At 45.0% G+C, this 144,179-nt stretch overlaps 2 protein-coding genes and 1 long non-coding RNA gene across 5 annotated transcripts; 1 reads left to right on the forward strand and 2 right to left on the reverse strand.

Annotated features, from left to right (window-relative positions):
• The first annotated feature begins 8,840 nt into the window (after window positions 1–8,840).
• CWC15 (CWC15 spliceosome associated protein homolog) lies at window positions 8,841–24,814 on the forward strand. 2 transcript variants are annotated; one of them, XM_039718467.1, is made up of 7 exons: window positions 8,841–8,912; window positions 11,054–11,192; window positions 13,460–13,572; window positions 14,483–14,571; window positions 15,329–15,439; window positions 23,608–23,726; window positions 24,012–24,814. In XM_039718467.1, exons 2-7 carry the CDS (start codon window positions 11,062–11,064, stop codon window positions 24,139–24,141), a joined length of 693 nt encoding a protein of 230 aa, XP_039574401.1. In that variant the 5' UTR covers window positions 8,841–8,912; window positions 11,054–11,061; the 3' UTR covers window positions 24,142–24,814. The 2 variants fall into 2 exon arrangements, with proteins under 2 accessions (XP_039574401.1, XP_039574399.1); XM_039718465.1 differs by lacking the exon at window positions 8,841–8,912 and adding an exon at window positions 9,102–9,234.
• Window positions 24,815–37,114: 12,300 nt separating this feature from the next.
• On the reverse strand, window positions 37,115–91,874 carry AMOTL1 (angiomotin like 1). 2 transcript variants are annotated; one of them, XM_039718489.1, is made up of 13 exons: window positions 91,819–91,874; window positions 80,286–80,432; window positions 76,848–77,733; window positions 66,576–66,852; window positions 62,403–62,547; window positions 61,229–61,318; window positions 54,472–54,617; window positions 48,496–48,645; window positions 44,873–45,063; window positions 43,445–43,570; window positions 41,976–42,202; window positions 41,013–41,282; window positions 37,115–40,077 (listed from the first exon to the last, which is right to left on the reverse strand). In XM_039718489.1, exons 1-13 carry the CDS (start codon window positions 91,859–91,861, stop codon window positions 39,974–39,976), a joined length of 2,802 nt encoding a protein of 933 aa, XP_039574423.1. In that variant the 5' UTR covers window positions 91,862–91,874; the 3' UTR covers window positions 37,115–39,973. The 2 variants fall into 2 exon arrangements, with proteins under 2 accessions (XP_039574423.1, XP_039574424.1); XM_039718490.1 differs by lacking the exons at window positions 80,286–80,432; window positions 91,819–91,874 and having other exon boundaries at window positions 76,848–77,505; window positions 77,610–77,734.
• Window positions 91,875–96,671: 4,797 nt separating this feature from the next.
• On the reverse strand, window positions 96,672–119,394 carry LOC120506666. Its single transcript, XR_005628569.1, has 4 exons — window positions 119,237–119,394; window positions 103,989–104,124; window positions 101,374–101,424; window positions 96,672–96,829 (listed from the first exon to the last, which is right to left on the reverse strand). It is a non-coding gene; the product is annotated as an uncharacterized LOC120506666 (long non-coding RNA).
• Between the last annotated feature and the right edge of the window lie 24,785 nt (window positions 119,395–144,179).

Consider the following 144,179-nt stretch of genomic DNA (forward strand, 5'->3'; position numbering starts at 1 on the left):
GAGTAGAGAGGCAGGCACCACAAGGCTCTGACTTGCATCATGCTACATAGCCAGGCAAGGACGAGGTGGCATCCTCCAGATGTGCCTCTGTCTCTGCACCAGCTTTAAAGTGAACCCAGGATGACAAACCTCAGGCAGGATCTAATGTACTCCTGCCATCACAGAGACTTAGCTCATGAAAAATTAAGTGCGTTGGCTGTGTGAGAGAAGAGTGAGCAGCTCTTTCTCCATTCTCATTTCAGGCCTTGGCTTGCTACTGAAATATATATTGCAACTGCTCTGGGCATAAATGTAATATCATATTTTCCACATATGTTGCTTCTTGGCCAGTACTGCCTAGGGAAAAATTCAAATGTGAAAAACACAATCACCCCTCCCAGGATCCTGTCACTACCATGAATATAGGGCTCATATTCTGTTCTTAGAGGTCACAGAATAGCATCGGTGCATGACAGCCAGGACAGAGTATTTCCTCTAAAATAAAAAAGCAGCAGTGCTTTTAGTCATACTGACAGCAGGGTGGAAGGAAGTACTGGCCTCAAATTAGACCTCTAAACAAACAGGTTGATGTTGGGATTGCAGGTTAAATTACAAGTGCAAAACCCAAAGCCCCTGAGGAAAGGTAACTTTGTCTCCCTCTCTCAAGCTCAGTTCAGCGTCTAGGAAATTGAGGTTTAGATTTTATTTCCATCAGGAGGCAGAAGAGATTTGGCCTCAAGTGTCTCACCCCTTTAAGAGCCAGTGACAGGAGTCACTGTTCTGCTGCCCTGGGCTGCTTGCCACTGAACTTTGCACAAATAGTCAGAAGGAGAATCACCTTCTGCCCTTTAGTTCTATAGTGAAAGCACAAGAGCAAGTTTCACAGTCCAGCCTGGACCACTCTGCTTACAGTCCCTCTGAGCAGCAGTCCCTGTGCCGGTGCCAGGACATGGTGCTCTCAATCTCCTCTGTGCAGCAGCCAAAGGAACAGAACTCCCCTGAGAGCAGCACAGCCCTCTAACCTCCCTCCAGCACAAGTCTTGCATAACCACTCCACGTGTTCCTAACTGAGCATCCTTACACCTGATGGGAAGTGCTTGGAAACCTACCAAGCACGGAGTACAGAGCTCATAGCTGGTAAACACTGCAGGAGCAGGAGTTGCTGGAGTAGGCAGGCTCCAGCACAATGAAAACTTGAAGGGGGGGAGAGATGTAAATAGTGAGGCACATTCATCACACGCCAAACATTCCTGTGCAAGCCCTACCCCCACAGGCACCAGCTCCATCGTTTTCCCTCCACAGCTGCTCACAAACTGCTGTGCTCTGGTGGGTGGGACTCCCCACCAGAGGGATGCAGCACCTTGCACAGGACCAGGACTCCTCCCTCTATTCCTGCTTAAATTTCTACCTCCAAGGATAGCAAAGCCAAGTTATTAGGGGCGCAGTAAGATAGTACTGGATGGGAGCAGTGAGGTCAAGCTGCTCAATGGGCATATTTTTGCAGGGACAGAGATGTGGCTGCTTTCACCACACTCATGACAGGCAAGTGGACAAGGAGAACAGGAAAAGGGAGGGAAATGCAAAGCTTGGACGTAATTACTAATCCTCAATAGCAATGATACAGAAACAGGCAGTGTCTTGCCAAGATGAGGCACATCTGCAGAGTCGTTTGCAGCACACTCACCTTCTTGGTGTGCCCCAAGTCTTGGGGCAATACCCCCTTTTGCATGCTCCCCAAAGGAGGGAAGCAAGGCCTCCTGCTTGCACCCACAGTGGAGCTCCATGTTCAGCTGAAGGAACTGGCCACCAGAAATCCTGAACCAACCAGTTCTGCTAATCCTGTTTTTACACTCCTGACCAGTATTAACCACTTAAACTTCAACTCAGCTCCTCCTGTCTTTCTGCACAAATCACAAAACAGAGATTAAAACCCAGGAAGGGAACAAGTTTTGCCAGGCTGGTGTAATATGTAAGTAGCTTCAGTCAGGGTTACTGATCTTGTAGGAGAAGCCTGCTTTATCCTTAATCTGAGTCCCACAACAAGACCCAGTTCACAAGTCTTGCTCAAATAGAGGTGATGGTTCTGATGGCAAAATTAAATGTCAAAGCCCTATAGGCTTTGTAATATGGGAAAACAAATTTCAGAGCCTGCACTTAAATGGGACATTACTTCAACAAGTTGCAGAGCAAAAGCCCGTGGTCCATTATTTGTGGTTTTACAAAAAGGGACATGCACAAGACTTGGGGAGAGGGAGTGGCTTTGTCAAGGTCCCCTCCCTAGTGGCAGTGCTAGGAAGAAATTAAGTCCTGAGTGCCAGCCCTCTGCACTGACATAGTTCCACAAAAGCAAAAGGCTCCCTTAAGGCCCCAGCAGCTAAAATACTGTGAATTTGCAATCAAGAACTGAAAGAAAAACAAGCTGGTTGATCCCACTTGTGGGGATTTCATTGTTTTTCAAGCTCTTGTTCTTTGTTTCCATCTGAATCAGAATAAACTCACTTCTGCCCACGTCTGAAAGAAACAATGTGGCTGATTAAAACTCTTTCAAAGCTACATTACTGGCCAAACCCTTTACTCAGTGTGCTAGTTCAGTAAATAAAGGATAACTAAGAATAACTAAAGGTTAACACAGTGGTTAAGAGAACTCACTGCTGGCTGATACCAGCTAGAATCCTGTTAGGTAGGAACACATATTATATTTGTGTGGCATCTTTGGAGGTAGTAGAAATTGATCCTATGGCTGACCTTCTTTTCAATTGGTTTGAGGACTGCAATACTGAGATGCTGCTGGAAAGGAACTTGAATTGTGTTTTAACTTGGTCAGGATGTCATAGAGCTGTTTTACTTTTGTTATGAATTCTTCCTTGTATTCCTGGTTTGGAGACTGGAGATAAATTAGGAGATTTTGTGCTTCCACACTGGATTCTCTATTCTTTACAGCCCTGTTTACAAAAAGTACTTACCTGCACCTTGAAGCTTCCAGTAACTGAAATTTTGAATCCAGAAGGATCTCATTTAACTTAACCTTGTGTTTTTACATTGTTTTACATTGTAAACTCCACATCTTCTGGTTGCTTTGTAAATTACTAATGAAATATAGAGCAGGATTTTGTGGGATTGCTCAAGCAAGGGAGTGAATCACCTCCCAGAAGAACCTGTCACTGTCCACTGAACAAATAAAGTACCCTAAAGATTTGCCTAGCCTAGATATCTCACTTACCTGGTGTGGTATAAGAGCAATCCTAAAGCTAAGGGAGAGATGCACATAAAATGAGGACTGATTCAGAGAGAAAATATTGATAAAGCATTAAAACATTAAAAAACTTCCAGAGAAGTATGTGTTCCAGCTCCTGATATTATTGCTAAAAGTTATAGCTGCAGCTGACTGTTATGGAGACAAGGTCATCTCCACTCCACCCTGCCTAACAAGCTCACTTGTGGAATACTTCACTGGTTCCTTTATTCCACACCTACACAAAGGGAGAGGTAAAGTGAGCAGGTTCAAAGCCAGAGCCACTGTGGTACATGGACAGCCAGCCCCTCCCTTCTATAACACTGGTTTTCAAAATCTGGGCCCCGTGCTTCTGAGACTCCTCCCAGCCAGACTGAGTCATCGTCAGCCAGCATTAAGGAGAGGATAAAATTAGCTTGGCTATTGGAAATGTTTGGTTAATAAATAAAACAGTAGGACACTTTTGCTTAACAGTGGATGCAACCATAGACAGAGGTATGTCCTGGCTGCTTGCCTGGATGTAAATAGTGCATGGCTAAAATTATTTGCTCTGTCCAAGCTCAAAAAAAAAATCCCTTCAGTAGAAACAAGAGAGCTTCCATGGAGCTGAGCATGCATCCAAGACTGTGAGTCCAGGAAGCATTAGCTGTGTGTGTCTTGGGGCACCACTCCTTCCTGCAGCACCCTCCCTTCCCCAAGTCCCTGAGTGCCTTTTGGCTGACATCACGTCTCACGTTGGAAAAGCACTGGGATGTCAGCGGAGAGCCGCGCGTGTGGGGAAGCAGACAGAGAAGAAACAATTGACAGAAGATGTATTCAAAACCCAGTGTGCTGGACCTGCAGCACTGGTCTGGCTCGTTTAATGGCTGGCTGAGGAACCACAGTCTGCGGTGTCTGATGCAGGTCATCACTGCCTCGGGGAGGATCCAGGTCAGCTCCTCATGCCGTGTCTTTTCTTCCAGGGAATTCCCACTCATTCCTGGGATTTTCCCTCTGTGTGAACAGGTCACAGTCTGTCTCTGCAGCTGCTAAATGCACCCATGACTGGAGTACTGAAGGCACAAAAATCCCAGCAGCAGCCCAGGGAATGGAATGGAATGGAGCATGGAAGCAGACAGTTGGAGAGATGGTGCAGTGGGAGGCGTCAGGGAATAGGTTACAAGCTGGAATGACTTTGTGTGCAAAGAGAAGCAGCATTAAATGGCCTTTACTGTCCCATGGCAGGCAGCAGGAAGGTGTGGCGAAGAGCAAAAGAACACAAGATGGCCTCATCGGAAAGCAGCCCCTGCTGACTCACTGGCTGAGTCACAGCCTTGCCCAGCTTCTATTCTTTTTCCAATCAAGGAAACAGCAACTTCCCATGAACTGCTTTTAAGGCTGGTTTGGATGCTGAGCATTCCTGCACCAAGTTTCCACTCTTGACAATTCCCTGCACCCTTCTATATCTGTTTCCCAGCAGGAGGCACAATCCTTCAAAGCACACAGTGTCCTGAGGGAGGAAACGGTGCTGTGGCCACTCCAAAGCAGAAACAGGATTTACAATTTACTGCTGATCAGCCATGTAAACTGTGCCTCAGATGGCCAAAACCAGGCTCTCACAAGAAAGGGGAGGCAAGGGGAAAATTCAAGCTGGGAGATTTCCATTCCAGCACTGAACCTCTGTCCTGCTGGGGAAAATGCTCACCTTCAGAGCACTGCTTTGAAAGAGGAGATTGCACATTGTCCTGCTCTACTTTAAGGGTGGGAAGAAGACACCCTACAGTGGGAGAGATGAAAACTCGGGAATTACATTTGCTTCAACTAAATGCCTTTCTGGATTCAGAAAAAAAAAAATCAGTGAAAATCAGTAAGTAAGATAAATGCTTGAGATGGAAGAAAGGGAAACAAAACCCAAAGAATAGAGAAAGGTTTCAAGAACAGAAAAATTACACAGGAAACAGGGAAAAATCCCTACACTGACAAGTCTAAAAGGGAGTTTTTAAAGTCCATTAGGAACATAAACAATCTTCATAACACTACAGGCCAAGAAATAGATGAGAAAAACATTAACAAAGCTTCAAACAGGCACAAGGTTTTTAGAAATGTTTTTGTTCTCTTTCAGGACACAATGTCTTTTGCAGTCTTGCCATGATCTCAGAGAAGGACCAGCACTTTGGTGAAACCTACATCCTAAAGCACTGGGATAAGCAAAGAATGTTGGTCTCCAGGTGTGATCCACAAGCAAATGGCACTGAGAATGTGTATGGGTACCACAAAGGATTGGGACACTAAGAGGCTATGCCAGTGACACCAGCAAAGGATTTATTTTTAAGACTGATGCCTGTAACACAACCAAATACGTTTATTTGTTGCAGCTCAAAGACTACATAGAATTTTCTAATCCAGAAAATGACAACTCTGAGAAGGATTCAAAAGTCACCATGGACACATGCCTGGATTCAAGCCCCCAATGCAGTGGTGTGGGTAAAAAGGCCAGAGTGATCTTCAGATAAACAACAACATAGAAAGCTGTGGTAGGAAAGTGATTATATCTCTCTAGTTCACATTGATGGAGCTGATGCTGAAACTGTTTTTATATTTTTGTTGTTGATAGATTGGATAGAGAGCAATAAAAAGCCCTCAATCAATCAGTGTGTGGAAGAAAACTATCCCAAGATTAGAAGAGCCTGCTTACTTTATCCAAAGGCAGCAACAAGACTAGATTACAAAGTATAAATACTTAGTGAGAGCACAGGCTTTTAAAATTACCATACAAAGGCACAAAAGGCACATGTGGTTGGAAACAAAGACAACTGAAATTAAAAATAAGGTGCACTTTTAAACTGTGAGGATAATTACTGGAGGAAATGATCAAGGGAAGTGGTGACTTCTGCTTTTCATGTTTTCCATGCAGCACACAATACCTTTCTAAGGGTTGCCACAGCAAAACTGCTCAGCAAAGATTTGAGCAGCCATGGGAAGGGGGAAGATCTGGAGTTTGTTATTGTTTATTTGTTTACACTATCTGATGGCATTTCAATGTAGAATCCAGGAACACAGGAATTCACACCTGCCACCTTTACCACTGAACTTGAGTGGTGTCCCCTTCTACATCCCTGCACTTTGGTGGATCTTCTGGAGTAGCCATGGGAAGGGGGAAGGTCTGGGGGTTTGTTATTGTCTACTTGTTTACACTATCTGATGGCATTTCAATGTAGAATCCAGGAACACAGGAATTCACACCTGCCACCTTTACCACTGAACTTGAGTGGTGTCCCCTTCTACATCCCTGCACTTTGGTGGATCTTTAATCCCTTCCCTTATGCTTGGCTGGTCAAAAACACATGGAGAATGTCCCTAAATGTCAAAGCCTGCCTGGTGGGACAATAATTCTCCATGTGTGGGGTGAGCCCTGCCTGGGAAAGAGCTCTGTGATGTGACCCAGAGGGACTGAGAAGCTGATGGTGACCCTGATGAGTGTGGACATGCTTTGAGAATAATTACTGGATGAAGGCTCTCTGAGCACTTGAGCTGCAGAATAAACCAGCTATTATTGTTAGGCCCTGGAGACAATACGGTGCTAAACTCCTTACTCCTGAACTAAATCCAAACAAGCTCAAGATTGGGAAAAACTCGGTATGACTTGAGATCTTTAAACCCGAAAGTTGTGGACCTGTGAAGGTTAGGTGCTTCTGCAACAAAATTGAGTTTGTATTTTTAGGAGTCTGGGCTGAGGCACCTCCCCTTCACCAATATCCTTCTTTAGTGTGCAAGTCTTCTAGGGAAATCAAGCCCTTGACCACAAAACACACCTTCACCCTGGTACACACAATCTGGGGGAAGGGAAGCTCCCTGGGAAACAATTTTGGCCAAAGACACAAAACCATTCCTTTACTATTTGAAGAATCTTCCAGTGTGTTCAGAGCAGGGGCTGTGCTAGTTTTTAACACACAACTGAATGCTCGCCTCTTCCTCTAACCCAACATCAGGAGAGGTCCCTTCAGTTCTGGAGGTCTTTAATCAAGACTTGATACCTTCTGCCAGATGGATATTACAACTGAACTGTAGGCACTGCCTTCAGGACGTGTTACTGAGCAAAACATGACATTCTGCTGCACCACGACAGTCAAATTAGCATAACAGTCAGCGCCCCTTGATTCAAAATCCACAGATTTGTAATCTAGGAGCAACACCCCCCATCGCAGAATGATGCACTCAGTTCAGGCTGCTGTGATCTGTAGCCCAACAACACCAATTTCCTGAAGCCAGACTTCTCTGCAAGGTTTGATCTTGAGTTTAAAGTGCCTGTAGTGGGAAAAATCATAAACCCATTTCACAGGGTGCTGATAGAAGCTTGCAGATGAGAAAATGAGAAAAATACCTGGTTACTGACAGGTGTGGCTCTTAGGACCTGGCACAGTAATTACCGTCACTATCTATTCAACTCCAGAGTGAAGCTTAACTTGCTTAAAATATTTGGTTTCTTTCTAGACTAAAGTCCAGTTCTTCCAAGTGCTTTCTCTGATGGCTCGTTGAGGCAAGGGTGCAATTGCCTTTGTTGCTGTAGCTCCCTGGACAGCAAGATCCGTGGGACCTCTTGTGGGCTCTCTTCCAAACTGCATTTGGGTGTCGAGCACTCGGGAAAATGTTTCTGTGCTCATTTGTCGGTACATCAGAGAGCCTTTTCCTTCACAGGCCTTAGTGTGGCTTCGCAGAAGCTTGACAATAAAATGCATCTAAAAGGAGCAATAAACACAAGGAAGGAGCTGCATTTTAAGAGAGGGAATTTAATTCCTTAGCTATCGTATTTTGTGCTTTGGCTTCTTTGCACAGACAGCAATGATTATAGAATCAGTTTGGGTTGGAAGGGACCCTAAAGAGCAGCTAGTTCTAAGCCCGCTGTGATGAGCAGGGACATGTTCCACGAGACCGAGGTGCCCAAAGCCCGGCCAGCCTGGCCCCGGACACACTTCCAGGGACGGAGCATCCCCGGCTCCTCTGGGCACCCCGCTCCAGCGCCTCCACACCGCCACAGGAGAAGTGATCGTCGTTGTGCTTTGGCTTCTTTGCACAGACAGCAATGATTATAGAATCAGTTTGGGTTGGAAGGGACCCTAAAGAGCAGCTAGTTCTAAGCCCGCTGTGATGAGCAGGGACATGTTCCACGAGACCGAGGTGCCCAAAGCCCGGCCAGCCTGGCCCCGGACACACTTCCAGGGACGGAGCATCCCCGGCTCCTCTGGGCACCCCGCTCCAGCGCCTCCACACCGCCACAGGAGAAGACGTCTTCCTTACAGCCGATCTCAATCCGTCGTGTAAACATCTACACCATGTGAAGGACTTCTTTGCAAGGAGGGCAGGGGCAAGTCAGACGTGACTTGCTTTATAATCAGACTTAGGCTGATGTACCTAATACATCAGCCTAAGTAGAATAAAGAGAATGCCTAAGCTACTCCCTTTTCCTCCGCCTGCCATTGTGCCATTGTTTCTGCCCTCCCCTGTTAGCCCTCCAAGGCTCCCGGCCCTCTCTCCGTCCCCGCTTTCCCGCACCCCCGCAGCGCCCCAGGGCACTTCCGCCCGGCACCGCCATGGCGGGCACGCTCGCGCCCGTCTCTATGGTCAGCGCGCCCGCCTCTATGGCCCGCCGCGGGGCATTGTGGGTGCGTGGCGGAGTTATGGTGGCGGTGTAGGTTCGGCGGCGCAGGGCGGAGCAGGCCGTGCTGTGAGTGACCGGGAGCCTAAGCTACTCCCTTTTCCTCCGCCTGCCATTGTGCCATTGTTTCTGCCCTCCCCTGTTAGCCCTCCAAGGCTCCCGGCCCTCTCTCCGTCCCCGCTTTCCCGCACCCCCGCAGCGCAGCCGCCATGGCCACGGGGCAGCCGCGCCCCAGGGCACTTCCGCCCGGCGCCGCCATGGCGGGCACGCTCGCGCCCGTCTCTATGGTCAGCGCGCCCGCCTCTATGGCCCGCCGCGGGGCATTGTGGGTGCGTGGCGGAGTTATGGTGGCGGTGTAGGTTCGGCGGCGCAGGGCGGAGCAGGCCGTGCTGTGAGTGACCGGGAGGGCGGCGGGGCGCTGCGGGAGGCTGCTGGGGGTGGAGAGGCGGCTCTGGGGCAGGGGGTGCCGGGGGAGGCGGGCTCGGCGAGGGGCCGGGCTGCGGCCGGGCCTGACGCTGCGGTTTGGATGCCCCGGTCAGGGCGCAGCCCGGCTGCGGGCCGAGCTCGGTCGTTCCCTCTCGGCCGATAACTCCTGCTAGTGCTAAAGAGGCTTCTTCGGGTATTTCTGAAGCCTGAGAGGTTTAGGGTTGAGTCTGGGTCCTTGAAGGCCAAGCTGAATCCAGCCAGGCTTAGTTCTGTGAGGAGCAGCTGGGGTTGTTTAGCCTGGAGAAGAAGAGGCTCAGGGGAACCTTATCGCGTTCTGCAACTGCTTGGCAGGAGGTGGGGGCCCGCTGGTTGGCCTCTTTTCCCAGGACAAGAGGAAGTGACCTGAAGTTGTGCCGGTGGGGGTTTAGGTTGGGCATTAGGAGGAATTTCTTCACCGAGAGGGTGATTGGACATTGGAATGAGCTGCCCAAGGATAGTGGAGCCATTATCCCTCGAGGTGTTTAAGGAAAGAGTCGATTTTGGCACTTAGTGCCATGGTCTAGTTATATTTGGTCACAGGTTGGACTCAACAATGTCAGAGGTCTTTTCCAACCTGGTTAATTCTGTAACCTAAGAAAAGCAGGGATAATTTCCAGATGTTTCCTGAAACTACTGCAGCCACACAGGTCTTGTTCTTCACCTGATTTCATGGATCCCCCCCTATTACATATGATTAGCACAGATAAGTTGGGGGAACAAGTGACTTTCTTGGATCATGGGTCTGGCAGAATGTGTGCCAAGAGATCTGAAATGGCTCACTGAGCTTCAGGTGACTGGTACAGCCTCACTGAAAAGTGTCAGCTGGCCTAGACTAAGGAGCCAAGGCTGGTTACCATCTCACTTCTTTTTAAAGGTGTTTCCCTCTGTTAATTTTGTTTTTTGAGTAGCAGTTCAGTGGCTGTAGCTGCTCTGCCTGATGGGATGTTACTTTGAGCCACACATTATATTATCATTTTGGTGGTGAAGTTGGGTGTTTGTGCTCTCATTCAAAGTGACAGACTGACAAAATAGGCTTGGCTTGGGCTTGCAGGGGCTGCAGGGGCTGCCAGGCAGTGCTGAGCACAGCGTGTGCTCCCAGGGTGGCTGAGGAGTGACAGTAGAAACTGGGGCATCTGCCAGTCTGGTTTTTAGGACATGCTGGGCTCCTGCAGTTTCTAGGGGAGAACTGGTGACAACTTCTCCCTTTATCCAGGGTTTTTTCCTTGCACTTTGTTTGTGCTGCCCGGCGTTCACCAGCGGCCAATGATCAGCACCTTCCCAGGCACGCCGTGGTCTCTGTGCTGCCACCAGCACTGTCTGGGCAGCAGTGAAGGGCTCATCCCAGCAGGCAGTCGGTTTTGACTGCAGTTTTCCAGGAGGGGAAAGAGCTTAGTGACAAGACTGTACCGCTTGCTTACTGTAAGGATGTACTTTACATCCTTAAAGGATGGGAGATCAGTTCCTGGCTGGTGTTATTTCCTTTACAAATGTAGCTTATGTAGCTTCTTACTTAAGTTAGAGTCCATCTATCATTTTCCAAGCACATTGGAAGACACTCTGTTGGGAAACCTGAATAGGTTCTGTCACTAAAATGCTACTCAAATTCTGAGGATCATGAGCTGAGTGACCAGCTGTGTATTACCCCTGGGTCACTGCTTCAACAGTTCCAGGAGCAGAGTAGCTCCCAGTGAGTGTCTTACACTGTGAATTGTAGTAACAGCTTGTTTCATCCCTTGATTCTGTAGGAGTGAAGATGACCACAGCAGCCAGGCCGACGTTTGAACCTGCAAGAGGAGGAAGGGGAAAAGGTGAAGGAGACTTAAGCCAGCTATCCAAGCAATATTCTAGCAGAGATCTTCCTTCTCATACTAAAATCAAATACAGGTTAGTGTCCTTTTCTTGAGTGGCAAAGCAGGCTGGGAATGACAGTTTTGTTATGAGTGTACTCTAAAATTTTCTCAATGCATGTTGATGTACTTGACACTGAAAAAGGTCCAGAGATTGCACAGGAGTGCTGAACAAGTGGGCTAAAAGTGAAAGTCTCAAAAGCAGAGCTAGGAGTTCAAATGCATTGCAGGTGATTTGGGGAGGTTTAATTTTAGTGATAATTTGTTGTTGTTTATATACATGAATTACCAGAAAACGAACATTGGAGATGAACTTCATGGGCAGTGAGGTGGAAAGTAGGTTGAGCCACAGGGAGTACTGTCACTTGCAGGTTGGGATAAGAGAAGTGAAGTTGAGCACATCTTAAAAGCTGGAAAACCACATCGTGTATTTGGCAAAGGACCACTGTGTGAAGGCATTGAGAGGAGGCAGGGGAGCCATGGAATAGCACTCGGATAGTGGGATGTGTTGGAAGAGCTGCTGTTTATATACATGAATTACCAGAAAATGAACATTGGAGATGAACTTCTTGGGCAGTGAAGTGGAAAGTAGGTTGGCATTGTGGCTGAGCCACAGGGAGTACTGTCAGTACTTGCAGAGCAGGTTGGGATAAGAGAAGTGAAGTTGAGCACATCTTAAAAGCTGGAAAACCACATCGTGTATTTGGCAAAGGACCACTGTGTGAAGGCATTGAGAGGAGGCAGGGGAGCCATGGAATAGCACTCGGATAGTGGGATGTGTTGGAAGAGCTGATGTTAAGCTGCAGGTGGTTTACTCAGGTCCTGGGAAAAGAAATTTCTTTAGCTAGTAAGAAAGATAATGTGATCTTAGGAATATTTTCCTGCGTTTGAAATGCACGATAAATTTTTATCTTTTTGAAAAAGTAAAAAAAACCTGAAGTCAGTATGGTAGAATTTAAATTGACTGTGTCAATCTAAAAATGCTCATTTTATCTAATTGATGTTACTCTTGTCAGTGAAATCACTGTTAAGGTTTTACTTTTGCACTTTTTTTGTGTAGGTATTTACCCTGCCACCTCTTCCCTCCTGCCCCTTTGGTTTTCAAGAATATGTATTCATAAGGGAGCTGAGTGTTTTGGAGAATACCAAAACAAACAACACAAAAAGTGCTGCCCAATGTGTTTGGATGTTATGGGGAAAATTTCTGGTGGTTTGTTTTGTAAAAAAAGTGGGGTTTAGAAGACCAGTCTGTTGCTTTGGAAGAAGTCTGTGGGATCAGAAACATACAATATATGTTTTAAATCCCTCCTTTTGTGTGAGAGAGAGAGATGGAGAGAGAATCAAGTGTCTTCTGTTTTTCCTCCCAAATACCTAATGAAAAGTTGTCTTTGTTAAATTGCCAGGACTGCATCACTGCAGGAAAAGTCCAGTGTTCCAATCCCACTCATGTTTGCTTGCATGGCACAGGGTTTGGGGAGATTTTGCATCTCTAACAAGGATTCCAAATTCAGTTTTTTATTTACAAAAGCAAATTAAATGCTTCATCATAAAGATGGGCTGTAAACACAATGTGTTTATAATGCCTCATGTCTGGGTTTCTTCCAGGCACCCTTACTTCCAGCACTGGGTTCACAGAGAGGTGTTTGCTTTTATTCACTAGTTCTTTTTAAGATATCCACAAAAATTTAAGCAGCCCCTAGTGGAATTTAATGTGGCTCAGATATATGTAGTTCATTGCTTTTTGCCAGTGTGCTGTTACATAAGAGGGGTGACGTGTATTTACAAGGTGTTTTGCCTGTATTCCCAGCTTTTTTATTATTGGTCATGGTGTGTGCTCATGGAGAAGAAAAGGTTCATGGAAAGGATGTTCTAGTCTTGGTCTTATCTGTAAGCCTTAGAGATTGAGTTTGCAGCAGCAGCTTTGGGTGGTAAAACAATGAAAAGAGGTGACCATGTGTGTGCATGTCTACTAGGACACTGGAATTGGACTGCTGGAGAACACAATATTTCAACATAGCGAAGTACAGACAGGTGTCACCATCCTGTTCTGTAGGAATTTAAGTAGGGCCTTTCATTCCTTCAGGAGCCACCAGAAGGAGCAGGAGTGGGTGGCGTGGCAGGTCTGTGTGCAGTGCATACACAGGAGGGCTCTGCTGAGGAGAGAGCAAACATGCGTTTGCGTGGAACCCAGTTCTTGTTCCCTGTCCTTGCCTGTTCAGCCCAGGATTTACTGGCCTTCATGAAAAAATTCTGCCCAGCTGCAGAGTGTCAGACTTCAGGCTTTCTCCCTGTTTGTTGTTTTAGACAGACCACTCAGGATGCTCCCGAGGAGGTGCGGAACCGTGATTTCAGACGGGAGCTGGAGGAGAGAGAACGAGTTGCTGCCAGGGAAAAGAACAGAGACAGACCAACCAGAGGTAACAACCAAGAAACAAAAATCTTAACTCCTTTGTGAAACATTGCTCTTGCGTGAAATTTGGTGTTGTAAGAAGTTTGCAGTTGCAGACAGCATGTCATGAGAGTAGAATTTAAGGTATTGGCCTGATAATTCAGAGCTGTTGACCTGCAAGGGAATGTCCACTGGCTTTCACGCTGGCTTCAGGCTAGCAGAAATACAGGCCAGCTAGTAGAAAAGCATGCCCAGCTGATGCAGTATAATTGTAATGAATTGGCAACAAGTGTGTACAGCTAATAAAGGACTTCATTTTGTACTTGGATGGGCAAGACAGGAAGGAGAAAGAGTAATGACTCATCTTCTGCTGTTACAGTACCAGTGTAACAATAAATCTGCTTGAAAGTATGCTATTTTTTTCAGACATGGTGAAGTAATAACAAAATCAAAGAGCTTTTTGAGAAATACTCATTTTTAGTATTTAAGTACAACCTCTTGTACTTTAGGTTTAGATGTGAAGCTGTTGCATGGCTTTCAGATTCACAGAAGAAAGTAGATGTAGTTTGACCAAACTAGCCAACAGTGATGCTTTGGGATCATCCTAAATGGGAACCCTCCAGTTGGATATATGTAATAAGACTATTTCTCCACCTCTGTTTTTTATGGTGTTTTTTTTTTTTCTGATTGAAATAATAATGACTTCAAAAAGCTTCTGGAGGCCAAACTGTAAGTTTGGGATATTATTGCTGCTCTTGAGGCTTCCTAGGGGGAGGAATTAACATGGACATTAAGATTGAGAAGTGAGGGGAAAGTAAGCACAAGCTTTTTTCTCTTACTCTAATGCAAGACAAATTGTGAAGATTTTTGCTTTTTGACAGTAGATGCTGTTAAATGAAGTGACTTAGACACTTTTTGTTTTTACTCTTACACCATAGAACATACAACATCATCTTCTGTGTCTAAGAAGCCTCGGCTAGACCAGATTCCTGCAGCAAATCTTGATGCAGATGATCCTCTGACTGATGTATGTATCTTCTTTTGTGTCTTTCCTTTTGTTACCCTGCCTTAAGGATTTGCTGTTAATGCTATATGTACTTATAGGTTGCCTAAAGATCTCAAACAGGTTCCAATGTGTTTTCCTTTTACAGCTTCTGTACTGTGGTGAAAGTCCAGAGTTGTTCAGAGGATTCTGGTCCATGCTGTAATAGTATTCTTGGAAAGCACAAAAAATCTAGGAAACTGAAAATACCACTTACAGTATGGGGAATTACCACTGACTTAGTAAGAATTCCCCAAGGATAGAACTGTTGAGATACTTGCAGATGATTCTCTGCATGAACCACCAATGCTTGCCTTTGACTATGCTTCTTATTGCTGATATCTAGGAGTTAAGTCAAAGGCTTGACAATAAGCTCTGGGCTTTTTAATCCTGTGGTATTTGGTCGCAGCAGTACTGGACAGGTTAATGAGGCCCACAGAATTACTTGTATCACAATGATGGAGAGTGACTGGGGATACCCATTCTCTAGAGTCAGTCAGTTACATAGCATTTTTAATTGCAGTCATCCCAAAAGCACAAATATGTTTTTCTCTTGGCTTTACTATAAAAGAGCAAAAACCCTATTTGTATTGTATTTGGTGCTACCTAAGTACTTCAGAAATCAGTCAGCAGTACTTCAGAAATCAGCCATCCAATTGTAGCTGTAGTTGGGCAGCCCAGGGCCATTTTTTATTAAATTAAATGAACAAGCTGATTCTTGCCTTCCATTTGTTACTATTAGGAAGATGATGAAGATGAGGACTTGGAAGACAGTGATGATGATGACACTGCAGCTCTTCTGGCTGAGCTGGAAAAAATCAAGAAAGAACGAGCTGAAGAACAAGCTCGAAAGGTAAAATCTCACACATTAAAAAGCACCTGTTTTTTTGTGAAATGATGTCTATTAAATCTGGTGTGCCTAAAGTGCTTGGGATGAGTGAGACCTGGTAAACAAAGTGCTGTTCAAACCTCCTCTCAGATATGATGTATTTGTTCTTCTGTCTAATAATTATTAAGAAATTTTTTCTATATTAGACATATTGAATGTTTTACTCACTGAAACGTTTTATTCTATTTTCCTACACGTTGTACGGGCAGTGAGTGAAGATAATCTTGATTTCATGTATAAGTCCTCTGCACTCAGCTGTCATACCAAAGGATATAGGGGCATTAGTGAGCTGATGCAATCTGATGTAATTTAGTTTACTTAACTAGCTTTTATGAAACAAGAAATACTATTTTTATTTATGAAATATAGATGCGTGCTTTTTGGTGCTGCAGGTTTTATACAGTAGTTGTCCTTTTACAGCTTTGGTGCTGCAAGGAGCACCAATTTGAACTGTAAGACCAGAGCTATTTTCATGTGATTATACACAGGCAAATTCATTTGAAAGTTGTCTCTTCAAAACCCAATAACAATACAGCAGTCTTTTCAGAACTGGGAAACTCAATTCACGTGTAGCTTTCATACCTCTCTGTAATCCGCCTCTACAGACAAAAACACCATGTTCTGCCCTTGAAAGGGGAGGAAGGTCCCTGTAGTTACAGATGTTTTCCTGTGAGTGGGACTCAATCCTATGCTAGTGGTCCTTGGTGTAAGAGGGATTGTTGGGATCGAGTGCATTATCAAAATTCCTAGCTATTGATTGCACTTCTAGGTACTGGGAGTTTGGACTAGTTTCTGGATGTCGTTTGTGTTGTCAAACTCACCAGGTTTTAGGTTTGTTTTGGGTGCTGGTTCTAACATAGTATTGCAACAGAGTTTAGAGTTGAGGGTATTTCATCTGCGCTGCTGAAACACTCTCCTCTGGTGCTGCAACAGAAGTAGTGGATACGTGCAACATTCCCTCATCTGCTTTTACTCAGTGCTTTCTCTTTTTGAGTAGGGCTTAAATAATTGTAGTGCTTTTGTGAAACTTTGGTTCCTTCACCTGGAGCAGTTTTGTTTGTTTTTGTAAGTATACTCTCCATTAGAGTAAAACAAAAACCCCAAACCATCAAAAAGTCTGTCAGAAAAACAAGCCACCTGTCACCTGTGTATAAACTTATCTGAAGTACTTTTTTAGAACATGCTAGATAAACACATTAGATACTGATCTGGAGCCTAATCAAAGGCTATTCTGACAACATAATGTTTTAGTGCCTCTGCTCTACTTGTAACCTTTCCTGTAGCTTAACAAACACATTCATAGTTTAGTGTTTTCCATGAATGCTTAGTTGGCAGTGAACAGGGCTGAGCTTCCAGCAGGCACTAGAAACAGCTAGGAGAGGATAATGTTTTAACTGCTGTTGGCAGCATTGCAGTTGTGTTGTAGTTGTTCTTGCCTAACGATATGTAAATTTAACTTCAGAATCAATAAGGCCTGTAAAACAAGTGAACTCTGCAGTTTTGCACTTAAATAGTACTCAAGGCTAAAAGCTGCTTCACTGCAGGAATTGTGCTGTACAAGACTTGTTACTTGATTGCCCGTCTGGCCTGTGAGAGGTCTTCTGCATTAAAGGATGTCTGAAAGCATCTCCTGTGTCTTCTTCTAGGCATTTGAGGAACATCATAAAGCAATGAAATTGTTTTTTGTAGTAACAACATAGTGAAAATTACTTAAAAACACTGTCAGCAATTCGACCACGTATTCCTGTGTGAAATGTACTAAACTACAAATTAAGTGTAGCCATGTGTAGGAAAGATTTTGACTTTAGCTGTCGTTGCACGATGCTTAAAATAAAAGCTCAGGTCTGTGTGGATTTTCACTTTGCTTGATAGTTGTAAGTTATGCATCAAGATTAAACAGTATAACTTGTCACATTCCAGTGTAGAAAACTTGCATTAGGAAGATAACGGTTAGCAAATTGCAGGTCACATAGCCAAGTGCTTGCTTCTTTTATCATGTCTGGAAAGTAGGATCATAATCTCTGTGAAATTCTGATTTTGTCACTAGAGGGTGCTAAAAGCCACAAAGTATCTGGGATAGCGCTTCTTTTGTTTTGCTGTCTCTTACAGGTACAATGTGTTACCCTCATGGATGTTCTCCTAACCCAGCAGCAGGGCTTGTAATGTCCAGGGCTGCATGCATGCTGAATAAAATCGTGTTATGTATTTGCAATAGTGCCTATTGCATGCTAAGAATCTAGACCTACAGTTTTCATCCTTTCACTGGTTAGTGGCAGGTAGGCTCTCTTTAAAATTGGCATCTTCAATAAATAGAGGGTGCTGGGATTTTATTTTCTTGTGGTTTTTTGGGGAGTAGGAAACTAAGACTGTTTTGATGGAAAAAGTAAAAGCCAGAGTGGGGCACAGCCTTGGAAAATCTGTAGCAGTAAGGATCATCTTTGGAAAGAAGTCTTCTGTTAGTGTGCAATCTGTTCAGATTATGCCTTATTTTCCATGGCTTTGGAATAAGGTGTTACTGGCTAAGCATTTTAGAGTTATTTTATATAAAATCCTTTTCCTTTAAGATGCATTTTATTTGATGTTACTATGTACTGCAAGCCATAATTTAGACCTAATTTTGTAAGTAACCTTGTATTAATAATTCAGATCACTTCAGGATAGCATCTCATGTAAAGTCTTAACTGTGCAGTTGCTGTTAATCCAAATCCATGTACAGCTTTACCTGCTGAAATGCTGCTGTCCACAGTAAACAGCGTGGGTGAGCCAGTGGCCAGGCAAAGAGAAACTGTGGAGTGAATACCTGTTCTCTCTTCACCCTGATCATCATTCTCTAGCCCCATTGTTACACAGACAGATTAATGTGTCTCTTCTTGTCATCTTCTTGCAACATCCCAGGGTCCCAAACCTGTGCCATGTGTAGATTTTTCCCTGGTACTTTAGTTATTTTGATTTATTAAAATACTGGTCTAATTACTTCTGAGACTTCATTTAGAGTAAACTGTTATTTTGTTACTAGTCTTCACTCATCACTTCGGTGTCCATTATTTAAGCTGTCATTAAAGGAGAACAGCTTCTTTCCAAATGCATCTGTGCTGAAACAGCAGTTAAAAAGAAAATATGAGAATCTGCTTTTTATGGGGTGTCCTGTTCTCTATTAACTTCCCTTATGGGCAACACAAATTTCCATAAAAATTCTCTAAATCTAATTTTGACAATATTAATATTAAGAGATTCTAATAGTTTGTCAGCCCAATAAACAGTTCCTCTCAAAGCTTGTTAATTTCTCAAAATGCTTAATTCCCTGAGGTTATGTAGAATCATTAAATAAATACTATGAATGTTTTTAAAAAATCGTTTGAGTGTGGGAGTCCTCCTGATGTTTCCTCTACAATTGTAATCTCAGATTGTTTCTAGTAGACAGTAAGCTGACCAGGAAATTGTAGTTTTGAAAGTCCTTTCTGTGGAATTATTCTAGGTCTGTATAAAACTGTACAAACATGAAATCAGTGTCTGTGTTAACCATCCACGCACAGGTTTCAGTAAACATTTCAGTATTCTAAATTAAGCTTTACAATGCTCTTGTTTTTCAGTTTCAAGTGCTTCCTTAGAAAGTAAGTTGAAATAATTAAAAAGAAACTTCAAACCAGTGAGCAGCTGAATGTATGTGTGCAGTTCTGGCAAACCTGTTTTAATATCCAGTCGTTCTTTGTTTAACTGAGAGCAGAAGAAAAATTTCAGTTTGTTTTCTTGACAGTTTAATTTCACCAAGTTTCTCTATAACTGAATGTATTACTTTACCAGTGGTCACAATAAATCTTAGCTCTGCCCCCTGTTTTAGACATGCCACAGGCTTTCAAATAAAACATCAGAAAATGAGTCTTGATAGCTGTTAACCTTTTCACTTAAATCTCAAGGGTCTGACTAAAACCAGAAGATTAAATCTGTGATTAAGAAAATTTCAGTGAAGACACAAAAGCACATGGCAGAGCATGTTTTCTTCATTTAATATTTGAGACATGCCAAGAACACTTAAACCTTGACAAGAATTAGTGATAACATCCCTTTCCTTGTGGACAAAATCACAACAAAGCTGTGGACACTGCCGTTGTGACTTCTTGCTGCTCTTTGTTTTTGAAGTTTCAATTAATTATTTGAGTCTGTGTTGCACAGAGTTGGTGACTTGCACAGGGTCGGATAACTGGGGTGTGTCTGTGCATTCTTGAATTTCATTCCCTGCTGCTAAAGGCAGTGCAACCACAGTTTGTCATTCAAAAATTAACATTTCAATCAGGTTATGCAATTTATATCTTTTTTAACTTTTTCTCCGCCTTTGATGAAATGTGAGTATTTCAGGTTTTCTTTCAGCTGCTCAACATCTATAAAAACTGAGTAGGAAAACTAACTTTAATACAATGGAGTCATTTGGGGAATTTCAGCACTTTCTGTAAAAGTAATCTTGCTCAGTGCTAAGGGTAGGAGCTACGCTCAAAATAAACATGGTAACAATGTTTTTCTTTCCTTTGCAGTCAAAAACAGATATGCCAAGGAAAGAAATTCACAAGATTGCCTCTACCACTTATTTTATCTGCCACTTCCCAGTCCTCTGCAACTGTAATTGACTTAATGCAGCTTTTTGCTAGCAATAATCAGCTGCAGACAGAATGCAGTTGAGGCTGAAAAGCCAAGTTGTTGGGGCCAATGTGCAAGTTGTGTCTCATGGCCTGCATGGTGGTGCAGTGGAGATGCAGTCAGCAGAGCCTACAGTGTGGTTGGTCTCCTGTGTCACGATTTAGTGTGAGCACTAAAAGCTGTCTTGGCTCCCTGTTTTATCCTCTAGGTCTCTGCCAAGATGTGAGCTCAGGTGCCTATGGGACCATGTCTGTCTGTTGGTGTCTTAACCCAGAGCTAAATCCCTCTTCCAGTCTTACACTAGTGCTTGTAGTATAACACTTCTTAAAAGTGTTATTTCAGCTTTGATTTTTTTATTTCTGTCACTACATTTTGTCACTTAATGCTTTTCTTTGTTTTCAGAAATCAAACAATGTCAGGCTGATTGAGGCTGGAGGATATTATGTGGGTTATGGCAAAGCAGTTAAAAGGGTGATGTGTAACATGCCTTTTAGAAATCTTAGTATAGAAAATTAGAATGTACATCTGTGTGTAGGAAGTACATGGGAGTACCGTATGCCTATTTTTTATGATTCTTAATATCGGCTTTATCTTTCTCTAGTGATTCTGAAGATTTGCCATTCAAATGACTGAGTGCTTTTTGCTTCTCTTCATGCATGGTGGAGAGTGCTGGAATAAACTTTCTATGAATTTATGAGATTAAATCTGAAGTGGGGAAAGGGAGGGAAGAGGAACTGCAGTTCCTTCTGAATATGTGCTGGCTGACTCCAGTCGATTTTTGACCACTAAAAAAATAATGTGTGAATTGCATTGTAGCTCTCTGTATATCAGTGGTGTGTGGATGTATTTTCATGCATCCTAAAAACTCAAACAAAAATAGTAGTCTGATAAGGCAATGCATGATGCACAGGTTCAGCGACTTTGGATCATGGCTGAAGTTAATGTCTTAGAGGATGAGACTGTGCCATGCTCTACCTGCCACCTTCAGAAGAGTTCACCTGGACTCCAGCTCTAAAATCAGAAACTGCTGCATCTGATTGCATATAGAAGCTTGGAACAAGTTCTGTCCACAGAACCATTTTTCAATAGTGGAGTATTAATTTCTTACAATGGTCTTAGTAATGCTACCTTCTCTTGATTAGGAATTTTTGGTTTGTAGCCTTTTCATTTGCTCTTGCTTTTTCCCTGGCCTGTTGTGTTTTCAAAGCCTCACTTCTAGTGGAGCTTTGGAGATTAAAGTTAGTGGTGCAGAGCCCACCTCATTTTGGACAACACAGAGAAAACTTCACATGCTTGCATCCAGCTGCAAATTTGCTAATGGTCATAAGCAGTATCTGATCACCTCCTGCGAGGTACCTGAAGATCAATACTGAGTTTTCGCTTGTTCCAGTATCCAAGATTTTGTTTGGTTTCAAAGCAGTGCTGCATGTGCTGTATAACAGTCTGAGGGCTGATGGACTTCTGGTGGGAGCACATGGCAACAGACTGCAGTAAATGGGATTTCATGGCTCTTGGCTGTTCCATGTTACGTGGAAGGAAGATGGTATATCAAAGCTTGGCATTGTGTGCATAAGCAGCTGCATGCATTTCTTGTCTCTGATCCAAATATAAACTCAAATTATACTTCGCTCTGTGCAATATGGGAGGAAATTGCTGTTCCATATCAAATCTTTTTGTTCTCCATGTTTCCATACTTACTGGGGTGATAATAACAGAAGTTGGACTGCAAATGTTAGATTTAGAGCTGTTTGAAAATTCAAAACCTCAGTTCATTTGTGTTAATAACTTCTAATTGTTGTGGTTTCTGTTAAAGCCCCATGGATACAGTAGCAGAAAAGAGCAAGTTTTTCTAATGTATATTTTTAAATAATGGTATTACAGGGCTTGTCCTGAAGCTGTGCTTTGTTTTTGAGCAATGTGCCCTTCTAGGGAGCTTTTCCCATCCCACTGGCAATTAATTGCAGCTGGTCTACATTTTATTTGTGAGAAGCAGTGTAATGGTAGGTGTTTTTTCATAACTAAAACTTGAGTAGATTTTGAAAAGTAAAATCTTTACCAGTGATCCTGCATCATCTGCTATTCATGTGTACATTAAATCCATGTTCTTAAGAAAGCAGAGGTATTTTAAAAGAAAATTTCATAGAATCACAGGATGGTTTGTGTTGGAAGGGACCTTAAAGGTCATCTACTTCCAACCCCCTTGCTGTGGGCATGGACACCTTCAGAGGTCTGTCCAGCCTGGCCCTAAACACTTCCAGAGATAGGGAACCTATCCAAAATTTCACATATTTGATAAATTTAATGGAAAAATATAGTAAATTGTAGGTAATAATAAATAACTTAGTATTGATTAAATGTTTGAAGCTAGGGACCTCTGGCTGGCATCAGCATCAAGTTTAGCATTTAAACCTTGTAAACTCCAGCAGCAAGGAAACTGCTTCCTCTCTTGAGATCCTGTAGAAGTTCTCAGCAATAATTTTCTGCAGTTTTTTGGGTTTTTCCCCCCAGCTTGGGGAAAAACCCTGACCTCATGATCTCTTTCTTTTTAGTTTATGTAATTTAAAAGCCATGGTTTGATTCTCCTGCAATGCTAATGAAGCTTCAGTTCATTTTTTAACCAGTGTCTTCACACCATACTTCAGAGTAGGAAACCTACTTAGTCATCCTAATTTAAAGAATTACTTTCTTTCCCTACTAGTTCTTTCATCAAAGAACACTCCCTGCAATATTTGTGGAAGCCTGTGGAAAAATATGTAAAATTAATACTAAACATTATTTTTGAAGTCTGTAAACATTTAAGTCGCTTTTATTAGATGTGCTAATAGAGCTTGAAAGTGTGGGCAATGAAATTACTGTAATTGTGTTACTTGCAGTGCATTGCTTCACTTAGGCTTGAGCTATATGCATTTGACAGTACAAGGACAAGAAAATTTTTCTGCTTCTTAATATTGAAACTCTTAAATAGTCTTGTGACATCCTCTGTTCTTTTCACTGTGGGGTTCTCAATATTCTTTTTAATTGGTCCCTAGGGAAGTTGTAGTTATAAAATCCAAACAGCTGCTGAAAGTAGAGAAGTTTCAATACGCTGCATGGTTTCTTCTACCTAGTGAATATTGTATGATGTCTTTTCTCATGGGGATAAAGAAAACCTTTTAATGTGTATACAGTTTTTAATATAATAAATATGTATATGGTAAAGCTAGAATTCACCTGAATATTTGATGGCGCATCAGAGCTAAGTAGAGCCGATATGAATGTTGCTAGTCTGACAGTTTATTAGCAAAGTTAAGCTCTGTAGAGTGCCTCTGCTTCTATCCTTATTCTCCTCATATGCAAGTGCCAAACACTCTGAAAAATCTGGGCTAAGAATTAAAGCTCCATCTGTGTGAGTGTTCAAAGCTAAATAATGTGGATCTCTCTACCAAAGCTAAATAACGTGGATCTCTACCAACTAGAGGAGAAAAGTGGCCTAGAAAAATAATGTATCCATTTCTGGTTCTCAGGAACAAGAGCAAAAGGCTGAAGAAGAAAGAATTCGGATGGAGAACATCCTGAGTGGTAACCCACTGCTGAACCTCACTGGGCCAGCACAGCCTCAGGCAAACTTCAAAGTTAAAAGGAGGTACTGTGCAGTCTGTTCAGTGGCACCCATCCCCTTGCTGACTCTCGCTGTTCAGAGTCAGAAAATGTTATCACTGTAGCTGGTTTCTATTTCCTTCCTCAGATCTTGTCACAAGTGTGTAGGAGATAGCTTGGGGTAGAAAAATAGATCATCTTTTCTGAAAGACTAAAATCTAATCCTAATGACTAGTTCTTCTGTAAGAAGGTCAAACTCCATTTATATCTTTTTGTATATTACACCTAATTTTCGTATGAGCTTCCTGAAATTAAAAACTTCTGTTTTCAGGTGGGATGACGATGTTGTCTTCAAGAACTGTGCCAAGGGGATAGACGAAACAAAAAAGGACAAAAGATTCGTCAATGATACTCTGCGATCAGAGTTTCACAAAAAGTTCATGGAAAAGTACATCAAGTAGTGCAGTTTTATGTGCCGTAGTGCGGAAGGACTTGGTAGGTCGTGGCCATTTCCCTCAGAATTTAAGGCTGAATATTTGGTCATGGATTCTCAAATGCTTTTCCGAGGTCAGCAACAGCTTCATAATTAATAAGTGCTATGTATCTGGAGTTTTTATTCTTGCATATTGTTTTCCTTTACAGTTTTGATTAAACCAGTTTGTGTCTTATGAATGTTTTTTCTTCTTTGTGTGTGTTTACTTTTACTGTCCACCTGTAAATGGTAAGAGAGAAGCTGATTTGCAATAAATGCTGCTGATCATTTAAATTGCTTTCCAAAATGCCCTATATTTGTAGTGGTGATGGTTTGTAACTTACACAACTTAGATAGATGTGAGTATTAATCAAAAGTGAGGAAGAGCTGAGTATAGTAAGCAGCGTGAGCTGAAAAGAGCCACACTTTCTGTAGCAAACTGGACTTCCTCTTAAAAGCTAGTTAGAAACTTAGTTTTTGATTTTTAGTTTCTTTTTTCAGTCTCTGTGTGTGCCCTTTAATGGTAATAATAGAATTGTGAGAAACTTGCAAGTGTTTTTATCAAACAAGTGATACCAAGATACCATAGTACACTTTGTTTACTCCTCTAATGTCCATGTTAACACTTGGAATGGTATAAAATATGAATGACTGCAAAAAAAGCTAAAATGTGTAGGGTTTATTTTTTTTCTGTTCTCCTGTCATCTGAGTTGCATTTGAAATTTTGGCCAAGTGGTGCACTGGCTAGGAACATAGCATTTTGAAAATGGAGTAGTTACCTCCCTGCCCAGGAGGTGACAGTGGCAGAACTCAGATGTATTTATGTAAAATTCTTGCCCTTTTCCTTGTGTATGTTGTGCTCAATTGAGTTTGTTCTCAGAGATGCTATTTCTTAGTATTATTTTCAAGTTCTTAATTTGAAAACTTACTTGATTTTCTTAAGAGAGTAAATGTAGAGCACAATGTTTCAGATTTTTGTTTGACTGGTATCCTGTAAAAGCTTTCCTTAGCTTTAGCTGTATTTGCCACCCTTTCACTAAGCTATGCATAGTGTACTAATGCCAGCAGCTTATACCCACCTTTACTTGGAAATGAGATTTTCAGCATGCTTGGGGTCATGTGAGCTACTGGAGGAATACGTGTTTGTTATTTCTGCTGCCTGCCTCATGATAGAAATGATTCTTGGGAAGCAGAAAAATGGGTGTAGTTTGTAAGTCTCTTGAAATAAAGCGCCTGAAATCTTGGTATATAGGCAACATGTTTAGAAGGTGGGAAGAAAAGGAGTTAAGGGCTGTACTTGTCAGGGCCTGGCAGTGGAGAATCCAGCTGCTGCTGCAGGTCCAACCTAGCAGCATGGTTGTCATGGCAACAACAAAAAATACATTGGTCTCACAGTACTGTGAGATCTAATTGCTGTGCCAAAGGGAGTGAGCGTGGAGTCTTATTGGATGGGGAGACAGATGGAATGCCAGTTCAGTGCCCTCATGGAAAATCACATCTGCAAAGTGACCATCATTTGGTTCCTGAAGTAATGTATTTTTTCTTGGAAAAAATAACTCTAGAGAAGTCAGATGGGTGGGGTTGAATGCGGTCTTCCACAGCTGTGCAGGCAGCTGTTCTGCACACCTGCAGGAGCATCTCTTTCTTAAATTGAGACATAATGCAAAGCTGTGCTGGGTCATTTCTCCCAGTAGCTCCCTCCCTCGCAGGTTCTGGAGAAAGATCTGTAGGGAATGTAGAGCTCCAGGCTGCAGCTTCATTTGAAGCCTTTTGTTGACATTGTTTCTCAACTCCACCACAGAATTTGCAAGTCCTATCTCTGATGTTCTCCCTCAAAGCTTTTGTATTTTAGCCTCCTGGAGTGATAGCCGACCTGCAGTCTGAAGACTCAGCAATACACCAACACAATATGCTTAATCATTTATATGAATAAATAAATAATAATAATTTATTAAGGAATCTCAGATATTACCTTTTGGTAGGTTTTGTATCATTAATTACTGAACTTCCTTTACTAGTACTGGCAAATTTGAAGTGCTCTGTGTTTTTGTCAGGAAAGTGCTTTCAATATTGATGCGGTATTGATGTTTCATTTTCTGCTGTGCTCTTTTCATGCATCTAGGAGAAATAAGGAGGTAGTTTGTTTTAGTAAAACTGCAGTGTGACTGTGAGTTCTTAAAATCATATTGACATTCTACACCTCTGCTCTCAGCAGAGTTTTTTTTTCCAGGAATCCCTGTTCAGTATGACAAATAGCTTTCAATGAGGACAGTGGGCCTGGCAAAGGCAACTTGTTCCAGGAGGTGAAGTGGAAGAAAGTTAATGTTCAGTATTTCAAGGAAGGCATTATTTTGCAGTTCCTGGCAATCAGGATTGTTCAATCCTGTGTTTTTGTAAGCAACACCTGAACTTACTGTAACTGGTAGACAAAGCCTATCTGCTTTATAAACAGTCTCCCTATTGTTTATGGCTACCTTTGGAGTAGCATTGCAACTGAAAACTAGAATCTATTTTCCATGGGGGCTAACAGTTACACTTCTAAGGTTTTTTTACAAAGCCTTGTCTTTCAGAATTTTCTTGGAGTATGTTTTATAATTCTGAAGGGATTAATAGTCTGTGGAATAAAGCCTAATGATAGTCCTGCAGCTGGAAATAATTGTGCTGTGTGTATACAGGGTTCTAAAACATTTAGTGTCTATTTGTCTTCCTCCAGTAGATGGCTGAATATTACAGGCTCCCTCCTGCATCCAGCAGGATTGCCATCTGCATTTTCCAGGATTTCTCATTGTTATAGGTACCAGATAAGCATCCTATGAATGCCTGGAAGGAGTTCTTTTTTAAAAAACCTAATCAAACAAACCTTTTATAATGAGTTCCAGTTTCTCTGTTCTCTTGTATTTTGTTTGAAGTAAAATCCTGGGGCAGGGGTGATCTGGTACTTGCTCTGTTTCCCTGGGAGTGTCTCATGGGCAGCCCAGCTGGTGCCTGCTGTGGTGACAGCCCAGTGTCTCTTTTCAGCCAGGCAGGTATCAATTCCCACTGAGGTGCTGAAATTTCTCTCTACAACTACAAATACCTGAAAGTCTTTCATGCTGGAGGAGAGATCTGAACACAAGGTCAAAGCATCAAATGGATGGGGGATGTTGCCCTCAAGTGTTTCACTTCAAAGAAATCTAGGATTCAATTCTTGAAGGGACGTGCTGATGCTCAGAAAGTGCTTCAGACTCAAGTGTTTATTCATATCTGCAACCAGGGCTAGTTGGAGTGTGAAGCTTTTTTGTTTTTGTAAGGAAAGTCAGAATCACATGTAGGCGCTTCTCTGCTTTTTTTTCTTTTTTTTTCTTTCTCATGGCATAGTGCTCTATGAAACAGATTCAGGAGGAGGGAAAGGAAATATCCACTGAAATGTTTTCATCCGTGGAAGTCCTCATTTCATCTCCTGTCAGCTTCTGGAAGGGAGTTTAATTAGTTGTTATTCAAAAACAAAACTCCCTGTCTAATTTTGTCATGCCTATTTGGAAAAGAAATTTTGGGATGCTTCTTGCAAGGAAACAAAGTCTTCTTGTGAGTTTTGTTGTGAGTTCAGCTGTATCTTCCTTACCAAGGCAGATTGACACGTCATATCTAGTGATAGAAGCAAGTGCAGCCTTGCTACCACCCTGTATGTCCCAAGATACAGTGCAAGCAGAGCATAAATGGGCACATCTGGAAAATTCATGTTTCCTAAGAAAGGCTTCTCTGACCTCTTTTTAAATTGTGGATGAGCAGAAAGAAGAGTAATGTTTCCGTACATGGCCCAGTCTCTCATTTGAAGTTAATTAAAAATAAAAAACAAAATCACATTGAATTCTTATGCTGTTCAATCGCAGATAGATATCACCATTGTGCTGCTTTCCTCCTTGGTCTGAGGTCAGACAGGTTGGCTTTCCTGTATGTCAGACTTGACTTTGTTTTCTTGGCATAGGTGGGTATATCATGGGATGTAACTCAAGAATGACCGTAATATTGTGTCTGGTGGGGAAGTAAGATTGAAAATTAAATAGTGACTATGCCTAGTTTTTAAATTGTTTTAGTTCAGAATATACCAAAGGGTTGTGTAGTAGGTTTTTCTTTTCCCTTTGTAGCATCTGACCAGTAGTTCAGAACCAGAACCTTCATGTCACTGATTTTACCAAAACTTGTCATTTCAAATGGGGAACTTTCATTAAAAAACAAAACCAGACAAAGAAAAAAACAAGCACAAAATTGCTTGGAATTCTAGTGTGCCGAGTGCAGCTCTAATGAGAAGGGTCCTGTATATCTAAACAAATTATTTCTCCTAATCCAAATCCCAGTTTGCCACCAAGCCTAAGAAATACATTCTGAAGTAAAGGGAAGAAGCACTGTACAGGAGGTGAAAGAATGGAACAGAGAAATCTGATTGCTCTCTGTTGAAATCAGTATCATCTGCATAGGAAAAGATTATTTCTACATTGTATATACTAGATTATCATTTGAAAGACCACAATAGACATCTGTTATGATAAATTTTATGGAAATGGAGGCCATAAAGCAGGCTGTATTCTGAAGAGCTTAAATGCTCAGCACTCAGGGTGAAGGGCAGAATGAAAACAGGGTCTTCAGTCCCACACAAAGTTGTGTTTGGATGCTGAGTATTGAGCTCTTCTCCCCTTGGTATCTGCATTACTTACAAATCTGCCTCTCCAACCAGCTCTTGTCTCAGAAATACTCCTGTTAGGAAATTGGGCTATTTGTGATTTTTCTGAGTTGTTTCTAGTGGATGGGATTTCAAGCAGTTGGGCTTTCTCCAGTGAAAAATGGTTATTTTTCCTGCACTGGGAGAACAAGCTGTGAATTTGAGTTGGATGAGGGTGAAGGATACATCTGCCAGTTAGTCTGCTTACTTTCAGATGGGGTCCCTTGTGTCTGGTCTCTTTTCTTGGGGCTGCCCAGTTGAAGTTGGTGACACATGGGTGGTTAGGATTGGTGGTGAAACCAGGCAGCAACAGAGGTTGTCAACACCAAACACAGAGTGGAAGAAGTTTGAGTCCTGCTGGGTTTCTTTCTTCTGGTGATGAGAGCTGTCACTTGCACCTCTGAAAGGACTGTGTTAAACCAACTTCCCCAATTTCTCCTCCTAGCAATAGATGGATTCATCACATTTCTCACTGCAACACTTGTTTTGGGTATGCAGCATTGTGATTTATTTTAGAAGGTAAGACTTCACTGGAACTTCTTTGCAGTTCAAAATTTTGAGGGCTGAATTAATTTCATTTGGAGCATAGGTGAGCTGATGGTAACAACAATAAATCATGTTTTCTGAAAACTGTAGAAATTATTCATAGATATTGAAATTTCTAGCTGTTTTATGCCTACCTCATATTTTAATTTATGCTTGCTTTAAAACAAACTCCAGGTTTTAAAAGTGTATATTCTCTCTTTCAGTGCATCCTCTTTTCAAGTGAAAGAAGGAATAATTTTAGAAAATTCTGGAGCCAAATAATTGAAAATAAATAAAAAGCAAATAAAAGTCCTTCTTTGTGTAATATGCCTTTCTACCGTTTGTTCCAATAAAGAATAAAAGCCAGATGGTGTTATGTGGGCATTAGAGCAGGGATTGTAACCAGGGCTCTGGAGTCTCTTTGCAGCCAAGATGGTGGCCTGGATTTTATTGCTCTTGATGAATCGATTTGTGTTCCAGAACTTGTTATATTCATGGAGTTGGGCATGAAGCAAAGGGATGAAGCAGTGAGTTTAGCTCTGCTCTAAGATGGGAGGGAGGCAGGGTTTTGGCTCTGCTTCAGCTTTTGTGAATTTACAGGAGTGGCTCAGGCATGTAAACTCTTCCAGTCCCAGCCCTGGATCTGAGGAGGGAACAGGGTGCTGGCATTCCAGCTGTTCCTGATGGAAGGGGGTGTAGTTTACCCTTGTGGTGCTGCACTACTTGGAGCAAGACAAGGACCCACCTTAGAGCCATAGGTGTGACAAGAGAGATGCAGAAGCTCTGAGTTAATGTTGCTCGAGGCAGGGGATAGCAGGAGAAGTGCTCAGCATTGGTCACCTGGGGACGCTCACACTTGCCAGGTCAGACTGCTGCAGGAGGGAGCGTGGGACATGCCTCTGGCTGCTGAGATGTCTCTTAGCTCTGCTGTAGCTGCAGGGCATGAGAGCATGTCTGGAGCCAGAGGGAGAATGTATTTGGCATGAAGATTTCATTAAAATTCCACATTTTCCAAGTCTATATTTTTCATCAATTAGCAGTGATATGTATCAGAAATATTTATATATTTTAATAGAAAGTTACTAGCAATTGCTGATTGCAAATGGGAGCATGTGTGGATAAAGTTTCTCCATTCCTTACTGCTTAGCCTTGCTGGCTCCTCTTCAGCAGTTGTTGGTTTGGAGTAGGTTTTTTACTTAATTTCATCCCTTTTCCCCCCCCAGTAATTACTCCTTGCCAAGAGTATCAAATCTGAGAACTGCAGTGAGTGTGTTGCAAGAAAATGGAGACATGCCACAAAGTGCCTTGGTACAAGGGAATGTGAGGAGGGATTTCACAGAAGACCTGGAGGGTGTTTGGACTGCGCTCAGCTGGAGGGAAACACAGTGCAGAACTGCAGATAGAGAAAAAAGATAATAAAATGGTGAAATTAAGTAAAAGGAATAGATCTTGAGATCTATGGGGAATAGATTGGAAGGAGTGTGATGGATAAGCAGGGAAGATGAGCAGAGTTACAAGGACAGAAAGGAGCTCTTCCCACTCCTGCAATGTGCTTTAGGCAAAGAGGTGATAACTCACTAAGTGGGACCAGGTGGACTCGTTTGTGTGCACTTGTTTGAGCTGGCCCAAAGAATGAGTTCCAGACTCAGCACAGATAGTTGCTCTTTTGACAACCAGTTCAGGGGCCTGTCCCAGGCTTTCCAAAGGATTCTGTGCCTGCAGGAAAATGCTGAGCAGTTAGGAGCCACCTGAAAGGGAGCTGGAAGATTTTAAACTCTAATTTCTGTCCTAGAATGCTCAAAAAACCAGTGCTCTGAGATGTCAGTCCTGTGACTGGCATGGCTCTGGTTTTATCCCAGTGTTTTACTGCTGGCTGTGGTGGAGTTACTCTTGCTGTTGTAAATGGGAGAGCAAGACCAAGATATTTCTAAATACCTGGAATTCTTTTTTTTTTTTTTTTTTTTTTTTTTTTGTGAAGTACAGTTTCTAGAGTGAAAATAACAATAAACCAAAGAGGTTTTTTTAATATCCTGGACATCCTTAGAGTCTGCTATGTATTTTCCTGCAAGTGCAGGGAGTCTGGTAGGATGAGCCACCCCTGGCAGCTGCAGGGACAGCGAATAACTGAGTGTTGGAGAATACCAGCTCCAAACCCAAGGCGGCAAGCTGGGCATAGGAGGGGTGGTTTGATGCTGAATGGCATCATTATGGACTAACACAGTAGCTGCTCTTCCTAAGAAAAGAGATTTGTCAGGAAGCTGAAAACTCCCCACAAGTTTTCTTGGCCGATGCAGCAGAAACAGAGTGGAGACACTCTGGGGACAGTGGAGTGGGAGCATGAAGGAGGCAGTGGGACAAGCACTGGGTCTTCAGCAAAAGCAGCTTCTGGAAATGGGGGAGTGAGTCCAGGGCCTGCTCCTTTTGGGATTCTTTCATCCAACATTCAGTAGGCCAATATTTCTGCCCTCTAACATCCCACACTGCCCAACAAACAGTGCACAGTGATGGGTGTTCCTGCCAATTCTCCCTTTCTACGGTGCTCTGGTGAGAGAAAACTGACACATCCAGCAAAATAATCCACATAAATTACTTCAGTGATGGGTGCAGACTCCATGGTACTTTCCTGATGGTCCCCCACAAGGGACACATGGAGCTGGTGGGTGAGGAGGAGATTGCCAAAGGGATTCCCAGCTGCTGGCCAGTGCCCAAGTGGTCCCTGGGCTGCAGCACTCTTCCGTGCCAGCTCTGTTGGGATCAGGAGGGATTAGCCATGGGTCATGACTTTTGCATATGATGATACCACAGGGCTGCTGGGGCCTCTGGGACCCCAGGGCATGCCCCACCAACAACTGCCCAGCAGTTCCAGTGCAGCTCTGGAACTGCTCCTGAAAGGGGCCTCGACGTGGCATTCCTCTCTCCAGCGAGCTGAGAGACAGCTCCTGCTTTCAGAAAAGTCTCTTCTACTTAGGACTTCAAGCATGTTTTTCACATGGGAAAAATCTTGCTGCTGGTGAAAGATCCAAGGAGAAAGCTGACATGTGTGGGGTGAAGGCTGTCGAATGCTGGGAAATATTTGCTGTAAAGGGGTGTCTGAAATTCCTCTCTAAAACTGAAATGAACCTGGTCTGTGGCAGCTGTTTTGGGTCTGGACAGTTCAACTGGATGATGCACAGAGAACTTTCCCACCCAGGGGCTATGTAATAAACTAGTTTTCAAATGCAGACCCAATTCCCATGATCACTCAATCTCATTTTCTTGCTGCAAGCTCAAAGCCCTGTGCTTCGGTCGAGCTTTTTTACCTGGAAAGGTCTACATTTGAACAGGCCTGGCCACAGCCAGGGATCACTGGGGGATAACAGAAAAATTTCCCTTAGCATGAAAGTCTAGCTCACTCTAGAGTCAAATTCTTTGTACTCAAACTTTCTTCTGCCACTAGAGGTGACCAGATTTCTTTTTCTCCTTGTTCTCCTTCCTCTTCTCTTCTTAATTTTATTATTCCCTGTAATGAACCAAATTTTTTATTGTGCTTATTCCAATTCCTGTTTATCTTATTTTCTTTTTCTGATTCGTAATCTTATTTTTTATTTATGGCCTTATCATAGGATGGTTTGGATTGCAATGGATTTTTGAAGGCCAACCATGCAATGACAGCAGACATCTTCAACTAGATCATGTCCCTCCTAGTCTGGCTTAGTCTTATTCTGCTTGCTCTCTCCATCTGCTACTGCTGCTACTATAATTACTGTAACTATAATACTGCTGGTATTAGCATCATCATCCCGTGCTGGACTCACCTTCACACCAAAACCCCCATCCCAGAGCCTTCCCAGTTTCAGCGCCAGGTAGGAGCAGGCAGGATGAGCCAGCAGAGGGAGTGGTCCCCACGCAGACGCCTTGTGCCAGCTGGCTGTGCCCAGGAGCTGGCCCGTGGCTGCTGGAGATTGGCACAGGAGTGGTGGATGGGGACAGGGATGATGCAGGCTGGTGCTGCAGTCCTGTTCGGGGTCGGGTGAGGCTTCAGAGCCCTGCAGGCAGGAGAGCCAGCACACAGCCATCTGGGTAACACAATAAGGCACTCACTCACTGCATCTGAAAAGAAAGGCTCAGCCATCTAAAAAAAGCCCTGGGGTGGGGATAAGGCATTATTAACACCTTAACTGAAAGGGCTCTGACCTGTGCACCAGATTCAGGCTTGAGGAATGTGTACAATGATTTCATTTTAAAAGCAGAGGTGCATAGAGCTGGCATGCAGATAATAATAATCATCAACAAATATCCTTATTTACAGCTTGAGAGTATGATCTGGGGCTACCACACATGGCCCCACTGTGCAAGGCACTGTACAAGCACCTAGATGAGGGTAGCTCATACCTCTTAAGCTGTTCACTCTTAAAACTGAACAGTAAAACTGGTGGCACATGAGAACCGGGCTTTCACTGCCTGCTTCTGGCAGGGTTGAGCTGGAAAAAGATGTGGGAGGCAGCAGGGTGAGAGGGTGCAGGAGAGCAGGGTAGGATGTGCACTGAGAGGATGAAAGCCAGAGCTACAAGAGGGATGCTACAAGAAAGCCAGAGAGGGAGTTTTTACAAGGACATGATGGGACAAGGGGTAACAGCTTTAAAGAAGAAAAGTTTAGATTGGACATAAGGAAGAAATTCTGCACGTGAGGGTGGTGAGATAGTGGCACAAGCTGCCCAGAGAAGCTGTGGATGCCCTGATCCTGGAAACCTTCAAGGCCACGTTGGATGGGGCTTTGAGCAACTTAGTCTCACAGAAGGTGTCACTGCCCAGGGCAGGGTGTTGGAACTACATGTGGTCTTTAAGGCTCCTTCTATGAATTCAGACGGGATTTACACCAAGCAGCAATTTTTTTGCACACCAAATTGCATTGCAGTTTTAATAGCAAGCCTACCAGAAAGGTTCATCTTAAAAATGCCCCAAGTAACTGGCCAAGCAAGAGGACCTCCACCTGCTCACACCTTACAACACCCTTCTCCCTCCTGGAGCTTCCTCCCAGCAGGATTTTTCCTACCTGGGCTGATCAAGGCCTAAACCAGGGACCAGCAGAGGGATGTCAGCTGCCATCATGGTCCCCTCTTCTCATTCTGAGCCCAGCTGTCCTGAGGAAGCTTCACATGCCTGCAGGATCACTGGCTGTCCACCCTGCTTCTGCAGGGGACTGAGGGTGCTCCCAGGCACCAGGGGAGCCATGAACAAGGAGTCAAAGAGTCCACCAAGCAGCTGGAGAGGCCACCACAATGGTCAGGTCAGATAGTATGTGAATATGACCTCCCAAAAGGTAGTAGCACTTCTATCTTCCAACTTTTAGCTTGCCAAAAGCTCCGTCACTGCCTCATCATGTGGTACCAGGGGAAAAAAGTTCCCTTTCAGCACCAAACTTCACTGTAGGTCTTCAGCCTCTCACAGGATGGGGGCCAACACAGACCTGGGTCTCATCTCTTAGTTGCTGCCCTGCTTTGTGTCAGACTGCAGGGCACTGGCACAGGAGTGAGTTCTGGACTGCAGCAGGGCCATGCAGGGTTACTGTGGAAAATATGCACGCTGATATTTTGTTCATCTAAAGCTGAAGTAGCCGGTATGAAAGAAAATAGCTTGTGGTCTTCATACCTCGAGTCAATGAATTCCTGGGCCTTTTATAGCTCAGGAATGCTGGGCACTCATGTTTGGTTTTACAAGGCTTCGAAGCCGCAGCTTAAGGTCTGGATGAACATTAATCACAGCGGCACAATGACAGCTGCTGGTGTTTCTACCCGTCTCTCAGGTGGGACTGCACTGTGGACACTGTGCCCCGTTTTCCCCACTTGCTTTGGTTTGCAGAGAGGGGGTCACTACCTTCAGGCTGACTTACCTGACCCACAGTGCTCGCGGAACACGGCGGGGTGCTCAAGATCAGCCCGGTTTGCTGGATTGCATCCAGACCCCAGACTGGGGATGCTGATGACAAGCAGGATCCTGGCAGCATCCTTCCTGCCAGAGTGAGATCTGAACTTTTCATGTTTCACTGCAATGTACTTTAAGTCCAGACCCAGAGAGTATTTAAAGATGTCTGAAATCACAGCTTTTCCCCAAGAATGCACCTCACTGCTGTTTGTATGTTTGCCCCTCTCAAACTTTGGGAGGAGAAAAGCCCTGAAAATGGTAACAAACCAGCACAGAAGAGATAACACAGCTGCACAGTGCACTGAATCCAGATGAATCCTGAAAAGGTCATTTTGGATGGGACTAGATTTTTGAATGCTTCTAAATGGCAATCTTGCTAATATTTTTAGCTCTTCTTAGCTCTTTCTTTACATGATGCAGGTCTGTTACTTACTTTTGGAATAATGGACTTTAATGTTTAAACAAACTGACTCTGGAAGTTTGCTCCTTTGCATATTTATTCCTGACGTTAATATGCAAAATATATTTAACCTACAGACAGTGTTACCATGACATTCTGGTTTTTTGGCCGGAGCATCTGTGGTGAAGACACAACCCAAAAGTGGAATAAGCCCCCTCCTTGTTATACCTGAACACAGCTGGCCAGGAGGCGTTTCCCATCCTAATATTGGTTTGGCCTCTGTTAGTTTCCTTTTCTTCCATGGCCTTGAAAAACAAGATATATGCCAAATTTTACTGTCAAATCTTGACTTGAAGGAAGTCAAAAAGCCACAATCGCAGCAATCACCAAACTTTTGTTCTTGGCACAAAAAATACTGCCAGCTGCCATATCTTGAAGATGGAGTGATCAAATGGGTCAGGCCGACCTGTGCTTGCATGAGGAACACGCAGTGCTGGGATCTGGGTCAAGCCAACTTCTCCTCAAGCTTCTGCAACCCCCTGGATCTTTGCTGACACGCTCCTGCTCAGGACAGGTTGGTTTTTATCAACGTGTGCAAGGATCTGGGGAGAGGAGGTTGGGACAGGCAGAGAACTCATAGGAGAGAGAGGCCCTTAGTGGCATTCATGCCTTTCATGCCTGCAGCTCCCTGGGACATCAGTCAGGAATTTTTTAACAGACACTTTCAAGAGCATGTGAGAGCCTGCTGAGCAAACCTCCCTAGCTCAGAGCCAGACTCTTGGCTCACTTTTGCTCCCTTCCCCCCATTTATTTCAGTTGCATAAACAAACATAGGAACAATATTTCCACCAAGCTGGAGCATTCCCCTTGCCAGCACTACAGCATGAAATGGGATCTGATCTTTATTCCTTACTGAGCACAGTATATCATTCAAGAACATCTAGATATAAAAGATATTTAGGTACCTCACTCACACCGATCCAACATCTGTCAAATAAAGAAGCCCCAGACCCTCAAGAAAAAAAAAAAAATCAGTGGGAGTTCTATGCTTAGCAGGAACACAGGGCTATAAAAATATTTATATCTTTACCAAAGTATATCATTAAGTTTCCCCTCTCATTTCCTTCCAGTGAAGACAATCTCACTAAAATCATATCTCTTCTTGATCATCTCTAAAATCATGCTCTTCTTGCTTAGGCAAGTGCCCAGTTTGATGCTCTGCCTTGAGGAGGATTTCATCCCACATACACTTACTGGTGTCACCTGCTGTGGGGCCTTTCATTAACACCTGTGAAAAATGGAGAAGATGCAACCTTAAAAGTCCCTGAGGTATACCCTCTTAGTCTTAGCACATTGTTTGTAAAAAAAGCCTGAAGATTTTTTTTTTTAAGTCCTTTCTTCCAGAGGACTGAATGTATTCACACTGGAAAAGTGAGAAAATAAACATGTTTATACATTTATTATCTACAATAGTAAGGCACAGATTTAAACAGCAAAGAATAAGAAATCTTTGGCTGACCAACAATATCAACATTTGCTGGGGGTGACACATAACATCCTTCATTTCCCCCCCTATGTACAAATAACCCTCCAGCTGCAAAACACTGTACACAAACTTCTCTATACAACCAACAACAATAAAAAACGACAGTATTTTACAACTAGTTACCACTGACATCACCTGGAATGGCTACAGCACAGTTTCCCAAAAACACAAAACAGTTCAAAGAGCTGGGAAAGCCAGCACAAACGGAGCTGGGCCGCTCTGCTCAGCACGGCTGACATATGGCAGTAGTACTCCATCCAAGTCCTGCTAGTGCTTGGGCTGGAAGGAGACACACCACTCCTCCAGACCTTCCCTCCAGGAAAACTAACATCTCTTGAGTTCAACACAGTTGGTGAGAATTTGGTTTATTTGAGCTGTTGCCTATAAGAGTTACCCACACACTGTCTCTAACAATTTCTGACATGTGACCATGAATCTGGGACAGCATCAAGTGTAAAGCCAGCTTTGGATAACAGAAACTGGAGAGACTGGTCTCCCCAAGGAGCAGTGCTGTGCTCTAGCTGACTTGGAGAAATCGAGCTGAACCACTACCAAACATAACTGAGAGCTGATCCGTGCTGATCCACCACTGTTTCTCCTGGATGCCTCACTGTCTGCCTGCACACAACTTACTGAAGAGTTTCACCAAAAGAAATAGCACAGCTGGTAACAAAATGCTTAGCGACTTTCAAGCACCTGGGCATCCTTATTTCTTGGATTAAAAGCGATGCAATTAAAAATTCGGCAACATTTTACTTGTATTCCCTTGATTTGTCTTTCTCCTGCCCCATTCCTACCACAGATGCTTGAGGAAGGGCCACAAAAGTGGGTCAGTGGTGATGTCACACACGGTCCCGGCTTTTATGCAAACAATTACAATGTTTAAATTAACTTTAAAGAAAAAAAATTATCTTACAAGGCATATATTAAGCTGCATAACATTTCTAAGGGTTTTACACCTTTGGTTTCACAATGCAAAGCTGCTAATACTTGAAGCACACAATTTGCTTCCTGCACTACCTACATACCATTATTTTGTTTAACAAGTCCGAAACTCAGAAAGAGGGTGACAACAACATACATCTAATTCTAGGTACACACAAAAATAAGTGCATAGCTTTAACATAGCAATTTTGCTCTTTTTAAAAATAAAAGGTATCAGCCAGGCAGTACTGAGCACAAGGCTCTGGCCTGTGAAGGCTTTGAGTTCACAAGGACTTCAGTTTTTGGCAAAAGCAGAGTTTAAAATGCCTGGTGTTCTCAAAAGTCAAGGGCTCTGATTTGTCACCTACAGGAAGGGGTGACCTTGAGCCAGCCCTGAGTGCACGATTACTTCTAGCACCCATCACTTTTCCACTCTAGGCAGCTTCACATTAGCTCCCATCACTCCTTTTCCCAAAGCCAAGCTCTCCTTAAAGTGCACCACAAGGCTCAGGAACTGCAAAGCCAACACAGAAATGCCTCACAGAGGAAAATTTCCCCATCGGCATGTGCAGTGCACGAAGCCACGAGTAACACAGCGGGTGAGCTGGCTGCTTCTTACTGAATTCAGGGACAAAGCTGAAAATAAGAAATGTTCCACCCTGGGTAAAATAAGGTGAAAAGAAACCGCAGCTCAGCACAGAAAACACATGATGCTCACGTACTGCTCTGCAGTTAAACCCTTCCCTGCCTGCTCCTGCACTCCTTAATGTCTTGCTCCACATCAGCTTGAACAGCAGGTTTGTATGCTCGAAGAAGCTAGGATTTGGCTATAAGAATTGACAGTAAGGAAAAATCTTGTTCTTACCACAAATACACTGACTCTTCAAATATGAACCAGTGCCCAGAAAGAGGTATCTTCTGATCTCACATGCGAACCCAGCTTAACTACTCTAAAAACAAACCCATGCAGCTCCCCTCTGAAGGAACTCTACAACACACAGCCCTTTAGGGAGCTGCTGGGATCCTCCCCCAACTTTCCCTCCTGAAACTTTCCTATGGGTACAATAGGGTTTGCTTCAGCAGGGTCCCCCCTCCCCCTTCTACATTCATCCACCAGAATTCCAGCCAACAACTGCACCTATCAAAAAAAGAAGTCTCAGCGAGCTCTGAGGTTGCAAGACATGAATATTTGTACTGTAAATTCAGCTCCAAGAGAAACACTTGTCCAGCCAGGAAAGAGGCACCTGACCTGCCTGCCCAGGAAAGCCACACCACTGCCACTTCAAACAAATACTTACAAGAACCTGCCGTGTACATCTACAGACCAATTATTTACAAAAATTTAGAAGTGAAATTTTTGAGACTGAAGCCTTTGAGAAATGCATTAATACTGAGGAAGATGCAAGTTTTTCCTGGATTATTCAGAAACTTTCTCTGGTCTCCAAAGAGACAGGATTTCATTCCCTGTCCTGGTTGCAGAGGCAGGAAAACAGAGCAGCAGCGTGCAACCAGCCTGTAACTCAACTACTTTCTCTTTATGCCAGAAAACACAGTTTCCTTTTTCCCCAACACTCCCCTTCTCACACCATTTTCCATTTTCAATGACCCTTTCTGTTCAGAAAATGCCAGACGTTCATTTTGTCACTCCTCTTCAGTGCTCTTGACTTCTCGCCTGGTGAAAAGTCTCAACGTATCAGACTCTAGCATCAATTTTGGAATAAACATTGTCTTTTTTCAAACTCTCAGGGTTAGTTTTCAAGGTTGGCACACCGAGGACCATCTTGGACCTGGCTGTACACACACAAAACCCCAGAGATGCTGTCCTCTGCTCAGATGAGGACTTCCATCATGTCTGTATCTGGAAACTCAGGCTTGTGGAGCAGGCTGCTCACTCTGCCTTTGCTGTCAGGCAGCTTCCCGTGGCTGGAGTTCTCTGCAATGGAAAGGAGGGAAAGTTAGTCTTCAGTCCAAGTTCAAGTTGTTCAAAGCAAATATCAACCCATTCCTTGAAGGTGGGGCATGTATTACCTGTACATCCTACATACTGAAAGCCATATTTGTTCAGGACACTAAGAATGTGTGATGCTGAACTCACTGCACAATGACAGCAGGCGTGTCGCACAGACCCCGAGATGGTATTTAAGAGATACACACCAAAGAGCCTCTTTAGCTAAAACCACAGAATGGTCTGAGTTGGAAAGAACACTAAAGACCATCTAGTTCTGTGATAGCCCTTTTAGTGATACATAGCATGTTTTTGGGGGAAATCTTGCTTTTGAGAGGAGATAAATATGTAGGAAAACGCTTTTTCAAAATAATGTGCATAAAATAAATGTCTCCTTTGCTAGGGCTGCAAACCAGCAGTTTCCACCTTTCAAAAATAACTAAAATTGTACTTCTTCATCCATCCTAAAAAAAGATCTCCACTTTCTCCTTACTATTCCCCCCAGCTTTCCTTTAAATTTTTTCCTTTAAAAATTAAGGAGAAAATGGTGTTTTAACCAACCATGGTTTCAGTTGAAAAAAAAAAGAGAAGAGTTTGAGTATGTGAGCAGGTGTGGAGTGTTTTCAAGGTGTGAAATTCTACAATTTTATATGTAGCAGCATAAATATCTAGCCTGCCACAGACGAACGGAGATTTACAGAAGCTGCCAAGCACAAAGCTCTGCAAAGCCACTCTGGGCAGCCTTAGAAATTTCTCTCTCTACAATTTTAGTTTCCCTGAACAAACCTCCACCATACCTCACAAACTGTGCTAGCATCACATACCCACACCTTGCCCCCCTTAATACTGATGTGTCTCTGGGGATTGCTGACAGCCCCGGGGGTGCTGACATTTTGCACTGACAGGGATCTGGCAGAGCTCACCCAGTTTCTCGCTGGCCACTCGTGTCCCCAGGGGCCGTGGGGCTGGGCTGTGTGATGGGGTGGCAGCCAGGCGTCCCCGGCCGGGGAAGGAGGCGGTGGCGGGCCAGAAGAGCTCAGCGCTTTTGTCCGTCTGCGTGCTGCTGTCTTTGCTGCCCGTCTTTGCGTGGGAGGCTGCCGGCACTGGGACGGGCATGCAAGACAAGGAGGGCAGAGGCGGAGGCAGAGAGGGGCCTGACGGGTGGTCATGGTGCTCCTTTCCCAAGAGCAGCCCTGCAGACACATAGAGGTCAGTCACATCCTGGCTCAAATGCATGTGCTGTCCCCTGTCCCACCCTGGAGCTACAAGATGCTGGGTATGGCTCCAGTCATTTAGTTTGGCTTAGCTTTTCCCTTTGATGCTGCTTTTGCTGTACTTTCCTACAAAACAGCTTTCTGAAAGCAGCTTCTCCTCCCTGCCTCCCCTCCTGTACACCCAGTGACACTTACTCGCGACACTGTCTTGCACACCTCCACACCCCCATCCTATGTGGTCCCAAACAACAGGCAGTCCCGCAGTTATTTTCCCATTTATCTGCCTCATCACATCATGCTGTCCTAGCCAAAGGGATGCTCACCCTCTTGATTGACTTTATTCAGGCTTTATTTCTAGCCCAAATTTGTTATTTCCTCCCACAAAGTTGCAAACATTATGGGCTTGTATCTGGGAGGTCTTCCCTCAACTTTGGCTTTCTATGATCAGTGCAGAATGATTTAACATGATTAAAAATGTAACTAAGATACAATGCAAGGTTAAAGAATGACTGTTTTTTGACTTAAGCACAAGGACACGCATTCTGCCCATGGAAAGTGCTCTGGAAATGAACTGCCAGGGCAATATGTGCCAAGGCACTTTGGCTAAGTTCACGCAGAAGGATTAGCATGAAGTGATGGATGAACCAAAGCTTAAGCAAAAGCAGAACTCACCTATGCTTCCCTTCCAGAGCTTTTCTTCCTTCCTCTCCTCAGCTATCTGGTTGCTGGTGAGCGAGGTCTGGCGCGAATGCGTGCCGGCAGCAGCGGCGATGGAGGGCACGGACCGCGCCGGTCGCAGGCTGGCGCTGTCGGCTTTGCCAGGGTCCTTCCGGGACCGCTGCTGGAGGACCTTGATCATGGCATCCTTCTCAATTATTTTGGCGTGGAGATTCTTTATTCTGCCAAAATATGAATGCTCTGCTTACAGGAATGGAAAAAAACAATTCATATGGGCAGGTCTCCACACCTGGAGGCAGCAGGGAGGTCCCCAGGCAGATGCCCTGCTGCTCTGTCCTCCCTGCTTTTGGATACTTGGACAAGCTCCCAGCAGTTCCTCCAAGGAAAATCATGCACTTCAAAACAGACAGCATTTCTAGCTATTAAGCCAAAACTTTTCTGCAAGGTTAACTGAACCCATCTATGCTGTGGTTTTACTAACCCAGCAGGAACAGTGGGCAGAATCCTGACCAGGCTGCACATTGCTACCTTTACAATACAAGCACAAGGGCAATTTTCACCTCTGTAATACATTGGGGCCACATGTGGAAACTATGCTTTGGAAGACTGAGCTAACCCCAGGATTCAGGTCTGTGTCAGCTGGAGTAAACACCTGCTGAAGTGAGTTCCTTTTGGTTTCTCTAAGAGATGGTCTGGGCTCTTCCTTCTCCCTCAGTGCTGCAGAAACAATCAGCACATGGTGTTCAGAGCTGACCAAAGCTTGCTACTTCTCTCATACAGACTCTGAAGACTCTCAAATCACTAAAAAAAATGTGATTATCTGAACTCTTCTCCAGGAATGATTTACACCAAATCATACTGAACAATTGCAAAACTATTTAAAAAAAAAATTTGTACATTTTCACAGTCAAATGACTAGCCTGACTGTGCTGTACAATATATAATACAATGCAGGTGCATTTTATGAAGCAGTGAAAGCATTATTTTTCATCATCACACGTTTAATGAGCAATTTAAACACAAGATGCTAATCTATATTTATGAAGGCAGTGGCAAAACTCCACTACTTCCTTGGAAGCAGGATTAGCTTGCATCTGTGAGTGAAAAACAAAACCCAAACCCAGTAAAAACAATCACTGGTATTTTCCACAAGCAACAAATACACCTTTTTTATAAAAGTGTCTGCAAATTTGTGTCCTTGCATGCCAGACTACTTTTAATAGTGGAACAGTCCCTGCTTTGTAAAAACGTTGGGTTTGCCACAGAAGGCTTAAGAGGAAGGTAGGGAGGAAGTTATGACAACAACTCTTTAATCCCTTTTGAATGCTGAAGAGCAAAACTAAGTCAAAGTGAAGCCAAGCCCATCCTTTCCAGTCATGTAGGAAGGAACAGAAGGGCATCCTGGTTTATGTGAACCCAGCCCAGCACCACAACAAGCAGGAATGGCAAGGCATGCCCCTTACGTGTACTCCATGTCCTGGCAGCGGCGGTTGGCTTGCACGATCTCCTCCTCCTCCTGCCAGCCCCGCACCTCCAGCGCCGCCTCGCCGTAGCTGCCATTGTGCGAGTGGCTCGGGGCCGAGGCATCCCTGGCAAAGAGGGTCACCACAGTCAGTCCTGAGACTGTGAGGGTGGCTTCTGCAAGTGAGACAAACTTGCAAAGAAAACCCCAATCCCATGTTCAAAGAGCAAGCCAGATGGCTGTCTGTCAAGCAGATGGCTCCATGGCATTGGGGCATCCTGCTGCAGACTACTCTTGGCTTGGGCTGGGTCATTAATGCCATTCATTTAAGTGGGTTAAAGGAACAGAGAGCATGCTGGAATCATGGGTGACCCACACAGGGATACCAGCCACCCGGAAAAACGGGGTCAGACATCAGAGGGACCCACTCACCAGATCCCAAGTCAACAAGAGTACATCATGAACCAGTAACAAAGCTCTACACTTTGTAAGTTGAAAAAAAAATCACAGTAATTGCTGCCTAGACTGGAGTGTGAAAGGAAAGTCCATCCTGAGTCACACATCTAAACACATTTCAAAGGGAAAACTCACTTTAGGATGTTTTCTGGGGATTTGGTTCCTAAGAAACTGGGTTGAAAAGTTAACTATCCCATCCTCCTAATCACTGGGAAGTGTCACTGCCTTTTGTGCTTTTGGCCACCACACTTTGAGACAGACAAACTGGGGACAGATAGTCCAGACATATGCAATGCGAGTGGGAAAGGGTTGACACTAGAGCATGTCAGGAATGGCTGAGGGGAGGAAGCTAGTGCAGACCAGGGACAATACAACAGGGAATATCTGTCTTCCACTATTTACAAGGCTGTTTAAACATCAACAGTGGTGAGTGGTTCATCCTGTATGCCGGGGAAGGACAAGAATCAATGCAGATACTTGGCAGTGAAGAAGTTTAGCTTAGCTATCAGGAAAAACATTTTAGTTTGAAGATTAATGAAGTGGTGAAAAGGGTCATTTAGGCAATAAAATTTCCCTTACTACAGGTTTTTAAAACTAGGTTAAACAACCTTGTTGCAGGCCATGGGATGGGTGCAGATATATACCATGTCCCTGCTGACTCCACCAGGGTACTGGGAGGAGCTGCCTTACCTGTGCTGTGTAATTTGGCACCTTGAGACTGTCAGAGGCCATTGCTTCAATCTGATGCCTAGATTTGATAAACTCTTGGGCCTGGTCAGAAGGATAAATTCTGTCTCAACCAACTATTCTGTTTCACTGGCATGACACCTAGGAGAAGTGCACTAACCCTGGCAGTGTGACTGGGCAGGGCAAGGCAAGTAACACCCAGCCTTAAGATAACACCCATTCTGTACTATTTTGCCATGCTTTCCATGGTGATCAGAGCTGCCTGCTTGCAGCAAGGTCATCTTACCTCTCAGTTGCAGCTGTGGCTGCAGCATTCATGGCAAAGTGCCGGATCGTACTCTCCTCCAGATACTTCTGCTCCCACTTGGTCATGTCAGCTTCCAAGGCCAGGATCCTCTCCTCCTTCTCCCGCACCAGCTCCATGAGGGCTGGGGCATTATGCTCCGGAAGGCTGCTTGCCTGGTAGCTGCCCTGCCTCTGCCAGTGGAAACAGTGACAGATATTCATGCCCTGCTGAACATGGCATGCTGACCCTTTTTTCTTCAGTCTTCTGGCACGTACAAAGACATCCCCATGTCTTCTGACAGGGGCAGGTGGAAATCCCAGGCTAAACCCCTTAGCTTGCAGGAGAACAGGCACGTTCACCATATGTGCAACCCTAGCACATGCTTCCCCAGACCATGCTGACAGAAGCAGGGATTTGGCTGCTACCCTAGATGTGCAGAGATTTCCTGGGATACCCCAAGCCAAGGGAAAAAGTGGGAAAAAAAAGCTGGTAGGAAAAGAAGCAATAAAACTTTAAAAGATATTCTTCTTGCTGGGACTTCATGCCCATGGCTGGGCAGTGCTAAGTATGGACAGGCAGTTATTATCAGAGGGTTTATATATTAAAGCTGAAAAAAGCACCTTGTGACCCAGTTACATGTACCCTGTTTAAAGCAGCAGCTGGGAAAATATCCCAGCCATGCATTTAAGCTTGTCCCTTCTGGCACATTAGTTCTTTTGTGCCCTCAGGGGATGATTTCCATGGTGCAACAGCTAACTTTCTAACTAGAGGGGCAGAAGATTCCCAGGCACCTGTGGGGTGGCTCCCATGGGATGCTGACAAGCAGCAATGAGTGCATAACTCTTTCCATCTATGCTGAAAGAAAAGTGCTTGTCCAGGCCAGATTTACTCCACCCGGTTACAGCACTTAATTAAGTCACCTAAGCAGCATGGGTAGCTACCCTGAGCTCCTCTCACTGTTGATACAGAGTGGAGGCAGAGGGAGATCCAGTCCTTGACTCAGCAGAGGGATGACTGCACAATGAGCACAAAGCTCTGGGAGAACTCAGTAGAAATAAATTAATTTTTAAATAAACAATGCAAGAGATTCGTTATACTCCATGGTGAACAGTATTGTGCTGAAGAGGAAACCATGTCTCAGGAGCACTGAGTTCTCACTCATGCTGCACCTTGAAGTTCCACTGGCAAAGCTGTACCATTGAAACTAGACATACCAGGGAAGGGCTGCAGCCTTTGCCTCTGGTGCCTCATGTTTGGAAGATGCTTTCTGGAAATGCAGTATGGAGCAGCCCTTAGGAATAATGGCTGTGACTCTGCTCCTGCAAAAAGTATTGTCAAACCTCTGTCAGGAAGACAGTATTTTGGAAGTGTGGTCCTGACCTACAACTGTTATCTTGGGACATCATAGGACCTGGTCATCTTCTGAGTCAAAACATCTGCCAGCCCTGCACACTGAGCATGCAGTGCTGAAAGAGTTTGTTTATTGGTCCCAATTCATGAGTCAGTGATAAGGAAGATTTGCCATTTTGGACTCAGCTACCAGCAAGCCAGGGACAGCAGAGATTCTGGCTCACTGTCTCTGTGTGCTGGGTCCCTTCTGCTCACTCTGGTAAAAATGAGAAAAGAAAATCACCTTTTTTTCTCTGCAATGAGAAAATGTTTCAGTAGCTATAACTTTGATTACTCAGAGAAGACAGCTCTGAAGCAAAAAGCTGGGGTATTTTGATGTAAAAAGATTCTCTGCAACATTGTGGCCCATAAATAAACAGTATAAATAAAAATAGTAAAAATACCCCAAAAGTTTTCTCCCAAAGCTTATAGGCAAGACAAGAAGTTAAGAGTATCTTTCCTCTTAAAACTGACTAGATGGAATGGGTGCCGGCATTTGAAAATTATGTCAACCCAACAGCAATTGCTAATTACAATACCAATTTTTTTAAAAAAATAAACAACCTGTAAATTACAGAAAAATTTTCTGCCAAAATGAACAGACACAGCCTGAACTTGCAAGACAAGGATTTCAGCAACAGTCCATCCCTCTTACTTAATATATCAATTTGTCTCTGTACCCCAGCCTTAGTTCTAGTTTTACATTCACTTGAATTCTAATTGGATTTTTCTCAGATGTTCTTTTCTCAAATGGCATTAGCATGTTATATTCTATGCAATTCCTTGTTAAACTGGAAGGGAGCTGGCTAAGGGGGAACTAAGAGTACTTGAACACCAAGCCCATGGTGGACTGGGCAAGAAAGACTTAAAACACTTCTATGGAAGCAAGAAAGAGTAGAGATGAATGAGAAGGGTCTGCAGGGAGCAGCAGCAGAGTGACACCTTGGGCAGTGCTGGGGCACCTGCCCTGCCCTGGGGCTGCCAGAAGGAAGGGGATGCTCTCAGGTCTGGCCGCCTCATGACTCTGCAAACCCTGACACTGACCCTGACCGTGGAGCTATTTCCCAATGGCATCGTGCCAGCAGGATCAGCCCCTCTGCTCTTTGGCAGCAGTGTAACAGCTGCTCTGGTGTCCACTAATGGCTTATAAATAAGGAAAGGTTATAGTAGCAGATGCGTGCGATGACAGATACGGGTGAGCACCTCAAGAGTTCCAAGAGCATCTTGCTTTGCTTATGTTGCTGCTTTTCCCCAAGCAATAGTTTGATACATTTAGCATATCTGCTCACTCTCCTCCAGGGTCAATAGCCAAGTATTTGGTGCAGGATGAAGCCTGGAAATTCTCCCTGCAACATCTTCATTTTTTTTCCTTTTCAAGGTGACTGGATTTTTGTGACTTAGGGATGAAGGTGTTATAACACAAGAGTAACTGTGCATAAAATACAAGCATAGCAATACCCCTCTAAGGACACAGGGCTGCCGAAAAAGAAGGGGACGCATACAGAAATTCAAGGCTACACTCATAGCCCATTCTGGACTGGACTGATATATAAATAATTTATTGTCTGAAGATGATATCACTTGACTCCAGATCTGTAATGGGTTGAAGATTCTGTGAACCACACACATCAGGCTTTGCTCAGAACAAATATGGGCCTAGATCTTGCTCCTACCAGATCCCACATCATCCCACCTGGCCTTTTCAATGAAACATTGGCTAGAATTTTTGGGGTGAATCTCACATGTACCACACCTTTCCTCTCCTCCTGCTGTGCGGAGCTGGTTTTTGCACAGTCTGTCATTGCTAGAGCGAGAAACATGGAAGGACATTTTCCCCTGCCTGCCCTTGGGCAAGGAAGCCAGGACACCTCATTCCAGCGTGCAGGGCTCAGCTGTATCCAGAGTCCCACAGCAAAACGGCCCCATCCTCTGCTGAAGATCAGGAATAAGAATCATAGAGTGATTTGGGTTGCAAGGGACCTTCAAAGACCATCTAAATCCATCCCTCCTGTCATGGGCAGGGAAAACTTCATGACTTCAAAGCCCCATCCAACATTACTGTGAACACTTCCAGTGATAAGTGACCCTATCCAAAGGAATGGTTTAGGAGGAAAGCCCAGCAACCCAAATCCAAAGGCAAGGTGTCACCTGGTAGGGCTGCAAGTGACCATCTCTGTTCAAATCAACACCAAAGGCCCCGTGCTGGGGTCCTGCCCATATCACCCTGTCCTCACCTGCTGCATCCTCAGCGAGTCCAGCTCTCGCTCCAGGCGTGTGCGCAGCCGCCGCTCCATCTGCTCCCTCTTCTCACAGGCTGCCTGCAGCTGTGTCAGTGCCTGCTGCAGCTTTTCCACCTTCTCCACGTAGGCCTGCTTCCTGCGTAGCTGTGGGGCACAGGGGTCAGCAGTCTGGAGGGCACTGTACCCCACCCCGGGCCACTGGGACCCCTGTGCACTTGCAGGCACACACTGAGCTTGAGCATGGCTTTGGTCATTTGTTTCCGAGAGTTTCTCTAGGGAAAGGATGGTGTCTCTTTGATGGCCAGGGAATGTGCACAGCAGGCACTGCTGGGGCACAGCTACCCTTTTTGGAAGGAATGCTGCCCCAGATCTTCCACCCTCTGGGGATCTGCTAACCATGAACCCCTCCAGGCCATTTCAAAGCAAGAGCTGTCATGGTGGTGGATACTCTTTGGGCAAACACACAGGACAGACCCAGTTAAGAGGAATCCCCATGGGTTTTACTGACTACTGACACTCAGCACACTGCCTGCACCCAGAGAGAGGGGTTCTTTCTTCACTCCTGCATATTTGCTTAACATGGTGGAACAAGCAGAGTACCAGCAGCCAGAAGCACTCCCACCTACTCTATCGTGCTCACAGGCTTGTCCATGGTAATCTGTAGATGGGATGGCCTGGCAGCTAAAGTCAGGCCCTCTTTACATCTATAATGCAATTACTGAAGAGCTAAACATGACACAAGGATTTTGCAATGCAGGGTTTTACAGCCAGAGATTGCTCAAGCAGCATACCCCAAAAGGGGTACGAATTCCTCTTCTGTCACCCTAAATCCATCCATGTCACAGGTAAAGCGAAATACAGGCTTGCTCACAGCAAAAGCATAGCTTGCTCTAAACAAACCTCCCTAAACCCTGGCACCAACAATTGGCAGAGTGACCTCCTTAGCCCTGCTGCAATCTAGGGTAATGCTTACAGCTCCCTGGACTTTCCCTGAAAATTAATGAGATTACAAACCCCACTAGTCTCTGGCAGCAGCATGAAGACTGCATTCCTTAGGAGCTCACGACTTGGCAAGACCCACACAGCAGAGGCTTCTTGCTGAAAGTGCTACTTTGGCAGTAGGAAGGTGTTTGTGTCACCTCCAGCCACACCAGCATGGATAGAGAGGGTTAGGGAGCTGCCCCAGGGTCTCTCTTTAGCAGCAGACCTCATCTGCACTCCCAGGTCCTGCCAAATGCTGCAGGGTCATCTGTATCACAGCAGCCACAACTTGGCTTTGGAGCAGCCCTCTAGGCCCCAGGGTTCACACTCACACACCTCTGCCCTTGTGGGTGAAGTGATGCTCACATGCCCACCACCGCCTTCGAAAGCAATTGTGCAGGAGATATGCAACAAGACAGTTCTCATATTCATAAGTTTATAGGGAGGTTCTCAAGCCAATTCTGACTTTTTTATTCTGCATGTAGATTCATAAATAAAACAAAAAAAATCACCAATGCATTTAAAACACAAAGTATAAAATGTTGTAATTCAAATTAATTTGGGCTGCCAGTGAAGCACGGATCTTAAGGGAAAGATGGCAAAAATCAGAGACATGTGATGCTAAGCTCTAACACCTAACACACCCAGACTCCAAAAAACCCCAAAACTGGAGAAGAACCAATCCATCCTCCTGCTGCATGGTAGGATCAACTGTACATAAAACCTGGCACATATCTGTATAAGCTGCTTACAAAATCACCCAGGGGTAGGAATTACAAGACCTATCCCTGCAAACTACTTCACAGCTTATTTTCCTTTACTGCCAGAAAACTTTTACCCTAATGCCTAATCTGGCTTTCTCTTATGCAATTTAAGTAAATTACTTCTTGCTCTGTTTCCAAACTGTGATCTACTAGAGCAAGAAGCATTTAATTAAACAATTCACTTCTTCACTAGATCAGCAAACTTGCCTGAACGCTGCCCTTGTCCTGAGGATTAGGAAAATAAAAATGAAGAAGAGCTAAGGCTAAAAGGGGATCATCCAAGCAAATAAATCTGAGTAAAGATGAGTGGGTCTTGGAAAAATATTCGGTCTATAAATGTAACTCCAGTTTGAACAATTGAATTCTACAGATATGAGATTTGAATGAAAGACTGTAAGAGACGGAGAATCCACTATCACTCTAAGTAGATTGTTTCAGTGTTAATTAACTCTGAATCTCTTAACTCTCTGTACTCTTAACTCTTTATTTTCAGCCTGATTTGCTCAGCTTCAGCCTCCAAACACTGCATCTCATAATTTCCTCTTATGTTAAATAGTAATGTTTAATCTCTCTACAGCAATCCTTTCTTCATCCATCCATGAATGGATGAAGGGAGAGCAGTGGATATTGCCTACTTTGACTGCAGCAGGGCTCACAATACTGTCTCTCACAACATCTTCATGGGTATACTCAGGAACCATGGGTGAGTGGACAGTGAGGATGATTAAGAATTGGCTGAACAGCAGATCCCAGGTGGCACGGGGTCTGGTTGGAGGCTTGTCACTGGTGGTGGCCCCCAAGGTTCAATATTGGGCTCAGCTTTGTAAACCTATGAACCAATGACTTGAGTGAAGGTGCAGATGGTTCCTCAGCAAGATACCTGCAGACACAAAGCTGGGAGGAGTGGCTGATACTCCAGAGGGCTGTGCAGCCCCCCATAAGGACCTCGACAGGCTGGAGAGATGGGCACAGAGGAACCTTCTGAAATTTAACAGGGGAAAATGCAGAGCCCTGCACCTGGGGAGAAATAAGCCCATCCAGTACAGGATGGGAGCTGACCTGCTGGAAATCAGCTCAGCAGAGAAGGAGGAAGCTCTGAGGGTTCTTTACTATGTGGGTGACCAAGCACTGGAACAGATTGACCAGAGAGGTTATGGAGCCTCCCTCACTGCAGATAATCAAGAACCATCTGGACACAATCCTGTGCCATGTGCTCTAGGATGACACTGCTTGAGCAGGGAGGTTGCAGCAGAAGACCCACTGTTGTCCCTTCCAATCGTAACCATTCAGTGATTCATGTTCATGTGTACAGACAGAAGCTCAGACAACTTTTCACTGTAATTCTTCCCAGCAAAGAACAGCTTCTGGACCCCAAATAAATCGTACAGCTGCTTTCTGAGCTCTCTCCAATTATTCAGTATTCTATTCAAAGCATGGAACAGACACATGATTCCAGTAGCAGTCTGCTAAATGACATGTGGTAATAATACCACCTACACATTTTGAATTAAATCCTTCTACTAGCAGGCACCCAGGATAATGCAGATTTATATAGAACACTATATTATGTTAATTCAACTTAGTAGCTACTGCTTATTTCTCAAGGCTTGATTTAAAATGCTGTTAAATACATGCTGGTGGTAGAAGAAATCTGGGCAGATTTACAAAGCAGTGTATGAGCTAGAGCTCTGTTAACAATAATAACAGTCATTTTGATTTGACTGAATTTCTGTTTTCCTCAATATATTGTAGTAAGTATATTGGCTTAAAATGAAGGTTTAACACTGCAGCTTATCTTCTGCATGTGTCTAATTAAGATCCAGAAACACTGGAGACTGTTTAAAAGGTGCTCTGGTTCAGCCATGAAACAGGACAAAAGGGAAAGTGAATGCTGGAGCTTGGGCACGTACTGGCAGCCTCAGATTAACTGCACTTCACCCAAGCTGCCTGGCACGGCCTTGAACAATTAAAACACAGCAGCTGGGCTAAAATCCATTTGAAGTGCCCCTAGAATGAAAAAAGAAGCTAAAAGTTACCAGATCAACATGGGTTTGTCAGGCTGAGGACTCTGATATACTCTGGCAAATACCAAGGCATCACTTTCATATGTCACCTCTGCCTACCATGCCCAAGGCAGGAGATTACCACCTCTGTAACACCTACAGTGCCCCAGGCAGGAATTTACCACCTCCATAACGCCTGCCATGCCCTAGGCAGGTTAGGAGCTCCCTAGAGGAGAATATCTAACCCCTACTTAGCTCTACCAGTCCACAATCCAGGATCCAGCAGAGGCACATTTCTGTTGAAGGAGTAGACTAAAACCTGACTACTGCCAAGCTCTTAGAGCCCTAAGGCTGCAAACATATTTACTACAGCACAGCAGGCACAAGGTAGGTTCTTGAATCACCTGCCTGGAGATCACTCTATAAATGCTTCTGCCTTCACTAGTCTCTACTCAGTAAGTCAATATTACCTGCCAGTACCACACTGACAGTCTGTGGACCAGACACAAGCTAAACACTATTTCTTCCCATCCCCTGCATGATGCCATGAGTATAGAAGCAGGCATTGCCACCTAATTATTCCTTTATTCAGCCCTTTGTAATGAAATGCAAATAGAAAACCTCAGGTTGCCTTTCAGCCAAAGAGTGTCAAGTGAATTATGTACAGATTAAAGATATGCTGGCTCCTTGCAGCTACCCCAAAGGGACTGCCCCAAACACACACAGATGGTGAGCAGGCTTTAGTCTAACTAATAAAGGAACTGTTAAACTTAATGTGATCCTCTTCTTGCTGCTGAGTGAAACCATCCAAGGAAATGGAGTTTTTAAAATGTTTCCAAACAGGGAGTCAGAATGGGCCATTGGTCAGGTACAAACCAGCAATGCCTTCAGCACTCACATACAGCACTTTAAATCTTCCAGACTCTTAAGTAACTACTGGTTAGCCTAACAGGGAGTCTACATTGTAATTTCACTGTCAATAAAAAACATTCAAAAATCACAGAGGTCAATTCTCCCTTCATCTTTCCAAGACAATGAATGGCACATAAGTTAACTGCAAGTATTTGGGAAAGGCTTTCTCTGCTCCCCACAAGACCCCTTGCATCCCTGCTCCTCTGGCCAGCCCTGGGGAAGGTGCAGATGGAAAATGAGGCTCTGAAGGGGAACAGAGCTGACCAAGTTCCTGCCCACAGTCTGTCCCAGAGCCTGAACCTCTACCCAATCTGCTAGGGCAGAGGTTCATCAACTGCCTTCCTGTCACCAGTGACCTGACCATTAGGCAGTAAAGATCACGTTCCTTTTACATCCCATAAAACATGCTCCCTCTGTTGGTCCCAGGAATAGAGATTTTAGGGGTCTGAAAAGGCCTGTTTTGACAGCTTTACCCGATCTGCTAGCATGCATAGACTTTCAACTAGTTACTAGATCCACACCTCCTGACTTGAAGGTCCTTAAGGAATACAATAAATTGACACTTTCTTCACTGGTAATGGAGAACTGATAATGCCACTCTTAGATATAGTTAAAACTGAACATTATTTCCACTATGAATTTGTCTAGTTTCAGCTTCCAACTACTAGGTATTGTTCTGTCTGCCAGTTTAAAGAATGCCCTGTGCATGGGATTTTGCTTCCTATCTGAATACCTATTTTTATTATCAGGCTTATACGATTACTTAATGGGATTTTTGCACTTCTTGGGTCTCACAGTATGATAGGTTCTCTTCAGCTCTCAAATAAAACCTGCAGCTCTAAATCCTGGTCAGTCAGTCTGCTTCCAGCCAGATCAGCCAGACATTTTAAGATGTGAAGTCACCGAGTCCTGCACTGCTTTGTGCATCTCAAAAGCTTCCTGGTATTCTTTGGTGAGAAATGGGATGCACTAACACCACGTCTCTATCACAGTCTCAGGCCAGCGAGTAGTCAGTTTCTTGTTCAACTTTTCTATTAAATCCTATCATTACCTCAGCCACCAGCTACTGGAATTTAATCTTGTTCCTGATTACATGCTGAAGGCTTTGCTCTAGATACATCTATGGTCTCCTTTGCCTGCTTGTTCGGCTCAGCATTGTGTAACTACACATTTTCTCTATAAAAGGGCTGATGGGGAAACAGGAAGACCTAGCACCCTGTGCATAGAAGAGAATCAGGACTTGGATAGAGAAAGATCTAACCATGAGCCATGTCTATCCTCAGAGCACAGAAATATTGTCCATGCCTCACCTCCTCTTCCAGCTTGATAACCTTGGCTTGTGCATTGTTTAGGGCCTGGTCAAGGATTTCAATGTGCCTCCGCTGGTCCTCATTGGCTGAACGCACAGCTGCCAGCTCCATCTCCAACTTTTCCTTCTCCTTCAAGTTCTCTTTGTCTGAAAGAAAGACAAGAGCCACTCCATGAGGACAGCTCACAGGCCCCAGGCCACACACCAGAGGAAAGCTGTCACCTCCCTAGAAAAACAAAAATTATGAAAAGCAGCAGGGAGTAGAGCCTTTATAACACAGTGCTGAGACACAGCGGGCAAAGAGCTTCCACTGCCAGGGCTGAGCCCCTCAGTGCCCAGCCTTACACCAGCAGCAGAGACCAGAGGCAGCTTGGGCTGCATCTGCACCGGCAGAGCTTGTGGCCCCCAGCACTGCCTCACAGCTTTCCATTCTGCTGAACTGCTAGCACATCCCACAGAAGCATTTTGGCTTGTTCCAACTACCCCTTTTTTACACAATACCCTACACTAAGAGTTCCTTATAGCTGCCAGTTTCAATTCTGCTGCCTTCTGTAAGAAGAAACCTCAGCCCCATGGATGTGGGCTGTGCTGTGCCTTGTGCTTTTTATTTGCAAAGATGGAGATCACTACACACAAAATTTGAAGAAGCCAAATAGTAAACACAAATCTGTGCTGGACAGCCTGAAAATGGAAAGAGGGGAAAACAGTAACAAAGAATATGAGAGGAGGCCTCTGTACAGGCTTCCTCTGACCATGCAGAGAGAAGGGAGGTTGTGGGAACCATTGCAGGCCTATGGGGGCCCTGGGTGACCTTCCAGACCTGCAGGATTTAAGGATCTAGTGACCAGTGCTCCCTTCTGTTAAGCATTACAAGTGAGACTAAAGCATGTAGATAACCTCTGTGCTGAAAAATCATCCCTTTTTTGGGTAAGATTTAAAACAACATTAAAAAAATAAACAACTGGCTAAATTCAGTCAGCTCTGCTCACATCTTTGTCTTCAGCAACAAATTGCAGGCCCACCATTGACTTTGCTGGCAAGCTGCCTGGGGAAATGCTTGGCTCCATCTGCTTCTGCCCTGACAATGCTGAGAAGCCATTTCTGGGAACACGAGTGTCACAGGCCAATCACTGGATCCCTGATGTCAGAACACAAACAGTTAATGACTGGAGTGAGCAGGGGATCGAGGTTTCTTTCAGTGACATCTGAAATTTCAAATCTGGCCTTTGTTCTAAATGACAACAAAAATAGATACTTGGAAAGCCTCCAGGAAGGAAAACTTCCTCCAAAAATTTATTTGGCATCAATTAAATGTTGTTTTGATTTTTGATTTTTAAAACATGGCATTACATAATTTATTATTTTTTAATTGAAGTGAAAAGCTGCTTCAAAAACACTGAAACATGGGAAACCTGCCCCTAGCATCCAGCCCATGCCACCCAAATGTGGCCACTCAAGCTGGAAGCCCAATCATCCACCTTCCCCCAAGCATGGTCAGAAAACTTCTCAGGGCCAAAGCCATTCCATTTGGGACCTGAACTACCCCCAGCAGGGCCACATTCTTCCTTAATGTCAGGTGGGATGAGAATAAGTTTAATTCATGCACCATCAGCAGGTGCCTGCAGCAAGGTGAGATGGACACAAGCTGAGCCATGTGTACAAGGCAAAAGTGGGCAAGGTGAGCTCAAACCCACACACCTGTCTTCTCATTTATCCTAAAAGGAGGATCTCAGCACCTCATAAAAACTGCTGGCAGCAATACCATCGTGCTGGCCACTGCAAAGCCCACAGGTAAAGCCCAGTGAGTGCTGTGGACACCGCACCACTGACTGCCACCATGAGCCATCCTGGGATGATGGTGGCCTTCCTCTTCCCTTGTTGGCAAGGGATTTTATATTAGACATGCAGACCTCTTCCTTCAATGCAAAAATATTTACTTCAATCAGATTAGCCAGAAGGAATATTAGTATGTATTGTAGAAAAGTGTAAATCTGGGCAAATTATCAGGGAGCTAATGTCATGAGAGGGTGAGGAAGCTGGAAGATGAGTGCTATTTCAGCCCTTCACTCCACCACCTCATGCTGGGACCACACATGCTCTGCTCTGGATTTGAAGCCCATGTTTCATGTTACACATGGGAATAACACATATCAAAACAGAACTTGGGATCCTCATTCTCAACTTCCATTCATGGAACGTGAAGTCCTCGGCCTACCCTGTTGCATTGTGCTTTCTATCCTGCCAGAAGAGGACAAATTATACACAAATACACAAAATAATCACTACTAGAAAGCTGGCAAGAAAAATTTCCTGAACACCTCTCAACACTTCTCCATGTCAGCTTCATCCTGTAAAATCCTAGAGGTACATTTTGTAAGTTCTTTACTGCAATAATTTTTAGTGATGAAGGACTTAGTTGAACATGCCTTAAATTCTCTTCAAGTGCAAACTAAGCATCCTTAAAGACTAAAAACACTGTTTTACTGCACTACCCTTGCATACACCTTTTTAACTACAGGACTCTAATTAATAACTATTTCTATGTTCTGTGGGTCACTGCCATACCCCATTACAGAACCGTTCCCAAAAGACTTCACTGCTGCTCACAGCTGTAATCTCACAGCTTTCTACAGACTCCACACACTGTGGATATTACACTTGTATTCCAGCTGGGTAGAGGAAAGGGAATGAAGAAAGGAGGCTGCTTCAGTGCTTCTCAAACAGGCTTTCTGACTTGTCAGGCTGGACAAGTGCATCAAAAGCAGACAAGTATTGAATCTGCTTTGAAATGGAAACTTTAGACAAAAAGATACAGGCATGAGATGACACAGATTCCATGTAACTCAGATGCCTTAGCACACATTACATCTGAGTATCAACTTATTTGACCAATTTAATGACCATCTCAATACATCCCATGCTGATTTTTGCCTTGCTCTGATGTTGCAACATGGACATATTTTAAAGACAGTCCTTGCTACTATAAAATGACCACTGCTGGCAGAGGAAAATATATCAAATTACAGCAGCCAGAGACTAATTTGGCTGCAGGAGATTTCCTGCAAACACCAGTGGCTCCCATAGCACATCCCTTGCAGCACTTCCAACAATTTCTCTTATGCAGGTTTTCATTTCCCAGTGGTGGCTGTTCACTCACAGCTGTTAATTCCACAGATGCCTCCCAGTGACCATGCCTTTCCTCAGTGAAACCTGAGGGACTTCATTAGCCTCTCGTCACTCCTGCAGCTCCTGACATGGCAAGTGTGTGGAGGAGCTCTGCCACGCACCGTCCCTGGTCACAGGTGTACGCCATGACAGCTACTGCCAGTCACCCTCGGACCAGCTGACGCACCAGGGTGGGGCACGAGAGTCACCTCTCCTGCTCACCTAGATCAAGCTGTGTCCCCGCCAACTCCAGTGGCCCAACCTTCCCAAACAGCCATGGCTGTGAGACAGGGGATCAAGAGCAGGATGGGCCCTCACGCTCCGTCAGCCTCCCCAGACTGACTGTCAGAAGGAATCAGAAATGAGGACAGGACCTTGTTGCCTGCTCCAAAGACCTTTCAGCAGCTGGTATCCACCCCATAATAATAAGCAAAATAAAATAATCAGTATTTACACCAAGGAGTCAAACAGGAGAAGGTTTCCCACAGCTTTACTAAATTCTCTACACATTAAATAGGGTCAGGTTGCCAGACCCAGACATTTCCCTCCAGAGGAGTGGCAGAGCTACTGTCCCTCTGTCTACCTGCCCAAGCCTCACTGAGTCCTCTGCAGCTGTGGTTTGATGCTGACAAAGCTGGGCCAAAGGAGGCCTGGAGCAGCAATGCAGATTATTTCCTGATTATTTCCGGTCTGGAAATGGGAACATTTCTTTGCCTGGAATATTTGGGACAGAGATATATGCACAAGTTCATGGCGCATGAACTGAACACTCCCACGAAGTGTAAGGCTCTATCAACACACTGCTAGAACTGTCCCTGTATCCCCACTAACAGATGCAGAGCCATGTGGGTGCGCACAGACCTCAATCTGTCTCAGACACCTGAAAAAACAGTGCTCCCACGGTTCAGAAATCCCAAAAAAACACACAGAATTCTCACACTCCTCCAAAACATATTTTTCCCAAGATATGAGGATAATAAGCTGCATTGTAAGCTTTCTCTCAGCCCTAGGCCCTTGAAACCAGCCTTAATCTTCCTGCCTCTTCCTTTCCACAGCATCTCTCAGCCTCCTCCTAAGCGTCTCTTCTCTTGCCTGTATGGGCCCATATGCCTTCATCAGTTGCTGCTTCATGGTTTTCCTTAAAAAAACCCTTTTCCCTCCCAAAACATCACATAATTATCTTTTAACTAATGTGGTGTGGGTATTTTCCAGCCCTGCCTAGCACTCAACACTTAGAGGCACGTGGCCTGGCTTTGTCTATTATAATTGCAAAGAATAAGATTTTTTTGTCACCTGCAGTCTCCATCTCAGAGCGCATGACTGACCTGCACTGTTGCACTGCTTATGGAAAGCTCTACAAGGAACTGATCCTTGAACATCCTGCATTGCCAGATTTTTTTTCAGGGAGTTTTTCCCAATACTGGAGTTTTACCATAAAAAAAAACCCCTGGTATGCAGTATTACCAGCCTCAAGAATCTTATCTTTCTTTCTTCAGCTCATCACCAAAGTGGCTTAAAAATGACAACTTTTAGGAAACTGTGGATGTTAGAGTCTTCTTACATAATTTGGGCCATGTTTCCCAGCTGTCTTCCAAAAACATACGGACTAGAAATCTGCTTTTGCTTTCCTAGTGAAAATTTAGATTTGCATTTACTAATCTGCATTTACTTAATAACCTGCTACTCTTAGGAATAAAACCAAAACATCACCTTCACAACAAACCTTTTTTTCTTCTTCTAAAATGAGTATTTCAATCTCAATGTATATAAAATAGCTAAAAGTCAGTTTCCTTCTTCTCAGTTTTCTGCCTGTGCATCCTATTAAAAGACATGAGGAAGATACAAACTGTGCTTGCAAAAACCCCCAGGTCAGCAGTGAGGTACAACCGAACCCCAGTCATGGTCTGCCCCAGTGGAAGACTCAGACACACACAAACATCAGGGTATAAATACAGTCAGCAACAGAGGATTTCCAAGCAGAACCTTTTATGGACTCTGAGAGGGGTGTCTGTTAGGCAGACACTCTGATATCGAGGTCAGTACTGTGCATGTCACAGCAGCCCAAAGAACATGACTGAAGAGGACCTGCTTCACATGTGCCCATTTTTCTATTCTTGGAAGCACTCTGCATTGCATTAGTAACATTTAGCTCGCTGGCCTAGCCAGGAGACACTCCAAGCATCCAGACCTTCTTACATGACAGGATCTGAAAAGCTATATTTGTTTGTAAGCTGTGAATTGATTGCAGCAATATGCTGAGTGCACAGCACCAAGTTTCACTGCTAGATATTTATCACTAGAAGCACAGAGCATGTTTATGCACTGGAAAAGAACTCACACCGAGTCCATCCCAGGGATTTAACTCCTCCTTGTAGCTAACAGCATATAGCAACACTGCCAGGCTGTCTCTTCATGAAGAGAGAAGATCCCAGTTTCCAATTTCTACTGAGCAGCTTATGCCATCTAATTCTTCCTAAGGATGACAAGATTTATACAGCAATGCTATTTCCTTAAAAGATCATCCCACTGGATTTGCAGCAGTATCTACACACCTTTATGCCATTTGCTAATACAGCAGAGCTAATGCGTCATGGAAAAGATCACTGGATTCTTTTCTGGTTTGTGCACACGTGTACCAAACAATCAGCTGTGCTGGCACCATTGCTGCTGGTGGGAGCCAGGAGAAGGCTCTCCAGCATTTGGAGCAGCTGCTGGACATTGCAGGGCTGGTGGTGAGGCATGTGGAATAGTACCAAACTCTGCAATGCTAATGGAGGTGGATGGTTCTCCACTGCAGTTGCAGCTCATCTTCCAAGGAAGCTCTTGATGCAATAAAACAGAAGGATGAGCTGTACACAGCAATGAGCTTCCCTGGGATTTCAGCTGACAAGATACTGCACAGCTTCCAGGTGACCAAGCCCTTCTGAAAGCATGCTGAAGATGCTTAGGATATGACAGAAGCCACACACTGCCACACAGCATCCAGGTTGGATGGTCACACACACATCAGTGCATGGCAAGGAAACCAGCAGCACTATGGCCAGTCATTATGGGGGCCTACAGTGCATTGGGAATGGATGCTTCCATAGCAATAGAAGCTGTAAAATCTTTGTCACTTCAGTCCTTAGTAAAAAGCACGGTTGAACTCTGCTCTTTCTGCTGTTAGTCAAACCATGGCACTGACAACTGAGCAGAGCAGAGCTCGTTCTGAGCTTTTCCCAGCCAAGAGAAGAATCTGGCTCCTCTAAAAAGCATGCATCTTTAGAGATTATCTCTGCAAGCAACACTTCACAATTTCAGATAAATATTTATCAAAAATAAGCTAAGTTGTGTTACCATTAACTCCCACTGCTTGATTCTGGTGCTCAGAGAGAAAAAACCCTACCCTAAACAATCCAGTCTGCAGCTTAAACAAGACTGTGTGATGAATTAGCTGAGTAAAACCAAGCCACAAGCAGGATAACAATTAATAGCAGAGTATTCACCTCCACTCCACTATATGTGTGCATGTATATATGCATATATATATATATATATATATATATATATATATATATATCTGTATCTTCCAAACAGATGAGCACAGTACTCACTCTGAGTGGCATAAAGGCCCTCTGTTGCCTTATCCTCGTGCCCATCAAAGTCTCTGCTGGCCAGCTGCCTATTGGCTGTCTCCAGTCGTTCTGCAAAAAACAGGAAATACTTCAAGTATAAATATATGTATATAAAATTGTAGGCCAACCAAGAAAATAAGATGCATGCCAGCAGAGAAGTATAAATAGACTCTCTGAAGGAGGATATTAAAATGGAGGCTGACACATACATAAAAGATGAGGCCTTTGACCTCTTCCATGAAGCTGTGTTATTCAGATTCACAGAAACTGGGGGGAAAGTCTCGGCCATTCACAGCTGACATGTCCAGGCAATCATCTCTCACACTACTCAAAATGCACAAGGCATCTGCAATCTGAATTACCCAGCTGTGTAAGGAGATGGCTGCTTTCCTGCAGTGAAGAGCTGCCCCCAGAACAGCAAGACATCCTGGGGAACGGGAGCCCCCAGCCCAGTGACACCACTCCTTGGGGGTGCCCTGGGAAAGAAGGCATTTTTTTCAGCCAAAGACAGCTTCCCCTGGAAAGGTCCTGCCTTCAGAAACTTCCCCACCTCAAAAAGACAGTGTGACCCATTTACACCATTGCAAAAAACATAAGTCAGCTTGAAAAAGGCACCTCACTGCAGGAGCAGTGAGTACCAAAGTATCCCCCATCAGGAACCTGGATGGGAAATAGTTACCCAACGTATCCTCCATTTCCCTTCTCAAAAGGATACACCTTCAATTTTAAGTTTTTTTTAAAAATGAGATAACCCTGGATACTAGCTACTGGCCTGTGAAGGCACTGACCTCAGAGATTTTTGAGTAACACAGTATTGTTCTACATTACAATTTGCTCTTCAGCTCTTTAGGAGTGGGCAGGTTTGAGACACCAGGATACTGTGACTGGTGGCTTTGCTGTTAAACCCATATTTTCAAGTGCTAAACACAAAGGCACCATCTGGAGCTGATTCTTACACTGTGCCAGAAGTTTTTTTTGCCACCAGGAGGGTGACAACAGTTTTGTCTAATGCCAGTGAGCAGGGCCTTACTTCTCATGATGTGTATCTACATATTGTAGAAAGCCACTCCTCTAAAGCCTGCTGCTCTGGAGCTTGTAAATGAAACACCATGTCAACCAAAGGGTGAAAAAACCACAAGTAACTGGAACATACCACGGAGATCCCTGTTGAAGTCATGAAGTCTCCTAATTTCTCCTTCGAGTTTGTTTCTCATTGCTTTGTCCAGGGACTCCCTCTTAGTGGTGGTCTTTACCAAACCCTCATAAGCTTCTGAAATCCTCTGAATCTCAATTTCAAACTGAAAGAAGAGAGAGTTTCTGTTAAAGCCCTGCAGGAATGTGTCCCGTTCCAGCACCTGCCCAGCACATTCCAATAACACAAGGGGTCAGGGCAATGCTCATGTCAAGTGTCACACCAGCCACCAACTCTGCAATGACCAATCTCCCTGGCAGGCAATGGCATGAAGCCCCAGCAGTGCTCATGGCTCCTGCAGTGGGGATCCCTGTAAAAACACCGTGGGGCAGCTCACCATGTCACAACACCCCAGGACACCCCGTTGGCAGCTCCCAAAAAACCTTGAGGTGGGCTAAACTTGATGGAACTGCTTGGTTGCCTTTGGTCTATGACCAAGGTGACTGCTTTAATGCCACCCAAGAGGAGAAAAAACAAGAAACGGTGTACTTGTGTGGGCTGTATTCTCTCCTAGGAAGGGTGTAGGAGGCAACATTTATTGTTCAACAGGTCCCTGATCCAGAACTTATCTCTGAGCTCTGAATGCCACCAAGAGTATTTTAGGCTCAGCTCTGCTATCATGTCACTTTTAAAATACTGTGATCCATTCCTTTCCATCCTTGACTAAAGACGGCTTTATACAAGAGAAACTCTCTATAACAGACAGAACCAATTGCTTTGGGTTTTCAATCTCCCTAATTTCATCTCCTTGAAATCTGGTGAACTGCAAGCAGGGTATGCAGAGAAATCCCTTAGTGGTGAACTTGCATCTTAAGACCTGAGCCCAAAAGACTGACAGAATAATAGTCCTGGGTAGAGTTTTGCTGTTCAGCTCAATCCATCAAACTCTTTCCATAAGATAATGTCATGTTAAGTGATACGGCTTTAGTAAAATTATTGCTGCAGAGATGATCAATGCTGATGTGTTCCTGCATGCCTTACCTTTGTGTTTGTGGAGAAATGCTTGATAATGTGCACAGGATGGAAAACCAAAAGACATACATAGTCTCCCACGTACCTTTCTAAATCTAGTGCTTTTTTGGCCTCTTGAGTCACAGGTGGGACAGATTCATGATTTTTAAAGCCAGGGTGCAAGCTCACCTCTCCTTGCTGAAGAGTCAGGTCCCTCTCAGTAAGCTTCAGGCATGATTTTCCAGCTGCAGCACTTGCAGAATGAAAGCTCCAGGGACACTAGAGCTGTTACCCCACTGGCTGTGTAGGAACCCACAGCAAGGCTCCAGCAGCTTGGACATGCACGTCCTACAATGCTGGAGCCACTCTGTCAAGATACAGCCCATGGGCAGGCAGCACCTCCAAACCACGCACCAAGGAAAGCTTGGCAGAGCCATGATGGGGAAACCTGATTACCTTCTCCAATTTCTGTTTCCAGCTTGTTCACAAGCACAAAAGCTGAAACAAGTGGGGAGATTCAGACTAGCATGAGAAGGCGTTTCTTTCCCGAGTGGGTGGTCAAACCCTGGAAAAGGTTTCCTAGAGAGGTGGTTGATGCCCCCAGCCTTTCAGTGCTTTAGAGGCATATGAACAATGCCCTTAGCAAGATGCTTTAATTTGATTCTCTCTGAATTGTTTAGGGAGTTGGTAAGCTACTATCTGCAGGAGAAGATGCTCTCTCCAGACAGCTCCTTCCACAGCAGAGCAGATTTGCCAGCACAAAAGTGGCTTTCCACAGCCTAACAGTCTGGCCCAATGCAGCTGGTTACCACAAGGGCTCTGCTTGGCCTTCTATATGCTGATATTTCCCAAAACACCAACATCACCACACCATCTGCAGCCCTAGTGGCAAAAAACTTGCTGTACCAAGTGCTCCATCAGCACTGGGCAAAATTAAAGGAGAGCAGAAGAACAGCCATAAATTGTGTTGGCGTTTCTCAGCAGCTCTGGGATTTCCTTCTCCTTCTTCTACGGAGGAAAAAGAAAACAATTTAGCCTCTTCTCTGCCTGGTAGCTCCTGGAGCCAACCCACTCAAACAACCCACACATGTAGCACAGGGAAGAGCCAGCCCAGCCTGGCAATTAACCTTCAGCAAGGTAACACTACTCAGAAAAGGGAAAATCATGCAAAAAGCTCAAAATTAAATGCACACAATTCCTCTTCCAACTCTTTTTAGGTAAGAAAACGAGGCAACTCACCAAACAGCGCAGGGACTCAACACCACCTTGTACCTCTCTACAACAACTGAGAATGTGACAACTCTCAGAACTGATCTGTTTGTACAAATACCCAGGGAGTCCTACAAGTCAGGCTGACTTTCTCCAACTTCTTTTCCTATTCTGTAATAAATAAAAGTGATGGGAAGGTGGTCCTACCTAGAGTAAAATTGTTACCCACAAACAAGAAGTACTCCTTCCTGACCTTTCCACTTGCAACAAGAGGGAAGAATTTTCACATCCAAAGTACATAATTTAACTCAATCACATTTTCAGAGGCAATGTTTGTGGGAACCGAGGAAGACCTGCCCTGACCTTGTGTTCAAACACAGCAAAAGCAGCATGGGAGGGATACCATGTGTTAGAGATTTGGTTTCCTGAAGAAGGAATGTACTTGAGTATGTGTTTCACTTTAATACTCCGCTTACATTCCCCCAAAGTCAATGGGACTCAAGTCCACACTTTATTGACTGAAGTGAAACTCCAGCCCATGCTTGAATACCTTTTTGTTGGTGTCTGATGCAATAGACTTGCGGGGCATCCAAGATAAAGAGAGAACCATTTCCAAGGCTGAAAGAAACTGGAATATTTATGGGGCATTACACTTAAATACCTTTTACTGAACAACGCAGCTTTTGTAAAATTAATAGCTGGAATAGTTCTTTTTGCCCACAAAGGCCACAGGAAGTCAGTATTAATGTTTTGGCAGATTTCTTCATGAATAGTTAATGTTGCTGTGAAATTTTTTTTTAACTAAGTTTAGGAGATTCTGGGAATAAACTAAACTCATCTTGTTGCAGAGAAGGAGGCAGAAAGGACAGCAGCTACAAAACACTTGGTCTTTTTTCTAATCTGTTTGAACAGATTGTCACAAATTTCTCCCAAAGTGGAGGCTGGGACATGGTCTCTAAGAGCTGCTTCTTCTATGAAGGGTCTTGTCTCCAAGAACACCCTGATCCACCCAGTATACAAAAAAAATTGAGCTCCTATATAGACTCCTAAATTCAGAAAGAAAAGACCTGCAGTCTAAGCTCATTTGTGTATAAGTGGTGGGAAGACATAGATGAAATAGTATTACAGGGTCCTAAATAAGTTATTTGGTCCAAGCCCTTGGGACCCAAAGCCAGCAGATCTCGGGAGCATCTCTGATTTGCCTTTAGTGAGTCTCAGTTTTAAACAATTTCTACTTCACTTGACACAACTCTTCATCTTCTCACCCCAGGCAGTGTGCAAGACATCACCTTTCTCTCCTGAAAAAACCTGCATATTTATAGAAAAGAGTATGCAGGATCTCTCAGAAAAAAATGGGTTTCAAGCAAAATCTTTATCAAATAGTTCTTTCAGATAAAGGGACAGTGGTTTTAGAACCAACATGTTCAAATGGATGTCTAACAGCAGTTCTTAGAAACTCGAGGAGCAGTAACTGAAAGCCTCTAAGACAATCCAGTTCATTCATTTCATAACAATGGACAACCCCACTGGTCACTGTTACACTTCTGAAGAGTGTGGAGCACCACACCAGCTTATTGTGGTGGACAAGACGGCTTAGGATAGATGAGAATGTTCTCTTCATATGGCTCTCATCAGCATCTCTAACCCCTGTGCAGATGGTACAGGACCCTGCTGCACCAGGAACATATTGCCCATGGGAGACTTCCAGGGAAAGCACCAGTGAGGCCAGAATGGAAAATGGAAGGGGAAAATATCCAGTTGAGAGATATGTGATGGACTGCCCTGTTTCATCCTAAAGGCAGTAGAGCCCACAAGGCACAGGATTACCCATCTGTGAGACCACCATGGAGAGGCAGTAGTTAGAAGTAGTGGTGCATCCCCACTGCAGTGACACAACCCTGAAGAACAGCTGCCCAAAGGCAGAAGCAGCAAGATGGTGTTCCTGGCAGGCTCCATCCCAATCTCTACACCTACCTTCTGCAGCTTGTCTGCCTTCTCGTAGTACCCCTCCAGCTCCTGCCGCAGCACGTGGTTCTCCTCAGAGAGCATCTCTACCATCTGCTGCGCCCGCTCCACGATGGCAAAGGCGTCCGGCGTCAGCTGCTGGCCCGGCAGCGTCGGGGTCTGGGCAGCCACAGGGGCCGGCAGCGGGGGCAAGGAGCCTGGGAGCAGAGGGCCAGCGGTGGCCTGCGAGGACATGGGGCTGTGCTGCTGGGCCGGCGGCGGCGGGAAGGGCGGCTGGCATTGTCGGCTGTGGGAAAGCACACATGGGGGAAGTGTTAGAGCCACATGCCCTCAAAATGCTTACGGGAGCTTTCACCTAATGACTGCATGGTTTATTAACAGTGTTCTAACTGGACAGTCACGACTCCTAAATGCCAACAATCGCAGCAGAGACTGGGTAAATTGTCTCCTTGCCTGCTCTTGACAGTGACATACATGCCTGGTATGAGCGCATAAAGGAAGCACTGACTCAAAACCAGCATTTTTGCCTAGGTGTGCAGCTAATACTTCAGCAGCCACCAGCCTCTTCCTGCCTCCCCTTCCCACAAACATCATGGCTGAGAAGCATAAGCTGGCAGGCTTGAAGAAAACGCAAGGGATGCATTACTCACCCTTTGAACACCATTCCCCACCCAGAGCAAGACCAGTGGATCAGCAGAGCTGGGAGGCAAGAGGAAGTGATGTGAGCAAAGCAGCATCCCTGAGAGGGTTTAGCAAGTGGAATAGGAAGTGCTGCTGCAGAACTGCTGGAAGCACAGCCCTATTCAATCACAGTGAGCCATTAAAGCCATCTTCCAGCGGGAGACCTCATTGTGTCGTTCCCCGATTAAGGACATCTATCACTCACCAAACTCATACCAGGGAAGAATAAGAAGTGAGCTGGTAGTGGATCTGCTTGTGAGCTAGGCTTGCTGCCAGCAGGCAGCTCTTTAATACACCTGAATCATAATTTGCAGTGGCTGGAAGATAATCCAGGAGGATGTCTCAGCAGTGAGGGTAAGCCTGCAGCTGACAGCCAGGAGGGATCAGAGTCCCTCACCCAACCCATCTCCATCCCTCCATCCACTGCACAGGCAGCCCTTGAAGCCTCAGTCACGGGAAGCAGTCCCAGGCAAAATCTCACTGTGCACAGGCTGAGCCACTTCTCAGCCCTAATGCCAAAGTTCTGAAATTTCTACATTGATCTTGCTAAAGAGACTCAAGCCAGACCATGTGGCACCTCAGTGTCAGGGCCCAGTCTGGCTGGAAAATAAGTTGGCTGCTAGACCCCACCTGAAGTCTGCAATCAAGCACCTCCTGGATTTATATTTTAATGTAAACACAAGCTATTAGGCTTGCTGTTGATATCATTACCTTTATTTCTGTACCCTACACACAGCACAAGACATAATGAACACAGATATTTACTCCACTGGGCCTCAAAGAACCATGAATGCTTTTTCTCAGACAGACAATTTTGTGCTATATAAATACATAGTAATTATGGTTATTGTTGTCTTCAGCACCTACACAGCTTCTCAAAATAGGATTTTCAAAAGCCTTCAGTGTTGGCCTAATTCTACTGACAATAACCCACCACTTCCTTCAACTGCAGCAGAACAAAGCTGAAAAGTGAAGGCAATTTTAAAATCCTGCCCTAGAAAATGAACAGCACTGCTCTAACAAACTTGTCACTGCCAAGCCACACGACAGCAAAGAAAGCCAGCAATTCAGCCTTAATCTTCTGTCCAAACTAGAGTGAAAGCAAATCTGCAGGCCCCCAGACACAGCACACACAGTCCCACACTCTCATCCCAGCTTTGCCCAATGTATCCACACCGGCACAGAAAGGTACTGAAGTGGAGGAAACACTGAACACAAGTAACTGCTAACTTGGTCAGAAGTACAGACCAGTGCCTCTGGGAAGAAGATCCCAGCAGAGCTTCATGCAGCTAGCATTGAGGAAAGCTGTGCTGAGCTCAGTCTGGCCTTGAGATGGCTTTTACCTGCCTAGCATAGACATGCTCTAAGGCTGTGTCTCTCCTGTAAATTAAATATCCACAGGGGCAGCTCAAAACCACAGGAGAGGGGTCATTCCCTCTGGGCAGTTGCCAGGACCAGAAGGGTTTGCTCTCAGTCCCAGGCATATTAGCTCTCTGGCAGAGGTGCAGGCTAATTACTAAGGAGCTAAATGTCTACTGAAAGACAGGAAGCCAGGGAGGTGCTGTATGATACTTCACAAAAAAAAAACCAAAAACACTCAGGAACTAACAGAATCACAGAATGGCTTGGGTTGGAAGTGATCTTTAAAAAACATCTAGTCCAACCACTCTGCCACAGGCTCGGACACCTTCCACTAGACGAGGCTTCTCAGGGCTCCAACCAGCCTGGCCTTGAACACTTCCCATGAAGGAGCATCCAGAACCTCTCTGGGCAAACCATTGCAGTTCCTCACCACCCTCAGCATAAAAACTTACTTCCTTATATCTAATCTAAATCTATCCTTTCCAGTTCAAAGCTAACTCCTTTTATCCTGTCTCTCCAGGCTTTGATAGAACGCCCTGCTCCAGCTTTCTTATAAGCCCCCATTAAGTATTAGAAGGCTGCAGAAAGGTCTCGCTGGAGCCTTCTCTTCTCTGGGCTGAAAAACTCCAACTCTCAGTCTGTCTTCCTAGGAGAGGTGCTCCAGCCCTCTGATCATGGGCATAGTTCTCACACCATCCCCACAGTCCCCCTTTCCTTCTGGTGCTCCAGTGTGCAAACCTGGCAAGGGACCTGATGCCCATTGTGGGACTTGAATATTCTTTTGCTCAAAATTCCGAACAATAAATAACATCATGAGTGAGGGATGTCACTCACAGTGCAAAAGATGCTCCACGAGTGAATGTGAACTCGGACAAGTACGCAACACCTCCTCAATGCTGCTGGCAGCCTGTCTGTGCTCACATGTTTTACCACAGCAATGAATTCAGTTAAGTGTGAGCTTGTTTGTCTTTACCAAAAGAAAAGGCATCACTGGTTTTATGCAAGTAAAAGCCCGACTGTCTGGATGCAGTTACACCCCTACAAAGACGCTTAGTAGAAAGCAGAAAACAGATGATTTGCTGCAGGTACAGATTTTCTCGCTTCTTTATGGGAATAGCGTAGAGCAATAGAATTAAATTGATCTCTGAATCTAAACTAGTGGAGATACAGCAATTTTTCTTTTTTATTATGAAGCACAGCAATCTTTGTCCATAGATACACCCTTCAGACCCTTCATTAACTTTCGACACTGTACTTTTGGGAAATCTATGCCTTTCATCAATTTAATCTTTTCTTGTCACTTTAGCCTGTCTAGTTCTACACTACAGAGGAAGGAAAGACCACAGAGATCTCTATTTTCTTGAACTGCAAATTACTTTTTGAGCTACTAAAGATTTACACCCTATAGCAGCTACCAGCCACCAGAGTCTCAGCAGCCACGGCCACAGGAGAGTTTCTCCAGTGTTTTTCAGCTCGGAAACTGAACAGGTACAACAGACTTTATACCTCCTGAAGCACAGCTGTTCAACAAAATTAATGTTTCTAACTTTCTTTTAACTTGTTTAATCTGTCCCAATTTAATTCTGACTTGGCCAACTACAAAATCTTTGAGTACATACGCAATAAAATAAACACAGCAATTCACATTAACAAATCAGCATTTGCAAAAATAGGAATGCTGTAACAGCAGCTTAGCTGCTATCCAAATTCTCATGTAAAGCTCCAAAGAAACGCAGCAATCAGGATTATCCTGAGGTCCTCTGAGCTTAGTAAAGAATGACATTCTCACAATGCTTGTACTGTATTTTAAATGTTGATCTTACTCTGCATTAGAGCAGGTTACAATCTTTCAGCCAAACATTCTAGTCAACAATCATCCTTCTTAAAAGCATGCAACAGTGGAACATTATGAGCTTTGGCTATCTCTGCAACATTTCAGCTACATTTCTATTAAAAACATATTTTTTGTTGGCATTCTTGTAGAGGTAGAGCCCCCCCATAAGCTTCTGCAATGTATTGTAAAGAAGGGAAAAGAGAAAAAAAATAAGGAAAACAGCTTTTTGTATAAAGAGCACCAGCAGGCCATGAGGCTTAAGGGCTACTGTGCTGGGGTCACCAACACTCTCCCTCTTTTCACAGATACACCATGTGATACATGCAAAACAGCTTATTACCTATAGCTTGCAATACAGTGAAATGAATTCAGCAAAATACTTCACTTTCATAAGAAATTCCTCAATTTCTCAAGTTGGGGCTGCCCAAGCCCCCAAATTTAGGCATGGTCTTAATACTCCTCTTATACTGGACCACCTGGGAGCAAGAATTACCGAGACAGAGAAATCTGGGGAGAATTTGAAACTTTATGCAGAAATAAGAAACCCAGAAAGGAAAATTAATTACAAAGTCCACTTGCTGTTGATGACCAGGAAATCATAAATACAAAAGAGTTGTTGTTGGATAAAGCAGCACAATATTAGTAAATGAAAATGCCTGTACATGCTCTGGAAATTAAATTCCACCTCAGCCTTGCTACAGGTACAGTGAAACTCTCCTCTGTTCAGGATTAGAAAGGCGCCAGTGGAGGAAGGACTTTGTTTCCAATACACCATGGCATTTACATTCATAATTAAAATGCCCTCCTCTAACCTATTTAGCTCATCTTTCTCTGAATGCTCTGCCTTCCTTTGCCCCTAGGGCAGGCTGACCTATTTCATCTTTCAAAGACTCTCCCAAGGAACTTCATCTCACAACTTCATGAATCTTCTGTGGATGCTCTGGCTGAGTCAGCGATGAGAATAAGGCGTTTCTGGGCTGCAGTTCTTTGAAGTTGCCTTAGGCTTTTACCTTACAATGAGAGTAAAAAAGTGTGTGAAATGTGCTTATTCCTGCCCATTGACTGGGAGCCTTCAGTCAGGATACTAACCTCAGACCAAGTATCTACCTGAATTCATTATGATTTCTGCAGTCATGAAGCAGACTTCAAACACTATTCTGTCTCACTGGGAATAACATGGAAGAAACAGTATTATGACCGTGCAGGACAAAAACAGGATCATGGCAAAGTCAGCAAGTCCACTCTGATGGTCATGCTGCAAGGAAGCAAAATTATAGATCCATCACTAAATGGTGATACAGAAAGAAATGGGAGAACATTTGACAAAGACCAGACATGGTCCTCATGGTATTCTCTGTCCTATGGAATCAGCAACAGTTGCAGCACCTTGTAAACACAAGTGCTTGTTTCAAAAAACATTCTGCAGACTTGGACTCAACATCTTTTGAATTCCTTGTTTTGTTGGTGACATTTGCTAGTTCCGGAAAGACTTAGCCCATCTTCTTTGGCACAATTACGTGAAGATTCTGCAGAGCAAAATTATAATCTAAAAAGACATATGCTGTATCAAACATACCCTTGATAGTTAGGAGAGGGACAGGATATTGTATTTCCTCACAGAGATCCACACTCAGAACAGATTCTCAGCATAAGAAAAAGGTGCTTTCCTGAACCTCTGCACTTCTAGAGGAACTAGCTGGGATAATAATAGAGAAGGCTAAGGAGAAATGACAGGGCATCACCCAAGCTGTGGAAACAGCTTCATTTCACTTTCATTTATTTTTATGTAAGGCATATTAGACCAGAAGGAAAGAATACAAAGCAAAGCTCTTCTGCAGGGCTGCCAGCATTCACGTCAGATAGAAGCATAGCCTCCAACCTACGCTCATGTTTGGGCTATCCTTGCAGAGAAAAGCCAGGACAAATCAGTTTGGGTGTAACATCCTTCAGCTTGTCCACAGTGCCAGCAAACCTGCCTGCCTGGGCTGTCTCAGGGAAGAAAAGGAGCTCCTTGTGTCCCGACATCAGCCACAGACATGGCTGAATTGGTAACTATCAACAGGTTGTCTGAAAACAGCAGTAATATGTGTGGGGGGAATAAATACACAAATACTGGAGAAGCAGCAGAGTATTTCAGCAGTTAATTACAGACTTCTACATCCCGGCAGGGTGGAATTTTATGAGGCATATAAAAAATGGGATGTATTTAAAAACAGCCCAGATTTATTCTTTTCATTGATTCTGCATGCTGACTTTCAAAACACATGGATTAAATCAGAATGAAAAGGTGCCTGCATGATTGTCTTCCGCATGTATCACAAATTAATTCCCCTCAGTAAGAAGCAGAGTTTCCAGTTCAAGGCCTCATTTGCACTATACACATTTTTTATTAATAGTGCAGATAAAGAAATCATTCTGAATAAAAGACACCAGGATCTGACAAGAGACATTGGGATCAGAGAAGTGGATTCACTGCACTGAGTGATCTGGATCACGGCTTAAGCACGACATGGAGGTACAATATCGACTTGAGCTGGTCCAAGTTCATCCATCCAGGAATAAATACAGCAAGCTGAAGTAAAAGGGTGGAAAATGCTATCCTGGGCTGTGACAACCCTCACATGCCTGACTGGGTAACAAGCTGTATGGGGAGATCCCAGGGTGCCAACTGCAAGTGTTAATGAGCTATGTAAACAAGGAACACTGAGTCAAATCAGAGGTGTTACTACACCTGATTAGCCTCTGGTCCAGCTGGTAGTGAACCAGTGTTTAGGTCAGCTTTCCACAGTGAAAAAAAGGGATTTTGACACTAGTGAAATAACTACAGGGCTCTGGGCTCCATCTGTTAAATGTATTAAAGAACTGATAGCACAGATCTCTTCATTGTAGTTGACAAAGATTTTGCAAAATCCCTGGTAACTAGAAAACACAGGCTGAAACGAAAATGGAGATCTTTGCCAGAGATGGCAATTAGCTAGTGGAACAAGGCTATAAAATCTGTGATGGATTCTCCAGATGGAGATTGTTATACTCCCCAGGACTGAATGTTTCACAAACTGGAATTAATTCACAGCATAGTGCAAAAAACTAAATTAGATTAGTTCCAAGCCCTTTTACCTAACAAACTGTGACTTTCTGAACCTGCACCTAAGGAAAGTTAGCAAAGACACCATTCAAGAATGGCTGCACATCTAGGAAAGGAAACGTTTTCTAAAGATTATTATACTTGGCCAACTTAAAGCATTCAGAAGTTGTGAGTCAGGGCCCCAAGCATCAAGCAACTGGCTTAAAAATACTGACATTTTAAAAGGAAAAAATACTGGTTCATTTTTATTTGCCTTCTAGTTGTTTTGTCCTTTAAGCATCAAGGTTCAAGCTCTGCTCTGCCACTGTGATGTCCATAAAACAGAAGTCATTAAATCTAATTTATATAAACGTTAAGACTACCACATCATATGACTCTAAGAATTCTTCAGTACAACACAAATTAATTATCTTGAAATTTGCAATAAATTTCAAGATTTCACCCCAATGATTATAAAGGCAATGTTTCCTTTAAAACAAGTCATGTGCAAAACAAAAAAGTCAAACCAAAAAAGGAAATTAAGCAGCAGCTACAGTCCTTCAACAGCCTCCGACCAGCATTGGTCCATTTCCAGCCACGTTTCCCTTGTCAGAGAAGGACTGTGGGGAAGTGGGGGTTCAGTGACCCCTTAAGTCTTTTCCAGCCCTGGTATCTCTAAGTGCTTTTTCTGGATTGATGCACTTTGTGTTTGTCCTCTTTTCTGGAACACAGAAGACTCTCACATGGTCCCTGTCCAGAGGATGCCAGGATGGATGGGCTGGGGAACTGATATGACCAAGACAGAGGGAAGGAGATGCTGGGGTATATGACATTCCCATCTGACCACGAGCAAAGTTCCGTTTCCATCAGCTTCTTTCCCAGACACTCCTCATGAGATTAAAGCTGAAATTCCTTACTTCACTTGTTCTTCTAACAGAAAAACCAGCCTCTCCAAACCCACCCCTACTGTTAATTAACCTTATGAAACCAGGCAGTCCCCTCTCTCAACCTCTTCTGTCAAGGTCCTCCATCCCAGCCAGATGGCTGATGGTGAGCATCCCCAGAGCCCAGGTAAAGGGAGAAGCAGTGAGCAAGTGCAGGGCTCACAGGAAGGTTTCTGCTTGGGAGCACACCAGGAGAGTAACACATGCACCCAACTCCTCCAGCAGGGCTCAGACAGTGACTGCTGCCCAGGCAAATCCTCTAGCAAAGACAAGGCTGACATCCCTGAACAGCTAACCTGCCTTTATCCTCTCCAAAGATTGAAATACTTGGCACGGAGAACACTTTATGAGATTTCATTTTAACCATCCCAGACATGGGCAAGCCCATCCTGTCATGCAGCCCAAGATGCATACAAGGACACACTGGAGCACAGCTACTGAGATAGAGAAATGACAAGTAATGAATAAGCACACAGGGACTACATCTGTCACCTCCTAAATCCTTTTATCCACCAAATCTTCCTGGATGTCAGGACCATACAGGACCTGGGACCTGTTATAAACTGGGATAAGCACAGAATAAGTGAGTTTATTTCCTAGTTTTTAGTGACAGCAGTTCATAACAGAGAAAAAGTCCAGGTAACGAATATTTCAGTGTGCCAAAGGAAAGTGAAAGGTTGACATTCCTGTGTAAAAATTATAGAGAAGCCTGAGATGAGGATGAAGACCATCACTTTGCTGAGACCCAGAGGCTCACTGTCTGACATCTGAACACAGCCAAATAGTCCCCCATTCACTGACAGGAAACATCCCCAAAATCCAGGCAGCACATGAAGGGAGCCAAGAAGGACCTGAAAATGACCACCTGTACATCAGATCCAGAACTGCCTTAAATGAAGCTCAAGAGACACCTTATACCTTAGAGCAAGCCCAGCTTTGGTGAAACAGTCCCCAGCCATGCCAATCCCCTGTAGCAGATATCTCCCCTGCAGTGTGATTTGGGGGTAAACAATCCTGCCTTGTCAGAAATGAGAAGTGACCACCATCACGAGCCAGTGGATTTCTCCCCACAGCTGCTGGGGTGAACCAGCCTTTGCTGAGGAATGGCATGGAAATCTGCACTCAATCAAAGGGGTTTGTCAGCATTAACCTTGCTGATCAGGCAATGGGAAAAGCTCTGGAAGTGGCCCCACATGGTTTTCCATTTGACCCCACTGATGTTCCTAGTCAGCTGAAGCAGTGCATCCAGCACCCAACTCCACTCACCTGCACAGACTCAGAACACTCTGTGGCTATTGAACCAGCATTTTCCAAGAGTGATAAAAATACCCAAACCAGCTCCTTTTCTGTGAGGATGAATCTGCTTGGTGCTGGAGATGTTTGTTAGCACCACAAAGAACTGCAGGATAGCATGACCCCAGTTGCCCTCACATCCACATAGGTCTTTCTTTGCATAAACAGGCATTTTTGCAGAGGTCTTAAAAATACCATCTTGCTCTGAAACAATTGCACAAACTCCACACAATGGCCATACATGTAGCTGCAGAAAGACTCAGCACGGGTCTGCTGCTTGTCAGAGCCCCCTTGCCCCTGTCACTGAAAGTACACTTTGAGTTTCTACCTGTCTCAACACAAAACCCATCTTCTCCGCAAACATGGAAAAGCAGAGCATTCCCTCCTGCATTTCATGCATTACAAATGGTGGACAGAAAGGTCAGTTGCACCACCTTTTCTTTGTGCCTGTGCTGCGGTAAAATAACTGTGCAACTTAAGATGATGGCAAAAAAACCTTTGGGGATTCTGGAATCAGTAAAGACCCAATGAGGGTCTTTACTGATTGCAACTGGAAACTACTTGCAACATGGAAACTACTCACATTCACACCAAACTTCAGACTTCCAAACCCAACAAAATAACTGAGAGGTCAAACAGACAGGGATGAGACAAACAAACACTTGCATTGAGGTACAGCAAGGGAAAGGAGCCCTTAGCACACCACCTCATCTCTGAAGGCAGGATCTGCACCACTCGCGGGGATCAGTGCACAGCCAGCAAACACTGGATTATTTTTAATGCGCTTGGAATAAACCTGTGCTCACAGGGAGGCCTGGCATGAGGGGCCCAGTACCGTGAAACCCCACGTGAGCCCTGTGGGAAGATGTAAGCAGCACATAGTGGAATATAAGCTTTACACAGTCCTCTGGGAGATGCAGGTGCCACCACCAGCCAGGCCTGCCATCCCAGCCCCAGGATGTTATGTCCCCACTGCAGGGTGTGATGTCCCCACCCGGTCCCTGGAGGTACAGCTCACTCTGGCCATGTCTACAGGAGGCCAAGCCCCACAGACACCCAGGCAGGAGCAGGTGGCCCTGCAGACCCACCCCAGTGGCCATTACCTGCTGAGCCCGTACTCTGGGGGCGGCTGGTAGCGGACGAGGGCCAGCTCTGCCCGGGCAGGCTGGGGGCCGGCGTAGGCGGCCTTGAGGACATCTTGTGAAGATTGCTCGCCGTAGAAGAGCCCGTGCTCCTGCGCCTTGCTGCCTGGGGCTGCTGCCTTGCCTTTGTAGGGGTACTCGGGAGGCGGGCCCCGTGGGTCCGTGGCCTTGCTGGGTTGTGGGGCTGCCTTGAAACCCTTCCCACCTCCTGGGGCTGGGGGATGCTGCTTGGCCCCGTTCCTCTCCAGCGAGAGCTGCATGATCCTCTCGCTCAGCGAGCGGACATGGCCCTGCTTCAGCTCCTTCAGCGCCTCATCCTTATGCGCCTGCCCGCTGTTGGCCCGGTTCACTGTCGGCCTCCCCTCCGTCCTGGACTTTTGGCCGGAGGAGCCATAAAACCCCGGTGTGGCGGCGGTGGCTGGTTGTGCGGGCTGGCCACGGAAAAACTGAGACTGGGCCTTGGCCTCCTCATAGGTGGGGAGCTCCTCAGTGCCGTGCGGGGGCTGCGGGGCCCGAGGCTGCTTCTCCATGGCAGCACCGTCCCCCTGGTGCTCCTGCCCCTGTGGTTCCTGCCGCCCTGACGGCTGGACCATTGGCAGGTCTTCGGGAGCAAGGTTTTCTGCGGAAGAGAGAGTGCTGGCAGTGCTGTTGGAGGGGCCGGCGCTGCCCGTCGCCTGGTGCTGTATGGCCAGCAGGTTCATGTTCTCGCTGGGGTTGCCATACCTCAGCCGCTCCTGGATCAGGCGCTGCAGGACGGTGCCGGCTGCCACCTCCTCCGCCCCTCGCATCTCCGCCTCTGGCACACGGCGGAAGCTGGGCGGGCGCAGGGTGCAGAGGGTCTCCTCGGCTGGGCAGGGAGAGAAAGGCGGCCATTAGCTCTGCTGTCCAGGAGCTCTAATTCCCCCCGTGTTTCTTCCCTTCCTACATCCCACAACGGTGACCCCGTGCCCAGGATGCACCCCATGGGCAGTGTCCTGCCAGGATTCCCCTGGCAGCACAGGGGTCATGGCTGGAAGCCAACAAAGGAGGCAGAGCACTGCTCCCTGCTCATCCTCCACTCGTATATCCTGTTTGGCAGTGACCCCTAGGAACACATTCCAGTCCTTTCCCTGGCCTTCCCCTCCATAATATTCCATGCGTTCAGTGCCCACAGCTCTGAACCTCCCTCTAAGTCAAAAACAGACATTCCATGTCACAGGGAAATTTGGTATTTTCTAACCAAAATGGATAGGATAGGATAGGATAGGATAGGATAGGATAGGATAGGATAGGATAGGATAGGATAGGATAGGATAGGATAGGATAGGATAGGAGCGCCTACAATGGTTATCTCGTCCCCCTGCTTGGCCAATTCAAAGCTCAGAAAAAGTTAAGCATTTTATTAAGGGACTTGTCCACATGCCTCCTTAAACACTGACAGGCTTGGGGCATTGACCACCTCTCTAGGAAGCCTGTTTCAGTGTTTGACCTCTCCCTGGAAATGGCTTGCACAACTTACAGAAGCAGCCTGCATGGCAACACCAACTGCTGTATTTTTGAGAGCCAAAGGTGTAAGTGCCATGACAAAATAAAATGTAAAATGTAAAATAAAATGTAAAATGTGTCACAGAAAAACAGTGAAACAGAACTGAAAATCAAATGGTCCTAAAGGTCTGAGAATAATATGTGTTCTGGCATCTTCCTCTAAAAGTGCAACTCCCCTTGTGGCTGAAAACACTATTTCTAAGGGAGTCAATACTAACTGTTGCAATTTTACAAGGAAGGCATTACGGTTATAGATGTAATGCCAGCTTTTTTTAAAAAAAGGACAGATTAGCTACATAACACTAACACAGGCTAGTCAAGTTATTCAGAGTCAATGGCACCATGTTTGCACTATATATGCAGTGGGGCTTGCCTGGAGCTAAGCAACAAGAAGCATTCGGACAAAGCTCTCAGGCACATGGTGTGATTCTGGGGGTGTCCTGCATAGGCCAAGAGTTGGATTTGATGATCCTAATGGGTTCCTTTCAATTCAGCACATTCTATGATTTAACCACGGCTAAGACCTCTGGAGTCTCTCCCTCCTGGAGCCCTCCTTCCATCCCAAAAGTGCTGTAAGATGTCTATCTGAACACTGAGCTCAGACGAATGTTCCTGAAAGACTCCAGTGCAGACAAAAGCGAGAAGAGTCTTCCAATGTCCCCAGGCAAGAAGGAGGTGCTTTCTGCAGTTTGGCTTCTTGAGGTCACTCTTGGCAACTTTCTCTCTCCTGCTGTTCCCAGTTCTCAGAGGAGTTTGTCAGGACTTACATTTGTTTTTTGGCATTTGAAAGCAGTTTAAAAGCAAACTTTCTCTTGAGGTCTGGTCATTTCCCTGAGGTTTCATCAGTTACTACACATGCTGTGGGATAACTTATATACAACCCAGATGCCAGAGGGAAGGAAAAGCCTTTGACTCTTAACAATGATAAGAGGTCATTTCTGCTAACACTTCTGCAGCAAAGCCTTAGAGATGACTGTGGGGCTCAAGAGGAAGAGAAGTTTCCCAGGGTGTTTCACTCCACACCTGCACTAGCAGTTACACCTCTCCTGCTGTCCCTGTAACAATGTTATCTGCCCACCAGCCTCACCCTGGGATTGCACCCTGGCCACCAGCTCTCAGAGGGTCTGTCAGCTCCTCGGGATGGTGTTTGAGGCAGGAAGATGCACAGACACACTAGTGCATCTCCATCTACCTGTCTGCTCAACAGCCTGTAATGTCCCTGTAACTGCAGGGACATTTTCAGCTGCTTAAAATGTCCCTGCAGTTACAGCAAACTCTTGCTGCTTTGTTCATGTTATCACAGCACACAGAAGCCTCATCACACTGGACATTTTAGCAGACAAGCAATAATGTCTCCCCAAAACACCAGAAAGCTCACAGTCTAGGTTGTTAGACAACACCTGAGAAAAGCCTAAGGAAAGGGGATTAAGCCAACATCACACAGTCAAGGCAGTTCTTTATAATATATCAGGATTTCCACTTCTGTGCTAGTCATGTTATCATCCTTATATCTGGGAGGTGTACTTTAAATGGCCTATTATTGAAGTCCAGAAGGATTGACCACAGTGATTTTTCACAGTGCTATGGTCTTGCTCCATCAGCAAAAGAGCCATGGAAATTGGTCCAGCTGTGCAGTGAAAAGCAACCATGTCCAGGACAAGTGGAAATGATGCACCCTCCACAACTACAGCTGACAAGTGATGGTGGGTCACAACACACAAGTCAAAGATAACTTTGACTATACAAAGAATGAGAAGCTGGCCTTCAGCTCTCTAAATATTACTTGTAAATGGTTTAAACTGCTCAATTTATACTTTGGGAAAAACCTGGAAATAGATGCATTGGGTTCATACAGAAGTGTGGCCATGCACTTACCAGCTTTTTCTTTGGCACTGATCACTTCAGCTGTTAGCGGGGACACTTCATGCCTGCCAGCAAACAACTGGTGATCCTGGTAGAGAAAGCCAGAGTCTTCCAGTACCTGGACTGGGCTGGTAGGCTTGTAACAAACAGATGTGGAGCCTGTAAAAAGAAGAAAGGAATGCCAGTAAAGAAACTGCATGAATGACAAATGTGAAGCCATGACTTATGACAGTAGTCCAAAAAAATTTCTTTAGCGTGGCTATGTGCTGAGAAGCCCTTCTGAGGCCAGTGAACAAACCATCTCTTCAGTCTGCACTTCCTAAATAACACATTAGCTCTGAGGAACAAGAGGCAAAACACCAAGTCACCAGTGCTGTTTCATGCATTGACCCAGTCTGGCCTACAAGGTCCTCAGTCCAGGTATAAAGAAAGAGCGAACAGTGAAAAGTCACAAGCTCACAAATCAAGGCATAGCCCCAGGACATGAAATCAACAGAGCTATGGTAAAACTGAACAAGGGAGTGGGTAAAAAGAAGGAAAGGTGAGGACACAGCCACACATTAAATAGGACTATAGTCTGGGAAAGGTCTTACCACAAAATCTGCTCATGAGTAATAGTTTAGCAATACAGAAAATTGCTGAGACATAAAATACAACCAGTGCTATCAAGGGAGAGAGTTTATAAATCACTTTTTCCAGATGTTCTTAATACGATAAGGAGAGGATGTAGCTGGAGGGCCATGGGAATCTGTGCTGCAGACCAACTGCACGGGAGCTGATGTAGATTGTGCTAGTTTGGGCTAGGACAGAGTTAATTTTCTTCTCAGTAGCTACTGCTGAGCTATGTTTTGGATTTGTGCTGGAAACATTGTTGATAATACAGAGATGTTTTAGTCTCTGCCGAGCAACACTTACAGAGCATTAAGGCCTTTTCTGCTTGCAACTTGGCAAACAACAAGGCTCATCCTAAATCTCTTCTCAGGGGTGCTTGTTTTAACAAACTGATACAAAACACATCACAGTAGTGTTAAGCCAGGAATGATATTGGCTTGATCCTGTATTTCAAGCCACAAATGACATTGGCATAATCCTACAATTCAAGAAAGCTACAGACTGTACAGGGTCCAAAGGAGGGCCGCAAAGATCATCAGTGGGCTGTAGAACCTGTTCTGAAAGGAAAGGCTGAAGGAGTTAGGTCCTTTTTCCCCAGAGAAGAGAAGGCTGCGAGGGAGCTCTCAGTACAGTCTTGCAGCATTTAAAGGGAGGCTGCAGAGAGGACAGAGGCTCTCTTTTCACAGGGAGCTACAGTGAGAAGGGGCAGCAAGCACAAGTCGCACTAAGAGATGTTTTATCTTGACATAAGGATGAAACTTTTCACAGTGAAAACAATAACTCACTGAACAACCTCCCCAGGGATGTGGCAGACTCCCCGTCACTGGAGGTTTTCAGGATGTGATTAGACACTGTCATACATAATCTCATCTAAATTGTCTCCTTTCCTCAAAAGGTTAGATCAGATGATCTGCGAGGTCCCTTCCAACTTGGTCTGTTCTACACTTATGTCATTTTTACTTTCTCATTTTTCAGAAAACTTACTCATTTTGTAAAGAGAGGCTCCTTGAGGTTCAAACCCTGGAAATGAGCATCTCCTGGCTGCAAGTACCCTGGCACAACAGGCACACAGCAGGCTCACTCTCCATCCACCCCACTGGCTGTCACAGATTTTAAGCTAAGGGAATGGTCATCAACCTCCATCACCAGCCACTGCCAAGGACTTGCTTGGGACTTGCTTGAGACTTGCTTGAGCAAGAGACAGAGTACTCAAAGTGGCACCACTGATGCATCCAGCCATCCCTGTGGGGCAGGAAGCCCACAAGCATAGGGATCCACAGCATCTCACTCTGCAGGAAAAACAGCTATCCACAAATGACCTGGATTTATTAATCCTGACTGCTTGGTTTGTGCTCAGCTAACTGCATGCTGCCTGCATATATTACACAGGTCATCGCTAACCCCATGCAACTGCATGGAGCAACGCAGCAGGGGGATGACAAGGGGGTAGGATCCCGCCTGTCATTTCTACAGGCATGAAGATACTATTTTCTTCTGTGCCAAGAGGAGAGGAAATAGGCATTTCTGTAAAATGTTAATGAATTCATCACTTTACCATTCATATTATGCATGAATGTGTATAGCAGTTATCTATATTTAGAAAGCAAGAGGGAAAGATTGCTTGCTTGAGTAGATCTAAGCCATATATGTACGTGAAAACAAGCATAGGAGACTGGTCTGTAAATTGTGCTGATGCTGACACAGACCCAAGAAAAATCTCAAGTACTCTAATTTCCAAAATTATTGGCCTATTCTGGTAGAGAACTGGATTAAAGACACCCTTCGTTGCTCCTCCACACACAGAGTCCTGCCTTGGAATTTGGAATCCTGTATATTCAAACCCAACCTTGTTTTATGAATAAAAAGCAGATTGGGGTGAAGCAAAGAAAACCTACACACCCAAGGAAGAAGACAAGCAGCTTCAAGCACTACAGGCAACCTGGGCAGCCAGCAGATACTGGCTTGGCCCCACCACTCACCAAGCAGAATTCAAAAGAAATAAACTGTTAGTAAAACTGTACCTCACCTTCTGCATTTCGAGTCTGTAGGCACCCTTTGGTCACAGTTTCAAATTTTACAAGATGGAGAACAAAGACATGGCTTTTTCTTTAACAGGAGCAGAAATTCTCACCTAACCATTCGTCCCTGGTTGTCATGGCAGAGCAATATTCTACTAAAATCAGGACTAGTAAATGCCAGTATCTGCCAAACTGTTCAGTTTCTGATCTCTGCAGTCAAAATCAAGTAGCCCCGATACAGGCAGAAACTACTGGACTGTGCTGTATCCATACTGATGTTTTATCATCATAAAATGATGTCATGATGTTTTATGATGTTAAAAATGATGTAACAATATTTTATGTTTGTTCACAGTAGGTTTTAATAAAATGTCAGCTGTAACTGACACAGAAAACCAGTCTCTGTGTAACACAGAAAACAGTTGCCAATAGATCAGTGCTTGGCACACAGCCACAATCCAGGTCATGGGCAATAAGGCACCACTTGAAAGTTTAGTGAAACCTCACAAGCCATTTGGAGCAAGGCACAAGCTTTATTTCTTTTTCCCCTTGTTGTCACTGGAGCCTTCCAAATCCCAGCTTCTGTCTCTGAAGGGAAAGACTTTATTACATCCAGCTCTGGCATGGTGTAACGCACCAATCCAATGGTCATGGACTTGTTCCTTTCCCAGACCTCCTCATTCCTCTGCAATGCTCACCAGAAGACCAATTTTCATCCCTATAAAGATTCCTAGTGCCAGAGCAGTGGTGCCCAGCAGCCAGGAGTTAAGAAGCCAGTTGAGGGCAACCTAGAATGAAGATCATCACCCTGCCAGGCATGTGTCCCTGGGGAAAGGCTTTTTACCCACATCTAGCCCAAACAAGCCACAAACCACCAGCTGCTGCAGCTGCTGCCCCATGTTTTGTGACAGACACTGCCAAGAAGAACTGACCTCATCATGCCTATAGGTGCCTGCAGGCAGCTGCCAGCTGAGCTGTGCCCTCTGCTCTCCCTCTCCCAAAGCCAGCCCAGCCCCCTCAGCCCCAGAACACCAGGATGCAGCCCAGTCCACAGACATCACTGCCTTCAATTGCTATTGAAGGTAATGATGTCTTCATCATTATGTCTCTTATAGCCAGCTCTATAAGACATGAACAAATTTCTGGCCCAGTTCAGTCCTTGCTAAATTGAGTAGCCTGCTCCAGACCTTCATTTCTGCATCTCTACCAACTCTCCTATATCTAAGTGACTGCCTGACACCAATGCATTTGTTCTCCTTTTCTTTTAGATAAGCATGCATTCCACTGTACAGAAGCAGATGAACAATCCTGGAGGTTACTGCACAGCAGTGCAATTCATTTGAAGATTCAGAACTATTCAAATGAATCAGCTGCTAAGATTAACACCAGACAGTCAGCCAGGACCCAGAGACAGTGGAGCAAACTTAAATATTTCCTGTTTCTGATGTGGCTTTAGTCTGGTTTTGAAAAGGATCTAAAGCAAACCACATAGGAAGCTCATTGCTCTGACATGAGAGGAAAGCCATGTTTTTAAAGCAGTAACAGCATCCCCAAGAAACAAATTTACAAAAACAATCAGAGAAGATGGTTTTCTTACTGCCAAACTGTACTACTACTCTCATCTTCAGCAAAACACGAGAAGATGCCAGTTGTGAAAACACAGCTTGCTGCTATTTAGAGGCAATACGGCAAGGCAGAGCCCAGGTAATGAGTTTCTGCATCACACCCACTGCCCACCCAGGTAACATAATGTCGCTGCCCGCAGCACAGCCCATGCTGCTGGCACGTATGACTCCTCCTCTACCACCCAAAAGCCACCCAGCCAAACAAAACCACAGAGCTGATCTTCAAAAATTCCTCTTTCAATCTGTACCCTACTGACCAAGTGGTTCAAAAGAGGCTGAGGTGTTTCAAATATGATCCTAAGCAATCATCTGAAATTAAAAAGTAAGTAAGGAGGCTTTACACTTTCCTATAAACCCTGCCACAGTATGCAAGGGAAGTCCAAAAATGACAGGAGAAAAATTACATCATCTCCAAGCCCACATCTGCCCTTCTGTATCACAGCCATGCCAAAAAGGAGGATAAATACCTTATTCGCCATTTAAAGTATTTTCTCTGCCCTGCTGCTGCATAAAAATTTCAGGTCAAAAAAGGAAGAGAATTATTTAAGGGAAATAACAAAAGGACAGTAAAGCACTCCATGGTCCAAAGGGCTGCACAAAGGCTGTGCCATGAATTGCCCAGGGTGAACCAATCAGTCCCTGCAGTGGGTCACAGGGACCCTCTGTCGAGGCTGGACACCCCTCCATGTGCATCCTGGCCTATGAACCCTACTTTCTCTCCTAAGCATTGGCCCAGTCTTGGGAGTAGGGATTGCCATACCCCAGCCACACAGCCTGCCACACTCTCAAAGGTGGGAGGAAGATTTCCGTTTCCTTTGGCACAGAAAAAAATAACTTGGTTTAAGTATAAAAATTGGACTCATAACAATGTCACAAGGGATGATTTTGGTACCTCCAACAGTGCTGGGATTTTTTTGCAGCCACAGCTCCGATGAAGTGCAGGGGCTCAGGCAGCCACAGGTGATTGTTTTCCATCAGCAGCTCCCCAGTCAATGCACAAGTTTTCTAGGTCACTTCTGGGGTAGCTGACTCATCCTCACACCCCATAATTCTGCTTGTGAACCTCGCATCCACTGCCAGGGCTCCTGAGCCCTGCGAGGACTGAAGAAGCATCACTAGTATCATTTCCACAGGAGCAGAGCAATATCTTGCAGGACAAAAATCCAACATGCATAATGCACACCAGATGTGAGTGAGCAGCACCTCTCATTTCCCACATGAAAGCGAGAGAAGCTGCACCCCTGTGCCTGGCAGGATTATCAGACTGAGCTACGCCTCCACAACTCACTGCTCTGGGGAACCAGATCCTCATCCTAGCATCAGCACCAGGATCCACTCTGTGCTATCCCAATGCTCAAGAAGAGTTTCTGGAGTCACCCATCCTTGAAACTGTCATTTCACTCTCCAGAAAGTGCACTGCCCAAGAAAACACAAGCAAGACTAATGGGAATAGGCAACAGAGTCAGCCAAATCCTGTCTCTCCCAAAGAATTGTGCTAACACGTCCAAATTTAACTGCCTACCAGGATGAACTTTCTCCATGAAACTTCAGCCTCACGTGCTTATTTTCATATATGCTTCCCTTCAGCAAAAAGCAGGGGAGAATAAAACCTATGAGAGAAGCAAAGCAAATGTGCCGCTTCCCTTCAGCAAAAACCAAAGCAGGGGAGAATAAAACCTATGAGAGAAGCAAAGCAAATGTGCTTTGAAAGCAGCTCCCAAACCTGGCATGAGATCAGATGGATACAGGAAAGAGTGGAGCCAAGCCTGCCTCCCTGGGAGATCCCCTCGGATGCCCACACTTCTCTGCCTTCCCAATGGAAATCATGTGTGCTGGCATGTAGGGGCAAACAGTGCCCATCATCACTCTTTCATCTCAGATGGCAACAGGTTTTATAAAGCTAGAATAACATGCTGGTTCTTCCCCCCTGACCCAGGCACACCCCAGAAGAGAGGCAGGATACAGGCAGAGTATTCTCATCACACCTCCAGGTGCCAAACATTACCTGGGCATTAACCTGATGGAGGAAAAGATGTATATTCCTTAGGACGCTGTGTTAGGCTTTGCAAAAATATGTGCATTTTTAAGGTCTCTCTATATTATAAGCTACACATTTGCCTTCACAGCTATAACATTGAGTCTACAAAAACAGCCAGCCTAAATTTATTCGAAGAATTGAATCAATAATTGAAACTCTTGCTTTGATCAAAGTGCCAGTGGCACAAGGACGACTCATGTCAGCACGGCTGCTCTGAGATGAAAGGATAAGTATTATTCAGAGCTGAAAGTAGGGGAAGAAACTCTTGGTAAAGAGTGAAATACAAAGGCTGACATGGAGCTCGTGAGTGAGACAACACTTCTGCTACAGCCACACCACTTGTCAGCCCAGCAACTGTCTGCAGACATTTTCACTACGCTATAAATTCTGATTTCCAAGCAATAAAAAAACCTCCAAGATAAAAATTCATCACATAAATTCTTAGGGAAGGAAATCTTGTTCCACTGGGGGAAAAAAAGCAAAATCATCAATCAGCTACAACTTACAGACAAGACACTTGTAGAGCAGGAGTTTAAGCCGTGATAAATTTTGCTGTACTTACTGCCTTTAAAAATGATCACGTTACAGAAAAGCACTGGTATGGTCCGTGTCACTCTGATATTTAAGCCCTTCCATTAATTAACCAGAAGTGAAATAGGACCCAGGTCTGTGGATCATTCAGTGGTAGTTCCTTGTTACTTCAGGCAACTATGTTATAAAATTCCCTTCTTGAACTGAATAAACAGCATCCTGAAGAAGAGGAATTTTTTCACCCCATTTGGAGGAGGTTTTGGGATCTCTCTTCCTCAGACACACACAAATATTCCTCTTGGTTCCCACTCACAGTCACAGACATTGCTCTTTATCCATATTTTTTTTTTTTGCCAGTGGTGTCCTTTAGGTTAAATAGCTTTCCCCCTGAGTCATTCCCACAAGCTTGCAGTGTACAAAGGAGCCTGGGATAAGGACAGAACAAAAATAGTACAAAGGCTGTACAGTACTCTCTAACTGAAAAGGCAGGCATTGAACTCTATCATATGGATTTCTAGAGTTTTTCCATTTTTTGAACACAAGCAACAAACCATCCTAGGGATCTACAGTTCTTCATTTGATCTATGTGAAGAACTGCTAAGATAACCCTAGACTAAGCAGAGTCTTTGCACAATTCTTAAGTGTCATAATTTAAAGCAAAAAGAAATTAAACCTTCTTCCCACCAGAATATATATTACAATTATGATCCTTCCATTATTAAAACATTACATGTAATTTATATTCAGCCACTTTTAAAATGCTGAAATTTAATAAAGGTGTTATACGTAGAAATGCTAACAAGATAATTGCCTGTAGCTCTTGCTCCCAGATGGCTCAGCTCAGATTTAGAACAGGGAAAACCACAGCAACAGCCACCAGTGTGGAGCCATCATACCAAAGCCAGCCTCAAAATGGTGCTGGTCACAAGCAGAAGGACACATCCCAGGGAATGGGACATGTCACTAGCAGGGACCCTCTGTCCATCCCAGGCAGCCACCATAGGGAGGAATTTCACTAAAAGCATTTAAAATCATTAAATCATTCATTAAATTAAATTAACAATGTCATTATTTTCCAGCCTGAGACTTGATCACTGGAGTTACTGTTGTCTAAAGCACGTTTATATTTGTGTTAACCAACATGGTCAGAGCAGATAATCCCAAGTGCTGCTCAATTATTTAACCCCATGCTATGTGTCCTTGAGACATGCCATGCCCCTGTAGATCACCCTCCCCTTGGCTGGTGCTGCCTTGACACGTGCTGGCTGCCTTTGCCTGGTTTGCACAAAAATGAAATTACGTGCTACAGCTTCAAGATGTGGGGCAGACATGCATCAGGAAAACCACAGCCACACACCGTGGCTGGACACATCTGACCTGGACAAGGCCACTGGAAGCCAGCAAATGCTGCAGGACCTCCTGCCACTGATGGGATACACCATTGTGTGGCCAAACTCTGCTCTCGCATGCACCAACCCAAAGCTGGAGCAGTTTCACTGGCTTCTACAGATCCACCTGCGATTTACACCCACAGCAGCATCTCACCTACTCAAAAAGTCATGAAAATGACCAAAAATGGACATATACATTTCCTAAATGCTACATTTGGACAGAAAAGTTGCCCTAAGAATTTTTTAGAGGTAATGTTGTTCTTGTTATTATTATTTTCTGCTTCCATCTATTTCTACTTCTGCCCTGAGTGGAAGGCAGGCCGTTCCATTTAAAAATTCAGGACACAAATGGGGACCAGATTACATATATCCCAAAGCTGCCAAAAAGCAATTGCTATATGAAACCAAAAGTCCTCCTGGGATTTTTCTCAAATCCGCAAAATATTCCCGAGCACTAAACTTTCCACTGGGACTATTACATTAGCAGATAGTCTGTGTGTGAAAATCCAAGTATGCAGCTGTCCTCCTAATGGTTTCCAGGACAAGAAGGCTGCACAGGGCACACACTCCTGCCTTAGCACCAAATAACATTTATACCAGACCTGGCCTTTAAAGCGAGTTACATGCCTGTCAGTGAGAAAAAAAGGCACTGTGGACTCTTTCCTGAAGGAAAGCTGCAATGGTCAGCAGTAACATCTCCGCATAATCCTGAAACACTCGTGTGCACAGAGTCTGGTTGTGCCTGACCCTCTCCAGGCTGCTGCTGGGATCCCTTCCAACCCCCTTAGGTGTGTCTTTGCGGGAGAAATGCAAAGCCTTTGGCTCTGTGCTGGCGTTTCCTCACAGAGGAGCTCCTGCAAGGAGCACCAGAGCTGTATTCGTGCATCCGTTCCTCCATCCAGGGACTGATGTGCAGAGGGCTTGGTCCAGATCGCCGTGGGAGGCCAAGACTTGGAAACTGCCCTCAGGCCTGCCACCAATCCTGAAGATACCTGAATTAGAAGAGACCACACGTGCCTCTTTGGACTGAAGCTGCCCTCCTCCAGCAGCTGAGTGCTTTCCAAAAGAAGAGGGAAAGCAAAGTTTCCCCTGCAAACACTGACAGAGAGCAAAGGGGAGCAATGGACATCAGGACAAATGAGAATGGACATGCAGGTGATTGGGGGGGGTCCCAGTGGCCCCACACAGCCTGGGGAAACTGGGAAGCCTAGCGCCAGCAGCACTGTGGGGCACACACCTCCCCTGTTTAACAACCTAGAACCAGCCTCCCCAAATTCATCCCCTCACACCACTGCTCCAGTCGTGGCTGGGGATGAGGAAGGCTGGGCAGGACACGGACCCTCCATGCAGGGCCATACCACACACCCAGCACAGCCTCAGAGAGGGTTTTACTATGGGGTCTTGCCCCCCTCCCCCCACTTGGACATTTCTGGATAAGGTATTTATAGAACCCTTGGAAAAGCTTTTCTCCCATTAGAATTTATTAAATATATATACACAAATATATATGTATAAAAGTAAATATATACACTTCGTCCGTATTTATATACCATATACACAGCGATATACGTCTACATCTATGTAAATATATAAAAAGCACCACTGTGGGGCACACACCTCCCCTGTTTAACAACCTAGAACCAGCCTCCTCAAATTCATCCCCTCACACCACTGCTCCAGTCGTGGCTGGGGATGAGGAAGGCTGGGCAGGACACGGACCCTCCATGCAGGGCCATACCACACACCCAGCACAGCCTCAGAGAGGGTTTTACTATGGGGTCTTGCCCCCCTCCCCCCACTTGGACATTTCTGGATAAGGTATTTATAGAACCCTTGGAAAAGCTTTTCTGGCCATTAGAAATGATTAAATATATATACACAAATATATATGTATAAAAGTAAATATATACACTTTGTCCCGTCCGTATTTATATACCATATACACAGCCATATATGTCTACATCTATGTAAATATATAAAACACATAAACAAACATCTACATCTATTTAGATATATATTTAGCATCTATATATAACCATATACATGCACACCTGTTAGCAGGAATGGCGCTGCCAGCTAGCTGTGCTCAGGAAAATTCATAGCACTCATGCTCACTGCCACCCTTCTCTCAGGAAGCCCTTAAGCTTATTTCTTATTTCTATACATAAAATGACATAACCTGAACTCAGTGGATGCACAAGAAGGGCCTTGCAGACCCTCAGCCATCAGATCCTTGTCTCTGCCAGCAGCTGCCCACAGCTCCCGGGATGCTCACACAGCACCAGGAAAGAGAAAAAAAAACCAACAAAACTCTTTCCATCGAAAGAGGAAAAAGCCCAAGCAGCGACCTTCCTGTACTTAAAGCTATGAATCACAAAACCTGGCAGAAGGATTCGGGTTAAATTCACGTCGTGGGGGGTTTTTTTGTTGGGTTTTTTTTTTTTTTCCTTTCAATGCTGACTTAATTTTTTATTTTTTTTTAACCGGAGTTTATCTGCATGGGTAGGAAGGTTAAATATAAAAAAGTTCCCTCTCACCATCCTCCTGCAACAACAACGTGAGAAAGCTCTCTCCCGGCGTGGGAGGCCCCTCCTGCGTGTCCCCTGCGGCCGGCGCTGCCGCCCCACGCCCCCGCGGGACAGGACGGGACGGGACGGGGCCGGTGTCCGCGCTGGCTGCTCCGGGGCCGCTGCGATGACAGCCGGGCGCGGGGACCCGCGGGGACGCTGCGATCGCTGCTGCGGAAAGGCAGCGGCCGCTCCGAGCGCCGCTGGAAACATTCCCCGGCTCCCGGCCGGCGCTTCGCTCTTCCCGGGAGCGCCGGGGCGGCGGACCCCGGAGCGTTCCTCCCTCAGGATATACTGCGGACACCCCGCTCCGACCGGGGCTGTTTCGGGGCGCGCCCCGCGCTGCTCTGCCTCCCCGGAGCGGGGAAGAATCCCGGAGCGGAGGAGCGGGAGCAGCGGCGCCGCCGGGCCGGCGGCTCGGGAATAGGGGAGCGTCGGGCCGGCTCAGCACCGACCCGGCCCGCTCCGCACCGCCTGCGGGTCCACGCAGCCCGGGGCGGCAGCGGGGTGCGCTGGGTCCGGCAGCCGGCGGAAGGCTGCCCAGGCCTTCCCGCATCCTCCCGGGAGGGCACGGCAGCACTCACGGGCGGGCACGAGAAGCGACATCCCGCCGCGGCACCCCGCGCTGCCCGGCACACACGTGGACGCGGGCACCCGCACCCCCCACGCACAGACAGACAGACACACGTGTGCGCGGACATGTACGCACGGACACGCAGCCGTGCGGGGACACACAGACGCCGTCTCCCTTGCCCGCCATTACCTCCGGCTCCGCGCCCCGCCGTCCCCGGCAGCACCGCTGCCATCCGCGCCGCTCCCCGCCGCCGCCGGGCGCGCTCCGCCGGCCGCCGCGGGCCGGGCCGGGGCGGGGACAGCGATGGGGCGGGGACAGCCGATGGGGCGGGGACAGCCGATGGGGCGGGGACAACAGCGGTCCGGGCACCTCCCGGCGCGGGGCGGCCCCTGCCCGCCCCTCTCGGCCCTCCTGTCGGGGATTGGGGCGAGGCTCGTTCGGGGGACCCTCCAAGCTGGAGGGTTGCAGCCCCACCCGGAGCCACTGACGGCACCGGGGTGCGGCCGAGGTGAGCCTCTGTGGCAGCACGGCTGCTCCGCCTCATGTCTGGGGATGCTCGGGATCTAAATCCCGACCTGGAGACTGCCACAGACTCCCTGGTGCCTTGCGGGACAGTTGGTGGGGGTCCCAAGCCCGTGAATTAACTCTGGGCATCCTCCTCGTCTCCTTGAGCATGGGGGAGTCGATGGCTGTCGGGGATTGACCGGGGATATAATTTCGTTCCTAAACTCAGCGCCGCATTCCTGAGCACAGCCCCCTGCCCTGCTGCCCACCGGCTCCATCACACGTCTTTGTGGTTTGGCACAGCAGCTCCACGGGATGAGCGTTCATTAGGGCGGGAGTGACCCACTGCTGCATCTCCCCAGACCACTCCAGCCCTGCTGCCAAGGGTTTGACCGAGGGGACATGGCAGAAGAGCTGCTCTGGTGTTTGCACAGCACTTCATTCCCATCCCTGCAGCCGTGATGTGGGCACAGACTGGGTCCAGTAGTCCCAACACACTCCATTCCCAGCACTGCCCAGTAGGGTAGGCATCTTTTGGGATGAGTGGCACTGCCAGGACACTGCTTGGGTTGCCCCGTGCTTCAACCTCTTTCAGTCCAGCAAGCTGCCCAATGATGCCAGGATTTTCTATTGTATTTGCACTTCTTTCTCCCAGGGACTGATGGTGCCTTCTTCCTCCTCAACACTGTGCCAAATGGATAGAGACAGGTAGAAAGAAACGCAGCAACAGGCTGAAGAAGAAAACACTCACTGTCACCACAGCCCCATAAAGGGGCACAGCAAGACAGGAGCTGGCCCAGTGCCATGGCCACAGACTGGATGGATGCAGAGAGGACTCCCAGCAGCTCCAGGCACCGGGAGAGTGCTGTGGTTCACAGCAGCCTGAGGCATTGCTTTTTTGCATCACAAAACCCAGCTTTGCTGAGAGTTTGGATTTTGCTCAGATGCAAGACAGAGGGAAGCTATAGGATATGGGAACAGGCAAAGAAGGAAAAAATATTCTGTGGTGAAATCAGGTTCCTCAGTTCGTGCATCTCAGCATCTCCTATGACAGATGTTACCCCAGAATGATGTTTGCCATGTGAGCTGGGCATCCTCAGAGGTGCCCTTCCCTCCATGCCTGTGTGCAAGGTGAGGTGCCAGCCAGGTGCTGCAATGTCTCTCTGAAGCCTTGAAACATCTTTTACCTGTCTCCATGAAGTCGCCTAATACAGGCTGGGGTTGTGCTCAAGCAGGGGAGCAGTGAATTGAAATATGCTGCTTTTGAGGTGGGGGGGCAAGGGGAACCATCACATCATTGACCACTTCAGGAGAAAAATTACAGGCTTAGGGTACCATACTTGATTAGAGATAGATGTTCCATTCCTTGTCATCTGCAGATGCCCTGAGTATGTGGGATAAGATTAAGCCCAAATTCAGGTTTTTGAATGCCTAAATCCTCTGCAAAGTCATGGAGAACGATGGAGAACTCTAACAATAGAGTTAGACACCTCCGTCCCCAAGAGGAATTTGCCTTGGATTTTTCAGATTTTCCTACCTCACACAGAGAGGTTAGCTTTGCTTATAAGCACAGGTGAACCATGAGCCAGCTCAGTGGTAAAATGAAGGTGAAATTTTGCCCTTGCTTGTTAAGTGTGGCAGATGAAGTGGGATGAGGGCACTGCTGTCCAGTGAGTCCACTGAGTCCAGCTCAAAGTGCCAATTGAAGCACTACTTTTTGTCATGTTCCAACTGCATCATTTGGTTGGGCAAAATGGGACACACTATTTTGGTTATTCTGTTTCCCAGTCTGCGTAATGGGGGCCTGGAGCAATCTGGCTGTACTGCCCTTGGCCAAGCAGATCCAATCTGTTCAAGGGCTTATTTTTGTTTCTCATTCTGGCCCCAGGGTTTGTGCTCCCCTTTCACCTAGTGCTGCATAGTGATCAGTGGTGATTTTGGTGCTAAAAGAACAAATATATCAAGAAAAAAATTATCTGCCATCTTGTCTTTCAGTAGAATTACAAAGACCTGGTGAACCATGCTGTTATGTTCCCAAGGAAAAGACTCCTTTTTTCTGCTGAAGTAAAAGTATGGTTTCAATTTTCTCTCATGTTATTAATTTTCTGGTGCGTATTTCCACATTATTTTCAAAATATCTTTTCCTGTTCAATTCTGTTTTGATTCGATAAAGCAGTAAGTGGCCACAAAGGATGGCAGATTGTAGAGGGAGTTCTCTAACCCCTTGTGGTTTGATACATCTCATAACCTCTGGGGAGCTGTGTCTGCTCAGGAGGGCAAGGCAACCACCACCCAAGCTTCTCTCCTTTGCAGCTCCAATATTTTAATAAATTACATATGTAATTTGTTTATTTATATATTTTATTAAAATCTATTTTTTGGTCAATTTGGGAATAGCTCCGGTATTTTAATATTTCTTTGTGTATTTGTTTGTTTGTTTGTTTGATGTCATTCTAAGGAATTTGGGGCAGGAAAGGAGTTCGTTTTTCGCCCCTTTTGGTTCTAACCTGCTCAACCAGGACCAAGTGCCACCAGAATTCCAATTATAAGATCAGGAGATATGATATGACAGTGATATCTCTTTTCAGGATATGACAGTGTCATCTTTTTTCATGCCTCTCTCCTGCTTCTCCCTGGTAGCCATGGGCTCAGGAGACCTGCATTATCCATACATCTCATGTCTCTTATACCCTGCTAGGGAAAACAAACACCTTTCATGGATATCCCAAGCATTTTGGTGAGCTACATGGGAAGGGAGAAGCTTTTCCAGCTTGGTCCTTAGCAGCCCCCTGCATCACTCAGCTCTGCACCATCCCAAACACCTGCTGGCTGGGGAGCTCTGGGCAATTGCTGCTGACAGAGCTGGGGCTGGAGCCCTGAGGCCCTGCAGCAGGGATGCAGCCATCCCAAACCACGAGCGCACACGGGTATTGATGCTCGTCACATTTGCAGCCATCCATGCATGTAATCCCACAAATTCCAAATGCTGAAAGCAAACAAATAATTGTCCCGCTCCGCCTGACACTGAGGCAACCCCAAATGCCTGCACACAATTCCACTTCTTGCTGTCTCTGCTGCTTTTAGCAGTGGCTGATGGGCAGAGTGAGGGGTCCAGCCCCGTTAACACCACCTCTGGGGATGGCACAAATAGCTGCCCTGCAAGAGCTGAATCAAGAAATATGAATACACTGCATAGAAACTTCCACCCAGGCAAATTTAGTAAATACAAGCCACAAAGCCTTTGACATAAAAGATGTTCTTACCATATCTCAGGTGGAGAATACCCTCTCTCATCTTGATAGCTACAGGCTTCACCTGCCCTGCAGAGACTTCTAACTACTGGGCAGCGGCAGATCCTCTTGTGGCATTGGAGCACCACTTTCTAAAGCACATCTGCAAGAGGTTTTCAAGTAATCTTGTAACCTGGCAGCCAGTAAACTCAGCTCCAGTAGACCTGAAGCCCCAAAGGAACCCGTCCTGCTAAATAATTAGCCACTGTTAAGATTTCTACCACGACAACAGGGTACATTTATCAGATCGCCTCTGATACACATTTCATAGGCAGCATTGTATTTGGAGGCAGCAGAAATATCTCTGCACATCTGTTTTTCCAGTTCTGCCAAAGAGCTTTCATTTTTCTCTAATAACTTGACCTCTTTGGTTTCTGGCAGAAGACAGCTAAGCAGAGCACTCCCTCCCTGGATTTGCTCCAGTATGGGATGAGGTCAGGACAAGAAAGAAAAAACAGCTGGATGGTTATGAAGCAGTGGGAAGAAACAGGGCAGGGACCAGGACTTTTTCTTTCCTTCCCTTTTATATCCAATGGGATTTAGTTTCTGGGCGTGTTTATTCCCCAGGCAGACAGTATCACCAAAGCAGTATTTCCTGCAAGCCGCTGTTGTGGGGAACCTCCTCCAGCAGCTGACCATGCCCAGGGTGCACTTATAAATAGCACAGCCAGCTAATTCCTCCTCTGGTCGGCTGTCGGGAAATGTGAGGCGCGGGTCCTAGGGGTTTCCACTGATATATTGCATCTCCTATACATATTCATCTCAATTTTGGCAGAGTGAGGTTCATACCCCCCGCTCCCACTTTATTTTTCCATTTCATCACATTCTCATTACTCTACCCAGGCCTTTCTGCTCTGGGGGCTTTCACCTCGCATTTTTTATTCCATCTGCTTCCTTTTTTCTGATATTCAATTAAATCATCTTTAAGCAGCAAGCAGAAAAAATACCAGTGGGGTGGGAAGGAGGTAGAAAAGAGAGGAAGGATGAGGAAATGGAAAATGGGGAGAAGACATGCCAAGCACGGGAGAGACAGAAAAGCAGTCTGCATATGTTCCTCTCTATGTTGGGATAGTTTTTCTCTCCCTGATCTCACTTTCTCCATGGCCAGAAATTCCACCTCAGGATCTGCCAAGGCGAAAATGTAGCATTTCTCTGCTGGGCCACAAAGCAAGTGTGAAATGTTCTGTTTTAATCATTTACAGAACAAAAGGAACACAACAGTCACCATCTGATTCATATCTGCTGAAATCCAGCAGCTAAAGCTGTGAGAGAGGAGATGAAGAAAGGAAAGGGTGGTTTGTTTTCTTTCTTTTTTCTTCTGGTTAGTCACTGTTGACCTAAGACAAGGAGGACCACACTGGTTATTGCAAAGTTTGAGAGCTCCTAGTGTCCCCTCCAGTAGATGACTGCAAAGAAAATACATAGAACATTAAAAGTGCTGTTTGCTCCAGTACATGATCCCATTTCCCTTCCTGAGACAGAAGGTTTAGCTACGTCATCAAATTTGAGAGCCCTTCATAGACCTTTCTCCCATGATGTTTTCTAATCACTTGTTGAGCCCATTCATACTTTTTGCACCCTGAACATTCTGTGACAGCAAGCTGCACAAGGGAATTGTGTGCTGAGTGAAGATGTACTTCCTTTGGGCTGTTTTAAGCCTTTCCTTCTTTCACAGAATCTCAGACTGGTTGAGGTCAGAAGAGGCTCTGCAGGTCATCTGCTCTAACCACCCTGCTCAGGCAGGACCACCTAGAGCCTGTTTCCCAGGACCATGTCCAGGTGGCTTTGGAATGACTCCAAGGATGGAAAGTCCACAACCTCCCTGAGAAATATGTGCCAGTGCTTGGTGACTGTCATGGAAGAAAACTGTTTCCTGATGTTCAGAGGGAACCTCCTGTGTTTCTGTTTGTGCCCATTGTCCCTGGTCCTGGCACAGGGCACCACTGAAAGAGTCTGATTACAACCTCCTTACAACATTCCTATACATATTTATACACATTGATGAAACCCAGCTCTCTCAGCCTTTGCTCACAGGACAAGTGCCACAGTCCCTTCATCCCCCTTTTGGCTCTTTGCTGGACTACATCCACTATGCCCATGTCTGTCTTGCAATTATTTACTTCTATGCCATTCAGAATTCTTGTACTGCTACTGTACCTTCCTTCAAGCATCTCTTTTCCACCTAATTCAGCTGTAGTTTACTCAGAGCCTGCTTTCATGGAAGCTGCTCTCTCCCTCAGTCACTTTTGCCTCCTTTGCCAGGTACTTCTCCAAGGAATGTCAGAAATGTTCTTACTGCACAAGGTACAGGTGAGCCATGCACTGACTTACACAGAAGAAGACCACAGAGACGTTTTCAAAGGTTGGGCAGGGCAAAGCAGATCACAAATCTTTAAGACAAGGAGAGTAAAAAGAGCTAGGAAGGGATTTCCCATTCATTGTTAATTCCATCATTGGAAGCTTTGGAATCACTAAAATTTTTGCAAACATGTAGAAAAGGAGAGTATGAGAAACATTCAGCCCAGATTCAGCAAGAACAGAGCTGTCAGTCTCATCTAACCTGCTGCAATGAGGTGATAAACCTGGCAGATGAATGAGAAGGTGCAGATGCTGTATGCAGTGGTGTATAAGTATGACTTCAGGTACTGTGTCATATGGTGTCACTATACGCAGGATAGGAACGCCCGGGCTACAATAAAATATGAAAAGATGGATGCATGTCTGGTCAAAACTTTTCTTAAAGATTAGTTACTCATTGTATGATGTGATGCAAAAAACCTCTCATGAATCTGGTCCCAAACAGCACTTCCACAAATGACACAATATCCAAGGACAGCTTTTTACATTTGCAAGCTGGGACAAGCCAACAGAAAGCTGGACACAGGACTAGAGGTCAAAGACATGATGAGCAAGAAAAAAGGGATAGACTCCACTGATCCTCCATTGGATGCCCCCTTCAGCCCCTGCAGAGTGGGCAAGAAACTCTCAGTCTGACCCTTAGAAGGCCTTTTTTCTGTTTATGCCTGCCTTTGGCTTAAATTATGGAAATCTAATGAGACACGGAGGAAACCACTCCAGGGCAGCAGAGCACGGGGGTGAGTTGCCTGGGAAGGCTGCTAGGATGAGTTGGTCCTGCACACAGGGTGATGTGTGAGCAGGAGCCACTATCCCTGCCTCCAGGCAGAAGTGAGGTGTATCTGTCTTCCTGCAGTCCTGCTCAAACCTGCCTTTCTGTGATTTTTTTCCTGATGATGCTTTATTACAATACTGATGTTTTGTCTCAGCATGTTCTTATTGTAATACTCCTTTATCTGCTGCTCCTCTACTAATAACTCCTGCTGGTCAGGTGGCTGGTTTGACCAGGGCTTTGTATTTTTGACCTGGTATTCTTTGGTTACACAATCACTTCACAGCATAAAACCAAGGTGCTGCTGGGATGGCCTTGTCCTCTACCTCTCCAACCTGTGCTTGGTCTTATTGCCTGTCTTACCTGGCACTGCAAACCAGACAGCTGTGCCTGACTTAGGCCAGGGGACTGATCCAGCTGAAAACTTACCAGCTGGGAGGAAGGCAAGAGAAGAAATCATATTTCCATTACTTCTTCTGCTATCTCATATCCCTCGTCTGTCTAGTCTACCTTGGATGGAGTAATCATGTATTGTGCTATGTTTGGAAAGCAGAGTGGAATTGTAAGGTGATATAAGCACGGGTTTGGATAATCTTTTCCAGACTGAGGGATGTCTAAACACTTGGGCAAAGGAAAGTGGTGTCTGAGCAGTTCCTCCTAAAAGCACCACAACTTGTTATTTGGGAAAGGGGGCTTTTTCTTTGTCACGAAATACTAAGATCTAGAGGGTTTGCCAAGGTTGGGAGAAATGGGCACATGCCACTGAGGAAAGACTCTGTTCAAGGAATAAGAAAAGGAAAATCAAGAGGATAAAAGGAGCTGGTCTATGTTCTGTCACAGAAAATGCATTTTAAAGTTATTTGACACGTTTTAACCACAATCAGGTAATGAATGAGGCAGCCAAAGGAAGGCTCCTGGCTTTATTCCCACTCCCTGTTAAGACACTCCTCTGGGTGAATGCATGTCAGAGCAGTCTCTATCCTGACACCAAGTGGAGAGAACTCACACGGACTACTTTAAAATGTGACCCTCACTGCCAGTGAGGAAAACCACTCGATGTGCCACCTTTTCTAGAATCAGTGAGGCATACAGTTTTTAAGCATTTTTGTATTTCTAGGAATTTTTTTTCAAGAACCTGTCTCCTAGCAGCAGAAATATAAATTGCAGATAGTTATACTTGATAAAAATCACTCTCTGGACTCCTGCAGTTTTACCCTCCTATCCCAAGTTTCCACCAGTGCCATATGTGGTGAGTACCCAGTGGGTGCATGTGGATCATGTGGGGTCAAGGTGGCTTTCAGGAGGGGCAGGGTAGTCACAGAATCACAGGAAGATTGAGTTTAGCAGGGACATTTGGAGTTCATCTGGTCCAATCCCCTGCTCAAGTAGGGCCACCTACAGCCTACTTCCCAGGTCCATGTCTAGAGAGCTTTTGAGTACCTCCAAGTGTGGAGAATTTCTTGCCGTGAAAATGAAGAGGGGGGTGCCTTTTCCTTGTGAGGAAGGGCCAGTGCTTGCTCCTGCCAAGGTGATGCACATTGCAGCATGCCGTGGCAGTCCCACCATGCTGACAAAGAGCAAGGCAGGGTACCTAATCCTGAGACTGGCATATGTCCCAGCACATCTTATTGCTCAGCATGCATCTTTCCAGAATGCTCTTCTCAGGAGGGGTGGGAGCTGGTCAGTTCTGGGCTCCTCAGTACAGAGACGTGGAGCTCCTGGAGCAGATACAGCAGAGGGCTACAAAGAGGATTTAGGGACTGGAGCATCTCTCTTACAAGGATTGGCTGAGGACCTGCTCAGCCTCGTGAAGAGATGACTGAGGTGACCTGAGGTCTGTGAGTGTCTGAAGGGAGGGTGTCAAGAGGATGGAGCCAGCCCCTTCTCAGTGGAGCTGAGCAATAGGACAAGCTGCAGCAGACACCTGAATAGGAGGAAAAGTTTCTTTACTGTGTGGGTGACCAAGCACTGGAAGAGACTGCCCAGAGAGATTGGGGGTTCTCTCTCACTGGAGATATTTTGGAACTATCTGGATGCAACTCTGTGCAATTGATGGCACTTGAGCAGGGAGGTTGGACCAGATGACCCCACTGTGGTCCTGTCCCTTCCAGCCTTACCCATTTCATGATTCTGTGCTTTTCCCCTTTCCATGCATATCAGACCTCCAGTGCTGCATGGCCAGAAACCCTCCTTCAGAAGCTTCCCATCCTGCAGCTCAGGTCCTCACCACACCTTATCTAGAACACCTCTAACTCATCCTGAGAAACACACCTCTTTTGACCTTGGCCCTGGAATTAAGGGAGATCACTGCCAGATGAGGCTTCCCCATGGATTCAGCCTCTGAAGCCTTCAGCTTCCATTGCTCATTTGAGGTTGTTTTCTTTCCAAGTGTCTTACTCTTCTCTCTTGCTTTTATATCTACTTCTGCCTCACAGGTGAAGAAAAATCCCTCATCATATTGCAAGGTGCCAGAAAGTCACAGAAACTCCAGTACCAGCTGCTGGCTAAGCCTCAAACCCCCAGCCAGGAAACAACAGCATCCTATAGTGCTCTGCACCAGAGAGGTAACACCTTTTCTCGTGGGGGAAAAAAATCCTGCATCAATTTAACACAGAAAGCTATCAAACACATCTAGTGTCAAGCTATTCCATCCCTCTGATGGATACCATTCAAAAACAACACAGAAGGGAGGCACTGGTGCTGATAAATTTAAAAGCATTTAGCAGCTGCCTTGTTGCTTAAGTCATCTCCTAATTACTCAACATTTAAAAAAATAAATTTAAAAAAAGTAGGCAGAGGAAAATGTGTTGTGCATGGACTTACCCAGCTGATCCAGAGCAAAGAGGGCTGGGGCACCTTCGGAGAGCTCATTGTCTGAGGGAAGAAGAACAAATGCTAGGGAAGTCAGCTGGAGAGGTAGATGAGGACAGATGGGGTGACAAGGCTGTTTCAATCACACTGCAGATAAGCCCCTGCTCAGCTTGCTTCCAGTTCACCCTGACAGCTTTCATGTGCATGCTGAGGATTTTCTTTTAATTCAGCTGTTACTGCAAAACCTCAGAACCAGCTCAAGACTGAGGCTTGTCAGGATGAACCCTGAAGAGCAGAAGCTCCACTGCTCTATCTGTACCCTCCCTGGGGTCCCTGGTAGTGCTGCCCTTTTTGTCCCTACCACAGCTCTTCACTCTCTTTCTTCAATTTATCCAGTGCTCAGGGCATGGCCAGGAGCACCCTGCCTGCAGCAAAGCTTTCCTGTGTGCCACAGTCTCCTCCAAAATCAGCAGCTGGAGAAGATTTAACCAGCAGGAGCAAGAATTATTCAAAGGTTGACCAAACCTATGAGTTATCTGAAAGCAGCACTGCAGTAACTCAGTGCCTGTGACAGGTGAGACCACAGGCTCTGGAAATCCCTGAGCTGGTGGCATCTCTCACCAACAACTTGTAGGGGTTTATTTTGCATCCCATAAATGAGCCCACCCAATCTTGTCTGCTCCCAGCTGCAGAGCACAACACACACAGATCACTTACCACCAGTAAAGTCCACAACCACACAGGAATATGTGACCAAGCATTGAATTCCATTTGTGCCTTATAGTTAATGGGGATTTTGCTATTTTCAAACGTTTCTTGCAATGTCAAAAATGCTGTTAAATTGAAAAACCCAAGGAAAATGAAAAAAAAACAAAAATTAAATTGCAGAGGGTGGGGGGTTTTGTGTTTGTTTGGTTTTGGTTTTTTTCCCCCTTTATGATTCATGACTTTTTTTTCAGTGAGTGGGCTTGACTTAAAAATCTTTTGATCTGGGGTCTGTGAATCCCTGTATTCCTAGGGGCTCCAGGAGGACATTTGGGCAGGTCCATGATACCCTACAGCAATCCCCTGTGCCCTTTCTAAGCAATCTTGCCTTCTGTTATAAAATGCTCTTAGGCCCAATGGTTAGAAAAGGTTGTGAGCCATGAGTTTAGGATAGCAATGGACTGCATACAAAACCAAAAGCCGATGTATAGCCACATTCAATTGTTCAGCTGGTTTGGATTTCTGTGAGCTCTTGATGGCAGTGATTCTGCCATCCTCTGCTTTACAGACACAAGCACAGTGCAATCCTGAAGTCTACAGGCATTTAACCAATGCACTAATACAGACCATGCACAGAACAAGGACTTTTAAGAAACAATAGAAGCAGAGATTGTTCTAATGGGGAAAAAGAGTGGACTGCAGCAAGCATTCCTGTGCTGTTCCCCTGGAGCCAGCCTGGGCTGGGTACCTGGAGAAGGCACAGATGTTCTACCATAAGGATGTTGCCCAGTGGTGCTTTGCTGGGGATGTTGAGCCCAGGGCTCAAAAGCATAAATCTACTTATGGGTTCAAAAGCATAAAGCTACTTATGTAATTCAGCTCTCACAGAAAAGGAGGCGATGCCACATCTTGGTTTGTCCCTCTCCCTTCCCCCAGCATCTGGGCTATCAGCGGGAAGCCAAGGGAAACAGATGGAGATAAGCGAGCGCTTTACCAAAGCAAAGTGTTTCCGTTCCCAAGGTGCTGCCATCTGGAAGGCTGTGGGTTTGTTTTGGTTTTAGTCTGGGGCACAGCACATCCCAGACAAAGAAGGAACTTTGCCCGGGGAGGGACAGCTTCTGCTGGCCCAGGGGACAGGGACCTCTGGTAAAAAAGATGACCTGGAGCTAAGCAAGGAGCACTTGTGGCTGCTCCTGCCAAATGTTCAAATGGGGATTAAAAAGCAAGTAAGGGCAGTTGACTGGAAATTAGGTAGACATGAATTGACAGAGGAAATAGGACTGCTGGCTACTCCTCACTGCATCTGCACCAAGCGCTTTCCTGAAACAGGGAATTTCTAGTTAGCAATGAACCCTAGCCTTAAGATGGGACGTCTTGTGTCTGGCTAAGGTGGGCCAAAGCCTTGAGCAGCCCTTGCACAGGGAGCTCCAGTTAGGGCAGCCCCCTTGTCATTGCCAGGACAGCATGTATCCCTGCAGCCAACCTAAATTGTCCCACACAAATATGACTGCAGAGAATATTTTGTCAGTTCTCCTGTCACTCCTTCCCAACCATGGTCATCTGCAGAGTCCTACTCATGGAAAGTTGGGGTAGTTATATCTAGCACAAGTGGAACATTAACTGGCCAAAAGATGGGTGTTGGGCCTTTTTTCTTTTTCATATATATATATATATATATATATATATGGGGGGTTTTTTTAAGTCCACTCCAAAGCAGGAAAACAAGCTGCAGACCAAGTGGCTGTGTCAGTGTGACAGTTTGGATCTGACCTCTCCCACCTTCACACCGAGTACTGCCTGTGTCTGGACATAGCACAGCAAAACCCTTGGGACCACTGCAAGCACAGTGAATGGCAGCAGAACATTAGGAAGGCTCTCAGCACTTTCACTGGGTGGATTAAGAGGCAGCAATCATATCCTACCTCCTTTCACATTGGAAAAGGGGTGGATCCCACCATGAGACAACCAGTTTGTTTCATCCAGCTTCCAGTTTTCACCAGGGTCCATCTCTCATCCGCAGCATCAAAGATCTGCTTGCAATGCCTCCTGCTGCTCTCTCTGGGGAATAATCAAAAGACAGTCTGAGCATCTGTCATGCTGCTAGACCATAGCCAGCTGCTGAGAAGCTCACCTCAGCAGAGGAAAATCTTGTCAATATTTCAGGAAAAAAAAGAAAATAATTTTTAAAAATTGAGGAAAAAGCCACATAGCTCACAGGGAGCTCTTGGACCAAGGAGCTGCTGACTCTACTCAACTTATCACATCAACAAACCTCCCACTGCATCAAAAGGCCACCAGGACTTGGGCCTCTTAAATTTCTGTTATCAGTCTGACCTACACTTAGAAATTCTTAATCCACTATGATACTTGCAGGGATGGTGTTTTACCTCTGAGTGGGTTGAAGTTTCACAAAGGCATCCATCAGGAGTGTGTGTCTTGGCTTTACATGCCCAGCCATCTGGTCCTGGCAAGTGAGGGGAGTGGGCAGAGAGGCTTGCTGGCCCTTGTTCCCACATCCCAGCTCCTCCATGGACAGGAGTTGCAGACTGGAAGTTTCAGTCAGATATACATTCCAAGGCAATGCTACCCCTGGCCACTTGGCTCTCACGGCTGCCCCAGCCCCAGAGCAGTGGCTGTGAGCCACTGGGAAAAATGGGGATTATTGAGCAGTTAACATGGGAGCTCTTCACCCTAAAAAGTTCTTTTCTGGTGTCACCACTAAATTATTCTCCTGACTATCAGGAATTCAGTGCAACTCACAGGTTTGTTCCACCTGGGAATCAGCATGGAGACATTTTCCTTCCCTTGACTCCTTGGACCTGTGCATCTGGGCAATGCCAGATATGAGCAAGACTCTGAGAACAACTGAGAACAACTCATGGACAGCAGCCCTGCGGAGGACTTGAGGTTTTCATGGATGAAGAGCTGTCCAGCCAATGGTGTGTGCTCACAGCCCAGAAAGCCAACCTCATCCTGGGCTGCATCCAGAGCAGCGTGAGCAGCAGGGCCAGGGAGGGGATTCTGCCCCTCTGCTCTGCTCTGCTCTGCTCTGCTCTGCTCTGCTCTGCTGAGACCCCACCTGCAGGGCTGCATCAGCTCTGGGGTCCCAGCACAAGGACACAGAACTGTTGGAGTGAGTCAAAAGGAGGGTCCTGAAGGTGCTCAGAGGACTGGAGCATCTCTCCAGTGAAGACAGGCTGAGAAAGCTGGGGCTGCTCAGCCTGAAGAAGAGAAGGCTCTAAGGAGACCATATAACACATTCCAGTACATAATGGTGGCTTATAAAAAGATTTAGATCAGATGTTAGGAAGAAATTCTTTACTGTGAGGGTGGCGAGGCACTGGAACAGGTTGCCCAGCTGGAAGTCCTCAAGACCAGACTGGATGGGGCATTGAGCAACCTGGTCTAGTGCGTACTGCCCACAGCAGAGCTGTTGGAACTAGATGATCTTTAAGGTCCCCTCAAAACCAAGCAATTCTATGGTTCTATGATCCCTGGTGGGGTAGCACATACAGGCATTTAATGCATCCCTAGGCCTTCAGGAATACATGGATTTGGAAGGGAATCATCATCCTTGCGGTATCAGCTACCTCTAATTTATAGAGGAAGCATAAAACAGTGTTGTGATACAACCACAAGCTTTTCCCTCTGTTGGAAGACGCTGAAAAGGAGGTGACAAAGATTTTCCCTAGCACTGTCTGAAGCAAACCCAGACCCCAAATGGCAGCAACAGAGCTGATTTCATAGTGAGATGAGTCCCATGAAACCCACCACACCAGCAGCTGGTCATCACTACTCAGCCTCTGATTTTCTTTGCCATTATTTGTAGGAATTTTTTGTAATTTAATGCTGTCACAACCCCAGTTCAGGACACTCCTGGGAGGAATAGGCAGATAGCAATGGACACCATTACACCAGCACCATCTCCTTAGGAAATGAGGCCAAGAAAGAGATGGATGGGGCCATGCCACCACAGGGAAGAAAAGCATGGCTGAGGCCATCCCACTGTGTTTGTCAAGCACTGGTACTCCTCAGCTGTCATCTACTGACAGGGCTGCAGGAAGGGGCAGCAGCCCAACGCTGAGGTACTTGGCTCCCACTGGCTCCCAGCATGGCACAGCCCAAGCCCCTGCCTCAGCCCACTGCCAGGTCTCACCAGCATGAACCTGGAGTGTGCTGGTGCTTCCTCAACTGGCCAGACCTGCAAGAAATCATTTCACATATTTTCTTGCTCAACACCTTAATTGAGTAGAATTAAGTACTTGTCTGTAGATGTTTGGTGAGCAATGAGCAGGACAGGTCACTGCACGCACGGAGAGAGCTGGGCTGGAGTTTTTTGATGTAGTAAATTCACCTGAATTGCAATTAAGAGGTGCTGAGACTTCAGGCAAATTTGGGTGAACTAAGTAATTAGTTTAAGCTGAAAGAGAAGAAAAAGAGTCCTGAGAAGAGCAGCAAGGCTCCATCTTTTAAAACTGATTTTTTTTTCTTGTTCTTTCAAGTGCTAGTTTTGGCTTGAAAGTGACCTAGTTTGCTTTTTCTTTTCCTTTTTCTAATTTTTTTTTAGTCATGAAAAGCAGTAAATAATCTCAAACCAGAATGTCTCATGCTACGCTTATGAAAAGAAATCAAAGAAGAAAAGAAACATTCTCCTTTAGGGAGTGATCCAAACCAAAAAGTATTTTCAATTTTTACCTTCAGCCACTGAAATGAAAAACTTATTATTTGTACAGCTACACTACTGAAAGGCATCTCTTCAATGTGTACTGCTGGCAATTTCTTCTTTCTACCTGCCAAGGGAGGGGTTTGTCTTCAAGTTCAATAAAAGTATAAGAGAGAAAGAACAAAAGGGCAATTTATCAACGTAGCATAGAAGATAAAATGGCTTTTCCATATTTACTTGTTTCTCTGAAAGAAGGAACCTCAGCTCTTTGCTGGCTGCCCCACTCTGCTCCAAATCATATAGACATGAAATCTTACAGACACGGTCCTTAGCCCTCTTCACAAAGAAGATTAATTGCAGATGTAAGACCTTCTGATTTCACTGACCTAATGTAAGGCCTAACCAACATTAGAGAAAGCAAAGGTCAAAATTTATTTGGGTCAACAACACCAGCAGTGACAAACTCCCAGAAGGTCATAAACCTGAGTCTTTGCTGTAGCTTTGGGGCATCCACCTCTTCCCTTCACAGCAGAACCTGATATCAGTGGAGGCTGCTGGTGTCAGGTGTTCAGTGCCAGCATCAGAGATCAGAGGTGGGTTTGTGGTCCCTGTCTCACCACAGAGCACGTGTTGTGCCCTCTGTCTGCTGTGGCGGCCCAACAGGATGGGATGGCAGGGAAAGGGATGGGTGGAAACACAGGACAAGGCCCACTAGCTGCATTTATATTCATGCAATAGATCTCTTGCTAAAATGCAGAGCTGGAGAATGAGACATCGCTACTCAGACTGGTGTCTCACTAGGGCTGGAATGACAGCTCCTGTTGCTTGAAGGGCTCAGCCTTGCTGCAGTCAAAAACCAACACCCATTAACTCCATCTTTCAAGAAGACAAATCAAATGTGAGATTTCCCAAAGGGCCTGCACTCAGGTTCTGTGTGCAGTCTTCACCTAGGGCAAGGGGTGCTCCTTTTGCACACCTATAGCTTCCACCATTCCTCTGAGGAAAAACAAGGTGAGAAAAGACCCACATTCCTCCTATGTGCTGAGACAATATTAAAAAAAATAATAGGGGCTAAATACATTAAGACATCTTTCACTCTGCAGCTTTTACTCTACCTCAAAAACAGCAATGCAGATCACAAGCACTGTCCATTTTCAATCTAACCTGCAAATTTCTTCCAAACCGCAGGAAAAAATAGCATAATGTTGGAATGACTATTTCACCAATGTTTTACAATCCCTCTCATCTGTCAGGAGTGGCTGCTGGAGCACAAGCCCCAGTTAAGCTCCTCTTCTGGAGCATTTCCAGTTCAAGACAATCTGCCACACAGCCTCTCAGAGCACTCAGCAACTGCATGGGGATATTTTTTTTTTAGTACCATAAACTGTAGAATTCACATGGCCAGAACAGCAGGAAAATAAAAGTTAATGACCTGAGATTAACTCAGACAGAAAAGAGATTAAAGCATCAAACCCTAAATGCTACAGCATGCAGGGGCTTGATCTGCTGGACAAGTATAGGCTGGAAGTGTTTACCCAAACACTGCCCTTAAAATTGGCTCCATCCACATGGCTCAGGTGCTGCTCAGTGGAGATGCAGATGCTGTGCAAAGGGTCTCACATTTCTCTGAACTATCATGGCTCCTTGCATATGGTTCAGCTTTAGAGCTCTAACTGCATCCACCTACTTGACTGGGAGTAAAATTCAGTGGATCTTCCAGAAGACACAGACTCAGCTACTTCTCCTCTTCTCCATGAGAAACAAACAAGAGCACAGTATCACGACATACTCAATTCAATCTGATCCAGCTAGATCACCACCAGGGCTGGAGACCACCTGAGGCTGGTGACCACCTGAGGCTGGTGATACTCACACACCACCTTGCTGGGAGCCCCCAGAACAGCACACTGGAGCTCTTTGCATTTAATGATTTCTTGATTGAGATTAACAACCTTTCCAACACCCTGTAGCACCTAAGAAGGATTCATGTGTGATCCCTTGTGGACAGCATCTGTCCTGGGGGAGCCAGGCAGTGTGGGATGCACACAACTGGTTCCTGGGATCAGAGCAGCCCCAAGCCTGTGGCCAGGCCAGGGCTGGTGACTGCAGAGCCTCCACCAGCTTCTAGCAGCCCAAGCTACAAGCTCACTTGTAAGAGTGAGCCTGGGCAGGGACTGTGGCCAGAGAAAGGCTGCACAGCAGCCTTTGAGGTGGTCACAAGTCATAGGAGTCTGGTAGATGGGGCAGCAGGGAACACACCAAGGACAGTGGAGTTCAGTATCATGTGGAGAGGGAGGCTGGGGCAAGGGAGAAATATCTGTTTCTGTTCACACTGCAAACCCTGCAGGGGTGGCTGGGCATTGCTAGTGTGTTCTACAGCAAGAGAGGGCACTGATCCTAACACATGCTTCCAGGCAACTTTTGGGGTTTGGGAACAATATTCACCACACCAAAGGGAGGATATGGGCATCCTCAGCAGAACTGAGGCTGAGACAAGAAGCAGGGACTGAAGAAAAGAGCTTGGTCCAGCTGGAGATGAGGAAGAGAGCTTGGCCAAGCTGTGGGAGAGGTCTCAGGCAGCAGCCTTACAGCAATCACACATGGGTTTAAATGCTGTGAGACAGATGCCTCTACCTAGGATGTTTCCCAGCAATAATACAGGGATAGCCTTCTTTTCATCAGGAATGTGTTGGGAACCTCCCTCCCCATGCTCACCAAAGGGGCCTTATGTTGCCTACACAATAACCCAGAGCCTTCCCAATCCCAATGAGTGCAGAGAAGTTAAGGTAGTCCTTGACCCACAGCTTTGCCCAGAGTAAAAAGTGAGTAATTTTGACAACTTTTGTGTCAAAAAAGCCATGTACTCAGAATGTGAGGGCAGTGCCAAGGGAAGTCTTGCAGCAGCTGCTCTTGGGCAGGTATCACTGCTCTACAAAGGCACTGCCCTCCTGCAGCTGTCCATCTGCCCAAAGGCAATATGAGCAGGAATGGGAATGTCTGTCTGAGCCCTACAGAGCTGAGCAGGGCAGGATCAGGACTTTGAGGGGCACATTACAAATTCATTTAACCTGGAGCAGCATGGGCACAGTGAGAGGCACAAGGTGATAAACTACTTCCCCTGCACCCCAGAGCTCAGCCTGACGGCTGCCTTTAATCACCCACAGCTGTTCTTTACTGCCTTGGATGTGCTCTCCTTTAATTAGCCCAAAAGGTGACTAATGAGCTATTTGTTAATGTCATCAATCAAAAAGCTCTTTTTGTAGCTGGTCTGAAAGAATTTTTTTTAAAAGCATCGAGTTTCAGCCAACTGGCACAGAGTATGATCACAAGCTAATTACATGATCTCATGGCAGTTATCTCAAACTAATACATCATTAATCTGATCTCACGACAGCTAAAGGAGAAGCCCAGAGCCAAGAGGCACTTGAATGCTCCATAGTTCTCAAGACAGGAGCCCTTTTTATAAAAGCTGCAGGTTTACACACAGCAGGCACATGTCAGGGCAAGCTGCAAGTTGTATTGCTCCCCTCACCCTGACAAACAAAAACATTCACAAGCCAGGAAACAGACAATCTCCTCCAAAGGGAACCTTCCCCAAAACGCAGCCACCATCCCCCTGACTCAGCTCAGGGCTGCAAGGATGACCAGAGAGGGAAGGGGCTCAGGGTCAGGAACCCAGCATTGCTCAGGAACTCTAAGGCATTTTTGATAAGCTTTTTGGAGGACAAAACCCTTTTGGAGGACATGTCCCAGTCTGGTCTCAAGGGACAGGTGGGTAGTTTCAGGTCATCTGCACTAATGGGGATGGGCACTAGAAGTGATTGTTATGGCTAAAATATCCCGGCAGCTAATTGCCTGTGAAGATAACTGGCACTAGAAGCTCTTTTCTATCCTCTACATCCCTTTGGATGTAAAAGTAGGAGACAAACCAATAAATAAATTCCTATTTACATGTCGTAACTTCATTTAACCGGCTCACCTCTAACTGGGGACCACTGTGTATACAGACAACCAGACAAAGTCTTGAAAAGTTTTGAAAAGAATATCCTTAGTTTCAGCCAAACTCTTACTCTCACTCTTGAGCAAGGGTACCCCCCAAAATGGTCCCAAAGGAGCTGCTCACAAACCTGTCCCAGCCATCTCACAGGTATGGCAGGACAGCAGGATACCCTTGGCAGTGCTCCAGGACCACTGCTCTGGTGACACAGTGCAGGAAGTGCTGAATCTGTACTTATCAGTACAGATTTGCGGTGAGTTTAAGATTTTTAGGTCCTCCAAATCATCATGTGGAATAAAAGTTCTCTATCTTACTTCTCTGGTTTTCTTCCAAAGTCAGAAAATTTAATAGCAACTCCTCGAAGCAAAGCTTGTGTCTCTTTTTGTGTCTGTTGCAGAGCTGTCTGTATTAAACTAGTAGCACCAAATGCCACCACACCTCAGCTCTGCCAGTTATCTTCACAGGCAATTAGCTGCTGGCATATTTTAGCCATAACAATCACTTATCTACTTAAGAGATGATAATTTCTCTGTGCTGTATCCCTGACCTCTCAGAAAGCACATGTCTTTTTCTTTTTTTTTCTTTTTTTTTTTTTTTTTTTTTTTTTTGCTTAAAGGGATGGCATATTTTAGCCATAACAATCACTTATCTACTTAAGAGATGATAATTTCTCTGTGCTGTATCCCTGACCTCTCAGAAAGCACACGTCTTTTTTTTTTTTTTTTGCAGTCATAGGAGAAAATGTTCCTGTTCCAGCCTCATTTCAGACAACAGCTTAAAAAAATGGCAATGTAGAAATGGCAAATCTTACCTGAAAAAACACCTGTGATTTCTCTGGCGACAAAAGCTTCTGTGCCTTGGTGCTGCAAGACCAAAGCTTTCCTGGGAAATGTTTGTCCTCTGTTGGGTAAGAGCTCCACAAAAACTATGTAGCCATTGCCTGGACTTGCTTTAGTTTGGGTAGGTAAGTCAGGGGAATTCAGCTGCTCTTGTCTGTTCAAAGAGCTTCAAAATGCTCTACACCACCTCTCGCATTCTGGTTCCCACAAGTATGCCAGGTATGTGTCTGTCTTCCTGAGTCACGTAATGATCTATGGGAAAGTAACCCGTGGAAACCCAGCAGAGGGGAAAAAACACCCAACTGGCTGTCTAAATCCCTCGACAGTCAGAAGTAGCCCTGCAAGGAGATCTTCTGAAACAGAGGCTTTGCTAATTCCCACATCCAGAATGCCAAAGCTAGCAGAGATGTTGGGCTATGTTCTTGCCACCTTCCTCAGCAGTCTGAGGAACCACATGCGGGAAGTGCCAAGGAAAAGGAGCAGCCTGGTCTCAAAAGCAACCACAGCACTGTAAAGACAATCTGAAGCTCACTGGGTTGCACAGGTTATGGGATGGCCTCTAGCCAGGAGGAAATGTAGGGTGAAATAGTCCCTGATGACTGCTGCTAATGAAGGCTGAGTCATCAGTGACACGGAATGAAAAAATGGTGTGATGCAGCAGTGTCTGGGCTAGTTACATCTTGATAAGGAAGGTAGATGTCTTCCTGGGTTTTCCCTTGAGTCAGAAGCACCTGGGGAAAGTGATACCTGGAAAGGGATATCTGCCATGATCAAGTGCCACCTCAGGCAGTCTCAGAAGAGGAATAAATAACATGAGAGAATGTTACCATGTAAGTTAACTTTCCAGAGAGGCCACTTGTACCAAGCAGATGGGAGGAGATAAGGGTGACAATGAAGAGCAAACAGTGAAGGGAAATACCCTACCTTCTTGCAAGGAAAAATATGGTCTTACCATGGTGAGAAGGGATCCAGCAGATGCTCACACTCTGCTATCTTTTTCTAGAGTAACCAGTTTTCCCATGTGATTTCCAGCAAGGACATCCCAGAAGTGAAGCTCCAACTCCTACATGACATCCAAAAGCTCACTTGGGCACAGGCAGCCCACACAACTGTGGCAGATGTGAATAGATCTTGGTTTCTGCTCCATCTCTTGAAAGATCATCACCATCCATCATGTCTCTTGGCAGTTTATGGTACTCAGGAGATTATATAAAATTTTGAGCTTGGTTGTTAAGTGCTTCCAGCTACTAGATTAGACAGAAAACCTCACACCTAGGAGGCAAAGAGCCCCCTTTCCCAGGGCCAGGAGGGCTTCAAGCACCCTGTGTACTGGATGACAGAAATGTGCTGTGCAGCATTTGAGCCAACTCTTGAGCCTTGGCTTTATCACCCCATTCCATTGACCAGCACTGCCTAAGACATCTGTCAGTATCTGGCTGTGCTGGGCACCTTCATGCAGTGTGAGCAGGTTGGGATGCTGCCAGGCATGAGGTGGGTTGTTGCCTGTGTATTCAGGAAGCCAGCAGGTCCAGGAGCAGCAGATATTAGCCTGATGCCTTGTAAAGGCTGCCCTAGAACAGAGGCTAGATGGAGCTAAAGAATAAAGTAGGTATTTATCAAGAGGCCTCAATGGATTCACCTTGGGCAGCACAACCCAAAATGGTCACAAAATGGACAATGGGTCATGGCGTCTCACTTATAAAAGCTCTGGACCATTAGCATATTGGAGCTAATTGTCCAATTATAGCTTTAGCCCATGAAGTCCCACCCTTCTTGTTTTTCTCTCTTCAGTCCAGTGTTGTTATGCTCTTGGGCCTAAAATCTGCATCAGCTGTCCTTGGTCCCCAGCTAGGAAGGAATTGTTTTGTCTACCTATCCTGTGAAGACAGCTCACTATCCCCTAATATGAAGCCTAGACTTACACACAAAAGCAGTACAGAATCTGAAAAATGTAAGAGCTAAAACATGAAAAAAAAGGGGAAAAGACCCTCAGATACCTTGCACTCCCATTCTTTATCCAATGGCATAGCTCTGGCCACAAAAGAAAGAGCATTCAGGGTCTTACCAAGAGACATTTTGGTGACTTGCCAGCATGGCACCAACTGGTGCTGGCTGTCTTGGCAGCCAGTGTCTGGAGCAGTGAAAGATTCTGGCTGTGCCACCACCTATGCACAGGGGAGGAGCTGGGAGCCCTGGCTGTGCTGGTATGTCCCAAGGCCCTCCTCACACCCAGGCTCGCTCACCACAGCTGTAGAGCAGCAGGAGCAGAGCCAGCAGTGTCAAAGCTCTCCCACCAAGACCCTGTTGTGCTGAAGCACCAGAATCCATCCTGGATGATGGGATGCCACCAGACTTCAACTCTGTGGTGGGAGAAACTTGGAGAAATCACTGGTTGGATAGAAGTCAACTAATGGTCATTTCTGTGATGGAGACTTTGGGTTAAACTTCTTTAAAAAAAAAAAAAAATACTACATAGTAGGCTTGTAATTACAGGGATACCAAGTCCTGATGGCTTTTCCAGGCCTGTTGACTCGGGGCATGCTCTTACCTTCCTCCCGGCATGTCCGTGCAGGGCTGTGGTCGCTGCACCGTGGCACAGGCTCACCCACTCCTGCACAAACACCCTGGGGAGCCAAAACCGCCTTCAGGAGGGTGAGAAGCCAGTGCTGCATAATTCACAGCGCTCTGCCGCTCTTTCGCTGTGAGTCATGAGCTTCCCAGGAGATTTACAGCCAGAGGCACGGATCTACCTTGAGTCAAATGGAGGGGATGGTTTCAGCCCAAGCCAAGCTCCCAGGTGAGTCTGGGCGAGGCAGAGATGAGCAGTCATTGCACTGCAGTGCATCTGCTGCAGAAAAGTTTACCCACAAAGTGGGTAAACCCACTCTTTCCTCTCCCATCCCTTGCTCCTTATCCTGGTCACCAGTTCTTCTGAGCTGGTGGGAGAAGTCTTCACAATGGGGCCTATCTTCTGCTACACATCTGCATGGATGTAAACACTGCATTCCCCCAAAAGAATGGAGCAAATAGAGACAGGTGATCATACCAGTCAACAGGATGAGAGGGGTCGTCCCACTGTTGTCAGAAAATTGTCTGAAAACAGACATTCTTTCCTAGGAAAGCTTTTCTGTGCCTTTCTGTGCTTCACCTTTCAGGCATGAGTGAGGCTGAGGGGCAGATTGTCCATATTGTGAGCACTGTGGGGCCCTGCACAGCTGCCTCTAGAGAAGCAGTGGAGTTTTCTGGCTGAGGGCCAGTTTGTCCCAGTCCCCACGCCTAGACCATGTAACACCGTCTTATTCACAGACATGCTGGGTTGCCTTTTCCAGGGAGAGGAGGAAAGGGTGACTGATGGAAGGAGATAAGTCCCAGGCCAGGTGCAGGCAGTGGGAAGTCTCAGGCAAAAATGGGCAGCAGTGTCTGGGTTATTCAGTGATGGGAGTCAGAGAGGAAGAGTTCTGTCTCATTGAGACCCTGACAGACAGCACAGCCACCATAATTTTCTCCCTGGTGAAGGATGGGTCAGGCCAAGAAAACTTCTTTGCTCAAATATCCACATACATCCTTCAATGCAATTGAGGCTCAGGCAGGATCTCTACTGGCAGGAAGGAAACACTTTTTGCTGTCATATTTTCCAGAGGACTAACTTAGACATAAAATATTTACAGCTCCCTCTTCAGAGAAATCTGCTTCTGGGACAATCTTTCTGTGCTGAACAAAATTGGAACTCTGAAAAAAAATACAGAGGGAATCCAACCAGCCTCTCACTGAATTGCTTTCCTCAGGATCAGACAGGAGCAGGAAAGAGGTTGGTACAGTGGTGGTGATGTCGGTGACTATGGGAGGAATTGATGGCAAAACCAGACCTCAGTGACCTGTGTGAAGGATGCCTTCTCCATCCTTCCCTATCTGACTTATTATAGGGGTCATGGCATCCTTATGTCATCCTTATGGCATCCTAATCCTTCCTCATTCAGTTCAGGGCTGACCCAGCACCTTTGCTTCCTGTGCCTCACCAATGCCCAGATCTGATCTCCCCCAGCTCTGTATTTTTCTATCCAAGGGCAAGCCCACTCTCACTCCCATGGGAATGCGCAAGTCCTGCAACAGTACTGGGGAGAAGAGAAACAAATCTCTTTTGTCTCCTTACAGCCAGCAGTCTGGTGCCAGTTTATGAGGGTGTGACGATCTCTGCCTCTGGGCTCAGCCTCTAATGTCTTCCATTAGGATCACAGAAGTCAGCCAACAGTTGCTTTCTGCTGATTTTCTCCTGGCTGTCTGCTCTTCCCCGTGAACAGTGTGGTCTGATGCTGTGGTCACTTCATGCTTCACTTTCCCTGCAGGTCCCTTCTCTAGTTGCAGGAGGATCTGGATGCATCCAGGGCAGAGCCCACCTGACACAGTGTTCCATCTACCCAGTGGCATGGGGGAGCCAGGGCTGCTCCCAGGGCATGAGGATGCTGCAATTATAACCCCCACCACTAATTGCACTGGGCAAGATTTTGGCCACCAGTCTTATCTAAGGCATAGTGGTGGGTGAGTCCCTGTTACCAGGTCCCTGCCTCATTCTCTTTGGTTCTCATGACAAACTAGAGAGGACCTGATGCTCTACATCAGAACAAACCCAAAAGCTGAAACTTCTAAATATCTCAGTAAAGAGAAACGCAATTTTCCAGCCAGGTCTACTTGCTACTTAAGAAAAAAAAGCCTGATTCCACCTGAAAAACGTCAGCATTGCAGCTGACATTTGTTCCAGCTGAAATGTGGAGCACGTCATCTCCTCTCCTTTCAGGTTACCACCTCAGTATTTGTTAGACTTTTGTTTTGTATCAATAAGAGGGTTTCAATTTGTGCATATTATTTAAACTCTCAGCAAGGAACCAAAGTAGCAATTATCCACCCCCTGGTTTGCTGATTCACGAGAGACTGACGAACGCTGATGCCACACAGCCAGCATGAGCTATCGGTGAGGAACAGCCGTAAAAAAAGTGTCTGCTCAGGTCAATTATGGAAGAACAGTGTCTGACAGGACGTGTCCAGCTGCATCCTGCAGACTGAGACACCTGGTGATTCAATCATCCCTTGAGGTGGTATTACTTTCATATGCACATTACTGAAAAATTCATCAGCAATCCAACATTGGTGGTAGCATTTCTCAAATGGAAACGGCTCCAGGTGTGGGGCAAAGAGAAACATAATCCAGTCAATAATATTTTCCCTGACTTCAAGAAATGATGGAGCAGACCCCCCATTTGCAGCAAAGTAAATGGATGGTGATAGCTCTTTTTTTTTACTATATGGAGCCAAATAACTGCCCTACACTTCTTAATAGCCAAAAAGATACCTCCAGTAATACTGACATGTTTGTGATGGTGCAAATGAACTGAAAACCTTCCTGTGGCTTTACCACCCACTTCATTGTAACAGTCAGTCCTACCCACGTTGCCCATTATGATTCTCTAAGCAGAAGTATTGTGGCTATGAGCTCTTTTAGGGGTTGCTTAAGAGTTTTTTGCTGCCATGAATAAACAAAGAATAAGCTTTCAATTCGATTAAATACATTAATTTTTGCCTGACACCCTCTGCCCCAAAGAAAGCAATTGCTCTCAGGCATTTTTCTGTTCTTATGGTAGAAGCATTCTTTGTAGGCCTAAGCAAATTGGAGGCACCACCTTCTAGGATTATGGAGCAATTCCATGTCTCTTCCCAAAAAAATGGTGCGACAGAGGCTGCACTTTCCCTTTATTTCCTTCCAGTAAGCCACTACATTTAGGCTTCCTCCAAAAAAATTATGGCGGTCTTTACTTGCCTCAATATCTCAGTCTTGTCTCTCCACAAAAACAGGCATGGTCCCTTGCAAACCGATCTTCTCCTCCCCTATGGGGACACTGCACCACACTGAACATAAGAATGGATTATCTGCAACACCAAGATTTAGGCTTTTCCTTCAAGATATTTTCATGATGGATGAAACATTGCATATGTTCCATGGATGGGGCCCAAAGGAGACCAAATCTACCTCTTTTCCCCCATGAGAAGCTGGAACAGCCCATTCTTGGCTGTCTGTGCCTTGTGCCATGCCAGTGGGTTTTCCACTGCTGTTTTATTTTCCCAGGCACTGGAGCTTGCCTACCAGTCTCTGCAGTTTTCCAAAGGGCTGTCGTTTGTGTCTGAAGTGGCCAGGATGCGCAGAGACCTCAGGGATGCTCCCTACCCATGGAAGTGCCTTGTCCCCTCAACACCTGGACTCATGAGGATCAGCAGCAGCTCCTGTAGCCCCAGTGCTCATCCCACTGCCTCCCAATTGCCAGAGGAATCAATATTTCCCTGGAAAATATCAACTAATCTTTTTTTTTTTTTTTCTCCTCCCTCATTTCAGGAATGTACCACTTCCAACAAAACTTCTGCCAGGAAAAGCTTCTTAGGTTGTAACTTTTAGCTCATGTGTGGAAAAACCACCTGGGAGGCAGCAGCAATCAGCAGTCAAGGCAGGACAATGGGGGGACCTCAGCTGGCCTGTTTTAATGCAGGTCTCTGACCTGAGCTTCCTACATCCTTAACCCTTTGGTTACAATCTTGGGCTGTAAGTCTTCTTTCAACAAAACTAATAAATCAAAAAACATATAGATGAGATTTGATCCTCCTGTGAAGCTGGGGAGGGGCAGGGGTAAGCTATATAAAGCTCAAAAAGTGTTTCTTCCCAGCCTTAGCTCAGACTGTTTTACTCCCAGGGTAAGTTCTCCACACGTTTCCCGTGATGCTGCCAGTCCCAAGCCAAGATTGCAGCTCTGCAGCTCAGCTCTGGGTGACAAGAAGGGCTCCAGGGGGTATTTAACAGCCTGCAGCCAGACTGAAATGCAGAGGTGATGGATGTTCTGTGCTAACTCGGCTCAGCCCTTCCATTCATCCGTGCCCTGCCCAGGCAGCAAAACATCACATATGGCTGAGACTGCTTTTCCCTACTACCACCGAGTGAGTCCATCCTCACAAACAACCATTCCCCACCAAAACATCTGCATGGCAAAACTCCTGTTCTTCACATCTCATCCTGCTCACCAGTTCTTCTGAACTGGTGGGGCAAAGGTCTTGTGCTAAACATCTACCCAGCTGCAAGCACTGCACTCCTCTGAGAAAGCAGACAAATGGAGAGGTTTGCTCCAGGCAATGGGATGAGAAATTCTGTGGCTGCCTAATTCTGTCTGAAAACAGACACTTTTTCCTAACAAAGTCTTTCTGGACTTCACTTTTCAGGGAGGAGCTGAGTGGGAGATAGTCCATATCCTGAGCACTAGTGGGGTGCTGCCTCTTGGGTTCAGGAAGGGAAGGAGTGAGGTGGATGGGAAGTTGGTGGGGGGCTGCCACCTATCCAGAATTTTTGTGAAACGAGCCCTTTGTTTCCCTTGTTTTCCTTTAGCCAGCACCCAAAGTCAGACAGGTATCTCCAGCACCATCCCACATTTTGTTTTGAACAGAACTTTATCTTCTTTACTTTGCCATTTTACTGACAAAACCAACAACAGAAAGTAACATTGATTTGGATACACACCCGAGTGTGTTTCCTTTCCTCTTCCAATTCCTCAGATCAGTAGCCAAACCAAACACAGTCATCCCCCTACCTGCTCTCTGGCCATCACTGCATCAATAAATAACAGTGCTCCATTTCCAGCTTACCTTGAGAGGTCTCTCCTTGCACTGCCAGCTATATCCAGCTCTCCTGTTGTGAGTGTTCCCAGCCCCAGAGTCTCCTTCCCCCCAGCTGTGTGGCTGAACCAGCTGCACAGAGAAGGCTTAGGGGTCTCTGTTACAAAACTGGGCATTGGGTGCCACTGCTTGGGACACGATTCAAATCTACGTGGTGGCGGAGTTATTCCTGGTTTACATCAGTGTGTGTGTGGGCACAGGACTTCGTGCAGGGAGCTAACATGAGCCTTTGACATCACTGGTTAAATTTAGGGAATTAGCACAGTCCTAAAATGCTCTGGAGGGAAGCTACAGCCAGGCTGACAAGAGAGAGACAACACCCTGCAACCACCTGCCACCCAAGCACAGGGCAGGGGATGGAGCCAGGAGTTTCTGTGCCAGCCCCGCTGCCATGCTGCATCATCCATTAAAAATAACCCCCCATCGAGGTGCACTCAGCTCTGCTGCAGCACAAAAGCAGACAGGTTCCTTAGGCTTGCCCATGCCATGGACAAAGGGACCCCTCCTGAAATCCCACAGCCCCATGAAGCTGCTGGTCCTTGCTCTGCTCTTCAGGGTAGAAGGTTGTGGAGTGACAGAGGTGCCCTCACATGGTGGGGATATGGCAGGGGAGGTAAAGCTGGCCAAGTCCCAACCCATGGATTCCCCCAACACCTCGTGCAGCTGGGAATCCCTGCCCCAGAGGATGCTGCAGCTCTCACTAACTAGAACAGCCACAAGAGAAGAGGACCTCCGAAGAAAAGGAATGGGAAAAAGTCACAGGAAAGGCAGCCTCCTCCAAAAGATGAAGAGGAAACTCTAAACCCCAAGAGAAATCTCTGAACCCCAAGTCTGTCTGATGTGTGTATAGCTGGGTGGAAGCTGTAGCTGTGTAATTGCAGTTCAGGTTGGTTTTGGAAACCTCAGTCCAGCCAGAAGATGGCTTCTGCAGTTTGTGGTGTCTTCCATAGACACTCTACTTTTCTCTTGATTCTTTGCTGATTCTTGCAAAAGCCTCTCTAATCTCTGTGTGAAGCACATCCCAGAAAGCTATTACTGCAATAACAGCTTTGAATTTTCATATGCCTTCTGTGTGGAGATTGTGAGACACCCAATTCAAGAAGACCAGGAGCAGCAGCTCTCTATTTCTGAGTGTACCATCTTGCACAATCAACTGCCTTGCTTTGCTGCAGTCTTGTGGCTCCTGAAAAATGGAGACTGGAGTATTTTGGGTGTGAGGAAAGAACATGTTTGTTTTCCTGAAGGAGTAGCTCCGCAGCCACCAAACAGACGGTGAAACCACAGCCACAGGAAGTGCCTGATTCCAAGGCAGACTGTGAGAAACAAGAGAACCCTTAACAGCTTTGTGAGAAACAAGAGAACCCTTAACAGCTTTCTCACTACTCGTCACTAGCCTGTGCTAATTGCAAAAGGCAGTGGAGCCAAGCAGGCTGATGGCACTCAAATCCAGCCTCTTGTTTTTGGCATTAATGCTGCCTAATATGCTAATATAATCAGTAGAGCTTACTGTTATTGTCATGAAGCCTTTTTCAGATCTTAATCAGATTTATTGGATATGTGGGAGGGCTGCTGAGAGTATTTCCAAATTTCTCTGTCTCGAGGAAAATCATCCCCATAGCTTCAGTCTGTAAAACTGCGACATGCTTATGGGAGGTGGAAGGTTCAAGTCCAGAGTATTCCTTCCAAAGCAGAGCTCAAACAGGCCCTTATCAGCACTGTACAGTGGAATAATATGCCCACTGCATCAGGGATGATTCTCAAATAGTTGCAAAATTAAAATACTTTTCAGAGAAAAGTCCAAAAGTTTCACTCTTGGAACACAAACACCTGCCATCTTCAAGGATCTGGTACCATAACTTTCATTTTCTTTCCAACATTGCTCTTGTGCATCCAGACATTAATTTACAGGTTTCACAACCACTTTCATTGTGCATCATTAGGCCTTCAAAGGCTGTGACCACTGAGAACATCTGCTGCAATTTGACTCTGCAGCTAACAAGAAAGACAAGACGTTGTTCTCAGATCAGTCATCCCTCTGCCCTTTGTTGTTCCCACTTTGATTAATGTTTTCTCTTTGATGCTGCTCAGGGACACGTTACAAGCACCTTCATCTTCCCACCTCCCCCTGCAGCCCCTGAGCGTCACCAGCCATTTCCACCAGGGCAATTACCTCTGCCAAAGGGCACCTGATTCTACCTCACAGCTTTCATGTCCAAACGTTTGAACATAATGAACTTGATGGTGATTAGTGTAGATCCAAGCACGCCTTGTGAAGAGCCATGGCGGTTATTAATGTAAAAGGTACTCAATATACTATATTATACTAGAACCAGGTAATGCCAGAGCAGAGCTTCTGTGCCATCATAGCCCACAGCTGTCTGCCACAAGGAATCATATCAGGAGATTGTGCTGAACCAGCTGAGGTAGATCTCACAGCTGGTTTCATCTTCTATATCCATTTTTACTCTCAGAAGGATGTTTTGATCTTCTGATGGTTAAGGGCATTCTTCATCATTTCCAGTCTAAATACATTCATGTGCAGTTTATATCCATTTGTTCTAAAACCTATGTTCTATTCTAGTTTAAGTGATTTGGTCCCATTCCCTTTTCTAACCCAGGAATCTATTTTTGAAAGAGCAATTGCAACCAGTATATACAGCAGTAAGCTGTTTTATACATTTTGGCTGGTATGTCCTAAGGCTCCGACATGTAAACATTCATCTGCTTGATCCTATTCTAGTATGTAGTCTATAAAAATTAAAGAGGCTACTTGGAAACCAATGAAACATAACTTTGCAAGAAAATTGGTTGTGTAATTAGCTGCATCTATGTGTATTCTGAATCTAAAACATATGTTCTTCTTTTCAAAAGTATCATAACATTTTCTGTTATAATATTTTCTGTTAAGAGAAATTAATACCCTTTGACTTGACTTCTTTCATTATGAAATTACAGAGCACTATGACAAATTAATATAATTACTAAGGTTTCAAAGATGTCACAAGCATATCTGAAGCTGAAGTGCTTTTACACTAATATTGTGTTAAGTAACACAAAAGCAAAACCAAAACCCTTCATCCAGAAAAACCTTCATCCAGCAAGATGAAGAGTTTTCTTTGCCAAGACAGCAAAGAATCTGCATCTTTAATGATAACAATTCCTTCTCACTCAGTGTGCAGCACTCTGTCATTTCTGATTGCTAAATATGGATTTTGTATGCAATTTAATAATGAAAAGCTAAGAAAACTGTGGCCAAATCAACACCACATCACCCAGAGGAGTAGAATATGTGATGTATTTACCTACACATGCGTTAGCCTGTAGCTAGCAAAAATGTATTTATTGAGTGATAGAGCAACAAAAACTTCCCATCTGCTTCACCTGCACAGTACCTGGGCACAAAACTGAATTATTATTCTGCATTATAATGAACTTCTGAAACGGAAATACCTATTTCAGATAAAACTTCTTTGCTGTTTTTACCAACATGAATTCCTAACTCTGACTGCACAAGCACAGCCTCAGCCTGTAGAAACTGGCAATATGATGTTTCAGTGCAGAAAATTAGTTTCTCTTGTGCAACCATACCGAGCTCTTTCCTCTTCTAACCTGTGTGCTGGAGCATAAAGTGAGCTTCAGCAGCTCCTTCCATGTCAGTTCATTTGATTTCTCTCTGTGTGTAGGGATAGACAGAAATCTTTCTCATTGTCTCATTCTCTCTTTCCCTGACCTAGGGTTAGACAGCTGGCTCGTAGGCAAACACCTTGGCTCAGGTGTCAGCCCTGTGAAGCTGCATCCAATGTCCATTGCTGCAGAAATGCCCATACCAAACAGTGTTTGAAGTCCTATCCTCAAGGACTACTCTGGGAGTCACACTCCTCATTTTATCCCAGATCAGAGAATTTATGGGATTTTATTTGTCTGGTACATGTGTACGTCAGCTTAGGGCTCACTTCCCCTGCACTTCTGTCCAGTGCTTTCAGCAGTGCAACTACTAAGCCAGTCCCAGACTCCTCCCCTGCTAGCAAACCCCTGCATTTCTAGCTCATTAAACAGTGTCCATATTCCCAAAAATACTTTTTTCTTATTTTCAAGCAGTTTTTGTGAACAGTGAGCAAGAGCATTTCCAAAGGATGATTCAGCCAACCAGCCCACCAGCTCTCCCAAAACAGATGACTATCCCACCAGAGGTGCCCATTCTCATCCACTGATTAAAAAGAGAGCCTGAAGCAAGTACTTTAGACTTGAATATATTATTTCTGAATGTCCTAAAGCAGGGACCAAAATGGTTTTTCCCCCCGCAAAAACAGGATTTACAACAGCAGACTACTTTCAAAATTTTATAACTGGGAAAGGGTACACACATGAGGTTAGGTTTACCTGTTTTAAGCTCTAAAATTCATCCCAGAAGAATGAAGGAGCCTGCTTTCAGGATGAAATTAATGACACAAAATTCATGGCTTGGGATGATTTGATTCACCCTCAAAAGCTGCATCCCTCTCTCATCTCACTGACACCAGCAGATGGACAGTCAAGAGGGCCAGAGCTGGGAGAAGGCGGCCACTCACTGCAGTCCCTGTGCTCCAAGAGAGCTGGAGCTGGGGCACCTTGGTCAGCTTTGGTTTGTGTTTCTTGTGTTTAAAGGCTGTGATCTTTTAAAGTCTTGTAAAGTCTTAAACTTCGATTAGATTTCCATCCCAGTGCCCAGTGACCTGCTTGCAGAGCTGAATTAGGCATGCACACGTCCCTCCTGTGCCTGTTAGGTGAGGCGTGCTGATGAGCTAGGAAGGTTTTCTCAGGAAGAGACGGTGTTCTGCAAACTGTGTTTTCTTCTGGCATTTTTAGATGCTCTGTGGTTTCCCTCTGGGCATTTTCTCATCTGTTTTTGCTGCTGGCATGTTCAGGCAGACTGAAGTGTCAGTGAGCATGACAGAGGGATGCTGCATGCAGAGCTGCATCTGCACAAAGCAACAGCCAGCTCTACAGAGAAACGCTTCTCTACAGACTGGTGTGATAGAAAAATGTTCCTTTGCCTGCTGTTAAACAAAAATATCACAGTGAGTCATCCACAAAACTCTAGGGAAACAAGAAGGACATTGTGACTATTCTCTGGGCTGCAATTGATGATTGATGATTTTAATAAACCTGAAGTCACCGAAGCATAGAATCACAGAATATTTTGGATTTAAAGAAACTTTAAAGACCATCTAGTTACAAGCCACCACACCATGGGCAGGGACACTTTCCACTAGACCAGACTTTTCAGGGCCTCATCCAACCTGGCCTTCAACACTTCCAGGGATGGGCCATCCTCAGTTTCTCTGGGCAACCTGTGCCAGTGCCTCACCAAACACAGCACAAAAAATTTCTTCTTTACATTCAATCTAAACCTGCTCTCCATCAGTTTAAAGCCATGCCCCTTTGTCCTATCAGTATTTACCCACATAAAAGGTGATCTCACGGTGATGATCAGGTGGAAAACAATTTCTTTCCATAGCATGGATGTGTCTCTATCTATCTCTCTCTCACACACACACATGCATTTTGTTATCTTTCTCCATTCTCTGATTCTTGTTTTTGCACTATGCCAGTGGCTTCAGTTCAAAGACAATTCACACTTTCTCTGCTTCAAAGTTATTTTTGCTTTACAGCTCCGTGACTGCAGGGACTGTACCAGTTTTCCCTGACACTTTACTGTGGAGCTTCATAGAGGGTTGCTTCAAACACAGGAGATGCAGTGTTGTAGCTCGTGCAAAGATGACCTCCTCTGGAGGAACAGCATGGGTGAATGCCCTGCTTTGACCTCAACCTTCTGCACCTGCAGTCAGGACCTGGAGGCAGATGCCCTTGGCCACTTGAACCAAAACAGGTCAGATTGGCAAACTTTTACTATTTGACTCGCAAATTCTATGACAGCCACTCTTGTCAGTGGTGTGCACACTTAGGGTTGAGCTACTTTAATTAAACCAGTGTAATGCTGCATGTTTAAGCAGACACACCTTTCTTTCAGTTTAGCACTGGATATTTGGCATGACATAGCTGGGTCCACACTCGGTTTAACAGAGACAAAACCAGACCTCCAAAGACCAAACTGTTGTAAAATTTAGAGTAAATATCATGGGTGTTGTTATCTTCTGTTTTATTCTCTTATTTATATCACAGTAGTTACACCATTGACTTCAGCTGTGCTTCTAAGCCTGAGGAGGGAGGGAGGAGGGCTCACACATGCTTTGTATCTTGTCTGGTTGAAGCTACAACTGCTAAAGCAAAATTGGTTTCTGCTTTGATTTCCCAGAACGCATAAAAACAGAGCAGGCAGCTGATATTGGCATGATCCAGTCACCAGTGGTGTCCCTCAGGGCTCTGTGCTGGGGCCAGTTCTCTTTGATATCTTTATTGATGACATGGATGAGGGTATTGAGTCTTTCACTAGTAAATTTGCAGACTACACTAAGCTGGGAGCGTGTGTCAATCTGTTGGAAGGTAGGAGGGCTCTGCAGACAGACCTGGAATGATTGGATGGATGGGCAGAGTCCAATAGGATGAAGTTTAATAAGTCCAAGTGCCAAGTCCTGTATTTTGGCCACAATAACCCCCTGCAGTGCTACAGCTGGGAACGGTGTGGCTGGACAGTGCCCAGGCAGAAAGGGACCTGGGGGTGCTGGTGACAGTGACTGAACATGAGCCAGCACTGTGCCCTGGTGGCCAAGAAGGCCAAGGGCATCCTGGCCTGGATCAGGAATAGTGTGGCCAGCAGGAGCAGGGAGGTAATCCCTCCCTATACTCAGCACTGGTGAGGCCACACCCTTAACGCTGCGTCCAGTTCTGGGCCCTCAGTTTGGGAAGGACTTTGAGACACTTGAGCACAACCAGAGGAGGCAACGAGGCTGGTGAGGGACTTGGAACACAAACCCTGTGAGGAACGACTGAGGGAGCTGGGGGTGTTTAGCCTGGAGAAAAGGTGACCCAGAGGTGACCTTATCACTCTCTACAACTCCCTGGAAGGTGGCTGTAGCCAGGTGGGGGTTGGTCTCTTTCTCCAGGCAGCACCTGACAGAACCAAAAGACTGGATGTGGCACTCAGTGCCATGGCTTAGCTGAGGTGTTAGGGCATGGGTTGGACTTGATGATCTTGAAGGTCCCTTCCAACCTAGTGATTCTGTGATTCTGTGATGAGTTTGAGAGACAAATCATCTGGGAATGGTGCTGAATGTGAAGAGCAATTTTGTATTACTATGATATTCATCACTTTCTGTAAGATCTGAGATGGAAACCTGAAGAAATCAGCCTGAATTCCTCTATTTTGTTGCTTGATAGAGGAAAAATTCCTACTGACTAGAAATGAGCATGAAGATATTATATTCTTAATAAGTGTCTGCACGCTTGCTGCTTTTGGAAATAAGAAGCATTTTACCTTAAGCGCTCATATGTGCAGAAAGCCAACACGCCATGTTCTAATACAAAATGAAGTATGACCTTTTAAGAACACTTAAACTTTTCAAGAGTAAATGCTAAATCTATATATAATTCAAAGTATATCAGCTAAATTAGATGCTGGATTCAAACCTGTCCTGAATAAAACCGTTCTCACATTCTTTTTTTGGCTTTTTTAATTCCCTATGGTTAACTAAAAGACTTCTGAAATTTTTCTGTTATTAGCCAGTTTAGTGCATGGGGAAACCTGCTGTCAGAAGCAGAATGGCCCATGCCCATAAGCAGCTCCAACAGCCAAAGTGCTCAAGGGCTTGATCCAGGCAGGAGTGGGGCTCCCCAGAAGTCAGATCCTTCTTGACCCAGCTCTTGTCCTGGGACTGCCAGGACAAAGTCTGGATCAGGTCATGGATAAAATGCAAGTGAGATATTTCAAGGTGATGTTCATTCTCTGGTCCTCACCACCTCTGCTAGTTGGCTGTTTCCTGAAAAGTGAAGCTATTTCAATAAAAATGTAAAGTGTTGGATACTGCTGCATGAAGTTACCATTGTTTTCCTTGACCCACAAATTACTCTACTGCAATGTTATCAGGGAATAAAAACATTGAGTCAAATCCACTTTTATGATGTTAAAACTCCCAATTCTATTTTGAAATTAATTTACTTATTTGAAAAGAATTTTAAAAGGAAGTACACAAGTGTGTGTACTGCCTTGGCAGGAAGTGTAATATACTTGTATGTGTTAAATAGCACCACTGATTCAAAGAAAGTCTGATGCAACTGGGTACGGCAAGATAGCAAGGACTTAATTAAATCTGGATTTTGGAGATCTTTTACTGATGTATCACTAAGGACAGGTACCCCTTGGCCTTGACAGTTCTCAGTAAACTCACGCAATCCCTTCCCCTTCACTCCTTGAAAATAATTTCCAGAAAGTTTTCTTATTGTTTAAGAGCATATTAGCTGTTCATGAGCCAGTATTTAAACTCACAGTCAGATATGGCTCAGGTATCCTATAACCACCTTGTGGAAAGTAATTGGGGAAAGACCTTGGGCCAGCATGTGGATAAAACACAGGGAGACTGACAAATACAAGGAGCAGCAGAGGTGGGTAAATGTGGATGCCACTATCGCCAATCCATCTGTAAATGAAATTACCAATTTGTTACCTTCCTAATATTTGAAATATAGGCAGGAAATGCACAAAGTACTGCCATTTGAAATGTGTGACATGATCTTTTCATCTCCTTGGGTTCATGACCTGAACATCAATGCTGATAGTACAGAAAATCCAGACCACAGTAGAAGTGTTCTTCAGTGCCACATTTGTATGGCCAAATGCTGAGCTTTAGAGGGGGAAACAGTTTGAACAGACACTCAGTTGTGTCCGTCCAGGCTGGATGGGAAATATGTAAACTTGCAGAAATTGCTTAGTCTGAGTTTGTCTTTGCAAACATGTGTTTTGGGAGCCAAAACTGCACAGCAGGCCTGAGCACAGCTCTCCTTCAAGTCGCTGGTGGGGGCACAGCAAGAACAGAAACAAGATTTGAGTTTCACAGACTGGGACCAGAGCAAGACCTGGAGCACTTCCTCCATTTCCAGCCCCTGTGCCAGTGGGTTTTATGTGTTCATCTGTTCTTACACTGCACGGCATTGACATCAGGGTTAATTTTCCAAAACATCTGTGCCAGGGCCTGTTTCCTTACCTTGGTATGCAGATTAACAAAGAAATGAGTTCAGCAAAAGCTTCAACATAATATGCTTTTGTAATCCAATGTTCATATGTATCAAAAATAGTCCTATGATGCAATGAAACTTTATTTCTTAGGAACTGTTTGAAATTTCATGTAAGCAGATCGTAAATAAATTCTGTAAATGGAAAAGTGACCTTGGAAAGAAATCCAGAAGTCAAATGTCTGTGCCTGCAGAGTAAGATGTGGTCTATTTATGCCCCACATCTCGGGGCACTAGTGGGGGGTTTGCCCCTGGACACCAGAATGTGTATTTAAATGTCATCACTCCTGATACTGTGCTACCCTGGGCACACAAAGTCGTCAGCTGTCCTAATTTAGAGAACATATTATTCCTCATTTTAAATGTAAACCCAGATGCTTTCCCCTCGCTAATGAGAGGGGAAGTTAGAGATGTAGAACAAGACTTTACTTGCAGCCTTAAGATTCCAATGAGATTTCAGAAAATCATTTTTACAGTATGATGTTATTCACTTCACTGGGCAGAGAAGCCGGTCAGGCATCTCCAGGCTTGGTTCCCTGTGGCTGCTCTGTTTCCCTATTTGTGGGCACAGGGTGCTCAACCAGACCTTGTGAAAAAAGTATTTGAGAAAGTAAATTATCATTTCTTATCTGCACCACTGCTTCTTATTTTTTTTTTTTTTTTTCCTTTACACAGGCCTGCGATGGAATTTCACTGGGCAGAGAAGCCGGTCAGGCATCTCCAGGCTTGGTTCCCTGTGGCTGCTCTGTTTCCCTATTTGTGGGCACGGGGTGCTCACAGGCCAACCAGACCTTGTGAAAAAAGTATTTGAGAAAGTAAATTATCATTTCTTATCTGCACCACTGCTTCTTCTTTTTTTTTTTTTTTTCCTGTACACAGTGCTGCTATGGAATTGCTCTCCCCATCACTGGTGGCCATAGACCACCCAAGGTCATATTCTGCATGTTCATCCAGAGGCTCAATTTCACATTGAAAACTGTATTTTTTGGACATGATATATATATATAGCTGGTGGAAAGAAAGCTGGTTTTTACTATTTTTGGACTAAACATGCCTAAAAGCTCCTTAAAACTCAGCTGAGAAGCCAGCATGACACCTTCAGGATTCCTCTTTCCACCAGCAATTGTTGGATGCTCTCTGAGGCTGCTGCTCCTCCATTCCTGAGCCCTTCCTCACCCCACCTGGGCTGACCCGTGGGTGCTCAGTCCCCTGCACTGCCTGTGTCTGCCCACAGAACAGCCCTGCCTTCCTCACCCACTGCCCCCACTGGGCTCAAAGCAGGGCTGGCAGCAAAGCATCACCCTGTTGTGGCTCCTGCTGCAACGTCCTGATGAGGCGCTGTGCAGAGATGTCTGCTGAATTTCCTCTCTCCTGCCTGCTGACATGGACAGTGGGATGCCTGCAGTGATGCCTGCAGTGCCACTGGGCTGGTGCCCGGTGGGATGTCAGCTCTGATGCACACTGAGGCACCATGCTGGGATGCCTGCTGGGATGCCTTCTACATTTAGCCATCTTTCAAGACAAATGAGACCAAACATCTAAATATTTGTAATTTTTTTTCCTTCACCACAGTGCACAGAGCGTGTGCTTTGTACAGATAAGCAAAAGCATTTAAATTTTTGTGTTTACAGGCTCTGTCTTGTCTGGAAGGAATGGTCCCAAATGTCCCAGGCTCCACAGCCATGCTCCCAGCCAGGTCTCTCCAAGGCTCTTAGTTTGCCCTGAACACTGGCAGAGAAAGAGAAGCTACTAGCTTTGATTCCTCCCTGCAGCTACCAGAGATGCCCTTCACAGCCAGCACAGGGACACTAAGAGCAGGTTCAGAGCACAGGCACATCCCACAGTTTTTCTGCAGTTGCAGACTTTCCGGGAAGACTTTGCAGTGCCTGGCAATGCCGGCAATGCCCCCCTTCTCCATGCCCACTGCCAGCCTGGACAGAGCAGCCTGTCCCACACCCCAGGTGATTCACCAGGAGCCTCATGGAGAAAGCTGTGCCTTGTTCAGCTCCCCCAAGGCTTCCTTGGACACGTGAAGGGTCACAGTGTCACACACAGAGTGCCTCTGTCTCTGCTGCTGCTGCCTCCACATTCACCTCTGTGGCAACCCTCTAGTTTATTTTCTAGAAAAGTCTTTCTGCTCCAGGATACCTCATTTTCTGAATATTTCTGAATATTTCTCTTTTTTTTTAATATTAAGAAATACCCAAATGTACACTTCTTCCATGCATGATTTCACAATATATATTACCTGTTACAATACCTATTTAATGCAGTTTCTTGGCCATTAAGGTTATTATTACATTTCACTCTTAAAATTGTACTGGCAGCAATGCAGAACTGCTGTGAAAAACTGTGGAATCAGATTTATGTGTACCAGTTAAAGAGAAATTCTGCAGTTGTATTTTTCTCTTCCAGGAGGAACGTGTATTAGGAATTACCTTTAAAACATAAGATTACATGTGTAAAATTGTTCTATATGCAATTTAATCTATTTTTAATGAGCTGTGATATCCTAAAGCAAAAAAAAAAAGTTAATATGGATTGCTATGCACCCTCTGCAATGCAACTAATGACTCTGTCAGCAAGTTCATACTGGAATTTTAATTTATATCTGTAGTTTTAAAAATATGAGAATTTCTGTAAAATAATAGAGGGAAGGCAAGTTTTATTAGATGAAGAAATGCTAAAAATATCCATATACAGCTTCATTCAGTTCAGGTTCATGGTCTGGTTTGGAATTTAATATTTTCTCAGAAGGAGTGATGGCAGATACCCTCTGAGCCATGTATTCCCCCTTAGCTCGGCTTTGTACTCTGGACTGTATGCAGATGCCAAACATTTCCTCAGTGGGGTGTAAACGTGTCCCTGGCATTGAGGGTGCATGCAAGGAACCAAGGCATGTATTTGTCCCAGACATATGTATATATATATATATATATATAGCCATGTATTCCCCCTTAGCTTGGCTTTGTACTCTGGACTGTATGCAAATGCCAAACATTTCCTCAGTGGGGTATAAATGTGTCCTTGGCATTCAGGGTGCATGCAGGGAACCAAGGCATGCATTTGTCCCCAACCACAGCCGTGACAATGTGGGTCTTGAAACAACAGAGAAATCAAAGGTCGCATATCCAGGCACTTACATATATATATATATTATTATTTTTTTTTTTTTAATATTTTAAGTGAATTCAAGCTCAGGTTTATCTCACATGCACTTGAAGCAGCCAAGTCCCAGGATCCTGCCCTGGCCTAAGATCCCTGTAAGATCCCTGATGTGCCGATCATCACTGAAGATGGGCTCAGTCCTTGTAAGGTCTGGTTTCCTTCTAGGAGCTTCCTGGCCTTCTTCACTGTCTAGCAGTGTACCTTACAGCAGCCACACATCTTCACTGTTAATGCAGAAATTTGCTGGGCATGGAAGAGGAAAGATGTGGTAATGTAAAACTAGGCAGTGTCTCTTTACATCTGATTTCCTTTGAGAAGTAAGAAACATTACGATTGGAAAATGTATGTTTATATGGTTTTTTTGGGGAAAAAACCCCCAAACTCTCACAGAGCAGGTAAGTGTTGAGCCTGCTCAGGCTCCTAGGGTGTGACAAAAACCCCAAGAAATCTCATGTATGCTGTGGTGATGTTTAGCAGCAGGGGAACTTCAACACCTATGGCTGATTTTACTATCAGGATAAAGAACAGAATGGATGTGTAAGGTATGTGAGTTTACCCACTGTTAGACATGCTATTTAAGGCATTCTCCTCATTGAAGATGATGGCATGCTCTCAGTTTATTAGAAGTCCTGGGTGGCCTGGGATGCCTGATTCCCGGTTAGGGCTGTACTTCTGCATGCCACCACCACTTCTAGATGAGTCATTTCCATTTCCATCCATCTGGCTTATCCATCTGTGCTTCCCAATACCCATTCACACCTCAGCTGGCAGCACTCTGACTACTGACTGCATTCACAGAACCACAGGACACTCTGAGTTGACGGGGACCCACAAGGGTCATCAAGTCCCACTCTGAAGTGAATGGCCCATACAGGCAGGGAGTTAACCCACGACCCTGGCATTATTAGCACCGTGCTCTAACCAAAGTAAAAAAGATTTACAACCACTCAATCACTGTCAAAAGTATTAGCACAAGAAGTTTAATATAAATTTGTGACAGTGGAACGAAGTTCAGTGGCAAGATTCACTGTGCTACTTACTGTATAGGTGAAGCACATGAAGAATAATCAGTTTAGAATCAATCTAGAATGATTTGCACAGGAATGTGTTCTAGTAGTTGATGCAGGTCATGGCGTGGCAGTACATTCTTCACCAATGTGAGATTAATTCCAAAGGGGGTAGGCAGTAATAGCTGGATTGTAAGAACTGGTGGATTGCAAGAGGACTGTCACACTGGGCAGATTAAAACGTAAATACACTTTTCTAAATAAAAAAACTTGAAAAATCATGCCTGGGGCTGCAAAGACCAGTGTTACCATGAGGAATTATGCTCAGTGTAATGCTGGTCCTCAACATATGCTCTTATAATCAAACCATTACTTCATCCCTTTTTCTCATAAAAATGCTGGACAGTCAATTATTCAACATTTAAATGTATTTAAACATCTTAATGAAAACTGCACTAGAGTGAAGTACATCTCAAGTGCTGGCTAAACATGCTGGGGACAAAAGATGTGTATTTTCTACTGTGAGCTTACACAAATTTTGCATTATTTGAAATAAAGGTTAAGCCTCTGACTGTCAATTAGTTGCAACACCATAATGCTCGATTGTGGCTTTCATCAAAAGTGCTTCACATTTTGTGAATTACAGAGAGATGAGTGACGAAATGCTGCATTTTAGTGAATCACTGTCTGTATCTGACAGTTGCAAAAAGTGCAGTGTGACTGTCCATATGACCAAGACACAGGAACTAAGTGTAATTTAAGCTGCTTCTTGATGATGGAGGTATTTTACAAAAAGACTAAGTATTTTGCTGAATATCTGTCCAAGTAATGAAATAGATCATTGGAAACAAAGCTGTGGTTTTGTGCCAGGCTCTTGAATGCAGCTCTGTCTGCCTTCCCTGGGCTGTCCTAGACCAGGGAATGAGGCCAGCACTGTTGTTCAGGTTCACCCATTCAGCTTCCACAGCTTGCATCAGGAGGGGCAAGGGACTCACCTGAATGCACTCTCCTTTAAGGTGGATAATATCTGTCAAATAAATGTATTTGATTTAAATACAGCAGAGGACTGATCATAATCCATGGCAACTTTTTTTCCAAAAATCAGAACTCTTATTAAAAAGATTTATTAGTAATTATTATTGACTTCTCTCCTGAATCCATCTAAATTTAACTTCAGCCATTGGATTTTACTGTGACTTTATCTGATATACTGCAAACTCCACAGTCCAATTTGTTCCTCAAATAAACAGTTACAGGGATCAAAGCTGAGTCTCAATCCTCACTTCATTAAGCTAAGTAGATGAGCTCATTAAGAGTCTCACAACAAAGGCACTTTTCCCAATACTTCATTAAATCTGTGACTCACCCCTAAACTGTCCCTGTGTTAGATGACACCACAACACTGCCAAATGAGAAGGTGCATTAGCTCATCTACTGGATATTTTCCTGCACATATAAATGTCTGCCCACATCTCCCTTGGTAGCACTGGGCTTTTCCATAGTATGAGAGAAAAGTCAGGCTAAAAGGGACCTTGGGAGGTCAACTCCAAGATCTGCCTCAGGGGCTCAGTACTTCACTTGGGTCTTGACAGCCTCCAAGGAGGGAGACTGCAGAACCTTTCTGGTTGGTGGGGTGGGTGTCCTCATAGAGAAAGAATTTCTCTTTATGCCCATCCAAACGTTTCATATTTTAACTTTTGCCCTTGCCTGTCATTGTCTGGCCTTTCACCACCATGCAGAGCCTGAATTAAGCTTCTCTATGCCCTCCCTGCCAGCTCTGGAGGTGCCCTTGGCTCCAGCCCAAAACCTGTGGCTCCATCCCACCTTTGGGCAGGACCAAAGCCCCATGCTGTATAATCAGGCTGACCAGATGAGTCACCACCTCCTGCTATTCTGCAAGAATTCAGCTGTGGCTGGAGGTAATTTTGGCATCTGCAGGTTATGCTCCCTCTTCTTTTACTGCTTTCCTGAAGTTTGGGTCAGCTGCAAGTGTTATGGTTATTTTGCCATCTTCCAGTTCAGTGATGATCTGATCTGTCTGAGGCAGTCCAAGGAGAAACTAAACCTCAGACTTCCCTAATAAGGAAGGCAGACACAGCAATAATAGCAGCAGCGTTAGCAAACCTTACCTCATGATGCTGGAATTAGGGTGGGTCACGAAGCCCATTACCCAACCTTCTGCACTTGTAGGGTCTTTACCAACATCCATCACTAGGAGTGATGTGAACTGTGAAATAACATATTTAAATTTGGAGCAACTTGGCGATAAAGTGATTTTGATGAACCGCTAATGCATTACTGCATTTTCTACATTACAATTTTTATAATGCCTCATGCCACTTCCTGCACCTCGTACAACCCCTGAGTGCTGATAGAGGCTCGAAGGAAATAATTTGGTTTATGTCTGTAACTGAGGTGGGAATCCTGCCAGTGCTGGAGTTGGCCACTGACATCTCATGCACAGAAGTCAAACCAAATGGGCAGATTTCAATAATGAGGCCAATACTCATAGTGAGGGGTCACTTCAAATCAAAGTGAGTGACCCAATTATACTGGTTTTTGGACTTCTACAGTGCTGACAAACCTTTCTGAAATAATTAATATGGGTGAGAAAAACAGTAAAGAAAGATAGTTTTCCTGCTGATGTGTCAACAACATAGGGGCAAACTTTTCCTATTACTAATACACTAATAAAAAGTACAATATTGTCTAAATAATTGTCTAATTGTATAACTAAATCACCCACTTACTTCTGAAGATCAAGAAACATTTTAATGTGGGCCTAATCCACCCTCAAATGACCAATTAGAAAAGGAGATGGAATTAACTTATGATCTATTGGTGAACAGAAAGAGCTAATTAGTTTTACAGTATTCTCTTGTGTCAGCTACTTCACATAATCTGGCTGAAAGACCCTACACACACAGATGCCTTTGTGTTTATTATTTATTATAATCAAATCTTGATGTAAATTTCACAGAGCCCATGGAGACATGAGTCCCCTCCCCAGGAGACACGGAGGAGGTGATGCAGAGCTCTGCTTCCACACACATGGCAAGGTTTTTCCACTGTTTTAAACACATACAGTTTTTCTCATGAAGTGGGAAGAATTTATCAATTGTGACTGATCTGGTTACCCCAGAAATTTCTTTTTCATATGAGATGACAGCTGGAAAATAAGATCCATGTAGCAGAGCTGAAGATATCTGCCCAAATGGACTGTGCTGAACAAACTGGTGACAGCTCCAGACCGAATCCTGTCAGGATCAAGCAAGCTGAAAGCACTGGAGGGGAGACCTCTGTGGTGGCAATGCTTCCTGACCAGGGAGAAAATGCAGCATGCTCACTCTTACCCTTTTCTGGGAGGAAATAAAAGAAATGTACTTCAGTAGGGGTGCACAGGACAGAGTGTCCCTGAGCTGCTGATCCTGCACCTACTGCACTTCCACCCCGCTCCCTCCTCAGCCTCTTAGCCTGTCCTAAAAAAACAAAGAAATCACTGTCCTGTGCCCAAATATGCCTTATACAGCTTTCAATCATCTATCTAAAACCAATCACAGCCCAGACACAGGAGCAAACTTCCAGAGCAGGTTGCAGGGAGCACGTAGCCCCTCTCCCTTGCAGTCGTGCTGTTACCGCTTCCACCCCGCTCCCTCCTCAGCCTCCTCACATCTGTCCTAAAAAAACAAAGAAATGACTGTCCTGTGCCCAAATATGCCTTATACAGCTTTCAATCATCTATCTAAAACCAGTCACAGCCCAGCCACGGGAGCAAACCTCCAGAGCAGGTTGCAGGGAGCACGTAGCCCCTCTCCCTTGCAGTCGTGCTGTTACCAGTATCCAAAATCACTGCTCTAAGTTTTCTGATCTCTGCACTGTCAACACTCGCTTCCTCCTCTGACTCTGCTCCCTAAGGGCGAGAAGTCAATCTGCATTTTCTTCAAGTGCAAAACAAACTGGTGCCTGAGTAAACAAAAGGCAGTAGCCCCAGCTGTGCCTCAAATTTGAGTGTTGCTGCCTTGCCCCCTCTGCCACCCCATGCTCTGGCACTTCTCATCTGAACAAAACCCTGTGCAGTGAACACATCCAGCTGTGCCCTGACCTTACAAATACCAGTCTGTTGCTTATCTTCCAAGATGAGGACCAGTCACCAGTGTGATTATACATCTACCAAATATAATTCTCAGAAAACCTGTCTTGTGGTTGGGTTTTTTGGGGGTTGTTGGTTTTTTTAGGGGGTTTTTGTAAAATTTGGGGTTTTGGGGTAACTAGTTCAATTGCTTCCAAAATGAGTCTATAAAGGATGCTGCAATAATACCTGTATACTGTAGCATGCTCAATTTGTGGTTGGGTTGTTTGAGGTTTGTTTGTTTTTTGGTTTTTGTTTTTTTGGTTTTTTTTTTTTTGTAAAATTTGGATTTTTGGGGTAACTAGCTCAATTGCTTCCAAAATGAGTCTATAAAGGATGCTGCAATAATACCTGTATACTGTAGCATGCTCAACAGCAGCTTCTTCAGGTGGCAGCAGACCACTTTGGCCACTGTGACCCTGGAAAATGACTGTCTGCAGACACAGATGCCTTGTTCAAACATGTATGTGCCAAAGTGAGTTCATAGGAAAGAACACCTCTGCTATAAACAACAGGCTGGAAGAGCTGGGGTTGTTCACTCTGGAGAAAAGAAGGCTCTGATGAGACATTACAGCATCTTCCAGTACCATAAGGGGGCTTTCAGAAGACGCCTGCAGACACGGATGCCTTGTTCAAAAATGTATGTGCCAAAGTGAGTTCAGAGGAGAGAACACCTCTGCTATAAACACAGGCTGGAAGAGCTGGGGTTGTTCACTCTGGAGAAAAGACGGCTCTGATGAGACATTACAGCATCTTCCAGTACCATAAGGGGGCTTTCAGAAGAGCTGGACAGAGACTTTTTGCAAGGCTGTGAAGTGATAGGACAAGGCAGAATGGCTTTAAACTGACAGAGTGTGGGTTTGGATCAGACAATAGAGAGAATTTCTTTACCATGAAGGCAGTGGGGCACTGGCACAGACTGCCTAGAGAAGTTGTGGATGCCCCATTCCTGGAAGTCTTCAAGGCTGGATGGGGATTTGAGCAACCTGGTCCAGTGGAAGGTGTCCCTTCCTATATTAGGGGGGTTGGAACTGGATGATCTTTAATGAATCCATACCACTTGGTGATTCTGTGGTCCAAAGCAGTTACCCCAAGTAATGCTGACTCTAGCAGGAGCTTAACCTGTGAAACGTGCTGGGTAATGAGCACCAGCAAAGCAGAGAGATGCCAGCAGAGCACCTACTGATGCCCCTCATTTGCCTTCCCACGCTTCCACAGTCAGCACAGAGTCTCTTTACAACCTCCTCCAGGGACAGACAGGAGCTGTCATTCCTGAGAGCTCCTGCACCTTGATAAAGAGGCAACCCAGTGTCATTCCCTACAGAGCAGCAGCTCAAGCAGCCCCTGCAGCCAAGGAACTTCTATTAATGGAAGTATATACCTCAGACACAAACTGTGTAACACTGAATAGCAACCCCCTACATTAAATCAAGGACCATCTTTATTTTCCTTTATCACTGATACAAGGACATAGCTGTTCTTTGTCCAGTAGCAGGCTTTTCTCCCCATGTTTTGAAAGCCCATGTGTGTTATTATAAAGAACACTTGATGGGCAGTTCCAGACTGTGGAGACACACAGAAATAGACTATTTATGGTGATAGTTTGGTTTGTGAACTTACTCCCTGCTCTTCTAAGATTTGGCATCTGTCATTTGAGAGCTTGTTCACTCAAACAAAATTGGCACGCAATCTGCAGCATCAGACAGGCCTCTGTTTCTGCAGAAGGATTTTATTTGATATAAAAGACAGGGACTTAAGGGCTCACTAACATAATTGAGAAACAGCTATGAAACAAGCAAGCTTTCGTTTTCAAAGGATCTGGTTGTATTTCACACAATTACTTGAGCAAAGCAACCCAATACTGGCTGATTAGATTGGGTGACAGCTGCCAACACGGTGTGACCCCTCCAAAGACCCTCTTAGCACATTGCCTGTTGTATCAGCTGGTCCCTTCAGGGTGCAGATGGAGCGGCAGGAGGTAGCTGAGAATCACAGTGCTCTAACCCCACCTAGGGGACTGAGCCACGGCTCAGCTCCTGCACCGGCAGCTGGCAGCCCAGGGTAGCTGTGAAAGGGCACTGATTTGAATAAAAAAGCACAGCTCCAGCCCCAAAGCCCCACTTTCCCTGCCTTTTCCATATGACTCATTTGTCACACAGCTCTTAAACCCTATTATACCTGCACTACGTCACACTCTTTGTTTTCAGTTTTCATTTCGTTTTAGTTGTGCTGCTCTAGTTTTCATTTTCCCTGCTCGTTGCCCCCAGTAAGTACTGATTATATATAAACCTAAGTATGTGCTTTACAAAACCAAATACTTTATGAGGGATTAGACTGGTTAAACATGATTGAAATAAACATTATTTTAAAAAGCCGGTAAACCCATGAATTTGCTACAATAAGAAAAAGCCAAATCAAATGTGACTTTGAAAATGAAACATTCAGCTTCTGTTCACATCAAGATTAGCCGTGAGGAGCACAGTGCATCTCCCTCCTCTTTCTGTTCATCCTAGACATTACTGAGTGCTTTTGTCGGCAAAGTTGTCAGTTTTAGATGGATGTGCACTGCGCGCCCCACTTTTTCTGATAAAGGTAGAATTATAGAGTGGTTTGTGTTGGAAGGGGCACTCAGGCCTGAAAGTGTAACATTTAAGGTGCTCAGAAAACAAGTAATTTATCTTTTTTTTGCTTGCCATAAACACATGCAAAATTGCATGCCTATTTATCTACCTCAGCAGGGTTAAAAGCTTCTAGGTTTTGTGACAGCACCACCAGGTGCTCCTGCTTTCCTGTGAAATCCTTTCAGGCTGTAAAACCAAGCAAGTAGCATGCACTCTGAAGGAGTTTAGAGTCATTCATTATGTAGTACTGACACAAATGCAGCCTCCTTGGCAAACCTTACACTATAGAGGCTTGTGTCTGCTTTCCCTTTAGTTCCATTACAGAAGTCAGTTTCAAATGAAAAAAATTGTTTTAAGACGTTGGTAGAAATGTCTCAGCTCTTGTTGGTTCATAATAACAGTGTCTTCCCTGTGAAACACAAGAAAATTTAAGAAGCCTGAGGTGAGAATAAGAAAATTATTTTTCCACTATCAATTTGCACTACCTTATGGAAATTATGAAGACAGTAAAATAAGGAAAAATGCCAAAAAATTAACTGTAAATCCACAATTATGTGAATGGACACTGAGTTAACATTCTGGGTTCTTCTGAAGGACTACGGAAACCAGACTCAGAATCAAGATGATCTGCACTGAAAGCAAACGCAAAGAGCCCTGCAAATCTCTGTCACACAAGGCAGATGCCTGTAAATCACTTATTTTCAAATCAGAATAGAGCAGAGAACTGGGGCTGAGCTGAAGAGCTCAGCACAGAACCCAGATTCACACCGACAGGCAGTGTAACAAGCACACCCCACTATGGATCTCTCGTAGTTTCCAGCACAATGGTGTTGCAGGGAACCGACCCCAGAGGCAAAAACTGCCCTCCAAAAAGTGCAGAAGGTTCTGCCCAAGTGGCAGGCTCATCGTTATAAACCCAAGCTGCCTTTCCAATTCAGTGTTTTGAGGCTCCATGGACATGAGTGCCAGGAATTTGAAGGACTTTGCTGCTTGAATCTAGCATCAAAAGCACTCAACATCTACTTGGCCCTCTGAGAAGTGAAAAGCCTGATCGGACAAGTCAAGCAACGTCCACATAGCCCTTCGAGAAGTGAAAAGCCTGATTGGACAAGTCAAGCAGGACTGGTTCAGGGGACTGTTCAAGGACTGGGGACTCTCGGGGTGGTGGACTTCTATAATTAGGTCAATTCTGTTGGTTTTTGTTATTCTTTTTCTAGTCATATGAACATTTGGAATTCTACATGGCATGCTTTTAAAAGCTATCAACAGTTTAGTCTCCACTACCTCAGAAGTCAACCGCACAGAGTTTGTGGACCTGAAGTAGACTGACAGGCCTGCAAATCATGAGTGGTGGATGAATCCATAATTTGCAACAGAGATAGTCCAATGCTTTTCCTTTAATTTTTTTAACAGAAAAAGGGGAGGTGTTGTGGTGCACTAGTTTTAGTTGTTCTCTTGCAGTGGGTGATTGGGAATTTGCACAGAATCGTTTTGTATTGCACTGTATAGCTTATGCTATGTAACTTGCTTTGTTATCCCTTTCCCCCATCTCATGATCTTTCCCTCACCTGTTCCAGCACCTCCTGGTGGTCCCTCCTGGGTTACCCCTCCCCTCACCACTCCTCACTGGTATCCCACTGGCTGTGGACATCTCCCTCTGTCCCCATCCCGGGGTATAAAAGCTCCCTGCCACCAGGGACGCCCTCTTTCCTCCCATGGGTTTGTCCATCTGGTGTGTCTCTTGGAATAAAGGACAACGTTTTCCATGTGGAGGAGAGCGCTTCTCAATCTTTTAGCTTCATCTATGAATTATCGTGTGGGCAAGGGTCCATAGCTAGCCAGAGTGGACCCCAACAGCCCAGCAGATAATCTGATATTTCACAATGGGTCTGCAGCAGCAGAGCAGCATCCTCTGAGTAAAAATACCGCTTTGCATTGCAGCACCATCCGCAAATCTGTCACGTATCAGCAGGTTACATCTACCAATGGCCCTCAGGAAGCACTCCCGTAATCCCTTCTGTAGGGATCAGGAGAGGCACAGAGGGGCTGCCCCATCCAAACAGCTCCCGCTGGGAAGGCAGCAGCAGAATGCAGCCTGTCCTGCTCCCTTACATTATCCCATTGCACCCCACTGTGATTGGCAGCAGTATCTCCCCACAAAGATCTAACCCAAAATGCCCTGCAGGTGACTGCTGATGGGCCCTGCATTTTCCCTCTGCACTATACCAGTGTGAAAAAAGCCAACCAATAGTCTTTCTAAAGATTTCCATATCATATGAGCAGATTAAAAACCCATTACCAGAGACAAACAAAAGGATGCCCATAGTGAACAGAACACAGCAAGCTTCTGTTTTTAAGGAGCAAAGAGACTGCTAATGGACTAACATATCACGGTGCCTTGAGGAACTTGGGATGTGCTTGGTGCTTGCCAGGGAAAGGTGGGTAACACACAGCGGATCAATCACCTTGATGCTGTGTGTCTGAGGAATTGTGGTGTTCCATTCTGACAGCCAAGATGACAAGCAGCTCTAAATGCAAATTTAAAAATATATATATTTAAATTTGTATTTAATATCTGTATTTTAAAAATACAAATAATGTTTGCTCAGAAAAAAATGGGAAGTTTTCTCTGCTAGTTTTTAGACAGGATTTTGCCCTTGCTAGACTTACTAAAAACCTCGAACCAGAAAAATTGCACATGCTCCATACAACTGTCTTGTCAGGAAGGAGTTGAAGCGTGGAAAGAAAATTGGGTTGTCAAAAACCAGACACTTCAAAATACTCTCTCGGCAGAGAGAAACTCCTACACATGTTCCAAGCACCCTCTCAGAGGTAATGACTACCTATAACCAGAGATGAGAACTTTGCACAAGAGTGCTTTTGTGTTTTCAAGAGCTGATTGAGTCACTTATGAGTCACTGACAGCAAAAGCAGCAAAGTTACCTCCTTCCAGTGCTCAGCCACTATCCAAACCCCATCCCAAAAATGCTGTGAAGGGTAATAAAAAAGTCTTTATTTTACCTGGTTTATGACCTCTGCCATCTGACACTGTCTTCCCAGTATTTATTGCTCAAACCTGAACCTTACAATGAGCCTTCCTTCCCCTCTCTCTGCCATTGGGAAACTTTCCCTCCTGCAACATGGAAAAAGTGCATGGGGAAAATGGAAATATGGAGAAAAATCTAAAACTATTCCTTTTAATGTGTCCAGTGAGATAGATGATGTTTAGATACAGCTAGCATTGCTGTCTTCTGTTTCTCCTGGGTTTGCAAAATGAATAGCAAGTCTAAAGGTTTGTTATAATTGTTTTTTATTTGCCCAGCAGAGTACTCAGCAACAGAATGAAAAATTAATTTTACTAAACTTGTCCCAATCAGTTAAATGACTAGTAAGACATTAAAATACAGTCATTCTTTTTTCAAAAATGCAAAAGACAGATTACTTTACAAAACACTGCAGTTTTATGGCATAATAAACAGTAATAAATTATTTTATAAACAAAGGTAAATTATTTTACAAAACAAAAATTTCAAAAACATTGAAATTAATTAATTTATTATACTCTTTGTCTAAAGCTCATAAATACCAATACCTTTGGTCCAAAAATACTGTGTTTCAGGAATCTGCTTAGATATTTAATAACAGCATTATTATCTCTGCTATGACAATACAGGAAATAAGGCTGAGTATGAGAGAGAGGGAGAGGGAGAGGGAGAGGGGGAGAGGAGAGGAGAGGAGAGGAGAGTTCCCTGCCCTAATGAGCTTCTAATGTTGTTTATCATTCATTGCTTAGGCAAAGCAAGGCAGCTTGTTGCACGCTCACATTCTGGAGCCAGGTTTGATGCTCCCCTGTGGCCAGACCGGGTGGAAGCTCCTTTCTCAGGCTGTAGGAACCGAGCAGTTGCTGGTTCAGCACATCTGCAGACACTGGTAATCCATCTGTGAAACCACAAACAATGACTGGCCACATCTGTGCCATACCATGGCCACAGCACCACCCCAGCGGCTGCTCCTCGTGGTCCTGGAGATACTCCTGGAGATACTTGTGGGGGTTACTTCATCGCCTACAATTTTTTTATAACCTCCAGATCAGATTTTATTTTAAAAAATCAATTAATTTTGCATTTAGCTTTGGCATAAGAGATCTGATGTCTGGTTTACAAACAGATTGTTCTATCCAAGCTGTGAAACTAAATTAAGGAAGAGTAGTATAACAAAAATTGTTACAAAGGACATCTGCATCTGAGATGGTCATTTAACACTCTTTTTATAGTCATTGGGCAGCAATAGTCCATGATTCATCTCATCCTAAATATAACTGCCTAGAGAGGCTTGGATAAATGATGCTAAAAGATGAAAAACACCCATTCTTCATATACATTTTTGTGCAGCATCAAAAAAACACAGTGCTCATTGTACATTCAGTATAGCAATGTTTTTCAAGAGTTATAAGAAAAACAAATCTTTCCCAAATTAATTTTTTTTCTGTTTAGAGGAATATAGAGTGGGCATTTTCATAATGTCAGTGTAAAAAGATAGAATTAATTAGGACTGCCATTTCTATGTATTTATACCATCCTAATTTGTATTGTTCTTGTTTTATTTATCTGGATCTGGCTTCTGCTTAGCAGGGAGAAGTGGGGGAGCAGAGCTGGCTCTGCTGTCACCTTCTGCCACATGTGAGCAATAGATTCCAGCTCCCACCCAGACTCCCACACTCCAGCTAGAGATATGGGACACTAAAGAAGCAGTGAGCAAGGAAACCATCAAACCCCAGCTTTACCTTGCTCTTCACTGAAAGCTTTAATGCTCCAAAAGCAAGG

Source organism: Passer montanus, unplaced genomic scaffold (genome assembly GCF_014805655.1).
Source record: "Passer montanus isolate IOZ18808 unplaced genomic scaffold, ASM1480565v1 scaffold4, whole genome shotgun sequence".
NCBI lineage: Eukaryota > Metazoa > Chordata > Aves > Passeriformes > Passeridae > Passer > Passer montanus.

Excerpts from the sequence above, each read along its gene's own strand:
- CWC15 (XM_039718467.1), top strand. The coding sequence starts at position 11,062 with ATGACCACAGCAGCCAGGCCGACGTTTGAACCTGCAAGAGGAGGAAGG. Across the intron at positions 11,193-13,459 it reads CATACTAAAATCAAATACAG|ACAGACCACTCAGGATGCTC; the intron begins GTTAGTGTCCTT and ends TTGTTGTTTTAG. Across the intron at positions 14,572-15,328 it reads CAGATGATCCTCTGACTGAT|GAAGATGATGAAGATGAGGA; the intron begins GTATGTATCTTC and ends TGTTACTATTAG.
- AMOTL1 (XM_039718489.1), bottom strand. The coding sequence starts at position 91,861 with ATGGCAGCGGTGCTGCCGGGGACGGCGGGGCGCGGAGCCGGAG. Across the intron at positions 54,618-61,228 it reads GGGCCTTTATGCCACTCAGA|ACAAAGAGAACTTGAAGGAG; the intron begins GTGAGTACTGTG and ends TCTTTCTTTCAG. Across the intron at positions 41,283-41,975 it reads GCTCTGGAAGGGAAGCATAG|GGCTGCTCTTGGGAAAGGAG; the intron begins GTGAGTTCTGCT and ends ATGTGTCTGCAG.